This window comes from Apteryx mantelli, chromosome 21 (assembly GCF_036417845.1).
Source record: "Apteryx mantelli isolate bAptMan1 chromosome 21, bAptMan1.hap1, whole genome shotgun sequence".
NCBI classification, from domain to species: domain Eukaryota; kingdom Metazoa; phylum Chordata; class Aves; order Apterygiformes; family Apterygidae; genus Apteryx; species Apteryx mantelli.
The window spans coordinates 13,884,367-14,028,090 of NC_089998.1; the positions used below are offsets into that span (position 1 = coordinate 13,884,367).

Consider the following 143,724-nt stretch of genomic DNA (forward strand, 5'->3'; position numbering starts at 1 on the left):
CGCTGGTCTATACTCTCTACTCAGCTCCCCCCTTCCATGTCCCAGGTGCTGTGGTTAGCATTTGACCCATCTAAGCCTCTTATATCTAAAAACAACAACAACAAAATCTAGCACTAAGCTCCACCTCTGCACTTTACCACCACCTGCCCATCAAGTCCAGGGCTTTGGCGAGTTCTCTGGGAGCCATTTCCCGGATAAGCAGTTTCCCAAAAGTCTGATGGGGAAAGTTCTTGCCTGGCTGTTCTAGCTCACTCCTCCTAGGTCCTTAGCAGATTTCAGGTGTCTTTCCCCTCTCTTATTTTATTTCCAGAGGAAATGAACCAGTAAAAACATACATTTGATTAAAGCAGACAGCTATTCTGCTTCTGCCTGTTAGTGGCACTTTACAAAGACAGAGCTTACTTTGCAAATGGGAGATCCAAGACCATTGACAGAAGCTGAACTGCCTGACTCGTGCTCTAGTGCTCTACCTCCCAGGCAGCAGCACTTTGCAGCCCTTCAAACAGATGTTTATAGGTGATCCAGAACTGATTCACCCAATTTATAATCTTTCAAGGGCTCCTGGTTAGATCTGTCATGTGAAAAAAAGTACGAATGGGTTTGCCCAGCTTTTTCCAAGCTGTTCCCTTACAGGAGCAAAGAGTTCAGTGTTAGACTGAGAATGCATGTTATGGAGGCAGTTTTGACACATCTACCTAGCAGTGATGGATCCGCTTAGGTGTTACTGGCTGTGGATTCCTTCCAGCCTGGTGGGATGCTTGGAGATGTCACATCAGCTTTCACCCTAGGATGCCAGTCCCTTACTGCAGTGTCTCTGCAGATGCAGCTACATTTGGGAGCAGGGGGGGAAACTACCAATGAGCAAGCTTAGTCCAAAGTAGGTCAGGCCCTTGCGGGTAGCTTTTGAAATGGGCCTAGTGATCAATGTGTCCCAAATTACTTTTTCTCATCTAGTGAAGATCTCAGAGGGATGATCATTTACAGCATCAGCAGTTCTTTTTTCTATGTAGATTCTTCCTTGACCCCTGGGAAATGACCCCATCTTTTTCTTAATTCCAGGATCAGTTTTGGGATGTGGTAACAGGAATTTGAAGTATTTTAGGAGAATGCGGAGTATCTCTGAACAGTGCAGCTTGCCTTTTCACCTCTAGAGACATAGATGCCAAGACTGAAGTCGCCAGGATCAAACTGATCTGCAAATCCCGAAGAAAATAAACTTAGCAAATTAGAAGACACAACCAGATGACAAAAGGGCCTCAAAAAGTGCATGTGGAAATATTATTGTGTCCAACAGCTGATTTAGCACTGATTAATGCAAAATTGTACATGAAATTCTGGCTCCCAGTGTGGTCCTGGGAGCTTTGCCAATAGCTTCATTGCCACCAGGATGCTAGAGCTTCACAGTGGAAATGGGAAAGCAGCAAAGGCTGTAAGCTCCCAACACAACAAGCAGAGAGTGCCAGTCACTGCATTCCTCTGCTCTGTGCAAACCTAAGGACATTGCCATGAGCCCCTCCTAAAGTAGCAAGAAAGGCAGACAGTTGGCATTGTGAAGCTGGGAGGTAAACTCTCTGTCAGCTCTAAATTTAAGAGATGTGAAATAAGAGCTCGTTTGAGAGAGCTGGCACCATTGTGCATGCCAATGGCTGAGCTTCCGTGTGCTTTGGAGGCTTGGCTTGCTGGGAAAGGAATGATGTCTGCAGAGCAGACGTGCAAAGGCAGGTTGTTATCCAAAGCAGCAAGGAGGGATTTTCTTCTGGCTTGGCCTTGCCCTGGTCATGCTATTTGTAGCTCTTCGCTAAGCACCCATCATAGTTTTCAATTTCTTTGGGTGAACACTAGCATTTTCCATGGGAGAATTTCTCCAACCCATGACCAGTCTTAGCATTTATGGTAGAAACATTTGCCTGAGCTAAGAAGGCACTTTTTTCAAAAGACATCACTTGCTTTTTCCCTTTCTGCTGCTGGATTTTGTGAATATGGAGTGTCTTAAGTGCCCGAGTCCCTCACTGCTCAGAAGAGTTACACTGCACCTTTCTCTTATCCTTGCTACATGATGTGTATTTTAGCTCCTGGCTCAGGGGTTCCTGAGGGTCCAAAAGGGCACAGATTAGAGGTGTATTTTCTAATGACAGTTGTGCTTACCAGTGAGTGAGAAATGTGGGGAAGCAAAGGGAGGAGACTTCCTCTCCTGCTCAGCCCTTTGAAGATCAGTTTCACACTCTGCATTGCTGAACACAGTTTCACTCTCTGCTTTCCCACTGCAGTTTCGACAGGAGCTCCTTGATGTGAAAAGCTCAAGCTGTTGGTTTCACTGGTCTTGACTGGTGCCCACAGAGCTGTCCTGCAAAGCTGACCTTTCCTGTAGCTGGTGCCGACCATAGCACATGTCTCAGTACCTGGACAGTCAGGCAGTGTGGTGATTTATGAAGCTTTCACAGAGCACCAACTGTGAATCTGGGTCTCCTTCCCCACTTTCCCATACTTTTTTTTTTTCGGGGGGGTGGAGCACAGGGCGGCAAGAGTCAATTAGAAAAACCTCTCTATCAGTTATTGCACACCAGTTGCATGCCCTTCATGAACATTTGGTTTGGTATTTGCTTGGTTTCCTCCGGAAGCTGATTTCAGATATCCTTTGTTTAACTCTCCTTATGGTGATAAGTTGAGACTACCTACCAGAAAGGACTCTTTCCCACCAGCCTCTGTACCAACCTTTCAATTTTTAACATCTTTTATAATGTCTGGTAACACCTTTTCTGTTTGGCGAAGTGCTGGCAGCCGTTCATCACTGAAAGAACAGGAATAGTCCATATACTAGAGTACAGGACTAGAGTCCATATACATAGAGTAATTACTGCAGGAAAAGATATGATTGATAGGATATGCAGAGGATGTTTTGTGCCCTCCCTGTTCAGATAAATCCTTAAGAGCAGAAAGTCAATTCCCAAGCCCATTTTCTTTGCTTATCATATTTTTCTCATGTACAGAGCTGCAGAGACACAGGTGGGACTGGTCACTGGCACAACTGGTTAGATGAGGAATGTGCTCAGGAAAGGGTCAAGGGAGGCTGTACTACAATGGAATCTGATGAGTGCCATGCCAAACTGGGTCAAGGACGGCATGAGGTAAATGTAAGGTGTTGGACCAGAGAGATATCATGCAATGGGAAGTGAGACCTTCATGAGGTTAATTGATTCTCTGTGATGCTTTTGCTGCCTGGTTGTCCTGTTAGTCCCATGCATTCAGGTCTCCCATTTTTGAAAGAGACTTTTCCATAACAATATTTTCTTCATCTCTCTCCAATGAGGGATTTTTCTTAGTCTCCTGGCTTACCTTCAGTGGCTTTGGAGGACAGTCAAGCAGCCACAGAGCTAAGAGTGGGGAACTAGTTCCCATGACATGCACTGATATCTGCAATGCTGTATGTCAAGCAAAACTACATGAGAGCAGTCCAGGCTTTCCACCTCCCTCCAGACATTATGCAGCAGAGCCTACAGAAAACATGATGTATATTTTTATACAGAGAATAAGGACTAGATTTTTCAAAAGAGCTCAGGGACAGACTTCCCCTGTTTCCTGGCTCCCTCCCACTTGCATGGCCAGACCAAGGTATGGGATCAAGGTTGGTATCAGGCTGTCTGCACTCCAGGACAAGCAGTGGAAGCAGGATGAGCCAACAGTCACCTTGTTCAATCAAAAACTACCTCAGACTAATGATGGGTATGAACCAGTGCCTGATCTTCTGGAAAGTGTATGGCACACTGTAAATACAATAGCCATCATAGACACAGGGCAGTCATTTATCTGTCATATTCCCAAGGGTTTTCCAGTAAGTGCTCTGTATCATTGAAATCCTAATGAGGCTGAATGTTATAATAAGCTCCTCTATTGTAAATCTTTTCAGACTGTTTTAATAATATCATACAGGGTGACACTGTTCAGTTGAGTCTGAAAAGGAGTGATGCAGGTTCAGTATTAATGGTTTGGCTGATGAATCACTCAGTCCAATATTGTGTTCATTGATCTGATTTCCATTGTGGCCTTGATAGGATTACTGAATGATCTCTTTACTTAGAAGGGTATATTGCTGTTTTAATCAAACATTTAGTTTAGTTGAGTTTCGCTTTTCAGTTTAAATGACATTTTTGAAAAGTGACTTTTCTTTTGCTTTAACCTGAGCCAGGAAGAAAGACCAAGGGCTGAATGCTGCTTGAGCTAGATCATTGACCCTCACTGGGAGCACACTGCTAGCTAAAATCCATCTAGGATGGCAAGAAAGCCACAAATAAGTCTCCAGCCTTCCTGCCAGGCTACACAGGCCTGAATTTTATTTCTGACAGCTGGTAGGAGTACTTGTATCCTTTGCCTGTCTGCCAGTTCACTCCATCTGCAAAACTGTCATGGGCTCCTCGGTGGTAAATCCATTTAGGTTGGAGTTGTGGCACTGGCTGTACCACCAGGGCCCTCTGTAGGTTACAGCACAATTATTGGGGATTGCATCATTATCACAGTCTTTGGTTGAAAGCAGCATACTTTTGTGTTTGATCAATGAATCCCCTGTGGAGAAAACCAACAAATCTTGTTAAAACTTGACCTTCTCTGTGTCTCCACAGTCCCATCCCCTCCAGCTAGGCTTGTCCTCTCTGGGCTTGCAGGAACATGCAGTCATCTGCAGTGGAGGCAAAGTCCCTGTCCTCACACTCTCCTTTAATAAGCCAAAGGTGGCAAGGATCCATTTAACTAGACTGGAGCAGGAAGGGCAGACTAGTAGTAAGATCTCTGGAATCCCAGATATTTGGGTCTGTCTTGCCAGTCTGCTGCTCTGCTACTTGCTTATGTTAGTGTCCTGTCTCAAATGCTGGGAAGCTCAGACATGAAAATGACTGTCAATTATTATTTTTAGTGTCCAATAAATTCCATATTCGGGCTCCTCTTCAGCAAATGGAAAGCTCGGTCAGTACAACTAATTCAGAATACCTGATGGAGTGAGAGTTTTTCTAGTTACAGATCTCTAAGGTGTGTTATTGAATTATGCTGTGCCTTTTTAGTCTTTAGAATTAGCAGCCTTGGCTTGAGGGGAGCTCATAATCCCAGGAACATCAGTGATGCTCTGGGGTGGTATTTCACGGAGCTCTGGGACTGTGGTGGATACTCTCCTGCTTGTGCTAGCATCCCTAGCAGGGCCAGCCCCTGAAAGGTCCCTCAAGGTCTCTTGCAGGACAGACAGGACAAAACCATTCACATGAAAGTAAAAGCACTTCATGTCTTGTCACTATATCATACAACATCATTTTGTCTCTGCACATCATCCATCCCTTGCTAGAAGCTCCAGATCATCCCTTGGATCCTCCTTACCTGCATTGCCACCACTGTAGTTTCCTAGGATCAGTTTGTGTTTTTCATTCTCCCCTGAAATTAAGAGCTGGAAAGTAGTTAGCATAATCTCCATCTGGAATGGCTTCTTTGCATGACAATAACTATCTGTTTCTTTAGAGTCCTTATCTAACCCCCATTCTTGCAGAATATACTGTTATACTACAGGTGTGAGCAGAGCTTGAGACACATTGATCTTTCCAGAACACACAGGAGTTCCATTGTGGAAACTGGACCAACTCATAGCCTCATCGAGCTCTGCTGCACTAAGGGCCCAGGAAGCTTGGTGGTTATTTGTAGAGTTGCTCTCCTTTTTCATACAATAAAATATTGGATCTTTGGTGTCTCCTACCTATCTTTGCTGGTTCCCCAGCATCTCCTTCGGCTCCTGCCAAAAGAAGAGTTGCAGATTCTGCATTACTGGAGACCATGTGCTGAGCTGAACATGCACTTCAGCACTAACCCCACTCCCATCCTGGCACAATAAGGTCCTGATCTTCCCTTCGTGTTACTTTACAGTGAAAGTGTTACTTTACAGTGCAAATTTGAATATTAAACATGCTAAAGGACAGGAGAAAGTGTGACAAAATCCCTGGTCCTGGACTGGCTGTGTGCCAGGAATGGGGGAGACACAGCAATTGTGGTTATTTACATGACTTTAGGATCTTTGTCTCTCGCTTTAATTGTACTGGTTAAAATGCTTATATTTCCAAAACACTGGATTAGTGACTTATTACCTTAACTATCCCACAACATGGTTAAAACTGTTTCAAGAATTTGGAATTGAGCTAGAAATGCAATGTTTTTTTCCCCCATGAAACAGCTCTACCCTCAAACTTAGAGAGCAGGCATGTCTTGCAAGCTGCTTTGGTGAAAGCTGATGTAGAGAAACGGGTACTGAACAAATCTCACCGTATCTCTGCAAGCCACTGTTTGGTAGTTTGGACATGCACAAAAATAGATCTCAGGTCCTACACAGCTCTGTATGTGATCAAAAGGAAAAAACACTCTCTCCCCCTCTTCCTCCGCCTATTTTAAGAAGGAAAGGCTTTCCCAAAGTAATGAAGTTCAGGGAAAGCATATCAGTCAGACTGGTAATGGAACTGTGAGGGACACCACAAGAATACTTTGACCTCCCCAAACCCAGTTATTGCATGCCTATTGCTTTTGTTTTACCCCAGAATAATTGTGGTGGAGATCGTAGGATCATGGGATAATTCAGTCTGGAAGGAGCCTCCAGGGAATTACAGCTGAGTCATATGTCCTCTGGGTGGTAAAGGAGCAGACAGTTCCATTTGGAGAGGAAAACCTCATATTCGGGAACTCCTGAGTTCAGAGAACCCCTAAAAGAAGGTCTGTGGAGACTTTGAACAAGCTGCAGAATTAACAATTTAAATTTCAGACATAACTCTCACAAATTTATTTTGGATGCTGCCTAATAACCAAGGCCCCAAAGATGCCACTTTTAACCATCTGACTCAAGAAAAATCAACTCAGGTGCCTGTTGCTCCTATCGCAATTTGCAGAGCCCACATCATGGTCAGAGGAAGATGCAGAGAGTCTGTTGTGTGGAAATGATCATACCAGGATCTGCAACAGAATCTGCTGCTACATAAAGCTCAGAGAATGGGGGGAGTATTAACTTACTTAGATATTTGCTACAAGTAAAACAAAATATATTCAGCCTGTCACAAAGCACAGGCATGGAGGCAAACAGGCATATATAAACCAGCAGATGGAGTATTGCCAGTTGGTTTTGCAAGACTGGACTGGACCAAAAAATATCCCAGGAAGAAGTCAAAATGAGATATTCCAAGAAAAGGTGGACTGCATAAGAATTTGTGGATTCTTGAATTGCTCCTGGATAACTGGGAGTTCATCTTTCAGTACAAAAAAATAAATATCCTTGTACTGAAATTCTCTAACCACAAAAAGAGTACTGAAGAGGTGCTGAACTGACTCATTTGGTGTTTTCTCCACAATATGCTTTTTCTTGGTGAAGAAAAAGAAGTATTAGCTACTTCCTCCTTGACTAGATTAAAAAAAAGACTTATCTGTCCAGGGACAGAGTGGCTAAATGTAGAAGCTTCTAATTTGTTCTGGTCTGTATTTCTCCTTCTTCCCTTTTCAGTCTCTCCTTCTTTCTCTTTCCTTTTCTTCATTCTCTCCTTTCCCTGTGCTCTCTCCCTTCCACTTGGTTGCTGATCACAGTGACATTTCCAGACCGACTGCTCTTGCAGTTCCTGGCAGAGACGCTCTGGGAGCACACTTGGTTACAGCAAACCATCTGCTCTGCATCTCAGGAGCACATGGTGGCAGGGATGCACCCAGGAGAGATGAGGACTCCTCCTTCCCTGCCACCTTCCCTTTGTTCCTCTCTGTTGCCTGGAGCTCGGCACAGCATGAGGCTGGGGGACCTTTGTTTCTCCATGAAGGTCTCAGCGTTTACCCTCTTGTGGCACCCACTGTAGAGAGTTTGCACATCCTGTGCAGTGTGCTGATGATGAACTGAGCAGCCATGTGCCAGCCCCTCTGAAGAGGCTGAGAGCAAATTGCTTCCATGGACCTTGGCGCACAGCTACTGCCATGGTCCTGCCCTGCTTTCCTGTCCCCCTTCCTCCCCTTGGCCCTGCTCTCATGCTGGGATGGTCTCACTGATTCTTCTAGGACTGTGCATAGGAGAAAGGGGTTTCAGGGAGAGGAGAGATAGAGAAATGCATGGATGAGGTCTGGGGAGAGGAGTGGCTGCAGCAACCAGAGTGGAAAGTGCACCTTACCCTTCATGTCATGTTTGCAGGAGGAGAGGGTCTTTGGTTCGGACTGTGGCACAGCTAACACTTGCCCAGCACTATTAATTCCTCTCAAGCCCCTGCCATTCATCAGCCAATACAGAAGTCCTGCTGGCTGTGCAGGAAGGCTTGTTTTGAGATGTTTGGGAAGGGATGAGGTTTCTGTGATGGCACTAGTGGTCAAGGGAATTTGTGGCTGGAAAACAAACAGCATCTCTCGCTCCCTGTCTTTCTTCTCCCTGTATTTCCCTGGCTGAAGAGTGGGGAATTGTCCTGGAAATTGTGCCCACTCACCTGACCTCTGAAAACTGGCAGTCAGAGAGACAGATGGATGTGAGAGGCTGATATCTTACTAACCTACCACAACAAGCTCTCCCAGCCTCAAGCTTGATCATTGCAGAGCATTTCAGCAGGTGATGAGAATTCATTTTTCCTCTATGGCCAAATTGTATATAGGGAAGCCCACCTGGAAATAGTCAAACACCCCCAGAGACAAAGATCTTAGTCCTTGAATTAAAGGCCTATCCTGCCTTTATTGGATCCACCTGCTAAGCCCCTTGGACTTAGCTGGGCAAGTACTTAGGCAGCTGGACTCAGAAGGTCTTGGGTAGGAAAGTCTTCCCAGGTTGGAGGAGGGAGCTGTAAAGGGCTGGTGTTACCTGTACTCCGGCAGTGATGTTTTCTTAGTGTTTAGAGCCATTTGCTGCAGCCCCAAACTTGCACAGGTTGGGATTTATTTCCTCTCTAACAAGATTAGTGGCATTTCAGTTAGCAGAACAGGTTTTGCCTTTTCTGTGAACATAACTGAGATCACTTACCTCTCTGCATCACCAGCCACCATTTGCCCCAGAATCAACTTGCAATTTTCAGGCTCCTCCACAATCTGGAATGATCTGTACTTGGCAAAATATTTCTTGCTGCCAGCCTCCTCAAAATCTATATGCAGCTTGTTATTTCCTGAGGAGCATGGGAAAAAGTACCAGCCAAAGGCTGCGTTTCCTAGTTCACTATCCCTCCCTCCATTTCACCAGCTAGCTATCATTTCATTTAATAGTTCTTTGAGAAATCCACTCTTTGATAAGGAGCCTTTTCCTGAATCCCAGAGTCTCATATAGTTGCCTTTTTCACAGGTGGTGATGTTGTGGAAACAGATTCCTCACTCTGATGCATCAGCACATCCCAGTTCATCCAGAACTTCACTGGGAGATGAGTGTGGACAGTCCTGAGTGCTCCTTCAATGTGTTCTGTGATTGCAGGCAGATGAATTGGCTTCTCAGGCAATGCCCTGGAGAGGGTGAATGCAAGAGCCGTGGGGAGCAGGCCTTACTCTGCTTTTTTCCACCTCCCAACAGCACAGATGCCTGGTAGACTGTCTGCATGCACTCTGCCTGGCCATGCCTGGCAGCTTACAAAGGTTTTGGTGTCATGTGCTCCCCAGGACAATCTCTGCATGGTGGGGACCAGGCTAGAAGACTGTCTGTCTGCACTGTCAGAGTATCTAGTCATAAGAATTGTGATAGCCTCATATCCATGCTGAAGTATGGACAAACCCTCTGTGCCTCTGTTTAGCTGCAGTCGTGGTACCCTGCCTTCATAAAACACTTAGAAGTTTGCAGACAAAAGCAGCAATGGTGTGTGATGCTAACCTTCTCTGCCATGCTACAAGATAAGCTCTCTGTCCTCTTAAATTTGAGGGATAAACCTCCCAGGACGCATAGAAATTTGGTTCAAAAGGGGATTTTTTTTTACAGAATCAGGTAGTGAACTTCAGCATGGTTCAGTCAGCAAGGCGAGGATGTTACCTGTTTTCATGGTAATAGAGGCTGGGGCTAATGTCTGGCTGGGTGATGGGAGGTTTTAAATGCAGGTGGCAGAAAGTGACACCATAGTCAGTAAGTATGTGAAGACAGAGCCTCCATTTATGGGTGAGCCATCCTTTATATGTCCATTACAGCTTTGTTTTCACTTCCTTTGATTCTTTCTGTACAGGCTCCTAGAGGTAGGGCCATGACTTTAACAGCACATCAGCCTAGTCTCATATGCTAGTTCTGTGGTCTACTGGCAAGTCTCTAGCAGAAGCAAACAAAAGTTTATTGTTGTTCTTGACTTTTCTGCAATGGGAGAAATGCCCTATGATGCTAGTAATGCTGTCTGATACTCAGTGTTTCTCCTTCGTGGACTTAGTCTATAGCACCAAATTGTAAAGTGCATACTTATTGATCCATTGGCCCCAGACTGGCTTTTTTTTATCTGGAAATGGGCTATAAAGCTTAGTCTGTTCAATAGATCAGACCCAAATACAGGCACTTTCCCTGGAGTCGACTGTATAGTTTCTGTTTTCCACATCTTCTCCCACAGTTCTCCCAAAGGCACAGATGAGTGGTCAATTGTAGGTGTTAGTCATGAAGACTAACTGGGAAGTGTAGTGATATTCTTTGGCTCACTCAATTGTCCCCATTATCCTGCAGAATAAAATAAATTTAGCCTTTTGAGAAGATTGCAAGCTCTATGTTTACTGACAGTCATTTAATCTAGTTCTACCTTGACCATATAAACACCTTCCAAAAGAGCTAAACCAGTCTAAAAATCCATAAACAACATGTCATCTCTACCATTCACCTGCACAGAAGCCCTGCCATGTGATTACTGGACAAGATTTCAGGAAATGTCTTTCTTGGAGAGCAAGCATCTAGTTATAAGGAGATTGCTACAACAGCTATAATTTTTTGAAATCTTGACATTTCAGAGTTTTATTTATTTCTAAAAATCATTAACAATGAAAAGCAGCTTACATGGACTATTCAGATATTCTCAGATCTTTTATTCACAATTCTTTTCCTCCGTACTTTGTCCTGGACTACTTGAATGATGGAACCGCTGGTTAATAGGGAGCAGTTAGCAATTGCATTCCAAACGACTGAAAGTATAAGGCTTAGGGAAAAAACAGCACTACACCGATACAGAAATGGCAAATGAAGCTGACCAAACTAACTGGATCTAGATTATGCTGTGTTAAACCGGGCAAAATTTCACTTCAGTCTGTTTGTAGGAGTAATAATACCCTTTGTCTGTCTTCCAGATTATACCACCTGCATATGTCTCCTGTTCTCCATTCTTATATATCCCATTTAAACTGGAATCTAGGCAATCATTGAACCACCAAGCACCTTTGTACGTCGTTGCACACTGGTTCGACTGAGGATCTTGCTCTCGGTCTTTAGTTGAAAATGGCATCATATGGTGGACTGACAATGCATCCCCTGAAAGAATGGACCAATATTAGCATTTATGGCAAAGTGCATTCAGGCTAGCCCCACAGTGTCCAAATCTACTACCAGAAGGCGGACAAAGCATTTTAATAACAGTATCCAGTTAAAAAATCTTTAGCATTTGAGTGCACAACTGAATTTAATCTTGAATTTGCACAAGAATTCAAAGTGGTATAACTTCAGTCTTCATATTGAGGAATATACATATCTTCCTATCACAAAAATATTGCTCTTTAGCTTAAGCACAGAGATTGCTTTCCATAATTTCAGCCAAAATCAAAATTGAGCCTTTGCCCAAGAGAACTCTGTGAGTAAATCTCAAAAAGCAGCAGAACCTGTCTGGAAAACAAAAAGTAACTAACTTGAGTGTAAACATGCAATACATAGGAAAAAAGGGAAAATATTGTAAATTATGTTCACTATATAAGGCTTTCCAAACTTTCGCTAACTCTGATAGCGGCTTAGATTGAGAAGTGCAGTAAACAGTAAGCATGTAAATGTACTTAAATCATTAAAACCCCCTCTCTCTACCCTTAGCGTTAGAATGTAGGGCCCTATTCTGTGTATAACAAAGTGAGATCTGCTTTTATTTTATCTGAACCAGTTTATCCATGTATAATAAGACCCTTTTGAAATTCAAGTAAATCAGTCCCTGAGCTATTGAATTAGTCATACTTTAGTTACACTGATGTTATTGTAAAATGGCTGAGTTTAGGGCTAAGGAAGAGTGGATTGTGACTTCAGGACTCGTGTACAAGAGATAGCAGAGTTTTTTTCTTGAGAACTAGTTTGTCTTGCTTACACTGCAGCTATTCTTCAGTGCTGCTGCTGTGTGTGTCAGATTTTCTATTGCTATGTAAGTTTCTGATGATGCCCAACACTCACCTGCAGTATCTAAAAGGAAACTTCCGAGACTCAGCTAGTAATTGTCTCGCTCTGAAAATACTTTGAATGATTCATACTTGGCAAATGTGCGTTTGTAATTGAAATCCATGAGGTCAATGTGAAGTTCCTGAGTACCTACAAAAAGCAGATTTGAAAGTGAAACATTCACTGCTTGTTTTCCATCATTGTCTTACACCTGTAAGATAGGCTTCTGAAGGCAATGTTTGAGTCAGAGTTGCTACTCAATACCATTAGCTTCCTCCTTGAGAAGTGGTGGCCTTTCCTGCAACTCTGACACCAGCACCCCTTCCTTTCTCCAGAGCTATTTCCTACTTCTGTTGGCTGAAAAGCTGCCACCTGAATTGGACAAAACTGAGGAGATGCACCAGCATCAGAATGACACTAAGCATAAGTAAAGACATGCTCAAAGCCTTGGCTGGTGAAGTCTAACACACAAGGGTCTAGCTGGGAGATATTTAAAGATGGTGTCTTCAGAAACACCAACTGAAAAAATAATAATAACCCTAAGAAACATCTCCAGTGTGTTGAAAACCTGATTGATTAAGTGTCTGGTGTAAACCATACTAAGAGCATCTGGGAATAAAGGTCTTCTTAGCTCCACTCCACACTTTCTGTGTAGCTTCAAACTTCTTGTTTGTGAAAGGAACAAAAGAAGCCTGAACAAGAGACCATAACCAGAGCAGCCCTTACAACTCCCAGCTGTTGTGCTTCAAGCCTGCCAGGCAGGCTCTCTTTCTGCAAATGTAAGACAAGGATGGATTTTGACAGACAGGTCATTTGTCCATTGCCTCACAATCCTGTTGAGGAAAGCATGACTACAGCAACTACTCTGAACCCATCAGCGCTGCATATAAACTTTTCTGGCCAAGGCTGTGTATGGATAATATTATCTGTTACAGCCTATACCATTGCAGTCCTATGTAATGGTGGTCCTCATGGTCACTGTTTTCATTAAGAGCCCACCTAAACAAAGTTAAGATGGCAATTATGATTCCATAGTCTGTCTCATTCTACAAAAACACTCAATAATGAACAGTTATATTTAGAGTGTCTCTTTTCTTGCCTAACAGGCAGTTTAGAGTCCTTAACCAAATACAATTCTGTATTAAGTATGGAGGGTGAAGCTGATGGGGCAAAGTGAATGAAAAACATGATACATACCAAAAGATCTCAGAAGGTGAATATATTCATTCCCTAACCAGAAATCTGTTAGCTGGCTGCCAAAACCTTTCTTGTATTCTTCCCAGTTACGGAAAAAATCTACAGAGCCATCTATTCATTTCTGAAAGACCTTTGGAGAGGGCAAAGGCAGTCAGATATGTGATTTTTGGACTTTCTGAATCAAATTGTCTTCTTGATTTATATTTGGTTGATTTAACCGAAATTTCATTCGGGGAAAAAGTAAAAAAATGCTATCAGAATTGTAAATGATCCCAATTTTCCAGATTGTTCAAAAGTCATTTAACTTGAAAGACTTTCTTTGGAAATTTTACCATTACTGACTGCAGCAGAGAGAAAACTTCCTTGCCCTTCCTTCTAGGTCCTCATTTTTGCCTTACCATTTTTATCTTTTTCTTGTTTTCTAAGGAAACAGTATTAAGCTAATTACCATTTCAGGTCACCAGCCTCCATTTTTGCTTAACCACATCCCAGCTAGTTTGAGACTACAAAGAGACTTGCAGTACAGTAGAGTCAGAAGCCATTTTGCCTGAAATCCTGCTTTAGAAATCCTGAATCTTCATGACTGATAGTATGCAGAAAACTGCTTTCATTTTCAAATTTCAAGAGGTTATTACACAGCACTGACAAATAGGTGATGTGCTCTCTAGGGACGAACTTATTCAAACAAAATCTATCCCACCCCTAATGAAATTCATTAGATGTTTTCTCTACAAGTATTCTCCTTCTCACTCTTACTTACTATCCATCCACCTCCTTCCGTATGCATGTCACACAATACACTGATGGCCATACAGTTTGGGAGATAAATGGTGTACCAACCACTCAGCCTGTTTCCTTTGTCTAACAGCTCTTTGCAGTTCTTTTCTCCTGCATGGGAAGACAAGTAATTGTTATTAAAGAAGTTTGCAGTAAATTCCAGCAAAGACACTTTGAGGACTTCTTATGGAACTAGATTTTTCAAAAAGTTGTTTCCTGATTTTCCAAAGCCCAAAGTTATGGAAAACTGTATTATACCAGTTTTCTGAAATCCTAGCTAGTATGGGGGGAAAAAAAATCAGGAAGCTGCTGTTTACATGTAAGTATCTTCTTCAGATTCAAGATGGCAAAGTAGACAAGGATTCACAGTAGATTCTAGAAGTCACTAAGCCATCTTTGAGGGTAACCTGTTATGCATTATGATCTATAGGGGTCCTGGTAAAACTGAACACTGTAAGCCAGAAATGCTAATAGACCAGAAAAAAGAGACTGAAACACAAGCATCAGCAGAATTCAGAGTGAATTACATATGCTTTCCAATGTATTTCTATTCCCTCAATTCCACAGTTTGTGTCTCCAATGAAATAAAGTAGCAACTCCCATAATGTGAGTTGGAAACACTCACCTGTGATACATGACTTGAAAGATTTGCCTCCTGTTCAGGAAGAGAAAAACAGTGGTGGAGTGGAACATGTAAAATGACCATAGGGGTAGTAAAGTATCTTGTTAGGTCCTAGCTCTCTCACCTGCTCAAGACCATGGCCTTGCCTTTTTATCAAAGCAGAGTCCACAGACCATAGACTCTCCTTTCCCAAATGCAGAAGAACAGGATTCCATTAGAGTCATCAAAGCCAGTCCAGGTTATGTCAGTGAAGTATATGACCTTCTATCACTGAAGACCATGCTGTTATATCTAAGTGCATGGTTCTGAACTTGGATTTTATTCAGTACCATAAGGCAGATTATTAAGTCATTTCCCCTTCCCCACCGTCTGTCAGACTCGCACTTAGTTTGGGGGAATTTACCTTTGGGGACAAAAGGCTGAAGCAGTCTCATGCAGCCACTGGCATCGAGGGTTCCAGTGAATCCTTCAGGAAGAGAGAGTCGCTTATTTTGCTCAGCATCCATGGTTTTGACTTCTGGAGACAAAAAAATGCAATTTATAATGGCCACAGCTCTTACACAACCTGTAAATTGTGTAGTCTAGCAGGAAGCATGTGCTGCTCCTGAAATCAGGCAGAGCTGCAGTGGTTTTGGCTAGTAATGAAATGATGCATGTTGTGGTTCTGTAGAAACACAAGTACAGGTAGGTTTACTTCCTCCCTTACCAGCCCCCATCCCAGATTTTTTTCTCTTGCTCCTCCTGCACAGGGCACAATAGAGAAAACTCTTGGTTGCCTCAGCTCTGTCCTTCTCCTCCAACAGTGAGTTTTTTTGATATACCTTTTTGGCTGATCTCATTTGTCCTTTACTCCATCTTTCCCTTTCTAGACAGACAAGAATATTAAGAGCTCCCATAGTTAATCCAAAATGAAATTTGCATTTAAACCCAGGAACTGAAGCAAGTACATAGTCATAAAAGATGCAGATTCAGACAGCCAAGTCAGTTTAACAGTGGTGTGCTCTCAGAAAAAGTGGTCAGACTCCATTCCCCACCTCTCCATCTTTGGCCATGATCATTCTCCTGATCGTTTTCCTTCTATGTGAGATCCAGTGGTCTTGTGCTCACAGGAGATATCAACTCAGCTGGCTAATACAACAGCAAATGCTTCTGTTTTTGCCAGAACAGCCAGCAGAGCCAATGCACCCTCCAACTGCATGAGCACACAATGTAGTGAAGGAGAAGGAGATGAGCGTATAGCCAATAGCAGAGGTTTAAATAAGAGTTTAAATAAGTTGAATGGCCCTTACCATTAGATCAACTCAGCTATAATGTGATCCTCTAAGAACCAGGTTTTAGATAAATCAGTTTTGTCTTTTACTCACCTTGGGCAATGGCCTGATGCTTATATACTACTGCTGTGAGGCTGAGTAAAGCTAGGAGAGTTTGCTGGGCAACTCTTCCCATGGCTAGTGCTGGTCTTTACAATGAGAGAATTTCACTTGTCTTCTCCTCATGCTCTCTTGTTGTTTACTGCTTTAGAGAATGGGAATTACAGCATAAAACCCCTCCTACACAGCTTCCTGCCCCTTCGCTAGCTAAACCTTCCACTGGTTCTTCCCACAGAGATCACAGTGAAGATAAAGCTTCTTTTTCAAATGGAGAAAACCCCAATAAAATTTGCTTAAAAAAAACCTAAAGCCTTCTGGGGCTCTGATATTCTTGCTGCTTTTTGGAACATTCTGCTACAGAGTCACCAAGAGCTTTTTTATAAAAGTTTATGATGAATTGTCCATGAATCATAACTTCACACCATTCTAAATGCTGGTGTACCATGAAACAACTAAACCAGCTGGTAAGTCTGTAATCAGGGATAGCCCTCAATGATGACTGCAAGAACCACATTTTTACAGGCAGAGCTGGAGATGTGAACACAAAACAACATCGTCAATCCAATGGGGCCCGAGTTTCCTTTTGGTTCTTTCCACTCTTTTTCCAGTTCCCTAGAAATTGGAGCCCTCCTCCAAAGAATCCACACAGATTCCTGTCATCATCCTGCTGTAGAAGATATCCTCTTGCAGTAACACCATCTCATTCCTCCCATACTAAGGTCTAGCCACCAGTCCTGCCATTCTCATGAATGAGCCCTGCAGTATTGGCTGGAAACTTTCTGTGAAAATATAATTTTGCTGAAAAATGTGAATTTGTCAATATTTAGAAACTACTGGCACATGAAATAACTTGAATCAAGGAACAAACAGGTTTCCATTCAGGCCCTGCCTGTCTTCTGAACAGCTTACCTGATGAGCTGCTGTAGAGGATGAGTTGGAATATGCAGGTATTAATGTTCATAGTTTTGAGGAGCCCTGTAAAAGTGCGCTCTCTGTGGTGGCCAAGATTCCTTGGAACGCCAGTAATAACTTGAATTAATCACAATCTGATGAATACAAACAGCCTATGAAATCTGCTAACTTAAAATTGAGAATGTGAATATGCTGGTCTGGGAGTCTGAAAGACCTGGGAGAGACAGTCCTAGCACACAGTGCTGTGGGGTTCTCATGGAGGTGCAGACACCAGCTGCCTCATCACCTCTGTAATGCATTCAGGACTGAATAGCTCTGGTGAAATTCTTGAGGTCACACCATGGAAGAGATATTATTTTGGAAACATGATATTCTACTTCCAAAACTCTTTTTTTCCTCAGAATTGACATTTTGTAGGAAATTTCAGAATGGAGAGGTTTCAAGCAACAGATTATTGAAATTCAGTTATCTCTTTCCCAGGGATGATTCGAGGTAGAGACGACATTTCAAAATACAGTAACCCACACCTTCTTTTCCAAGCCTCCCCACCATCTCTAGAGCAACCTCCATCTGCACTGTGTTGTGAAAGGCGTGGTCTGAAGGGTCCCTTGAGCACAAACTCTCCTGCAGTGGAAGACCATGAACTGAGACACATACATCTCCAAAACTGCATGCTCATCCTGCGTGCTGTAGTTCTCCCTCTCATACGCAGGGTTTCTGACCTCTCATACCCTAGTTTCACTAGCTGTTGTATTCTCAGTAGAATCAAGTTGCATGAGGGCGATTCAGAGGTCCCTGAAATGGGCAGATATAGCCACTCCGTTCTTCTTCTAAACTAAATGCCATGTATCCATTCAGAGGAACAGTAACAAGAGATGAGGACTGCAGCAACAGGCAATCTGTACACATTCATGGCTTGTCTAAAACTTAGCATTTCTCTCAAACCTCAGCATAGACCCAGCTCAGTTAAAGGCCTTGCACAATGCAAGCTGGGGTCCATCTAGGCCTTCAGTAGACTGCCTCTGATTTGAGTTTAAGGTTTAATTTTTTAATTTACTCACAAGTCCTGTGTTTAATGAGTCCTGCCTGATCCCTTGCTATCCCCCTGTCATCATAACTCACTGTATTGGACTCAGTTTAGATAGAGACAGCAGTTCAGAGACACTGAGATCTGTTTTGGCAGCTGAGACTTGGACTTGAGATCTCTAAAACCACTTTCTGGCTTTCTTCCGAAAGGACCTTTTCATTTCTCTTTTGTACAGAGGGAGCACATCAGATAACAACTGCAAAAGAACATGATCTCCTACCTTCCTTGTTATGACACTCTGTATTCTCAAATAAAAAGTCACTTTGATTCCTTGCCAGAAAGAGCAAAGGCAAACGATTAATCAATTACAACAAAAGACTACTTATGAAATAGCAACTGAATCTGCAGTTATAAAAAAGCAAAATGAAGGTTCCCATTTCAGCTTTAATGCCTTTCCCAGTCCTTGGTTCTACCCATGAGCTTCACATTGTTACTGCCTGCCTAGATGCTGTTACATTTCTGTTTATTTGAGAAGAAGGATTATTTGTACATAAAGAAATTAAATTGGAGAGTTCAATACATGCAAATTATAATTAACAGGCATCTCAAATCTAGCAGATAAAAATAATTAAAATAAAGAAGAGGGGATCACAGCTGAGATCTCAAGACAATACCACAGGATACACAGAATATAAGGGAAAGAAATTAAAATATTCTAACATATTTTTATATACAGGAAAATACAAAACCTGGGAAATAGCACTTATATATTCCCAGTTCGAATTAAGATTTAAAAAAGATCATTATTGACAGGGAAATGTACTGCCTTCTTTCCTGGAAGTTGGCAGTTACACTGTCAAGTTTTTGGGGTCTTCCAATTCTAACAGTAGAAGTGCTGTGTCACAACCACTCATTGAAGTGGCCATTTCTTGAAATCAAGCAGTTTCAACATCCAAAGGCAGATCAGGATCAGGAGCCTTGAAATCAGAGCTTGCTCCTCTCAAAATCTAATGAGGCAGTCCTGCTGAACATAGGATTTCCAGCCTCATAAAATCCATGCCCATGTAGACACTGAGGAGCTGTCAGTCAGCAGCAAGCTACTACTGTTTGAAACTTCATGGAAAGATACCATCTACATCCTCTTGGCTTTAGGGTAGTCCTCAAGCATCTGAGGTATGAGAACCAATCACTTTCATTACTGTATGATCTGTTGCACTATTCATGGAGAAGTAGCCAACAAAATTTGGATTTCATTCAGCAGGGAAGAGCTCATCTCAGAATATTTATTAGCTGTAACTGAGAACCTCTTTTAAGAAACCCATGTTTAAATCATACCCTTAAAGTAGTGCAAGCTCAGACTAACCTCTAGAAGGACTTTCTGTTCTTCCCACTCAGGTTTCATTAGCTACAAGAATTTTCTGAGCTCACCACTGCTGAAGCTTCCTGTGCAATTCAGCTATTATAACTTTAAAAATGAAATACAAGAGAGTGCACAGTAACTCATGTAGTACCCAAATGTCTCCTCCATCTTCTAGAAAAGAAGAGGCAAGTTCATATTACCACATGGCCTTTCACAGATTGGCACAAAAGCACTGCAGGCTTAAAACCAGTAGCTATTGCTAGAGTTAGATGGTAAGCAGCCAGATTTAGAGACACAGATCCACCCCCATCTCTTCATTCCTTCACCCTTTCTTCTAATGTTTGTTAGTTAATTGTTGTTAGTTAATTGTTGTTGGCATCGTATAAAGACTTTCGATAGTCTCTGCTGGATTTTATAACTATTCACTCTCTGGAGTGGGATCTAATTGTATTGCAGAACAAAGAGAACTGCAGTTCCACTCACTGCTGCTCTGTGGAAAGACATACTGACCCTTGCAGGAATAAGAATGACTTGCCAGGAAATAGAAGAACAAATTGTTCCTAAAACTGCCCACTATCATTAACTTTATTGGTTTATATTGGTGTAAATTCCAAAATTATTCACTTTCAAGGGTAACTGCAAGGCCTATCTCCTCTTTAGGCTTTAAAGAGAGAAGTACACTGAAGACAATGTTTGCCACATGTAATATGTTTTGGAATAAGGTTTTATTTTTTCCTCTGTTTCTTGTTATGGAAGCTGCTATTCATCTTCTGTTTAGCAACAGTCCTGCTGAATTCCTTATACTGTGGACTGGTGGTCGAAACACTTCTATACATATATATATGTAACACTGTAGAAGGCGGCTGGAAGCTGGTAACTTCTTGTAGGAGGAGAAATGTGGCGGATGAATGGCACGGACTCAGGGGGGTTTGCGTCCTGAGACCTTTATTATTTATTTCTGAGCATATTTAAAAAGTTAGCTGCTTCAGTGGTTTCACAGACACACTTTGCTAAGCCAATCATCATACAGATTATGTCATAGGTAGCCAATCATTGCACCGATCACGCACGCAGCGGTCATGCCTTGTACTCTGCTACTTGTTTGGAAAGGCTGTCTTGCCCTTAACCTTGGTTCCCACTGGCTTCTGCTAGTTTATCTGTACTTTCTCAGGATGTATCATTCCCACCTGCACCAGTGTCCTTGAGTATGTTTGTCTGAGGCTCCTGCTGCTTGCTACTTGCAACTTTCCACCAGTTTAACCCTGTCATGACCCTCCACAGAGAAAGGCTACTACTCCTGCTGAGGATTTACAATTGAAGAACAGGTTTAGTGCCCTCCAGGATGAGGAGGAGCTGGACATGGCTGCAAGGGAAGTAACTGGGACAACAGACCCTGTGCCTTGCGGGAACACCCAGAAGAAGCGGCGGGTGATTGTTGTGGGGAGACTCCCTGCTGCAGGGGACAGAGGCACCTATCTGCCGACCTGACCTCTTGTCTAGAGAGGTTTGTTGCCTGCCAGGGGATCGCATACAAGATGTCATAGAAAGACTGCCAAGGCTTGTCCACTCATCAGACTATTACCCTTTGCTGCTTTTCCATGCGGGCACTAATTACAACAAGGGCAAACTGGAGACCATCAAACAGGATTTCAGAGCTCTGGGGACGGTGGTCAAGGGTCTGGGAGCCCAGGTCATCTTCTCCTCAATCCTGCCAGTGAGGGGGATGGATGAGAGGAGGAGGAGGAGACAGATTTTTCCAAGTTAACAACTGGCTGCGCCGCTGGTGTTGGCAACAGGGTTTTGGTTTCTACAACCATGGGACCCTGTTTGAAGATCGACAGCTGATGGGGAGAGATGGGATCCACCTCACTAAGTGAGGCACACGTGTCTTTGCCAACAGGCTGGCCAGTCTGGTAAGGAGGGCTTTAAACTAGGAAAGACGGGGGAAGGGGAGAGTTATAGTGACAGGGTAGTTGGCAAAACATGACTCAAGTCGGGATGCCTCCAGTGGGTGCACACAGCCAGGGAAGTGCGCATGGGATGTGGCTATGGAGGATCCTCTTGTATCCCTCCTGGGAAACCTGCATGCTCAATCACCTCGCTGAAATGCCTGTACACCAATGCACGCAGCATGGGGAATAAACAGGAAGAACTAGAGATGTGTGTGCAGTCGCAGGGCCATGATCTCATTGCCATTACAGAGACATGGTGGGATAGCTCACACAACTGGAGTGCTGTCATGGATGGCTACATGCTTTTTAGGAAAGACAGGCCAGGAAAGCGAGGTGGTGGAGTTGCTCTTTATGTGAGAGAGCAACTGGAATGTACTGAGCTCTGCCTAGGGGTGGATGAAGAGTGAGCCGAGACTTATGGGTAAGGATTAAAGGGCAGGCTAGCGTGGGTGACACTGTTGTGGGTGTTTACTACAGGCCACCTGATCAGGAAGAGGAAGTCGATGAGGCCTTCTACAGACAACTGGAAGTAGCCTCACAATCCCAGGCCCTGGTTCTCATGGGGGACTTCAACCACCCTGATATCTGCTGGAAAGACAACACAGCTAGGCACAAACAGTCCCGGAGGTTCCTGCAGAGCACTGATGACAACTTTTTGACACAGGTGGTGGAGGAGCCAACAAGGAGAGGTGTGCTGCTGGACCTCATACTAACAAACAAAGAAGGACTGGTTGAAGATGTGAAGGTCGGGGGCAGCCTTGGCTGCAGTGACCATGAGATGGTGGAGTTCAGGATCCTGCACGGAGGAAGCAGGGCAATAAGTAGGATCGCAACCCTGGACTTCAGGAGAGCAAACTTTGGCCTCTTCAGGGACTTACTTGGAGGAATCCCATGGGTTACAGCCCTAGAAGGAAGGGGCGTTCAAGAGAGCTGGTTAATATTCAAGCATCACTTCCTCCAGGTTCAAGATCAGTGCATCCCTATGAGTAGGAAGTCAAGCAAAGGGGGCAGGAGACCTGCATGGATGAGCAAGGAGCTCCTGGCAAAACTCAACCAGAAGGAAGTATACAGAAAGTGGAAAGGGGGACAGGCCTCTTGGGAGGAATATAGGAATGTTGTCAGAGTGTGCAGGGATGCGACGAGGAAGGCTAAGGCCCATTTGGAATTAAATCTGGCAAGGGATGTCAAGGACAACAAGAAGGGCTTCTTCAAATACATCAGTAGCAAGAGGAAGACTAGGGAAAATTTGGGCCCGTTGCTGAATGGGTTGAATGCCCTGGTGACAAAGGATGCAGAGAAGGCAGAGTTACTGAATGTCACCTTTGCTTCAGTCTTTACTGCTCAGGCCAGCCCTCAGAAACCCCAGACCCTGGAGGCAAGAGAGAAAGTCTGGAGAAAGGAAGACTTTCCCTTGGTCAAGGAGGATCGGGTTAGAGATCATTTAGGCAAACTCGACACCCACAAATCCATGGGCCCTAATGGGATGCACCCGCAAGTGCTGAGGGAGCTGGCAGATGTTATTGCTAGGCCACTCTCCATCATCTTGGAAAGGTCCTGGAGAACAGGAGAGGTGCCTGAGGAGTGGAAGAAAGCCAATGTCAGTCTAGTCTTCAAAAAGGGCAAGAAGGAGGACCCTGGAAACTACAGGTCAGTCAGCCTCACCTCCATCCCTGGAAAGGTGATGCAGCAGCTCATGCTGGATGCCATCTCCAAGCATGTGGAGGAAAAGAAGGTGATCAGGAGTAGTCAGCATGGCTTCACCAAGGGGAAATCACGCTTAACAAACCTGATAGCCTTCTCTGATGGAATGACTGGCTGGGTAGATGAGGGGAGAGCAGTGGATGTTGTCTGCCTTGACTTCAGCAAGGCTTTCGACACTGTCTCCCATAACATCCTCATAGACAAGCTCAGGAAGTGTGGGCTAGATGAGTGGCCAGTGAGGTGGATTGAGAACTGGCTGAATGGCAGAGCTCAGAGGGTTGTGATCAGCAGCGCAGAGTCTAGTTGGAGGCCTGGAGCTAGCGGTGTCCCCCAGGGGTCAATACTGGGTCCAGTCCTGTTCAACTTACTCATCAGAGACCTGGATGAAGGGACAGAGTGCACCCTCAGCCAATTTGCTGATGATACAAAACTGAGAGGAGTGGCTAATACCCCAGAAGGCTGTGCTGCCATTCGAAAGGACCTGGACAGGCTGGAGAGGTGGGCAGAGAGGAACCTCCTGAAGTTCAACAAAGGCAAGTGCAGGGTCCTGCACCTGGGGAGGAATAACCCCATGCACCAGTACAGGTTGGGGGTTGACCTGCTGGAAAGCAGCTCTGTGGAGAAGGACCTGGGAGTGCTGGTGGACACCAAGTTGACCATGAGCCAGCAATGTGTCCTTGTGACCAAGAAGGCCAATGGTATCCTGGGCTGCATCAGAAAGAGTGCTTCCAGCAGGTGGAGGGAGGTGATTGATCCTTCCCCTCTCCTCAGCCCTGGTGAGGCCACATCTGGAGTACTGTGTCCAGTTCTGGGCTCCCCAGTACAAGAGGGATGTGGCACTACTGCAGAGAGCTCAGCATAGGGCTATGAAGATCACTGGGGGTCTGGAGCATCTCTCTTATGAGGAAAGGCTGAGAGAGCTGGACCTGTTTAGCCTGGAGAAGAGAAGACTGAGAGGGGATCTTATCAATGTATACAAAGATCTAAAGGGAGGGTGTCAAGAGGATGGGGCCAGACTCTTTTCAGTGGTGCCCAGTGACAGGACACGAGGCAACGGGCACAAACTGAAACACAGACAATTCCATCTGAACATGAGGAAAAACTTCTTTATTGTGAGGGAGACAGAGCACTGGCACCGGTTGCCCAGAGAGGTTGCGGAGTCTCCTTCTCTGGAGAGATTCAAAACCCGCCTGGACGTGATCCTGTACAACGTGCTCTAGGTGACCCTGCTTGAGCAGGGGGGTTGGACTAGATGATCTCCAGAGGTCCCTTCCAACCTCAACCATTCTGTGATTCTGTGACTTGGCCCCTACAGAACTGAGCTGCGGAGTTCTGCCATAGATGATAATTTCATTGATTTTCTCACAGGGGATACACTTTCTGTCCTTGACAGGATGTTTGTTCGCAACTATGGACTGAGCGAATATTCCTGAGGTGAATGAATGCTCACCGGTTTACAAGAGAGCCTGGTAGTGCTTTGATTCCAACACAAAGAGGTTGCACCTGGGCAGAGAGAAATAAGACCTTTGGAGACAGTATAAACTGAAATAGAAGCAAAGGGTACAACTGCAGTTACAAAAAGACCAAAATGAAATTTTGAACAGCTTAGCTGAGTATAAAGGCATCATGTATAGCTCTTAGGAGCATTCAGTCAAAGCTTGTAGGTTCAAGGGCAAGTTTTGCACAGCATATACACCCAGCGTTATATAATGCTCTCAGCACTGAAGCAGGATATCATGTTGCTGTTGATCAATTGCCAGTGCAAAATAACTTAGACAGTCTTTCCTTGTGTTCCAACAGAGCCTAGGGAGGCACTGATGTAGAAAACCAGCTCATTAATCCATCTAATCCTGTCAGTAGGAAGAGCTGAATGACATTTGCGCTGCACAGTTATGCAGTAGACCATCCTAAAGGAAATAGCCTTCCTTCAACATCTTTGTGATGAACAATAATTTTATTTCTTGTGAAGTTTTGCTTATCTAATGTAATCCTTCATGTTCTCTGTAGCCATTTAATTTACAATCCCATTGTAAACCACACCATACCCTAGGCCTTAAGATGTCCTGGAGAAGGAACTCAGACAGTGAATTTAGCACTGATTTGGATATTTGAAATACCTTTAACTGCATAATTTTTCTGTTCTACTATTCTATAGTAAAATAAATAGAAACAGTCAGCTTACAGTTCTTGCTTATTCTTTTCACAAAATCACAGAATAGTCAGGGTTGGAAGGGACATCTGGAGATCATCTGGTCCAACTCCCCTGCTCAAGCAAGGTCCACTAAAGCAAGTTGCCCACAACTGTGTTCAGCGGAGTTTTCAATATCTCCAAGGGTGGAGACTACACAACCTCTGGGCAACTTCTTCCAATGTTCAACCACCCTCATGGTAAAGTTTTTTCTTATATTCAGACAGAACTTTCTGTGTTTCAGTTTGTGCTCATTGCCTCTCGTTCTGTCACTGGGCACCACTGAGAGGAGTCTGTTTAAACGCTCCCATCAAACATGGATATGATCCCCCCAAGCCTTCTCTTTGCTGAGGAAGAGTCCCAGCTCTCTCGACCTCTGCTGGTATGAGAGATGCTCCAATCCTTTAATAATCTTTGTGGTCCTTTGCTGGATTCAGTCTGGTAAATCCATATCTCTCTTCGATGGGGAAGCCCAGAATTGGACACAGTACTCCAGATGTGACCCCACCAGTGCTGGGGAGAAGGGAGGCTTCCTTAGCCTTCTGGCAACCCTCTTCCTAATGCACCCCAGGATACCGCTGGCCTTCTTTGCCACAAGGGCCCATTGCTGATTCATGTTCAACTTGTCCATCAGGAACCCCAGATCCTTCTCTGCTCTTGTTCCAGCTGCATTGGTTCCCATCCTGTTTTGATGCAAGGGGTTATTTCTCCCCAGGTGCAGAACTCTGCACTTCCCTTTATTGAACTTCATGAGGTTCCTCCTTGCCCATTTCTGCAACCTATCAAGGTCCCTCTGAATAGCAGCACAACCCTCTGGTGTTTCCTCACAGTTTTGTATCATCAGTAAACTGCTCTCCCCTCATCTCCCCAGCCAGTCATTCCATCAGAGAAGGCTATCAGGTTGGTTAAGCATGATTTCCCCTTGGTGAAGCCATGCTGACTACTCCTGATCACCTTCTTTTCCTCCACATGCTTGGAGATGGCATCCAGCATGAGCTGCTGCATCACCTTTCCAGGGATGGAGGTGAGGCTGACTGACCTGTAGTTTCCAGGGTCCTCCTTCTTGCCCTTTTTGAAGACTAGACTGACATTGGCTTTCTTCCACTCCTCAGGCACCTCTCCTGATTGCTATGACCTTTCCAAGATGATGGAGAGTGGCCTAGCAATAACATCCACCAGCTCCCTCAGCACTTGTGGGTGCATCCCATTAGGGCCCATGGATTTGTGGGTGTCGAGTTTGCCTAAATGATCTCTAACCTGATCCTCCTCGACCAAGGGAAAGTCTGTTATTCCTGAGTAGCATTCCTCATGTACCTCTCCCCTGCTCCCCTGCTCTAAGGCATCTGAAATCCCTTGGGCTGTAAATAAGAGACTTGAACTCAAATACTTCCCTCGCAGTTTCTGATATATCAGGTGCTAGGTTATATATGAAATTTTTCTCTTTCAAGATGGAGGTATTTCACCTGATACTTGTGGATGAATCATTGTAATGGGATTCAGAAGGGCTATATTCCAGCTCAGCAGCTTTAGGCTTGTCTATAAACTTAGCAGGTTGCCAGAAAGTGACTGGGAATTGAGTGCTACAGGCCTCTTCAAAAAAACTTTTCATAATAGCCTTCTACTGTTAAAAGACAGATAAATTTTGCTTTCACCCATTCATGATCCTATTTATTTAGAGTGATAGCTCCATGAGGCAGGGATGGAATGTTATATATAACACCTTAATACCTATGATCAGTTAGGGTTTATAAGTATCATCAGGACAGAAATAAGAGTGGCAGAGAGACTTCAAAGAATGTGGCCATGATTTGCAGAATATGCAGAACAGTGGCCAGATGCTGTTAAAAAAAAAAAGAGATACTGAGCAGGGAGTTCAATTCTGATTGGAGAAATCACACAATTAGATGATAGCACATATCAGTCTTGCTAATGAGGCCCACAAAATGAATATCCAGGAATCATAGATGAGACTTGAGCGGTGACCCTAAAACCTTTGGGAAGGATATAGCCTGCATTGAGAAATGCAATACAGAGATGTCCAAACTAGGGGGACCAAACAACTTCTGAAAATGTGAGAAATATGACTGAAGAACACGATCATCTCAGGTCAGGACCTTTTGGTTTGGGCACACCACTTTACTAAAATGACAGGACTGCTTTTGACCTGCTGCCATCTCAGTTCCCTGAATTGCATGGTAAATGTGCCAGCATGTTGGCCTAGTTCAGGTCTCTTCACTGCATTGTATCTATGGGACTGACTAACCCTAGAAACAGCCATTTAAGAACAGCATCCAAATACCAAGCTTCAGAATTTGGAGGCATCAGTAAGATTTATCTTTGTTTTGCTCCAGGCTCAAAAGTCCAAGCTGTGAGCCTGTGCAACAAGCCTACATGCTGCTTCTTCAGCAGAAGACCAGCGCTCTCTATTTAGAACACCTGGATTTCTTGCTTAAAACTAGGGTGAAAACAAAGTTAATTTTTTGCTGGAGAGAGCTTTCTGTGTAGATATTTTCTGAAAGATTGCAAAGGGCCTGAAACCAAAATGGCAATTGTTTGCTACTCCCTATGCAAATGTACATACACAGAAAACAGTGAATATTGCAAGCCACATGCACTCTAAGGGGTCCCAAAGGAAGGCTGTCTGCTTTGTCCTAGCTCAATTTCAGCAGAAAGGAGCAATATGGCATTCAATAAAAACCAGTAACTGCAGTTATCTGGGCAAAACTGGCTTTTTGAGATACAGGCTCCCTGTATTTTACAAGATTTAAGCTTCTTGCTAACTTGTTTCATAAGAAACATCTGGAAGTTCAATGGAACAAGACTTGAGTAAGGATTCAGGACAAACGGATTATAGCATCAGTATTTAGCTACAAGACAATACAGTTATTTTATGGGAACTATGCTCTTGCTTGTACTGTCTTTGTAGGGTTTCCTTGAGCTTTGAAGTATATAGGGAACACCTAGTGCCTACCTATGGTACCTGAACAGAAACTTCCAAGAAGCAGTCTGTAATTTTCACTGGAATCACTCCAACTCCTCCTCAGAACACTCTCCCCCACTACTAAAATCTTCTCCTTACATTCAAATAACCGCTACGACTTCCCACCAGCGCTCCCCTTCTCCAAATGCTCCTTTCAATATTACTAATTCTCTATACACCCAAACCCCTCTACATTTCTTACAACTTTCCGAAGCTCCTACCTGTTTTGTGAGGTAAGGGGCAAAAGTACCTGTTATTTGGCTCTTAGTAAGCGTGGTAATTTGTTATTTACAGCATGTGCTGATTGACTAACTGGCTGGTACCCTTCAGAAGATACAAGGGCAGAGTTTTGCTGTTTTTCTCTCCAGGCAACACTAATTTGGGTCTATCTCCCACTTTCACAAACCAGTCAGGGCTTTAATTCTTGAGGGATGGGCAGACAGAAAAACAGAGAAGTTGGCAAACGGACACACAGACAGCAAGTTGGTGTTAGCTTTGTTTCCTTAAGAGACTGAAATGGGAAAGCCTGAACTGCACAGAGATATAGTCACAGCATTCACTTTGCATGGAATGACACTGTAGAAGGGAAAAGGAAAAAGGTCATGTCATCAGCTGGTTTAACAGGCACCTGCAGAGCTGGAACTGTACCAGTATTTGGCCTAAAGAACTGAAGACAGGGGGTTAACATCACTCTGGGGAGAGTGGGGAACCTAGAAATCTTAAAAGATAGCTTTGTAAGAAAAGCTACAGAAGAACAAAAAAGCCCACAAGCCCTAGAAATTGGGAAAAGATCAATAAAGGTATCAGTGGCACCTCCAAGGACCCATTTCTCATTTCTGCAACTACTTTTGGATCATGACACTCTCTCTTGTATGTGTAGGGAATGGATAAAAAAATACATTATTTCTGACATTTCTTGGAGATTATTTTTTAATTACTTTATTTTATTACTTTAAATATTTTTCCATCTGACATTATATGCAGGCTATCAACCTTAGCTTTGTGACTGGAAGATTAACATACTGTTGGGAAGATAAAAGAGAGACAAGAAAGATAATAGAACCAGATTTATAAAAGGTATACTGAGTACTGATAGAAATATATATTACACATGAGTAACTACACTAGGAGGGCCTTAACTTGTCCCTCAGGTGGATATGCAGTATTTTACTTTTTAATTACATTAGCATCTGCTATTTTCTCCTGCCTTTCTCAGGGTACAGAACAAACAGTGCTCAGTTAATAAATTCAGAATCTTGTGTCATCTCCAATGTTTAATGTGGGGTTCTAGAACATTCATGTTGCAAATCACCCCAAGCATGCTCTGAACCTAGCATTATTGAGTTTTTCATGTGCTTTTCAAAGAAAGTCTTAATTACAGTCTCTGTGAACTTCAGACACATTATTTAATTAACCTCCACAAGACCTATGTGAGATCAGGACATTGTATTATGCTCTGACACTCAGGAAGATTACAGTCAAAAGTACCCACTAATTTTCAATGGCTTGTTTGAGATACTTGATTTGCCTTCAGCAAATGAGAATATTCTCTGTGCAGCCTTCACTGGCTTGCAGCTGTAAACACATGGTATTTCTGCAAATCACTTCCCAGGCTGTCAAGAAGGCTATCTACACAATGAGGTGCATCCACTAATGAGTCAATGTAGAAATCTGGGAAAGTAACTTAGCACTGCAATGTGGGAAGACCTGAATGTTAAATTGACTGGCTGAATGAAAAGAAAATTGTCATAGATAGACTTGAAAGAAATTTATCTCCATAAATCACCATCCTGTCTCTTCTCCTACTGTCTTACCTAAATAACTTTCATTTTTCTGATAGCCCTTTTTTTTTCAAGGTTAATTTTGGGCAATCACTAAATCCAGGTGCCATTTCAAAACTAACAAGTAAAAAAATCTGTTAATGTTGGTAATTCCTAGCCCTGAACAAACGGACCTTTTAAAACCTTTTCCTTTGGTTGGGGGAATGGGTTGAGGGACAAAATTATTCATCAAATTTCCTGTAAAGACGTTTGGAGTTTCAGTCGCTGCTAGAAAAGTCACTGCATTTTTATAATTAACTACTTTCAGGAAGAAAAATAAATCTGCATATGATCCACTTCAAATGGAGAGGATCAGTCACAGCTTGTGCAGTCCTTGTTGAACTGGCCTTAGCATTATTCCATTTCTAGAATGCAGCTTCTGGTCTCTCTGGGAGATCCCGTCCCAGCCTGGCTTGTTGCATATTTTACCAAAGCAATTATGTTCCCTTAAGCTGCTTTTAAATATAACAGCTGCCAGCACAAGGTTATCTCCTGCTCTTAAATCATACCTTGCTGCTGAATCTGTTCATCCCAGGCTGCTAGGAAGGTTAATTAATTTCATTTAGGGTATCTATTGAAATACTAATGAGCTGATGTCAGCTGGGAGAACGTAGCAGGCAGCACATCAAACACCATCCTGCTTTTGTTCCTTCTCTCCTTCTGAATGGGATAGGGGAAATGCCTTCTGCTGGAACAGCTGCTGGTGCTGGTGGAAGAGCTGCTGGTGGTGATGACAGATGAGGAAGACTTTTAACTTTCATCTGTCTTCTGGGATGTGCAAAGTAGGGAGAGGGTGAGATATATATGGTCTGGCAGGCAGAGGCCATCTAAACTGGGAAATGGGACACTTCATACAGACGACATAGGAAGGGAAAGGTGTGAGACCTTGCCAGCCAGGCAGCACTTCAGTAGCAAGGCAGGGGAGAGAAGGGGAAATTTCCTTGCAGTTGCAGTTTTTCCTGAAGCGGCTAGCAAGGGGGATCAGTGAGCCTGAGGTAAACTAACATCTTCATCCCTCAACATTTTGGGAATGATTTTCCAGGTGTTGTCAGCACTTGGGAAGAAAGAGGCAAATCTAACAGCAAAGGATAGGTATTGTTTGCTTGTTCTGACCCTACTGCTAGCTCTGCTCAAGAGTCCTGCAGCAGTTCATGGAATACTGTTGTTGCAAGTTGTATCCTGAGAGGGTTTACCCGCACACAGATTACCCTGCTGTAAAAGTTCTCTCCAGGGCCCTCTGCCCATCTCCTGGTCTCTGTACATCCCAAGGTGTCTTTGGTCAAGTCCTGTGCAAGGGGTTTTCCTTTTACTACGCTGGCACATTCTGGCTGTGCAGGTCTCCTTGGGTGCTCCTGCTGGCTATGTCTGGCTGGGCTCTTCCAGTGCTGTGGCTGGCAACAGACCCTGTACTGGGGGACAATCCTGCTGGGGAAGTGGGGGCTTTCCTTCCTCTTGCTGCTTTCCTGACTGCAGCAGACCAACCATGTTTCTGCCAGAGCCTCTTCTGGGTCGGTGGTCTTGGAGCTGCTTTGTTTGTGCAAGCCACTTTCTCTTCCCTGACTGGTGATGTACAAGCAATGTAGTGGTGGCGGGATTCATTTGCTCTCCCTTATCCATGTCCTGGGTAGTCACTTTGACCCTGCAAAAGAAACTTGACTGCCCAGAAGGAAGCAAAGGAGGCCTGAAGAACATCACAGGCAATTACAGGATGCCTGCAGGATGGCACAACCTGTCCTAAAACCAGCACTGGTCTTAAACCCTTCATGTTCCAAGAGTCTGCTGGTATACTGCAAGTATGGGAGGGAGTAATCCTCTTCTTCCAGATTGCTTATGTTCTGCCCCTGAGATCCTCTTCCATAGCCAGAAATAAAAGCAGAGATATAGAGATGTTGATTTTTTCTCTGAAAACCACACAGTATTGCTGCGCAGAGCTGCTATACTTCATACATCCCCAAGAATGCCTGTGTTAACTGGTGCTTCAGATGTGGGAAGCTCTATATATAATAGTCTGTCTGGGAAGCAATGGCATGAATGTAAGCAGGTCTGAACAGAAACTTCAGGAGAGTCAAACTGGAGACATTCCTGCAAACAGCAATGCTGTGAACTGGTGCTACCTGGTGCGCTGGACTTGTACCTGGCAGCCCTGCAGGGTCCTGGCACCCTTGCTGAATTCCCACATAGCTTTGAGTTGTGGAAGCCTGGGGAATGGTTGCTGCCTGGAGATACTAATGCAGAAAGTATCTCCCTCTCGAGCAAGGGGTTCTTTAACGAAAGCAGACCTATAATTGTTGATTAGCAAAGAGACAATGACCTTACAAAGCTGGAGCTTTGGAAGCAAAGGGTGCTGTGTCAACACAGGCTGCTTGCCCTGAGCAGCATTAAGAACAGCAAGAGAGCACAAATGTATTCATTTCTAAAACATGCAGTTCAGGAAGTATCTCTAGAGTCTAGAGCCTTTTTTTCCAGATGCTGATCTCAAAGTGTGACCCACTCCCTGGGGAAACTGGGCCATGGATTTCTACCCCAGCAAGAGACCAGTGCTGTGCCCACAGGAGATTTGGGGCCTCAGGGTGTCCCCAGTGTCTCCCCTGCAAGGGCCAGTTTCCCCCCGTACTTGGTCCCTGCACACACACACTCTGCATGGCCCCAGAGCAGCTCCAGCTCTTTCACCCAGTTGGGAGCCTGGGGTGGGCAATGCCCACTGTCAGGCAAGTAGCAACCCTCAGTGCCAGGGACTTCTGCCTGCAGCACCTCAGGAAAAAAGGGGCAGAGTCAGGACAAGGACCCAGGAGTCCCGGCAGCCACATTGACCCCTGAGCCGTAAGGCATCATCAGTCAGAGCTCCTTTTGGAGCTACCAGTCCTGTCTAGCCCTTGAGGCCCAGAGTTTTGATAGTTATTACTGTCTATGCCAACACTTGTGAAAGAACTCCTGAAGATATTACCATTGGTTTTCAGCTTTGCAATTGTTGGTGACAGTTTAGAACTCAAGGTGCCAGATAGCAGGTATTTTGCCATCTTTGGTCCACTCTTACTTCAGGTCAACACCTGCAGCAGGAGAGTGAAAGAGTCTGCTTGTTCCCCATTAAGAGATTTCTCCTCTCTGATCTTTTCTCCCACACTTCACCTAACTGCCCCCAGTCCTGTCCCTCTGCCTCCCTTCACCTTCTCCTGTCCGTTGCAAAGCAGCTGCTCCAGAGTGGAGTAGTGGTGAGAGCAATCACAAGTGCCTGGGCTCACTCCATCCTTGCCAGGAAGTGCAGGGAGACGCTGAGGTTACAATGGGGAGAGGGAAGCTGTCACTATGATGTGGAGTTTCCCACTGTGACCCCAGACCGTGTCACAGAGGGGCTGCATGGATCCCCACCCTCCTGGGCATCCTGGTAGTTTTTTTCCCCACAATGGGCAGGGGAGCTGCATGGGGCATTTTAAAGCACTGCTTACACACACACACACACACACACATGCCCACCCCCCCCCCACCCCCCCCGTCCACCCCATTAGTAGGCAGTGGGACAAGGAGACCCAGAAGAAGGCTTTCCCAGGCTGAGGCCACCCCTGCACTGTGGTTCACTGACCCCTGCAATGTTCCACAGTGGGGGTACTATGCTACCGTTGTTGGCAGTGGGGGACTGCACTGGGCTCTGAAGGAAGGGATAAATGAAAGAAGGAATATAGAGGAGTGCTGTGACTGAGCTTGTTCAGCCCCTTCAGTGCTTCATTAGGCATGGAGATAGCACAGCCTGGGGATGCTGTGTCAACACAGGCTGCTTGCCCTGAGCAGCATTAAGAACAGCAAGAGAGCACAAAGTAATACTTAAACCTCAGTTAACTGAATGTGAAGTTTGCTTCCAGCAGCATCTTGAACTGTCTTTGTTGTCCTGTTCTTTAACCATCTCTGCTGTGCTATTTTTGTTTCAATCACACAGTAACAGTCTTCAAGGATTATGGAGGGTTGTGGTTCCTGTAAGAGTGAGAAATAAACATTTAAAAAGTGAAAAAAGTTTCAGAGGTCATGGATAAACTGTAAACCAAATGCGACTGGTACAGCCTCCATTCTTATAACAATTTGCTAAAAAAAAAAATTAAAATAAACCAACCACCAGCTTCAGGCTGTTTTTCACTGGAAACTACTGTTACAGTAAGCACTGACATTATTGATTTGAGTTAGAATGAAATAAAAAAGAAATAGGGCACATCATTGCACTTCACCTAGAATAAGGGCCCAGGAGGGCCCTTATCTTCTGAGGGCCAGGAGATTTTCTAAAATTAATCACAATGAAAAATATTCATTTTGCTTGATACATTACTTTGAAGTCTCCTAGGTATTTTGTAATGAAAGTCTCAACTACTTTTGCACTTCTTTTAATTTTTTTTTTAAGAGGTATTACAGGAATGAATTGTCACACTTATGTAGTGTGTTCATCCTGGAAATGGCAAACCCAGCCTTAAAGCTTACTTTAGTGGGACAGGGTTCAGACTCACCTCTCCCACCTCTCAGGCTAATGCAGTTGTCACCAGACTATAAAGTTAGCTCTACTGGTTGTCATCCTGGCTGCTAGAAAAAGCCTGACTCTGTAGGCTGATGGTTAGGGTTATTAGTAGTGAGACAGTCGACAGGCAGAGGGATTCCCATTTTTTTCTTGTGGGTTTGTTTGTGTACTTTACATATAGTGGTCATCACTCCCTCTACTGGCCTGATTTGAAAAGAAGAGACTGGCTGCATTTTATAAGGATCCTGATCTTCTCTGAGCACATAGGGAGTATTTTGAAAATGCAAAAAATATGACATGTGTTTATCATGGTAGATTGTGCCAAACTAATATCTTTTTTGATAGGGTGAATGATTCCATAGAAAAGGAAGATGACCTATCTCTAATCGCACTGGAATTCAGTGAAAGAGTTGGTGCACTGCAATGGAAAACAAATCTTCTGGTTAAAGTGGAGCTTTTTACAAGAAGTGTAAGTGATGGGTATGGGGAGGGCATGAGGAGCTGAAAAAATGAAAGCAAAATATCCATGCTGAAAAAGGTGCTGTATAGTTGAAGACAGGTAACCAGTGGACTCCCTTGAGGATCAGGTGTCAGACTGATTTTGGTTAACATTTTCATTTCTGGTCTTGACACAAAAAGAGTATGTGACTGATGTTTGTTGATGACAAAAAGCTGAGAGGCACTACTAATTCAGGTGATGACCGGGCTATCATAGTGGAAGGAAATGGAATGACTGGTAGGAAACACAGTGCTAACAAGCAAGTTGGTTATGTGGGGGCAAAGAAGAACTCTTACAGCTGGAGATATCAGAGATCACCTCCAAGAAAAAGGTGTAAACTAACCATTCAATGCTTAGGAGCCACAGGACAGCTGCAGGAATAAAACATAAGCAGAAACCATCCTAAGGTGTAGCAGATGAAAAAATAGGGAAATGTAAACATAGAAGGCACTTCACTCAGAATCGTGTGTGGTATTTTGGTCAGGCAAGAGGAATTCAAAGTGGAAGACGTTAACAGAAGAAAAAAGGATATATAAGCCATTTATAATTCAGGCTGGACTGTGATATTATTACTTTTTAAACAGGAATAATGGGGCAAAAGACCTGTTTTTATGATGCAGCATAAGCAGTGTAGTTAAAAGAAAAAAATGGTATGATGCAATTCCAGAAGGTCTCTTCCAGTCTTCTATTTTTCTGCAAACAGTATCTTATCCATCATTCACTCCTAATAAACTATAAGCTCCCATCACAACTTACAATAGAAACTACTCCACATTTCTCAAAGGGATGAATGAGAGCTGTGTGACCTAAGATTCACAGCTGATAATCTGCTCAGCAGAATTTACCAGATACTTAGTGAGTACATTGCCTCTTAAAAACATCTGAAGTACACTTACTGTATGGGATGTTTCATACCCTGGTATCACATGTCCAGTCTATTGTTTTCAGATTACAATGCACTGGTTTCTATTCCTTATTGATTCAACATTCTGAATTTCTGTCATGAAGTTTATGGCTTCAGTAATTCTGGCAGGTACATCCTAAGTGGAATCCTGGAAATTAAACCGGAGACTGGTAAGTTTTTCACAAACAATAAATAAAAGTGCAGATCAAGTTTTTAAAGCTCAAATGACTTTTAAATAAAAGTTCTTTCATGGGCTGTAGCGCTCAGTGAAGACTAAGGAAAAATTCCCATTTGACTTACTATAAATTGACTTACTAGCTTCAGATTGACAGTGCTTTTTTCATAAAGAAAGGGAGGTTTAAACTGATCAGCTGGCTCTTTTTATAATGCTGGAAAATCTGGCATTTGTGAGGGTTTTTTAAAACACAAAAGCAACCCATGATAACCTCTCCTGGTACGGAGCCCTGCAACCAAGTTATTTGGAGCTGTTACTGTCAATACTTTCTAGCATGCAAGGGCATCTAATTATACCACCTATTGGTTCAAGAAAAAAGCCTCTTTAAGAGTAGACAGAGGGTTTTCTTTCTCTGCTTGTTCTTTGTCACGAGGAAAAATTATTCCACCTCCCCTTTTTTTTTTGTCTCTTGCCCACAGATCTCAGCTTAGAATCACCACGGCTTTACCTGAAATGCCACCCCTCTTTAGGAGATAAGAAAGTATGTGACCACCTTTCTGGTTTCTGAGTGTAGACAAAGCATTACGAATTTAAACTGTATGATATGGGCATCAGAATAACCCAAAAGAAGACAAGGAAGTGTAAACTAGCCAAATTTGCTAAGCTAGGCTGCTTTTAATTGCTTCAAAGTGTCTGGGTAGCAACAATGGAAAAAAAAGCATTGTTGCCACCAAAACGTGCCCAGCAGTGGCTGAATTCTGGCGGGTTACAAGAGTAACGTAACAGGCCATGCTGAGTAGGTGCAGGGTGGGAGTCACCGCTGTGCTCATGGCAAACAAGTCTTTTAGGAGGCCAAGAGGTCTCACAGCCGTGGCTCTGAAGAGGTCGCTGCTCTGGTCATGCGGTAACTTAGACTGATGCAGGCTTTGTGCATGTCTGCAATAGCTGGTCGTGCCAGAGCAACGATGAAGTTCTCCTCTTGCTGTTAATCCCCGTGCAAGCGTGGAGTTCATCAGCCATTTGAGAAGCGGCGCCGGTGGTGTAACGCCGCTGTGCATGAGGTCGAGTAAGCTCGCCAGGAGCGTTTGAGGGCGGCGTGGGAGATGGGCCTCACTCCAGCCGCAGCAGGCAGGCAGGGGCTGTCTGTCGAGGGATGGGATGCTCCCCATGCTTTCCCATGCACCAGCTGTAGGGACTTCTCCTACCTCTGCGTGCTGCTTCTCCGCTGGGCTGCGTTGCGCCCAACCACCCTCTCATCTCTTCCCCGCAGAAGGTAAGGGGTTGTGCGACGCAGCACATTTGAACGAAGCCTTTCCCAGAAACTGCTCCTCAGAGCTAGCCACGGCAGGGTGAAGGCAAGCAGGTGCGCAGGCCTCAGTGGGGGGAGCCGCTGGCCCTCCAGGAGCCGTGCAGGAGGCAGGGGGCAGCCCCGCCGGCAAACGCCGCGCTCCCGGCCCCTGCAGAGGTGCTTCGGCCCCCCACAGACTGCAAGTAAGGAGAAGGCACCCCAGACTACACGAAGCAAGGGCTTTCGGGGCCTCTTCTCCTCAGGCCTTCGCTGCAGAGGCTGCAGGGCCTCCGGGCCGCTGCAGGAACGCCTGGGAGCGGTGCCGGGGCCCGGCGGCGGCGGCGGCCCCGCCTCCCTCACCCCGCTGCCGTCTCCACGGTGACGCGGGCGCCGCCGAGGCGGAGCGCGGCCCCTGCGGAGCCCGGCGGTCCGGCCCCGGCCGCGGGGCGACGTGGCGAGCTGTCGGCGGGGGCCCCCGCCATGGAGGCCGGTGCCGAGCGAGTTTCCAGTCAGCTGGCGGCCGAGGGCGGCGAGGAGGAGGCGGGGGCGCCCGGCGGCGGCGGGCCTGGGGACGGCGAGGTGCGCGGGCCGCGGCCGCGCAGCCTCCTGGGGTGGCTGCGAGCTTGAGCCGCGGGGAGCCGCCGTCGGGGAGCGCCCTGCCTCGCGCAGCCGGCTACAAGCGAGTCTGGCCCTGCCGCACCCCGGCCTGGGGAGCCGGGCCCGGGCGGTGGGAGGCCCCTACAGGGCTTTCTGCCTTCGTGTTCCCCGCTGGTTTGTTTGGTGTGCTTCACAGAACAGCGCTGTTCCAACTAGGAAATACGTGAAATCGTATTTCGGAGGGAATGCTTTCACAGTATCACTAATTTGCGAGGAGATAGGTCTCTGAAACGTGGGTGTTTCCTAGACTTGCATCTCTCTACTGCCTTTGTGTTTTGGACAAACTAGATAGTTTCGGCCTATTTCTTAATAAGGCGAGCACTTTCCCAGCTTCCATGCAACATCTGAGAGCCTGCCCAGCAAGTGCGCTGGCCCTTGCTGCTCTTTGGAGGCATCCTGTTGCTCCGTGTCCAGGTTAATAATATATTTGCTGCTAAAATGCAAATCGGGACACAAGTCTTCAGATAATATGCTTTTGCTCCCCTACTCCAAAGGATTTAATTTGCCCTCACGCTCAGAGTAAGCAGAAGGTGGTTGCCGTAATGCCATTGCTGAGAGTCTTGGGTCGCTATTGATGGCTGAAGGTGGCCTCAGACACCTGCTCCACATGTGGAGGCTGGTGGGGAGAGAGGGAGGGAGGCGGAGGAGAAGAGGATGCTGCTGTGTACTGACTTTTGTATAGCAATTAGAAAGTGGTTGTGATTTAAAATTGGCTCTTTTTTTTTTTTCCTCTGGAACACCATTTGACTATCAATGCTCTCAAGAATCAGTCTTCAGTCTAGTAGAGAAACACAGCCTCAATTCTGGCAATATAAAGAACTCGGCATTGTTCCTCACTGTTGACTTTTGGGGGCGAACTCCGCATTCTAAGCAAAAGTCCTACCATACATCAGGCAGAAGCAGTAGTAACAGCTCCCTGTCTTTGTTGATGATTATCCTGGCAGCTCACTTGATGGAGGGTAGTAGTTTTCAGGTTTTTTTAATTGAGCTGAATTTGAATTGGTGACCTAGAAATGAAAGTCTCCATGGCACATCCTGTTACTAGGCCTTAGGGAACTTACTTAGAAATTTTTACTTTTTTTAAATTTTTTTAACTAAGAACAGTCACAGTTTATACTACAGAATACCAGGATGACTTTGTTCTCAATAGGTTTCATCCTATCCCTTCAGTTACATTTTTATTAAAGACAAGCTATATGATTGATTAGGATATTTAGGTGATTTAATTTGGAGAGAAATAACACTGAAGACACATAAATGCCTTTAATAAAGCATTTAAGGAATTGAGGTTTTGATTTAAGTGGGAATTTTTTCATTTACAAAATTTTGATTAATTTCTATAAAGCATCTCCCAAATGTCTGTCTTTTTGCTTAAAAATAATGGATTCCTTAAAGTGTTTGGGACTAAAATCAATCACAATTGATCAAATTTCAATCAAAATCAATCAAATGAGTGTGTTGATAGTTAAGGATTGCTTCACTGAAGAGAGAAGGGATTATGGACAACCTTTCGACTTAGTGTCTGTCACCTTGATACAGTTCAGCGCTATGTTTACTTATGATATGAAGTTTTTTCAGAACTTTCTACTGAAGGTCAAAAGTGCCAGTTTTAGAGTAGCAGTAAAATTTATCTTTTTAGCAAATAGTGCACAAAGGTATAATCTCCAGGGACTTCACCTGCAGCTGGAAATCAAAGACGTTATGGCAGGGCTGAAGATGCATGAGATCAGCAATAAACACATATAATTTTATTTAAATATATATAATTTTATTATATAAAATTTTGTATAATTGTATTTAAAATTATGTTGACTGCTCATTGCAGACTGAATTTTATTGTACTTTAAGAGTATGTGTGGTTAGGTTTGGGGGTGAGTAGAATTCATCAGAAGGTAGGGGCTGGGGATTTATCGGAGTGATAGCTCTTTTTCCAAGCAGAGTTTGGTCATTTGGAAGTAGGAATATTCTCTATGTGTGGAGGTTCTTTCCTTCTGTAATGAAAAAACTGATTTGTAAGCATGTAGCTAGGTGTTTTTCATTTAGTTTTACTAGGTTCTTATGTATTCGGATGTTTGGTTTTTGGCAAAATATGTGTTTTCATGGCTATGCTGATTTCCCTTTTTTGTTGGATGCAAAATTTCCCAACTAAATGTTTATTGGGATACAGGTCTTTGTGAGAGGTGTTGAACCCTTTGATAGATGTTGGCTTAGCCTGCATCATTTGGCAACATATCAAAGGATATGAACATTGAGAGACATCTGCTAAAATAGTATGTCTTTCATCATGATAACTACATGATGGAAGAGTTGCTGTGGCAACTGGTAAAATCTTGGCGGCGTTTTGAAGCCAGTGACTACAGTGGAGCTGAGATTTTGCCCAGTCTTTCTTAACTGTATAGCAGTTTCATCCTCAGTTTCCTGCACCTTGTTAGTGCTGCTCTGTTGCATTAAGGAGGCAATTAAAAATTCACTTATTTCTGTCCTCTGAACAGTATCATTCTTACTGTCCTTTCTCTTTGTGGTGGATTACAGAGATACATGGGACAGTTCTACATGGACCATCGCCATGGGCAGGGGGTTTGCTGCTGGCCTGACAGTTCGAAATTCACTGGAGCATTTTATCTCAGCCATGTAGAAGGCTATGGGACTCTGGAATGGAAGGACGGCAGAAAATTTCAGGTCACTGGAAAAACACTGTGCTATTACCATGATTTCCCTGCCTTTCAAAGTCAGCATGAGTACAGGAAAATTTGAGTGTGTTCTTTTTCAGGCAGCTCCATTAGTGTTTGGGTTGTTTAGAGCAAAAGCTTCATGCTTCAGTTTCGAGTAAGCTAGATCGCTCTCTTCAACTACTCAACTTCTGCTGTACACAACTTTTGCTTAGGGAAATATTGAAGGAGATACTGTGATATCATCTGTCTAGAACTAAAAATCTGATGCCTGGAAGAGTTTCTTTTTCCAGTTTCTGATGTATAAGTCTTCAGTATTTACTCCCCTTGCTAGATGTAGAGCTAATTAGCTGGTCAGTACTCTCAACAGACATATTAGGAAGCCAGCAATATGAAACTGAAAAATACTGCATTTGAAGAAACTGTGGAGACGAAGAACATTCTGAAGTGTAGAGATAACTAGTTGTCTCTTTTGTATGATTTCCAGGCCTGTTGTTACTAGTAGCAGCTAGAAAACTTATTTTCTAAGAGTTTATAATTCTTTGTTTTCAAAGAAGAAGGTGTATCTGAAAAGTGCCCAGCACAGGGCAGCCTTCCTCTTGTACTGATCCATGGGTGTCTCTGCAATAGGAAACAGTGGTTCATTGGATAATCCAAAATATATAGCAAAACAATATACAGCCTTTGTATTGAGTTGACCAACAAGAACATAACATTCTTGCTGAATGTTGATAATGTGGCACTAATTATGGATTTAGGAGAACTTTAATTTGAATAGATCATGTATAATCTGAAACTAAGGGAAAAACAGAATACCCCTAGGTTATAATCAAACTTGAAATTTTATTCTTGCCAGTCATAGTGCTTTTTCCTGGTCCTTTATCTGCATAGCTAAATAGTTCAATATGACTGAAGCTGTTAATTTGTGTTCCAAACAACGGTTTTGAGGCTGTGATAGCCTTGTATGAACACGCCTTGAGCCATATGTGTGATCCAGAAACACTGGATATGCATCAGCCTGCTTGAATTTGGAAGTGGTGCTCATGCATTTCTTAACATAGTGTCATGTCAAACTAGGATGCTCTTCTAAGAAGGCTAAAACTGCTGTCTTGTAGTGCTGTATTTGTGTCTGAGACTCTTCTGTTGGCATGAAATAAAAACATGTATTGTCATGCTTGCAAGGCTGTCCTGAAGTTAATTACCATGGTAAGAAAAGAAATAGTTGGGAACTGTGCTGCCATTCATGTACTCTATGTCTGTGCAGTTGTGTGTCAGAGGTGTTTGTTCTGTTTTGGAAAGCATTACTGAAAATCTATCCTGGTATAAAAAGTAGCAGTGAGGCTAATGAATGCAAAGCTGAACACAGAATAGTATAAAACAGAATCCTGCTCAGGTACTAGAATCCGCATGAAACTTCATCTAAACATAACATCCCAATGGAGTTAAATTTAGGGCCTTCCACTGTTCTTGTACTAGAAGAGTTAATGTTTGTCATTAAATGGATCAAAGTGACTCTGAAGGCTTTGTAGTACAGAATGGCCTCAGCAGTTATTACTCTGTCAATAAGAAATGGACCAATAAGACCCAGGCAGAACAGTTTAAATAGAAACCAGACTTTAATTGTATAACTTGTTTGATCTGATTGATACTAACGAGTTTACTTGTTTCTTAAGGGGCTGTACAAATCTGATGAACGATTTGGACCAGGAATTGAGAGCTATCCAGGTGGCTGTCAGGATGTTGGCTTGTGGCTGAAGAATCACCTAATTAAACTATGTACTGAAGTACCTGGTTATTTTTCTGTCTTGGACTATCCAGAACACTTCAGATACGTTGATGCCAGTTCTCAAAGGAAGTATATTTCTGTTGAGGAGGACCCATTTCTCCGTAGCTATAAATGTCTCCCTTTTGATGACAAGAATATTTTGCCTGAAGGAGTCTTTGCCTATTCCCATAACACAGATCATCTTACTTTGACTCGTACCTTTCTGAAAGAGTGTGATGCTTCATATTTTCAGAATACCTCAAAGCTGCCAGAGGGAGACCCTTGGCCTGTTGCAAATGTAACCCCCTTACTGGTCAGAATGCAGATGCATGTTTATAAGCACAGGTAGCTGTTGATGATTTGTTTTTTATGTATGGATTTTTATAAATCATATCCATTATTTTCAAATATAAGTTGCATGATAGAAGCTGCTCTCCAAAAGTTTTTTTTATAGTCTTGAGATGACAAGTTGTCAATGAGGATTTTTTTAAATGAAACAAACAATTTATGATACTAATGATACCTTTCTGTGGTTGTCTTAACTCTTATTCTACTTCAAGGCTATAAAAAACATGCTGCAGCAAGTCTGCAGCTACTTGTAACTGCCCACTGAGCCTTAGTTTTACATGTAGCTTGATATTTGTACATGGAGATGTTCTTTGGGCAGGCAGAGTATTTTTTGGTTTGCTTTGTTGTTGGGAACACAAGCCACATATGTGTATTTTATAGCCATAGCTAAAGCTAGTGATATAAATCAAATACTAAACAGATATGAATGTGCATGCTAATTCTTCTGTTTGTAGAAACACTTGGCAATTAGATTTTGTTTTCTAATTTGATGTTTGTTGGATGGCTGGATATATATGAACCCTTCCGTAGCCAAAATCTGTGTGCTGCTGCCAGCAGCCCCTCGACTAGTTTGCCTTTCTGCCTGTAATTTAAGCAGACTTATACTATCTGAAATAGTTCTTAAAATGATAGCTGTTCATATTTTCCCATCTTACCCAGCAACATGTTTTGTTCTTGATGTGTTTTTTCTATAATTGCATTAGTCGCCTAAGAATACCTAGCTGCTTAAATGTCTCGGTGCTTTTCTCTCCTTTGCTAGGTGCTGTGAAGCGGAGTTCGCTTCAGATGTCAACTTCATTCTCAGTGGAGTCCGCAGTACTTATGGGCCTCCAGGCCCCAAGGAACTTGCCTCAGAGCAGTTAATTCAGAAAGCAGCAAAAGGAGACTTTGATGGGGTCTATACAATTCTGAGGGATGAGCTTGCTCATCCGGACATAGCAGACAAACATGGATACACAGCACTTGCTGCTGCTGCTGTAAGATTCTAAGAATGACTCTTTACCATATGATGAGAAATTCCTGGTATGGTAGGCTGGATTAGATTTTTCTCTTGTTCCATTACACAGTAAGTGTGAAGGGAATGTTCAGTAAACAACAAAAGAGCAGATGTGGCATGGGGAATGTCTGTAATGAATGGTATCATGCCAAACCCCACAGTAAATAATAATCTACAAAAAGAAGCACTTCAGTAAACATTAGAGATTATTTCAACTGTCAAGTTTGATTTCTGTTTATGATTATGCAGTGGACTAGATCTGCATTCTTGGATGTGACCCTGCCCTTATTATTGTTTTTTTTTTCTTGTCCATCTGTAATCACATTCAGACAGGGTTATTTCATTTTTGCTGGAAAGGGGTGGTGGTTAGAAACTGTGCATGCATGACTTGCTGTAGGGGAGGATGACCTCTCCTTTTCCTTGTGCCCTTTTCAGCTACCTGAATACCTGGCATTCATTGCAAAAGTCCAGCAGAATTTAGATAATAATTTAGGTCACTATATTTCCCCTACATCCATCTCAATCACTTTTAGTCTCTTTCTGTATGTGAATCCTCACTGAATTCCTGTGAAATCTCGTAGAAATTGTTATCAAAAAGAGAGGAAGGGCAGGGATGTACTTGAGGATGCTCAAAGATACACATTCTGAACCCTGTAAGGGGTGGTTCAGTATTGTGTTCATATTTTGTGGCAAATATAAACTTGAATTAGTTTAACAGTGTTGGCTGTCACTACTTTCAAACTATGCTGTCTATTCTTTCCATGTAGAAATCTATTCTTTCCATGTAGAAATCTGCAAGTGTGTGCATGTATGTGCAAGTATAGATGTTTACAAAATAAAATAACATCCTGAAGCATTTCTCCCTCTACAGGTTAATTCCCACAATGATGTTGTCAATCTTCTTCTTGATAGTGGAGCTGATGTGAATAAGTGTAGTGATGAAGGTTTATCTGCTCTCTCCATGTGCTTTATTCTGTATTATCCAGCAGAATCTTTTAAGGGTAATATTGCTGAGAGGAACTTGCACAGATACAAGGTTGGTTTATTTCTAATCTAAAATGTCAGAATCATGATGTATTATCGCCTCAAGCTGTAAGTTTACTTTTCAGAATTACTTTATTGTGTTGACTCCCTAGGAAAAAGTCAGAACTTCTGTGCTTCTTGCACTCTGAGGATGCAGAGTAGTCTCTGCTCTCACCACTAACTCCTACTTCAAACGACCAAGCTCCAGTGCAGTAACAAACTTACTCTGCAATTGAAATAAGGCACTATATTAATAGCAGAGATGTGAGGCCATGTTTGCTAGGTGTTTAAGACAGTGAAGATGTAGTGGGAAATTGGTGGGAATTACAAAAGCATCCAAGCAGGACAAGAGGATTTAGGTGGTTCTCCTGATAGTACAGAGTCCTGCTGGCATAGCTGAAGTGGTAAGCAAGAAGCAATTCAACTGTCAGAGGAGTCTCTTGACCCTTAGGGGGTGTTTACAAAGGAAGACTCATGACCCTAGGCTTCCTCCTGCTGAAAAGAGAAGTACCTGCTTTAAATTATCCTATGGAGGAGCATGATACATATTTTGTAAGAGTACAAACCATGCAGTGGGGAAGGAAATGAAAACAAGGGTGAAGCAGAGGGTCGGGAATCGCCAAACAATCTGAAAAGACAGGGATCAAAGAGGGGCCTGGGCAGGTAGGGACTGTGTGGTCTTGGAGCTTGGAGGCTAGAAATGTAAGAATGCCGCTGAGACTTTCGGAAGAGGCTACACAGGAAATGCCCTGAAGAAGCTTGTTGAAAATGAACTACAGAATAGTTTTTGGTTGCTCTAAAATACCTGTTCAAGTTCCAAGAGTATGTTTAAGTGGTGGCCCATTACCAAAATTGCAAGACTTTTGTGGGAAAGAAAGAGAGAGGGGGAGAGATGTATATAAAGCAGATGCTCAGAGATTCACAGAAAATCAGTGTGAAACTATTACTTCTCATTTTGGAGTGAGAAAAGGAAATTAGGAATAGACAAGGTTTGTGTTTGTCATGGTCTCTAAGATTCAGAAAAGAAAAGGTACATTGCTTCTCTTTTCCTCTGAGTTGAATACGAATCCAGAAGATTTGGCAACACTGGCTTTGTAGGTCCTAGTTCTACATTCTCATACAAAGTAATGCAAAGTGTCTGGTTTTATTTCAGAGGTATTTTTCCTTTAAGCCAGATGGTGAATACTTGAAGAAACTGTAACACTTCTAAACATGTTTTACTCGCAATGGAAATTGAACAAGAAAATGTTCAGTTATTTGGTTTATTTAAAAAAAGAACTTAGTTACAAATTACTTCTAAATTATTTCCCTATCTATTGTTAACCAAATTTCATTATTATTATGTGTTCTTGTATTACTGTTATTACTTGTACTATTGTTCTGATGACTGAATATGCTGACTCACCTATTGAAAATGTGTTTTTTCATTTTTGTAACTACTTTCTTTTATTTTTTTAATCTTCAAGTAGAACGAAAAATCAGAACCGTCAGAAACAGCTAATGGGTCTGAAGGCATAATCTCAGAGTAAGTCTTATTTCTGCCCTATGAATGGGAGACAGAGTCTAATAAACCCCTTTGAACAAAGAAGTCAACAATTAGTATTTCACATATTTCACAGAAGGGTGCAGCTATTGCAGGAAAAGCTAGTCAGATGTCTAGTATATTTTTGTTTGTTTAACTAGACAAACCTTGTGTTCATATCAGTAGAAGCCACTCTGTTTATACTCTCTGTTATAATTCAGGTTGGTAGAGTGGGAAGAGTGAAGATGGAAAGTGTAGTTGCATACTTTGCAGCTTCTCACAGTCTGCTATGGACACCTGCAATGTAGTGTGGACATGAGGAAAGATAAGAATATGTTCACCTTATTCTGAAGTCTTGATGACATTTGACCTTGCTGGTTGTTTTCTACAGGTGTCTGTTTAACAGCATGGCCTGAAATGTAGTCTTTTTGTCTTGCTTTTATGGATCTCTGACAGGGCCACATCTTGCCTTTTGTTTTGCCTGCAGAGCAGTCCCCAAAGATGATGAAGTTTGTTTGTTGGGTTTTATGCCAGCTGAAGGTCACTTTGATGTCTTAGAATTCCTACAATGAAAATTCCCTGTTGGCCTTCTTGCCCTTCATCTCTTGCATTTGACTTTTGTGGCCCATCTTGCCACCTCCCTTGCTTCTCGTCTGAATATTGTGTGTTGCATGTTTTTCATTGGAATATAAAGATGCACTGAATGTAGGGCTTGTGGGTAAAAATGAATTAATCCCATGTGAGAGAAAAGGAGCCTCTGCCCAGACCACTTTGTGGTAGAGTTTCTGGGTGATTTCCAAGGACTGTTTGCTTTTTTTTGATGGTGTTAGGTTTCTTTTTTTAGGAGTGTGCGTGTGTGTTTTGCCTCCATGGAAATACAGATGGAATCGTCAGTTAGCCTGCTGAAATACACTGTCCTAATTTAGCATAGCTTTTGTTCCATTTTTTGTTTAAGGGAAACACTGAAAGAGTATCTCTGTTTTCTTGGGATGGATGAATGAAGTATGATAGAGGAAAAAACCTTCCAGCCAGTCTTAGATGACAGGAAGGAGTCTGTTTCTATCATTAAACAAGTCTCAGACTAAATGTTTAGAAGTGACACATGAGTGAATAGTGGAGATGCAGGGAACCTTGCTTTGCCTATCCATTCCCATGCAACCCAAAGGGACTGCTTTTCAGTGCTGCCTTTTTAGTTTGGAGGGGTGAGATATCCTCTTCAGGTAATAATATTGTTGCCTGGGTGGAGCGCAGTAGTTGTTGTGACGCTGCTCTAAAGAATGAAGTCTTGTCTCTGCTAAATGCCATTTTTGATGTCTACACCTGGGAGTCATCTTAGTTCACCATCATTTAGAGGTTTTTTGCAAGATGCTAATGAATGATTCTGGTATTTTCCATGTCAACTTTAGACAGCAGAAGAGATGGGCAACAATCCAGCTGCTGCTTCGCCGAGGTGCAGATCCCAATGCATGCTGGACACCACCACCCCTTCTGTTCTTTGCCATTAAAGCTGCAGATGCAGAAGCAGTGAAACTCCTCTTAGAAAGGGGAGCCAGGACTGATGTGCGGCTTCCATCCAAGGTTTTATTGCATTATAACTGATAATGATGTAGGATTCTAGATGAGTGCTGCAGCTTCCGTGTCCTACTGTAAAATATCCTGCAAGTAAGAATCAGCTTTAGAATGGACGAAAAGCTGTTTGAAGTGATTATCCTGTTCAAAGAACTATTTTACAGAAAGAATTCAAAACTCCTTATTCCCTGAGTTTTCTTTCCTCATTATGTTTTCTTGTTGCCAAGCCTACGAATGACTGGGGAATGCTTGTGAAGCTGCTCCTCAGGTTGGTAATGGCTGCTGTGATTTTGGTAGGTTGAGTATCTGGGACCTCGAGCATTCCACTGTCCTGTAACTCACTTTGTAGGTTCGTGGTGGCTGAAAGTGAGATGCAGTATGTGGGAAGAGGAAACTTGAATTATTCTTTTGAAAATATTTGGTACTGTTTTATGTTTTGCTTGCGATAAACAGGAGTCTTAATGATATGTTTGTTTTTTCAGTTAGGGAGTTTAACCCCTCTCCACATAGCTGTATCTATTCCTGGGGAGGAAGGGGTCCAGATAACACAGTACCTCCTGCATTCTGCCCCAGATGTTGATGCAAGGGCAGAAGATGGAAATGAGGCATATGGTCCAGACCAGGTATGTTGCTTTGTGAGCTCAGCTTCTTGCAGCTGTTGAAGGCTGCACAATACATGAGCAGGGAGTTGAGCTTCCTGCCTGCTTGATTTCAGTGAAATCTTTGCACCCTATTGGAATAACTATGTTCCTTTAAAAAAGAAAAAAAGAAAAAAAAGCCACTTGAAGTCTATATTATTGGATTACAGTAAACACATCCTTGTGTTTCGATGCCCCAGAACATTTTTGCTGTCATGCCTCGTGTAAGGCAGAGGTTAAAAGTCTCTTGTGGGCAGTCCGGTACAAATGCCTGAAGGTATAATGACATCAGTGAAGACAGGACCACTGTCAGAAACAGATACATGATGGGACCTGCTTATTTCATCTCCATGGAGCCTGCCTACTTGTTTTTGTTTTGTTTTGTTTTGTTTTGTTTTGTTTTGTTTTGTTTTGTTTTGTTTTCCCTGAACACAGACTCTCTCTGCTGGATTCCTGCAGCATTCACTGTGCCCCCAGAGTTACAGAAAGATACTGCAGTTTACTCTGCAGTAAACTTTTTTGGTAGTATAGAACTTTTTGGTTAGGGTTGCCATTTTTTATGATAATTCTCTACTTGTGATGGAGCTATACCAGCAAAAAGTGCTCTTTTTGGCATTTGTTACCTGAAGAATTACTTTATGTTATAGTACTTAAATCACTTCACAGAATTTACAAAACAGCTGAGATATTGGAAGGGGCCTCTGAAGATAGTCTGGTCCAAAACCCCAGCTCAAAGGAGGGTCAATGAGGGCAAGTTGCTCAGGACCTTGTCCAGTTGGGTTTTGAATATCTCCAAGAATGGAGACTCCACAACCTCTCTGGGCAACCTCTTCCAGTGTTTGATCACCCTCAGAGGAAAAAAAAGTTTTTTCTTATGCTTAAGTGGAATTTCTGTCTTTCAATTCCTGCCCATTGCTTCTTGTCCTGCCACTGGGTGCCACTGAGAAGAGTAAGGCTCCAGCTTGTTTACTCCCTCCCATCAGGTATTTATACACATTGATAAGATCCCCCTGAGCTGTATCTTCTCAAGACTAAACAGTCCCGGATCTCTCAGCCTCTCCTTGCACGAGACATGCTGCAGTCCCTTAATCCTCTTTGTGGTCCTTCGCTGGACTTGTTCCAGTAGCTCCATGTCTGTCTTGTACAGGGGAGCCCAGAACTGGACACAGCACTTCAGATGTGGTCTGACCTGTGCTGAATAGAGGGGAAGGATCACCTCCCCTGGTCTGCTGGCAGCACTCTTTCTAATGCAGCCCAGGATACCATTGGCCTTCTTGGTCACAAGGACACATTGCTGGCTCATGGTCAACTTGGTGTCCACCAGCACTCCCAGGTCCTTCTCCACAGAGCTGCTTTCCAGCAGGTCAACCCCCAACCTGTACTGGTGCATGGGGTTATTCCTCCCCAGGTGCAGGACCCTGCACTTGCCTTTGTTGAACTTCAGGAGGTTCCTCTCCGCCCACCTCTCCAGCCTGTCCAGGTCCTTTCGAATGGCAGCACAGCCTTCTGGGGTATCAGCCACTCCTCCCAGTTTGGGATCATCAGCAAATTGGCTGAGGGTGCACTCTGTCCCTTCATCCAGGTCAATTAGTAAACAGTAGCAAACAAACAGTACTGTCCCCATATTGACCCCTGTAGGTACACCACTGGTGACTGGCCTTCAGCTGAACTTCATGCCACTGATCATAACCCTTTGAATCCAGTAGTTCAGCCAGTTTTCAGGCTACCTCACTGTTCATTTATGTAAGCCATACTTCATCAGCTTGTCTATGAGAATGTTGCAGGAGAAAAGCCTTACACTTGTTGTGTTGAAAGCCTTACTAAAGTCAAGGTAAATGACATCTTCTGCTCTCCCATCTTTCACCAAACTGGTCATCTCCTTGTAGAAGGCTATCAAGTTGTTCAGGCATGATTTCCTCTTTGTAAATCCAAGCTGACGACTCCCAGTCACTTTCTTGTCCTTAATATTTTTGGAACTGGCTTCCCAGAGGATGTGCTTCATCACCTTTCCAGGGATTGAAATGTGCCTGACGTACTTGTAATTCTGCAGATCCTCCTTCTTGCCCTTCCTGAATACAGGAGTGACATTTGCTTTCTTCCAGTCCTCAGGAACCTCACCTGGTTGCCATGACATTTCAAAGATAATTGAGTGACCTTGCAATGACATTGATGAGTTCCCTGACATCCCATCAGGCCCTAGTCATTGAAAAATGAGCTGGCTTGTGTAACAGGAATGATAAGATTTGTCTTGTCATGACAATGGCTAAGGTGAATGTATGTTTGCAGTCCAGGGAGGTTTAGATGGCTTCTTCGGTTTGTATTTCAGAACATTCTCCTTTAGTAGCAATCAGGACAACTTGGTACCTATTTGCAAACAGTATGCACTTACAAAATGCCCAGAAGCAGTGCAGGCAAAATTACTTCCTCACATATCATTTTTTATTTTTTTATATTGGTCTGGTAATCCTATAGTCATGCACCTTAAATGAATGACATCTGAATGAACTTGACTCAAGGAAGACCCTTTTTACCTGATAGCTTGCTTCTTTCCTCCCACCCCTCACTGTATCATTTGGCCCAGTAAAAGTTATTAAATTCTGTGTGTAAAATTTACCTCCCCTAGATTCCTCCAGTGGTTTTATTAAACTTCTTAATATACAGTGCTGGAGATGATTTAGGCAGATGGAATCTGAATGTAAAGAAGGAAGTGGAAAAAGGTTGGCCATTGTTTTGATGGGACTGAGCAAGTCTCATCCATGATTGAGATCCAGAGCAATGGGTGACCAGGCAGTTTATTTTCTTCGGTTTGTCTCTGAACTGTGTTAGAAATGTGTGCATAATTTCACTTAGATTCCTCTGCCTCAAACCAGAGAAGCCAAATTGTCCCGTGGTGTCACTGTGCACCTGAAAAATGAAACAGGACCACCAAAAGAGTACTTCTCCTCCTATAGTGGTCCTGTTCCAGAAGAAGGTGGAAGGAGTGCATTGCATATGGCATGCGAAAGAGAGGATAACTGTGAGGTAAGAGCATGGCATCTGAGGTTCTGCTCATAGAGAGTAATTATAAGCTAAACTCCTCAAATGACGTATCTGGGGAACATTTCATCCCACTGTAAGGAGCTGATTGAATTCCAGGGATAAACTCCTTTCCTAATTAGTCATTAGTGTTGTACTGATGAAAAATCCATTAGCACTTGAGAAAAAAATATTTCTTAAGTCTTTAGAATTCCATTTAACACAGGAAATTCCTTTGCTTAAGTTTCCATTAGTGACTTGGTCATTAAGTTTTACTGTCCATGAGGCCAATTTGAAGCTGGACGATCTGAGTTTTCTCATGCACTAACCTTTGAGCATTTGGGTTTCGACCATGGTAACATTCCTCGAGCAGATTTAGGAGGTATGCACTTGGAGGAAGGAGAGGTTTTTGAGAGAGGAGATGTACTTCTTCAGAAGCAAGCTTACATATAGCTTTTGGCAGCAGGGTTAATGAGATTTGGTAATCTGATGAAGAGGTTTATGTATAACACTACCATGCTTGGGGTTCTTAGACATGAGAAAATGGAAGTATATTTTTTTGCTATAGGATCATAGTTTAGATGAAAGGTTTGAATGTGTTTTATGCTGCTCATTTTGTTTATTATTATTACATATATATTATATTAAAAAGTTAACATTATTATGATCTGATTCTGCCTTTTTTCTGCACCTGCCTACACAGCATGCCAGAGATGTTATCCGCCTCCTTTTAATGCATAAGGCAAATCCAAACACACTGTGGAGTGGCCATTCACCACTTTCCTTAGCAATCGCCAGTGGGAATGATTTGGTGAGCATCTTTGAGTTCCTCTTTGTGTGTTGTACTTCTCCATTTGTCTCTGCCTTCTCTGATGATAGGCAAACTTGGGTAACTAGTTGTGCTTGCCATAATTCATTCCCAGTGAAAGCACTAAATTTGCTTTTCTTTCAAACCTGTGGATGTTGCATGAGCTGAACTAGAGGAGCCCTGTAGTATGACAGTGGTAGCTAGAAATATTTGGTAAGATTCAGAAGGGTATAGCATTCAGAGAAAAGTATCCATTTTTATGAATCACAAGAACATGCAGTTCTCTTACAGGCTACCTCCACACTCAAATCATCCCATCCAAGTGTTAAAACACTTTGCTTCTGGATATAAGAAAAAAATGTAGCTATTGAGGGTAAGGAGTATGCTTTTCTATGAAAAGATCAATGATCAGACTTGGAAAGGATGTGGGCATTACAGGACTCAGCACTCCACAGATGAGGTTCACACGGTAGAGTTCAATATGTGAAGTTAGCACCTACCTTTCCTGAGCAGGGGATGGCCTCCCTTCTGCTCAGACAAGGCCCTTAAGAGTGGGTCCATAGCAGCCAGCATGCTGAGGCACTTCCGAGAAAGTGTACAAGCAAAACAAGTAATGGTGACAAAGTGGTGTGTCTGCAGTGCTCTGCTTCTCTTGGAATACAGCTCCAGGCTCCTGGTTCATCATCTTTGTGGAAAACAAGGGAGGAGAGTGAGGGGATAAGAGTTGCACACAGGCTACCCACTTGCCCACATTGTGCAGGCAGCCAGCTAGTACAAGGCCATGGGAAGAGCAATTGGAAGGGAGCAAGCGTGACTGTATAGCCTAGTGGTTCAGATAAGAAGTTGATAGGAGCAGGGTTTGGGTCTGATTTCTGTTTCTCTGTTTACTTTCTCCTGTGTAAAAGCACGCTAATAATTCAGTCAAGCATTGTCTTGGAAATGCAGATGTGAACAAAGCAAGGGGAAGCCCCTTTCAGTGTTTCTGATGAAATCAAAATTTTACCTTTTGTTCTGTCACTGCAAGTTTTATACTGTGTATTAGGATTAATGGTAGATCATAATAGAAAAGATGTATTGTGTATTGTTACTTTTTAACTATATTTGTTTCAGTAGAAAGTTATCAATCATCTATAAAAATAAAGCTGGAAGTAGATACAGTAGAAATGGATGCAACTGGATACAATAGAAAATAGATTCTGTATCAAATGTCTGAACCAGAACTTTTTTCCTTATGTTGTCTTTGTTTCTTTTAAAAGACAATTTAGTTATTTTTCTGGGAAAGAGTTTACTGCATCTTTGATTTGTTTGTACAGAAAAGATGAAATTTCAGGACTTCCTGTGGAATGGAAAGTCCCATATCCAACACATTCTACTGCTTCTCCTGCCTTCTCAGAGGCCAACATTCAATGGATGATGATCTAATAGACCATAAATGTTCAACCTCTCTAATCCTTATCTTTACAGTAAAACATACGTGGGTTTAGTATATTTTATGAAAGTATCAGAGCAGGTGATTTTTAATGCTGCCCTATAGCATCTCAGTCTGGCTGGGGTATCGCTTTTCTGCTGTGGAACTGTCAAAAATGCATCTCCAGCAACTATCTGTTATATTTGCAGGCAGTGATTGAACTCCTCAAACATGGGGCTGATCCGAATCTGCCATTAAGTGGAGCAGTAAGAAGTGCCCTCTGTACAGCTGTCAGTACCACATATGAACAGAAGAGAACAAAAGCACAGAGGATTGCTTTGGTGAGAGAACATGTGGGTTTGGTTTTTTTTGTTTTTAACTTCAGGAAAAGCAGTAATTTTTATCAGGTGTGTTGAGTTCCATTTCTCTTTAATGGGAAAGCTGGGGGTTTTTTGTTTGTTTGTTTGGTTGGTTTTTTAAGAACAATTCATTTGTATCTCTTCCCAATGCTATTTGTTTCTCTCCTAAGGAACAGAGGTTTTGTAAGGAAATTCGTTTTCATGTTTGAGTGAAGGTGATGGCAACCTCCTTGTGTAGAAGAGGAAAAACTGCATTTAAAGCAGGTGGAGGGTTGTAGTCATGCCCATGGCCCTGTCAGATCTGACTGTTACCTTGTTTGTAAACACAACTGGCATCCACATGAAGAAAGATATATTGCATTTGATTGTGCTATGTAAAGTAGTTGATAAAGTGCACTTTCTCACCTATGATGAGATCAGTGGAAGCATTTGACCTTGTAAAAATTGGAGTTTTATTCCTCATCCCACAAAGCACCGAGCTGATCTTATTGAGCATGGAGGGGAGGAAAGTTGCAGTTGAGGAGGACTAGGAGAGAAGGTGGTTTCCCCAGCTGGGTTCTGTTCTACCCCTGCCTCACTAGTTGTCTGTGCTTCATCTGTTGCTGCAAGATTAGATTGTGAGATATCCAGAAACAAATAGCAACTGCCTCCAAGAAGGTTTTACTTACAAAACACATTTAGATTTGACAGTCCGTCAACGGCTCTCCAGCGGCAGAAGAAATGCACAATTTGGTACACAAAATAGCCACACAAATAGAGGTTAAGCTCTGGTGTTCAGTCCTGTCTGGACACAATTTGGTTAGAAAACTGGATGTCTAATGTTTTGCTTTCTTTTTGCAGGTTGATAAGCTGCTTGAAGCTGGCGCGGATATCCTTGCACCAGTTACTCTTAGGGAAGGACGGCAAAAAGCAGTGGGAACAGCTGTCGACTATGCCTATTTTGAATATTATCAGGTATGACTTCAGTTCCCATAACTGAAGATACTGTGTTCTTTGCATTCATCAGAACAACAGCCTCGTGTCCTTTAGGATTTGTCTAGGGCCTTCTTCAGAAGCTTTCCCTCAAAATTTACTTTTCCCTTCATTTGTCTTGAGACTCATTTCATTTGCTGCTGAACTTATAACCACCCAAAGTCTGAATACCTCTAGTAGTTTTGCCTGTGAAGGCAATCCCTGTTGTCACATTTTATGGTAAGATTCTATTCATAATTGATTTGTAAAGAGTTGGCTGTAATCCTATATCCAGCCATTAAAAACAGAAGTAACATGTTTCCATGAGGCTACAATCAAATCAGGAAAAGTTGTTATGAATTATATATATAGCAGATAATAAATTTAGGCATAAATGATAAGCTATGATAATAAATTACTGATCAGTCAAACTTTATAATAAAGGGTTAACCATTTATTAAAGTCATCCTTAATCATTTATTAATCCCTTATAAAAAGAATCTTACTGTGAAGTATAGCTAAGAATTTTCTGCCCAGGGTTTATTTTTTGGGGGGGGGAGATGTATTTGTTTTAAAAAGCTTTTAAATAGTCTGCGATGCTGTAACAGTTTCTAATTAGAAATGATTCTGCATTTGGGTCATATAAGTAATTTTTTTTTGTAGCTTTATTGTTAATAAGAAAGTTTACATGACAAAGAATCTTTGTTTCTTAGAAGCTGCAGAGATTAAATGGTTTGGTTCTTGAGAGAATCATTTGTTCAGTAATGCAAAAAATAGATAGTGAATTACTTAATATATTAAACTAGCAACCTGCAGGGATGGGAAGGAAAGCCGAGTTATACTGCAGATTGCTTGCCTCTGGGACATAAACAGTAGATGTTCTGAAAAGAACAAAAGTAATGGTGAGCCTTGGGCACCTTGCAGTAAAGCAGCCACCTTCAAGCTACTTGAGACAGTGCATCATGGTACCTGCATTCCTAAGGTGGGGTACAGCTCATTGCTATTATGGCCCTGTGATTGTGGGATCCATCGCTGCATCTCATTGACAGAGCAGCCTGCTTGGAGCTAATGTGGTTTTCTGCATCCTGTTCCAGTGTTCCATGTAGATAGTAAAATTGTTATTCTTTGGCTTGCAATCACAACTGATCCTCAAACAGCAAACAAAATTAAACAATTAGCAGTTGTAATCTCTGGCCAGACTTGGCCAGCATACTCCAGGTATCTTCTTTCTTTCCTGCCTTGCTCTGGTCTGCCTTAGGCTTTTGTATCCTGGGTCTAGTACGCTCCCTGCTGGCACCAGGAAGCAGTTTGGGAAATGGAGAAACTTAATAGTTGCCAAACAGTGCCCTCTAGCAGTCTTTCCATTTTCAGGAAGCTTTCCTGTGTTCCCAGAAGTGCTGGGAGAGGAGGTGAGCTCTGCAAAATGACAGCAGCTTCTCCCTTGAAGAAAAATTGTTTTAGTTAACTTGTTGAGCACTCACTGAACAGATAATCAGAATAACTAGAATTTTTAATATGGACATCTCCTATGCCAGGATTAAGCAGGGATGATACTGTGCTTTTAGACTGGTTTGACTTTAAGTCTGAAACACTTACGTGTTAGATTTGTGTTCCCATACAGTAGCATATTAACTCCTGGTGTGTTGCAGGATAGGAGAATTGCTAACACACCATACCACGTACTGACAGCATCTGAGCGGGAGATTTTTCAAAAACGCCGATCACTGATAGAACACATTACTGGGAAGCTCCGTGAGCGTGTCATCCTGAAAGAGAAAGAATGGAATCAAGAAGAGCTGAGAAGATCCAAAAAATGTTAGTTCAAGCTTAAGGGTAGCACTGCCTGGTGTGGAGAGGGAATTTACTGTTATTAGTTCCAGTATTGTTGTCTGAAAAGATAACTCTTTCTCAAAACCAGTCCTACATATGCAGTGAGGAGATGTAGTGGTTCTACAAACATTAAAAAGAATGAACAAGTCACTGTGAAGGAAATTTTGAATATAAGCTTAGTGCCTGTCCACTGCTTCCTAGTAAATTCCTATACAAGATCTATTACCATGTGTTACAGAGTGATTGAGGGAGCTTGTTCCTCTTTCATAGATGGACCTTTGAATTGCTTTGCATTAGTGCAGGTAGCAGTATGCATTTAATGGTGACTGTGGACAGCTAGCATATGTCCATTGCCTATGGCAACTTGCTCCCAGGTCCTTTCCTAGGATTCCCACTGTATTAATGCTCTTCTACTATTAGAGTGGTGACAATAAATATATAAATTAAGGTGATTTGAGTGACTTCCTGAGTAGTGCTCAAATACGTGGTGAAGCCAAGCTTAGAATCTAGATCTCCCAGTGTCACTGTAATCTTAAAAATGTTTTGTATATTCACTGTGAAAAATATCCAAATGAGGAGTAGAAAGCAATGTTACCTAGAACTATTATGTCTCACATTTTCCATAATCTTACTTTCAAGAAGGATGTTATTTTAGTTTTTCTGATACACATCATCATATCGATTATGTTTGTCCAGTTGATCAACAACTGTCCTGTGACCAAGCAGAGTTTTAAGGAAAGGTGTCTTGTGACTAGTATTCTAATTCTCAAGTCCTAAGTAGGAATACTGATTTTTTTTTTCTCCCTCTTCCTTATGTTGGTGTAGTGGATTCAAATATTCGTACATTTGCTTCAAAGAAGAAATGGGGAAGCCATCATGCAGAAGAAGTGAGGTAGGTGGAAGACACTGCATGCAAGTATTGACTGTTCTTAGCCAAAAATATTATGTCCTGTTTTTTCCTCACCAGGCCTAATGTCACCCTACCATGTTTTTTCTTTTCTAATTGTTTCCTCTTTAGTGTGTCCAGTCTGGTCAGCTACACACACCTTCTTTCTCTGTTCTGATCACATCACTCCTTTTCAGCTTCAGACTCTGCCAGGAGAGTCTGTATAATATTGTCTTCTTGTGATAAGCAGTGTGTCCTGGTATTTTAAGGCAATTCAGGACATCAGTGGCTTAGGGTAGCTTACAAATACTAAGAAATGGACACATACAAGTTTTGTAGCTTGCATTTCTGGTCTCTAAATCAGGAAAGACTTCTAGAGTTTGAACATCAATCTTGGAAATGTAGCATTAACAGCAGTTTGAGTAACAGGAGATACTTGGCTCAAGGATACTGTACTCTGTCATCAGTTTGTTCTCCTACTGCAAGGCACTCGCATGGTCCTGACCTTTGTCTCAGTGTTTGAATCAAATGAGGGTAACATCATTGTCAGGAACTGAGGCACTTCCGCGAACATAAATTGTGAGGTAGCATTTCTGCCGAACCAAAATGGATCAATAGTAGCATAAGATGCAGAAATAGCCAGAAGAATGTAAACCAAGAACTAAAATTAAATCTGGAAGGTTAAAGCAGCACACAAACATTTTACAAATAAATGTCAGAGATGATTGCAGGCAGAGATGAAATCTCAGTGAAAATTGCTAGCTATTTCCTTTGCCAGAATTGTGCAAGTTTTGTTTTCTCTGTTAGTTTCAACAGCTGACTGTCTGTTCACTATAGCCCAAGAATGGGAATTTCCCATAAACTTCCAAATGCAAGACTTGTATCATGTTCTCAACATACAGCCCTAGGCAAATTTCCAAGGTTATGATTTGTAATTGGACAGGCCTTTAAATTTATAGCTGAAGGAGACAGCAATTGGTAGACAAGTTATTATTTCAGGGAACCTGCCACTCTCCTCACAAAACTCTTTCCCTGCAAAGGCCTAATTCCACCCAAGCTCCTTGTTTACCACCCTATATTCTTGGCTCCATGGAAGGATGGGAAAAATTTACTAGCTTATCTGTACAGTAACTGGAGTTCCTTGATGTCATTGTTCATATTTAGCTGTGGCTTATTGTCCGCTGACTACCACTGTGCCCACACTATAGCTATCCTCTCACAGAACACTTGTTATTCTCAAGGAGCTGGTCCTAGCTCTTTTTCTCTTCTGGGGACTCTGCAGAAAACTTGCTGCTGTTTCCAATTCAAGTTGGATGAATTGTTTTTGTAATTGTTTGACTGTGGCTATGCTTTGTCTGGATACTGACAAGAGTTGTCTGGGTCATTGCCTGCTACCTTCCTTAGCAAGGTATTTAATGGAATCCAAATCACATAACTAGAATGCTATAAAATCTGATTTGGTATTATGTGTAATGCATCCAGTGTTGCCTCTGATGTCTCTTAGCTCTTCTTTAAAATTATACTAACACATGAATGAATCTATTGCATGAAATCACCTTTGGTTTTATGTTATGGTCAAATTTCACAAACTCAGAACAGTTTGGCTCAGACCATATTAAGGATATCAGTGCTGTAAAGGATTCTTAAATGCTTTAAAAAGGATATAGGTACATAGGCCTGCTTCCTAATCCCACTGAAAATCTTTGCCTAAGCACTCTTTGTTGCTTCTTTCAGCTTTGGAATAATTGCTGTGTTGCAGTGACCTAGCTGTAACCCTGTTTGCCTCTGCAATATTCCAGTAGGTTCTGTCAGTTTTTTTAAGTCTGCCTGCTTGGCTTTATTTCTGGCTGCATATTGTCTGGCTTGCCTGCCAGTTTGAAACTGAATACTTCCAGACCCAGTTGTTATGAGCAGACTAAAACACACAGTGCACTAGGATGTGGATATTGGTTGACCATGGCTTGGCCATGTTCCTCACCAGGACGTTTGACTTTTCTAGGGGCTGCTGTGCAGCCTGGTCCCCACATACATTTATATTTCTATATTGTGAGCCATTTTGATTTAATTTTACTGTGATGAACAAACATGCTGTCAGACTAAGAAAAAACTTTAAACAAACAATATTGTGCTTTTTTTTTTTTTTTTACAACTGCCTTTGTTCTAGGATACCATTTTTTAAATACTGCTATCACTGTGGACGTTCTGTTGGTGTTCAGCTGACACCTTGTATTCATTGCCATGAAATCTTCACTTGCAGTGAAGCTTGCAGGAGGAAATCTTGGAAGGAGCGGCATAGGCGTGAGTGTTCGGGATTGCCGGGTAGGTCTGACTGTCACTAGTATGTGTGTGCAACCGTTTGTGCATGTTTTACCAACCTGGAATGTCTTCCTTGTAATGGCCCAATAAAACGTGTTTTAGCTACACATTTAAACAAAAAAAATTCAGTTACTCACTTGAACAGCTGTGTCTGTAAAACCATCAGCTTTAAGAGAGCTGCTACTGTGTCATTACAGTCAGTTTCAAGAGAGAAGAATCTTTCAGGTGAGTGCAGAACAAAAGAAATACGCTCCCGAAGACCAATGTTTGTTACTGAAATCATAAATATACAACTTTCCAGGCTGAAGAACCTCAATACATCTAACAAGCTAGGAGGAATGGGGCTTTCGGTACAAACTTTACCCTATCTGTGTATTAGAATAGAAATCTATGAGATTTCTGATCTTTGTGCATTGAGTCATTGATACCACCCTGTTGTGGTTCTTGTAAACTGCAGCATTTGTCATTGATTAAAAAAAAAAAAAGACATTATACACATTATACACATGCACACAGTACACAGCAGTAGAAGACTGGCATAGTGGATTTATACAGGAAATTAAAGTACTGTCACCATATCAGATGCTCACATATGAGCCACAATGAGGAATCTGTGAAATATGAAGATAAATAAGGAACTGCTGCCATTCTGCGCCTGATATGTCTTTTAGTGGCTGTCCAACCACTAAAAAGTCAGTCCAGGATGGTTCTTTTAAATCTGGGTACATGTAAAACCTGTGAAGGGAGTGAGGCCTCTCCAACTGGAGACGATTTATATCAAGCATACATGCTTACCAGTATGGGTTCTAAACATCTTCTAGCAGTTTTCCCAAGATAAGATATCAGTGGTGTACTTCCCAGATTATATGGGAATAAATGAAGCTTTTCCTAATGACAGGATATTTCCCTTGCACCTTAAACAATGCATTGTTTTTTTATTTTCCTGTTCCTTTCATAAAGTTTTGTCACACTCCTGCATACAATTAAAACTTGAATTTTACTCTTTTCTGAAAGCTACCTTTCACCCACGTATGGACTTCTGCTTTTACAACATGTGGTGTATGAGAACTGCAGCACATATATGCAGAATACTCTGGTTTTACTACTATTTTTTCATATGTTTGGGATGGAAATTGGAACAGACTTAGAAAGGGAAGTCCTGAAGACTCTGAATTGGAACCACCAGAAAACAATAAAAACGATCTGGGAGAATGGTAGAGGCTTCTGGAAGAACAGCAAGGTGCATGCCACAAAAGGGTAACCAACCAGCTTGAGTTCGGTCAGACTATATCCTTAAGCACATAGTGTGTTGCTGACTGTCTTGCACCCTGACAGACATGCTGACTTCTCTAAGCAACCAGCACAGGCCAGTCAAAGCAGGACGCTGAAATGGAGACAAAGTAGCAGCTACTCCACTCAGCTTAATTTTTGCATCATCCCCAAAGTGATAAAGAATAATAATGAAATGCTAATAAAAAAAGATGTTCAGAGCAGAACATGCCTTGTGTAGCTGCTGCAGTAGCAGCAAATGAAGCTGAAGGGCACAGGTCGGATCTGATAAATTATAGCCCAACCCACAAACAGCAGAGATTTTACCACTTTAATGGCAATATATTGTTTCTTTATGTTAAAAGATTCTGATTTGAGAAAAGATTAGGAATTTTCCTAAAATATGAGAGGATCAGATGTCTGATAAAACTCCTAGACCAATGAGGTATTTGAGCTTGCTTGATTAATGAAATAAATACATACATACCTTACTGTGAAAATGTCTTTGCTGGCAAGGTGTTTCTTAGTCAAATTTTTTTCAGTGCTTAATCCATTCTGGAACTACTGACAGATGAAAGAATCCTTGATATGTGTATTTCAAGTCATGCTTTTTATTCTCTTGAAACCAAAATGAAAAACTGAGATGATAAAGATAGAGCTTGGCTTAAATGGCATTGTCTTTCCCTTTTGCTTTTGAACATCTCAGCAGCTCAGGAGTTAGAAGCTGGGTGAGTGAGGTGTTGAATCTTCACTGCTGAACTGTGTCTGTTAACAGCTGCCATCCATATCTTCCTCTTCAAAGCTCTCCCTGTTTTCTGGAGTCCTAGTTCCTGACCTTTGTTTAAACAAACAAACAAAAAAAACCCCCTGCCATTGAAGAAAACTGATTATTTAAAATTCATGGAAACCTTTTGTTCTTAAAAAAAATTATGATGGACTGTTTGGACTGTTTTGTTGGAGCAGCTTTTCCTGGACGCCAAAGGCTGCTAAGATGATGGAGGGACTGGAGTATGTCTTATAGGAAGAAAGGCTGAGAGAGCTGTGCCTGTTGAGCCTGGAGAAGACTGAGGGGAGATCTTAAGAATGTGTTTAAATATCTGAAGGGAAGTTGTAAAGAGGATGGGGCCAGACTCTTCAGTGGTGCCCAGCGATAGGACGAGAAGCAACAGGCACAAATGGAGACACAGAAATTCCATCAGAACATAAGGAGAAACTTCTTTCCTGTGAGGGTGACTGAGCACTGGAACAGGTAGCCCAGACAGGTTGTGGAGTCCCCATCCTTGGAGATGTTCAAAAGCCACCGGGACAGGGTCCTGGGCAATGTGCTGTAGGTGACCCTGCTTGAGCAGGGGGGGTTGGACTAGATGATCTCCAGAGGTGCCTTCCAATCTCTACCATTCTGTGATTCTGTGGAGCAGATGAGACCTTCTTCAGAAAACTGGAAGAAGCCTCATGTTCACAGGCCCTGGTCCTCATGGGGGACTTTAACTACCCTGATATCTGCTGCAGGGACAACACAGCAGGGCACAAACAAGCCAGGAGGTTCCTGGAGTGCATCAGTGACAACTTCCTAACTCAGGTGATTGAGGAGCCAGCGAGGAGAGGCACTCTGCTGGACCTTGTACTTACAAACAAAGAAGGACTGGTCAGAGATGTGGAAGCTGTGGGCAGCTTTGGCAACAGCAACCACAGGATGATGGAGTTCAGGATCCTGCAAGGAGGGAGCAGGGCAAAAAGCAGAATCACAACCCTAGGCTTCAGGAGCGCAGACTCTGGCCCGTTCAGGGCCCTGCTTGGAAGAAGCCCATGGGATGCAGCCCTGGATGGAAGAGGAGTCCAGGAGAACTGGTTGGTTTTCAAGGCTCACCAAGCTCAAGAGCAGTCCAACCCCCCATGCAGCAAATGAAGCAAAATTGGCAGGAGGCCTGCATGGATGAGAAGGAGTTCCTGACTAAGCTCAAACAAAAAAGGAAGCATACAAGGGGTGGAAGTAAGGACAGATGACCTGGGAGGAATCTAGAGACACTGTCTGAGTGTGCAGGGATGGGGTTAGGAAAGGCAAAGGCCATCTGGAGTGGAATCTGGTGAGGGATGTGAAGGGCAACAAGAAAGGCTTCTACAAGTACATCAGCAGCAAAAGGAAGGCTAGGGAAAAGGTGGCCCCACTGCTGGAATTGTTTGAGGGATATGGTGACAGAGAACATGAAAAAGGCCAAGATACTGAATGCCTTCTTCGCCTCTGTCTTTACTGGTAAGACTGACCTTCAGGAACTGAAGGTCCCTGAGACCAGTAAAAAAGTCTGGAGTGGTGAGAATTTACCATCAAGAAGGATCAAGTTCGTGAACATTTAAAAAGTTGGACCTACAGAAGTCCATGGGATGTGATAGGATGCATCCATGAGAGCTGAGGGAGCTGGCTAGTGTCATTGTGAGGCCATTCTTAATTATCTTTGAAAGGTCATGGCAATCAGGGGAGGTTCCTGAGGACTGGAAGAAAGCAAATGTCACTCCTATCTTCAAGAAAGGCAAGAAGGAAGACTCAGGGAACTACAGGCCAGGCAGCCTCACTTTCATCCCTGGGAAGATGGTGGAGCAAATCCTCTGGGAAGTCATCTCTGCACATATTGGAAGGACAAGAGAGTGCTTTAGGAGTAGGCAGCATGGATTTACGAAAAGAAAATTGTGCCTGACCAACATGAGAGCCTTCTACAGTGAGATGACTGGGTTGATGGATGAAGGGAGAGCAGTGGATGCTGTTTATCTTGACTTTAGTGAGGCTTTCAATACTGTCTCCCATAACATTCTTATGGTCAAGCATATGAAGTATGGTCTATGTAAATGGACAGTGAGGTGGACTGAAAACTGGCTGAACTATTGGGTTCAAAGGGTTGTGATCAGTGGTACAAAATCCAGCTGGAGGGTAGTTACTAGTGGTGTACCCCCAGGGGTCAGTCCTGTGGCTAGTGCCATTTAAGCTGTTTCTTAATGACCTGGGACAGAGTGCGCCAGGAGAAAGTTTACAGACTATACAAAAGTGGGAGGAGTAGCTGATACACCAGACAGTTGTGCTGCCATTCGAAAGGACCTGGACATGCTGGAGAGGCTTGGGCAGACAAGAACCTCATGAGGTTCAACAAAGGGAAATACGAAGGCCTGCACCTGGGGCTTAATAAGCTCGTGCACCAGTATATGCTGGGGGCCAAGCTGCTGGAGAGCAGCTCTGCAGAAAATGACTTGAGGGTCCTGGTGGACAAGTTGAACATGAGCCAGCAATGTGCCTTTGCAGCAAAGCAGACCAACAGCATCCTGAGCTGCATTAGAAAGAGTGCTGCCAGCAGACCAAGGGAGGTGAACCTTCCCCTCTATTCAGCACAGGTCAGACCACATCTGAAGTGCTGTGTCCAGTTCTGGGCTCCCCTGTACAAGACAGACATGGAGCTACTGGAACAAGTCCAGCGAAGGACCACAAAGAGGATTAAGGGACTGCAGCATGTCTCGTGCAAGGAGAGGCTGAGAGATCCGGGACTGTTTAGTCTTGAGAAGATACAGCTCAGGGGGATCTTATCAATGTGTATAAATACCTGATGGGAGGGAGTAAACAAGCTGGAGCCTTACTCTTCTCAGTGGCACCCAGTGGCAGGACAAGAAGCAATGGGCAGGAATTGAAAGACAGAAATTCCACTTAAGCATAAGAAAAAACTTTTTTTTCCTCTGAGGGTGATCAAACACTGGAAGAGGTTGCCCAGAGAGGTTGTGGAGTCTCCATTCTTGGAGATATTCAAAACCCAACTGGACAAGGTCCTGAGCAACTTGCTCTCATTGACCCTTCTTTGAGTCAGGGGGTTGAACTACAGACTTCTAGAGGTCCTTCCAACCTCAACAATTCTGTGATTCTGTGGTTATATGATTCCCACAAACAGCTCCAGAGAAACCTTGCATGCAAAAGCAAAATAGGGAAGAGAGTTAAAGCATTGTACAGTCCCCCAAAAAGGGAGAGGGAGGGAGATTTGGAGTTAAAGAAAAGTTACTCAGGTCAATATGTTGCTGTACACACAGAAAGATCCAAAAATAAAGTCCTGGTCATTGCCTCCTTGTGCAGAGAGTTTGCTGTTAACCTACTTGAGAACTTTCCATGCTAAACAGTTCCTGCCCCACAGAAATCTCTTATTGAGTGCTATGTGCCATATCAAGGGATTCTCACTTGCTTTGGATTTGTTGCTTTGAAGGGAAGTTATAGGGAACACGAGTGGGTAGGGAAGGAACAGTTGCTTCAAGATGGTTATTCTTGGTATTTTGATTTTAAAATTCTTATTTCTTTAAAAGGTTTTTTGATGGGCTTTAATAATCTAGAAAAGAAAATGAACAAACACCCCATCTCTGTAAAGTGAGAACCAGAAAGACAGAGTAGTGGATTTAGAATTGTCTTTCTTCCGGTCTGCTCTTTTGAGCCATAGTTTTTTATGTTTTAAGCAAGACTGAGAGTCATTAATCACTTTGGGAGTACATTTATTTATTGTTTATAGATATTGAACAGCCTTTTGGTGAGGGGCATAGAATAGCAAAATAAAGTCTGTCTTTGCTTTAAACAGATGCATTTCTGTCTGTATTCCCCATCTATTCCCTGCCATTCCCTATTATTCCATCTGTTTCCCATCATTGCCTTCTTTTCCCCATAATTTCTACTCTCTAATTTCCCCATCATTCCTGTCTATTCCCAATATATTCCCTATCATTCTTCTCCCATCATTTCCTTCTATTCCTATGTATTCTCCATCGTTGCCTACCATTTCATCTGTAGCAAGAATGTGCACACAGCCACATGGGTACTGTTAGCAGGTGAACTTTTAAGCCTATTAAATGTTGATGCTTACATCAAAGCATGGGGAGAAACATGTGAGGACCCTGCTTACTTCTCTGTCTTCAATTCTGCATGGCTGGGAGATGGAGTGTGACAGGACTTTTCTGGTTGTTGCTCAGAAATCAGCCGCTCAAGTCTGCCTGTAGTGCACCCCTACCCCTTGGGAGTTCTACTAAACTCACTTGCAACCTGGAAATCCATATTGCTCCTGATGTTAGTGCTGACAAGTTGGTTGATCTTTGACTGCGTGATTTGATGGCAAAAGGTTATATCTGGTTTGGTAATGTCCATTTCTACATCTAGATTGTTGTTCTGACTGTCTAGACCATCTCCCGGCATGTTGGGCAGGTAATGATGAATGAAAGCAGCAGGTTTATTGGCCTTGCACAAACCTTAAGTTTACCTCTTTCTAGAATGGATGCCAGTGATGCTCCATCATCTTTCAAACACAGAGAAGTTGTAGATCAGTGGTGTCATTAATGTACTTACTGATTTTATTACACAGCTTCCTTACGTTAGTGGTATGTTTGTGTTCCCTAGTACCCCATGGTGTTAGTCTGAGGCACCCTCAATTCCTCTGTTTAGCTCCCAAGGCGATGAGGTATTGAGGCAAGCAGATGAGGTTCCACGGCTGATTGTCCAGAGAAGGGAACCCATAAGACTGTGGAAATCTATGTCTACACTTTGCCGTACGATGCTACATGAAGACTATCATGTTAGGGACAAAGTAGCCGCTGCAGTCAAACAAGACATGCTATTTGAGGCCAGAGCCTTTCCAAGCCTGGATTATCTTCCTGAAGCTGGACTTTAGCCTCTGGAGCAGGGCAATCTGTATTGCCTTGACTCCCATTAGAAGCTCATGTTTCTTCTAGCTCTCCCCTGGGGCACAAAACAGGCCATGAGAAGAGACCCTTTTCACTGGGTCTGAAAGCCCCATCCTGCACAAGCTCAGGTGACACCACTCCACCCAAGCAGCTCAGCAGTGGTCAGAAGCCTGCTTTGAACTCAGTTGCCGAGGAAGGCATGGGGAGAAGAAACCTCCATGCATACACTCTTCAGGCTAACCTCACAGTCCCTCCTGCACTACTGCAGTTGCAATTCTCGACTCCTTCCCTCTCCGGGGCAAAGGAGCAGGAAAGAGAGGGAGTTTCCCTAAACCACAAAGAATGTGGCTCCAACAGAAGAATTACATAATGACTCTTTAAGCTGCCCTCAGAGCAGGGACTGAAATACATTCCCTGTCTCTGAGCTGTCCTTTTCCTGACCCTCCCAAGCTCACACATTGCTCAGTGCAGATATCACACCTTGCCAAGGAAAGATGCACAATTTGGAGATTTGTTTTCCTTCAGCACAAGAACACTTTGGCAGCACAGCTGGCAGTTGCTGGTTCATGTTGTGGTGGACTGGCTCTCCAGCCTTAAGAAGTAAAAAGTTCAGGTTTATGTACAGAAAGAAAGCAAGGAAATACAGTAGGCCTAGTGCAGGCCAGGTATTCATGGAGCTGCTTTGACTAGCGTTTCAATGGTCTCTGTGATATGACACAGGCAGTCCTGCCCAAGCCAATGACAAGTTCCCAGTGCAACTAATCAGCCGGGGGCTGAGTCAAGTGGGAACTGAGTCAGGCAGGACCTGAGAGGGAGTGAATAGGTATCAACCCCTCAGGGCAAGGGGTCTTGGTGTCTATACTCTGAAAGGGTAGGACAGACTTGCCAGTCCAAAAGCAGAGAGCCGAACATTGGACAAATCCTTTTGTCTTCAGCCACCTATGTCCAATGCGGAAATCCTATTCTGAGTGATCAGCAACTCCCCCTTGAATTAAGGACTGCCTTACCAAGGCCACAGACTGAAAAGCCTGCTGCTGTCCCTCCCACAAGAGATGCCAGGAGAAGTCCCTCTAGGTGCTGCTGGAAGTGGAAGGAGAGAGGGACACCCCATTGCAGCATGTAGCTCTTTACTCACTTGAGCCTCCTCCTCACGATTCCTCTATCTACTGATCTCTCTTGTCTGTCCCTGTGTGACCTTCTCCACCAGAGACGTCGCTGCTGTGAACAATGCCTGCATTTTCCTAGGAGAAATGTGCCTACAAAAGCAGGGAGAAACCCTCTCGCATGCTGTGGTTGAAACCTTCCTGCCTCTCACCTTCCCCAGGCCCTGCACACAGAGTCTCACTGGTGCCCACAGCACTCTTCAACTCAGGATGAGCTTTAGGCATTTGCTTTGGGCTGCAGAAAGGCACCCAGAGTTGGGAGCTCCTGACCCCAGGTCTCCCCATGGCTTGACAGCTCAGAGGATAGCCATGGCTCAGGGATTTGGATCCTTGACCCTGCAGATGAGTCAGTGCTGCTCAGCTGCCCCTGGCACACTCACCTTTTTGGAGGTATCTCCAGTGAGTTGTCACCCTCCTCCTCCGAGGATGATTCTCCACCCTCTTTCCAGTTCCCCATCATTCTCTCTATGAGATCTGGGCTGGTCACCTTCCTCCTCATGGTGCCAGGAGGGATTTGAGTGGTGCCCCAATAAGCAGTGGGTTTCTACAAAGGAAGGGAGAATCTCAGACAAGCATGCTGCAAAGAGACGGGGCTGTTTGCCAGCATGCAGATCCCAGAGGTGACTTCTGGCCAGGATACTGTGGCAGCAGAGGAGGAACCAGAAGAAGGACCTCAACATGCCCCAGGAGTTGGATGCTGGAGTCTGATCAGGGTTTCACTGCATCGCCCAGTTGCCCCCCCCCACCCCCCTTTCTCATGAGACTGCTGTCCCCCTTCCTGCCATTTTGCAGTAGCAATTCCATGAAATAACCTGAAATAACCTAATAACCTGAAATCTCAAGCTCCTCTGTAGGAGAGAGATGCTTTTTTCCTGTCTATTTTAAAATGCTACCAGTACCCTGGCCCTCTGTAGCTTGTCGTTTTCTCTCCCAGGGATCAATGGTGCCAATTTTTCCTTTTCTTTCCTTCTGTCTTTCTCTTTCTTCTGCCATTCTTTCTTCTTCTGTCTTTCTACAGCTTGAAGTTCATGGAGACCTCTTTGATGTCGTTTCTTAACCTGGAGGATTCTTCTCTGGGGGGTCACAGAAATGTAACAGCAGCAGTGTCAGTCTCATCTGCTTTCGTTTTTCTATTTATTATTATTATTTATTTCTCACCCTCTTTTCTGCCCCTTTTTGTCAGCTGTGTTTTGCTCCTGAATTATTATGGGCTCAACCAAGGTGTGAACTAACCAATGATCTAAAAAGCTCCTATTTCCTATCCCATAAAAGCCTGTCATTTTGATTTTGAACTCCATTATGATTAGTGGCAAGGAAGGTGTTCTGATGTGTTTCATGAGACAACAGAAGTGAAGTACAGATTCTAAACATACAGTCACCCACATCTTTTAAAGTTGGCTCCAGGAGAAGTCACTTAATGTTCAAATGGACACACATTGAGGCATCTTTTCAGACTCAATGGGTGTATAACTGTGCTTTTCTGCAATAAACTACAACCCAAGCATTACATCACTCCCTATCATATACCTGCTCTTTTGTCTTAATAGCTTCAGCAATGAAGTTTACAAGTTTTGGTCCAGCATGAGGGATTTCTTTCTTTTTGGCTTTCACTTTCTTCACTGAGCTCCGCTGAATTGGTAGCGGTTGACTAAAAAGGCAAAACAGAAGGCATCTGTATGAGTAGAGGATGAGTTTGTTCTCCTTTTAGGTCTCACAAGGTGTGCCCCTGCCTCTGCAGCGAAAGGCAGCTAGCTCTGCAGGAGGATTAGTTGCATTCAACTGAGTACTTTCAAATGCAGAGAAAGAGATAAACCCAAGCTGCAACATCAGGTGTGGCACAACATTTCCTAGGAAAGCTCGGGATGCCCAAGTTTAGGCCTTCTCTTGGTAGATCAAGGAGAAGGACAGTGTCAAGGAATGGCGGCTCCTGTCTGTCATTTCAATGCTCTGATACCACAGGCCCCTCCTAGCAGTTGCATTAATGCTCTGATTACCCAACAAGAAAACTTTAGTGTCTGTACCACATGGTAATAGCCTGCCAGAGTTAGCCCAGACATTGTGTCCGAAGGAAACTTCTCATTCCTAAAAAGGGTAAGAGTATAGGGTTCCCCACATCCATTTCCCCACAAGTCTGACCTGCCAGGAAGCCCTTTTCCCTTGGTTTTCTGCATCTTGTCTTCCTCCTTATGGCTAGAAGTCTTTTGGGGTGGAGGATGCCTCTCTCTGGAGAGAAGGTGATTGGCAGGAGGAGCCCCTACAAGCAAGAAAGCAGAGAACTCTTCAAACAGCATCTTTGTGACCATTCAGGACCAATGTGATGTCTTTGTGACCAACAGGAATGATGTGCAGATGTGCACACATGTGATGGAAGTGTGCAAGGCCATTCCCCTGGAGCCATGCTTCCCATGAGGTTTTAGGCATTTCCTGGCACTGGATCTTGTCCAACTCTTAACTTCTACAGTGTAACAATATTCCCTGGGGAATTCTGGTACTACTGGCTTCTCTCATCTATATTGTGAAAAGCAGGGGGAGGCCTTGCTGAGAAATGCTGGTGACTAGATGGAGCCTTGGGGGAAAGGAGGGAGAACTTCCATGAAGGGAACAGACTTCGGGATCTCTCTACTGTTCTCTTGTGTGCAAGTTCACTTTTTTGGTGTGTTCAGCCCAAAGACACTTGTATGTGGAAACCATCAAACAAGATTTCAGAGCTCTGGGGATGGTGGTCAAGGGTCTGGGAGCCCAGGTCATCTTCTCCTCAATCCTGCCAGTGAGGGGGATGGATGAGAGGAGGAGGAGGAGACGGATTTTTTCCAAGTTAACAACTGGCTGCGCCGCTGGTGTTGGCAACAGGGTTTTGGTTTCTACAACCATGGGACCCTGTTTGAAGATCGACAGCTGATGGGGAGAGATGGGATCCACCTCACTAAGCGAGGCACACGTGTCTTTGCCAACAGGCTGGCCAGTCTGGTAAGGAGGGCTTTAAACTAGGAAAGACGGGGGAAGGGGAGAGTTATAGTGACAGGGTAGTTGGCAAAACATGACTCAAGTCGGGATGCCTCCAGTGGGTGCACACAGCCAGGGAAGTGCGCATGGGATGTGGCTATGGAGGATCCTCTTGTATCCCTCCTGGGAAACCTGCATGCTCAATCACCTCGCTGAAATGCCTGTACACCAATGCACGCAGCATGGGGAATAAACAGGAAGAACTAGAGATGTGTGTGCGGTCGCAGGGCCATGATCTCATTGCCATTACAGAGACATGGTGGGATAGCTCACACAACTGGAGTGCTGTCATGGATGGCTACATGCTTTTTAGGAAAGACAGGCCAGGAAAGCGAGGTGGTGGAGTTGCTCTTTATGTGAGAGAGCAACTGGAATGTACTGAGCTCTGCCTAGGGGTGGATGAAGAGTGAGCCGAGACTTATGGGTAAGGATTAAAGGGCAGGCTAGCGTGGGTGACACTGTTGTGGGTGTTTACTACAGGCCACCTGATCAGGAAGAGGAAGTCGATGAGGCCTTCTACAGACAACTGGAAGTAGCCTCACGATCCCAGGCCCTGGTTCTCATGGGGGACTTCAACCACCCTGATATCTGCTGGAAAGACAACACAGCTAGGCACAAACAGTCCCGGAGGTTCCTGCAGAGCACTGATGACAACTTTTTGACACAGGTGGTGGAGGAGCCAACAAGGAGAGGTGTGTTGCTGGACCTCATACTAACAAACAAAGTCTTTACTGCTCAGGCCAGCCCTCAGGAACCCCAGACCCTGGAGGCAAGAGAGAAAGTCTGGAGAAAGGAAGACTTTCCCTTGGTCAAGGAGGATCGGGTTAGAGATCATTTAAGCAAACTTGGCACCCACAAATCCATGGGCCCCAATGGGATGCACCCACAAGTGCTGAGGGAGCTGCGGATGTTATTGCTAGGCCACTCTCCATCGTCTTCACAGAATCACAGAATCACTGAGGTTGGAAGGGACCTCTGGAGATCATCTAGTCCAACCCCCCTGCTCAAGCAGGGTCACCTAGAGCACATTGCACAGGATTGCATCCAGGTGGCTTTTGAATATCTCCAGAGAAGGAGACTCCACCACCTCTCGGGGCAACCTGTTCCAGTGCTCTGTCACCCTCACAGTGAAAAAGTTTTTCCTCATGTTAAGATGGAAGTGTCTGTGTTTCAGTTTGTGCCCATTGCCTCGCGTCCTGTCACTGGGCACCACTGAAAAGAGTCTGGCCCCATCCTCTCGACACCCTCCCTTCACATACTTGTACACATTGATAAGATCTCCTCTCAGCCTTCTCTTCTCCAGGCTAAACAGGCCAAGCTCTCTCAGCCTTTCCTCATAAGAGAGATGCTCCAGTCCCCTAATCATCTTTGTGGCCCTTCGCTGGACTTGCTCCAGTAGTGCCACATCCCTCTTGTACTGGGGAGCCCAGAACTGGACACAGTACTCCAGATGTGGCCTCACCAGGGCTGAGTAGAGGGGGAGAATCACTTCCCTCGACCTGCTGGCAACACTCTTTCTGATGCAGCCCAGGATACCATTGGCCTTCTTGGCCACAAGGGCACATTGCTGGCTCATGGTCAACTTGGTGTCCACCAGCACTCCCAGGTCCTTCTCCACAGAGCTGCTTTCCAGCAGGTCAACCCCCAACCTGTACTGGTGCATGGGGTTATTCCTCCCCAGGTGCAGGACCCTGCACTTGCCTTTGTTGAACTTCAGGAGGTTCCTCTCTGCCCACCTCTCCAGCCTGTCCAAGTCTCTCTGAATGGCAGCACAGCCCTCTGGCGTATCGGCCACTCCTCCCAGTTTCGTATCATCAGCAAACTTGCTGAGTGTGCACTCTGTGCCTTCATCCAGGTCATTGATGAAGAAGTTGAACAAGACTGGACCCAGTACTGACCCCTGGGGGACACCGCTAGCTACAGGCCTCCAACTAGACTCTGTGCCACTGATCACAACTCTCTGAGCTCTGCCATTCAGCCAGGTCTCAATCCACCTCACTGTCCACTCATCTAACCCACACTTCCTGAGCTTGTCTATGAGGATGCTATGAGAGACAGTGTCAAAAGCCTTGCTGAAGTCTAGGTAGACAACATCCACTGCTCTCCCCTCATCTACCCAGCCAGTCATTCCATCATAGAAGGCTATCAGATTGGTTAGGCATGATTTCCCCTTGGTGAAGCCATGCTGACTACTCCTGATCACCTTCTTTTCCTCCACATGCGTGGAGATGGCTTCCAGGATGAGCTGCTCCATCACCTTTCCAGGGATGCAGGTGAGGCTGACTGGCCTGTAGTTCCCTGGGTCCTCCTTCTTGCCCTTTTTGAAGACTGGGGTGACATTGGCTTTCTTCCAGTCCTCGGGCACCTCTCCTGTTCTCCATGACCTTTCAAAGATGATGGAGAGTGGCTTAGCAATAACATCCGCCAGCTCCCTCAGCACTCGTGGGTGCATCCCATCAGGGCCCATGGATTTGTGGGTGTCAAGTTTGCTTAAATGATCTCTAACCCACTCCTCCTCCACCAAGGGAAAGTCTTCCTCTCTCCAGACTTTCTCTCTTGCCTCCAGGGTCTGGGGTTCCTGAGGGCTGGCCTGACCAGTAAAGACTGAAGCAAAGAAGGCATTCAGTAACTCTGCCTTCTCTGCATCCTTCGTCACCAGGGCACCCACTCCATTCAGCAAAGGCCCCACATTTTCCCTAGTCTTCCTCTTGCTGCTGATGTATTTGAAGAAGCCCTTCTTGTTGTCCTTGACATCTCTAGCCAGATTTAACTCCAAACGGGCCTTAGCCTTCCTCGTCGCATCCCTGCATACTCTGACAACATTCCTATATTCCTCCCAAGTGGCCTGTCTCCCTTTCCACTTTCTGTATACTTCCTTCTTCTGGTTGAGTTTTGCCAGGAGCTCCTTGCTCATCCATGCAGGTCTCCTACCTCCTTTGCTTGACTTCCTACTCATAGGGATGCACCGCTCTTGAGCCTGGAGGAAGTGATGTTTGAATATTAACCAACTCTCTTGAACACTCCTTCCTTCCAGGGCCCTCACCCATGGGATTCCTCCAAGTAGGTCCCTGAAGAGGCCAAAGTTTGCTCTCCTGAAGTCCAGGGTTGCGATCCTACTTGGTGCCCTGCTGCCTCCTTGCAGGATCCTGAACTCTACCATCTCATGGTCACTGCAGCCAAGGCAGCCCCCAACCTTCACATCTTCCACCAGTCCTTCTTTGTTTGTTAGTATGAGGTCCAGCAGCACACCTCTCCTTGTTGGCTCCTCCACCACCTGGGTCAAGAAGTTGTCACCAATGCTCTGCAGGAATCTCCAGGACTGTTTGTGCCTAGCTGTGTTGTCTTTCCAGCAGATATCGGGGTGGTTGAAGTCCCCCATGAGAACCAGGGCCTGGGATCGTGAGGCTACTTCCAGCTGTCTGTAGAAGGCCTCATCGACTTCCTCTTCCTGATCAGGTGGCCTGTAGTAAACACCCACAACAGTGTCACCTCTATTAGCCTGCCCTTTGATCCTTATCCATAAGCTCTCGACTCGCTCTTCATCCACCCCTAGGCACAGCTCAATACATTCCAGTTGCTCTCTCACATAAAGAGCAACTCCACCACCTCGCTTTCCTGGCCTGTCTTTCCTAAAAAGTACGTAGCCATCCATGACAGCACTCCAGTCATGCGAGCTATCCCACCATGTCTCTGTAATGGCAATGAGATCATGGCCCTGCGACCGCACACACATCTCTAGTTCTTCCTGTTTGTTCCCCAAGCTGCGTGCATTGGTGTACAGGCATTTCAGGGAGGTGATCGAGCATGCAGGTCTTGGAAAGGTCATGGAGAACAGGAGAGGTGCCTGAGGAGTGGAAGAAAGCCAATGTCAGTCCAGTCTTCAAAAAGGGCAAGAAGGAGGACCCTGGAAACTACAGGTCAGTCAGCCTCACCTCCATCCCTGGAAAGGTGATGCAGCAGCTCATGCTGGATGCCATCTCCAAGCATGTGGAGGAAAAGAAGGTGATCAGGAGTAGTCAGCATGGCTTCACCAAGGGGAAATCACGCTTAACCAACCTGATAGCCTTCTCTGATGGAATGACTGGCTGGGGAGATGAGGGGAGAGCAGTGGATGTTGTCTGCCTTGACTTCAGCAAGGCTTTCGACACTGTCTCCCATAACATCCTCATAGACAAGCTCAGGAAGTGTGGGCTAGATGAGTGGCCAGTGAGGTGGATTGAGAACTGGCTGAATGGCAGAGCTCAGAGGGTTGTGATCAGCAGCGCAGAGTCTAGTTGGAGGCCTGGAGCTAGCGGTGTCCCCCAGGGGTCAATACTGGGTCCAGTCCTGTTCAACTTACTCATCAGAGACCTGGATGAAGGGACAGAGTGCACCCTCAGCCAATTTGCTGATGATACAAAACTGAGAGGAGTGGCTAATACCCCAGAAGGCTGTGCTGCCATTCGAAAGGACCTGGACAGGCTGGAGAGGTGGGCAGAGAGGAACCTCCTGAAGTTCAACAAAGGCAAGTGCAGGGTCCTGCACCTGGGGAGGAATAACCCCATGCACCAGTACAGGTTGGGGGTTGACCTGCTGGAAAGCAGCTCTGTGGAGAAGGACCTGGGAGTGCTGGTGGACACCAAGTTGACCATGAGCCAGCAATGTGTCCTTGTGACCAAGAAGGCCAATGGTATCCTGGGCTGCATCAGAAAGAGTGCTTCCAGCAGGTGGAGGGAGGTGATTGATCCTTCCCCTCTCCTCAGCCCTGGTGAGGCCACATCTGGAGTACTGTGTCCAGTTCTGGGCTCCCCAGTACAAGAGGGATGTGGCACTACTGCAGAGAGCTCAGCATAGGGCTATGAAGATCACTGGGGGTCTGGAGCATCTCTCTTATGAGGAAAGGCTGAGAGAGCTGGACCTGTTTAGCCTGGAGAAGAGAAGACTGAGAGGGGATCTTATCAATGTATACAAAGATCTAAAGGGAGGGTGTCAAGAGGATGGGGCCAGACTCTTTTCAGTGGTGCCCAGTGACAGGACGCGAGGCAACGGGCACAAACTGAAACACAGACAATTCCATCTGAACATGAGGAAAAACTTCTTGACTGTGAGGGTGACAGAGCACTGGCACCGGTTGCCCAGAGAGGCTGTGGAGTCTCCTTCTCTGGAGATATTCAAAACCCACCTGGACGTGATCCTGTACAACGTGCTCTAGGTGACCCTGCTTGAGCAGGGGAGTTGGACTAGATGATCTCCAGAGGTCCCTTCCAACCTCAAGCATTCTGTGATTCTGTGATTCTGTGTTGTTTGTGAACAATTAAGAAAGCAGGGTTGGAATTCCCAACTTTCAAAATGAATGAAGTTGCATATGCATTGCATTGTAGCCTTGGCTATTATGTCCCAATAATGAGGAAAATGTCCAAACACCTCCCAGGTGTCAACTGTTCCACTACCTTTTTTGTTGCCATTATCATCTTTATCCGCCTGCTGTTCTTGGGTGAAGTCTGCGGGTCCTTCTCTGGCAGGCTGCACAATCTGAAGTTCATACCTGGAAACCAGAAGACTCCAGTTTGAATAAAAGCTCCATATTTGCTTTGCACCTTGTGTTAATAATCTGGTCACAAGGATATTGGGGAGCTAATGTAATATCTCTGGTAACAGAGCAGAATATGCAGCATCATTCTAGACTATATCCAGAAACTGTGTGATGCATCATAGAACTCCAGTGCTGATTAGTTCTGAATAACTTCCTGAGAGGACTACACAAGCCTGGCAAGACCACACAACCAGACACAAGCTGAGAAGGTCCTGGTTTGGCCAGCCAGGGGCTGCTGAACCCAATGTACTCACTGTGGAAAGACAATGACACTGCCAGAGTGGATCTGGGAAGCCACAGTTTCAGTGCCTGTCAGGACCGAATCCCTCATCTCTGGCACCTGCAATAGTGACAGAGACACACGAGATGATGGCAATGAAATTGTCTTGTTGCTCACAGAGGCAGCAAGCCACTCCCCTGCTTCTGTCCCTCCAAAACCCTGTCACCAAGTGCTCCTTCATTAACAGTAATAACAGTAATAGCAAAGAGAAGCTGTTAAGCAGATAATTTAGAATGGCATCATAATTTAGAATAGCATCACCAGGCTTTTTTCTGAGGGCAAGAATCATAAGACTCAGTCAGGAGGCCCATTTATTTCTAATGGAGAAGTCCAAGAAGCCAAGCAGATTTGATTAGCTGGGGTTTCTGGGTGCTGGCTTTTGTCTGTTGGCTTGTTGTGACTGTTCCTGAATGGAGAGCAAAGGACTCAGATACGGGCTTAATCCCAAATCTCTCCTAGGATGCAAATGACTGCATCTGCAGCTTGGAGTTACAGAGAGGCATAGTCCTTCCTTTTCCTTTGCACAGTTGTAAGACCTGGGAGTGCCAAATATCTGAGGGGGTCCAGATCTTGGATGGGGACCTGCTGGAGCAAAGGCCCAGAAAACATGCTGACAAAAACCCAGAGTGAGCCAGTTGGAAGAGACAGAGCTGGGAACCAGGGCTGTGCTGGAGCCTGGCTGCATGTCTTGGGGTAAATCGTTCATCCCTCAGAGGGAATGAGGGGCTTATGTCTGCCTGTGCCTCTGGGTCCTGCCCAAGTCAAAAAACAGCAGTGAAAGACATGCTGGACAGGGAGAAGATGAGGGGGGATGATGAGTTCTCCTGACACAAGAACTCAGGGCTGTCCCATGAAATGATCAGGCATGCATTTTCTAACGGGGGCTCAGAAATGTTTGTGTGCAGCAGATGGTGAAACTGCCAAACTCACTGCCTCAGAATCCTAAACACGGCCAAAGCAGAAACTCATTAATAAGCAGCAAGGTCACCTGATGCTGTTAACTCAGAAAGGCACCAGCCCAAATAGCTTTCTGGGAGGTCTGCCCTGTTCTTAGGCTCTTTCCCAAAGCCCCTGGGGATGAGAGTGGGCTCACAGGGTCCTTGATTGAACCCAGCACAGCTTTTCTTACCTTCTGCTGCCAAGACCTCTGAATGTGAGAGAAGGCTTTTACAGAGGGCATAGTCCATGTCTAGCCCCAGAAGCTAGACCTCTTTTGGAAAGAGGAGTTATGAGTTCTCTTGTCCTTTAAAAGTGCAAAAAAACTCTAAGTAGTACTAGAAAAATGAAAATCTTACCCCAAGAAGAGCTTCTAGCATCTTTTCAGTCCCATTCAGCCTTTTCAGAAAGTCTTTATAAAATTTTATTTTCACATCTTTTCCCTGGATAACAAGCATACTGACGTCATTCAAAGCAAAGGCAACATTCTTGCCATTCTCTATGCAGAGAGAGAAAAGATGCATGGTCTTTTCTATGCAGCCCTCCACTGTTCTCTGAGAAATAGAGATGTCTGAGGCTATCTGAGCATACTGCAATTGCTCAATGTGGTTATGATCTGGAAAATAGCACAAAAGGAACAAAGCATTACTGAAATGCTAAACAGAATAAACTAAAGAGTCAGCATCTGCCAGGACTAGAGGTGATATAGAGTATAGGGTTGTCTTGTTGGTACCTCTCGTACTTTTTATAAAAGTAAGTGCTGTAATCCCTTCCTGGAAAAAGTTCAAAGCTCTCTTACAATTGAGATGCCAAGGGGACAGCAATGATTTCTTCAACACAGAAATCGGAAGAAAGCCTCTCAGCACCCTGCTATGAACAGTACACAGGATAGCATGACAAGCAGGGAGGATGGAGCCAGTCCCCATGACAAGGGGGAGGATGCTTGGCCATTGTATCTGTTCTCTCAGGCCACCTACTCTGGGTTCGAAGATTAGCCATGCCATGTCAAATGGCTGGAATGAAGAAGAAAAACAACAGGACTTCACAACAGCCCTTAAAATTCTTCTCCCCTCTCCCCTCCCCGCCCCCCACGTTGATCTGCAAATGTCTCCACTGTGTGTGTCAGGGAACACCAGGCTGATGGTCACAGCAAAGAGAAGGTGGGGCGCTTTGAAAGGAGAGAATCACTCCAGACACAGCTGCAAGAGTGAGCAAAGGTCTTTTTTCTTCTTACCAGGAATATCTTTGTTGTCATATGGGAGATCATGAGCCTTTGCAATAGCTCTTGAAAGACGAAACACTGGTCTCTCAACAACCACAAGGTCATTCTTTCTATTCTGTACTCTCTCTCTAACAACAGCGAATGTCCCCAGTCCAGCAATTCTGACAGGCTGAAAAAGGAAGAGAAAGTATAATGTGAAGTGTTCTTGTGATGGAAAAACTGACTGAGATTACACCTGAACCGGGCACTTTGGAGAGCTTTGTCAAAGACCTACACAGTCTGGAGTTTTTCCTCTTCCTCACCCTCTAAGAACACTTTGGTGTAGTAAAAGTTGAGCAATCGTGCCTTGACTAAAGGAGACCCAAGGGCCTTTCTGCTCTCTCTGCAGGGACTAGAGAAACTTCAGAAAGTGTCCATCACTTTCTGAAACTGGGCTTGGACTTTCACTTTTATCTCAATTGACAGGGAAGCTGGTCTGTGGCACATTAGTCAACCACAGTGTCCTTCTGGGGCATTTTCTGGCTTCCAAAGGATAGGAAGAATAATTGTACTGCATGACATGGGGATATTAAGATGACTGAAACCATCAGGGTGTGAGGGGAGGAATAGGAGGCAAGTCCCACCTGGTACAGTGCGAGCTGTAGACTAAGGTAATAGGATGTGCAAGTCCAGATTTTATTGAACTCTGGAAAGCAAATGATAGATATGTTAAGCTCTGAGTCAGCAAGCTCATAACCATTCAGTGCACTGCCAACCAAGAAAGGCAGCAGATGCAAGTGTAGCCAAGAACCCTCCACCAACCCCAAAGAAATGCGTCTGTGACAGGAACTGCATAGCTGAGGTCTTGATTGACTTCAGACTAAAACTTTGATTTTGACCCCAGGAGAGGTCTGGAGCTGAAAGGGAAACCTCAGAGGTGTTTTCGCCCAGGGGATCCTGTCTTCTCACATCCACAATGGGAAGGCATTTCTGAGTCCAAAGCCTGCTCTGCCAGTCTGGAGGTGCAAGGAGAGCCGGTGTGAAGAAACCAGAGGCAGTGGGCTAGGCAAGTGGACAAGAAGCCAGGCTGAGTTGATGAAAAGTCAAAGGATTCATTTCTAAAACATGCAGTTCAGGAAGTATCTCTAGAGTCTAGAGCCTTTTTTTCCAGATGCTGATCTCAAAGTGTGACCCACTCCCTGGGGAAACTGGGCCATGGATTTCTACCCCAGCAAGAGACCAGTGCTGTGCCCACAGGAGATTTGGGGCCTCAGGGTGTCCCCAGTGTCTCCCCTGCAAGGGCCAGTTTCCCCCCGTACTTGGTCCCTGCACACACACACTCTGCATGGCCCCAGAGCAGCTCCAGCTCTTTCACCCAGTTGGGAGCCTGGGGTGGGCAATGCCCACTGTCAGGCAAGTAGCAACCCTCAGTGCCAGGGACTTCTGCCTGCAGCACCTCAGGAAAAAAGGGGCAGAGTCAGGACAAGGACCCAGGAGTCCCGGCAGCCACATTGACCCCTGAGCCGTAAGGCATCATCAGTCAGAGCTCCTTTTGGAGCTACCAGTCCTGTCTAGCCCTTGAGGCCCAGAGTTTTGATAGTTATTACTGTCTATGCCAACACTTGTGAAAGAACTCCTGAAGATATTACCATTGGTTTTCAGCTTTGCAATTGTTGGTGACAGTTTAGAACTCAAGGTGCCAGATAGCAGGTATTTTGCCATCTTTGGTCCACTCTTACTTCAGGTCAACACCTGCAGCAGGAGAGTGAAAGAGTCTGCTTGTTCCCCATTAAGAGATTTCTCCTCTCTGATCTTTTCTCCCACACTTCACCTAACTGCCCCCAGTCCTGTCCCTCTGCCTCCCTTCACCTTCTCCTGTCCGTTGCAAAGCAGCTGCTCCAGAGTGGAGTAGTGGTGAGAGCAATCACAAGTGCCTGGGCTCACTCCATCCTTGCCAGGAAGTGCAGGGAGACGCTGAGGTTACAATGGGGAGAGGGAAGCTGTCACTGTGATGTGGAGTTTCCCACTGTGACCCCAGACCGTGTCACAGAGGGGCTGCATGGATCCCCACCCTCCTGGGCATCCTGGTAGTTTTTTTCCCCACAATGGGCAGGGGAGCTGCATGGGGCATTTTAAAGCACTGCTTACACACACACACACACACACACACACACACACACACGTCCACCCCCCCCCCCCCAGTCCACCCCATTAGTAGGCAGTGGGACAAGGAGACCCAGAAGAAGGCTTTCCCAGGCTGGGGCCACCCCTGCACTGTGGTTCACTGACCCCTGCAATGTTCCACAGTGGGGATACTATGCTACCGTTGTTGGCAGTGGGGGACTGCACTGGGCTCTGAAGGAAGGGATAAATGAAAGAAGGAATATAGAGGAGTGCTGTGACTGAGCTTGTTCAGCCCCTTCAGTGCTTCATTAGGCATGGAGATAGCACAGCCTGGGGAAGGATCCCTCAAAAACCTTTTCTTCCCCCATTGTTATCATCAGAGATTTTAAGGCAAATCCCTCAAGAATTTCTCCAAGTGGTGCTAAAGTCTGTGATAATCTAAAATCAGACAATTCCTTTTCCGCTCCTTGTATGAAATATCTCTGCCCTGAAGAGCACTTGTGGGGAGGCTGGGTGTTGGGGAAGGACCCTGACAGCATAGCAACAGATACTGGGAAGATACCTGTAAATAATGCATGCTTGTTGTATGTTTTTACGACTCCCAGCCCTCTCTAGTAGCTTTCCATCAGATCTGGGCAGTCCCAGAGCACCAGCTCCTCTGCCCTCTGCTGCAGTAACTGACCATGCAGGGGGGGATAGTTTTCCTCTCCCAGCCCTCTGCCATGGCCAAGTCTGGGGAACCAGGGGGTCAGTAAGGACTAAGCTCTCTCCCTGCTCTCTCTCCCACCAGATTTTCCCCCCTGTGGCTGCCCTCACTTTACATGCAGGAAAATAATATGTAGCATGGTGGTGGTGTTGGGACTTACAGACTAAAACCACACTATTTTCACTTAAACTCTCAACCCGGGGGGTTCAGTTTATGTAGGATTTATGGACCTGAGGTGCTTAAATATTTAGATAATATCTGAAAGAACTTCCAAAAGGAACTTTCACCACCCCTTCACATCAATGTAGGTGAGCAGTGGAGCAAAAAGGAAGAAGTATGTGACCACAAAAGTTTACTCTCCTTTTTTTTGCTTCAGTGACAGCCTTGCCCGAGACAGTCCAGTTTATGTTACCTCTAACGAGATTATGGTGGTCCCTGGAGTTAGAAAAACAAAAGCTTTGGGAATAAGAGTGGGGAATAAGGGCATCACCTCTTTCCTGAGCACTGTGTTTACCGTGGCTTTGTCTGGGTAGGAAAGAGACTAAGGAGCTACCATCATAACATACTGTGTGGAGATGTTTGCAGGGTGGAAGGAAAAAAGGGGGGCATAGCTGATATTCAGAAGTGACTTTGCCATACCCCCATTTATGCAGACTGCCTTTGAAGGACAGATTGGAGGGGCCAAGTTTCCCAGCATGTGTTTAGCCTGGCCTGTGGTTCACAAGGCACTGGAAAGCCTCATAATTGGTACTGAAGAGACTAGTCAGCTCTCACAGGTTGCCCAAGTCAGATCACATCCCTGGCTCAAGCAGGAAGCTGCTGTCAGACACTCCTGACCTCTAATTCTTCCCCATTCCCATACCAAATCAGAAGAATACCTCATCTTTGCTTAAGGCATCCTACACACTGTCCCCAGCAAGCTCAGAAGTGTGTACAGCATTTGATTTGCCCCTCTGCAGACCCCATGGTTGTTGCAGGTGTCCATGAGGGTCACAGGCAGAGCCAGCTGGGTGTGAGGGACATTTCTAGGTCCTGGCTCATTCACTGCTCTGTTTACTGCCTGGCAGGGGAAATGCTGCACAGGAGAGTAAGGTTGTGGGAGTTCAGGTTGGTGGTGTTGCCTGGGTGGGATGTTTCTGTGTATCCAGCACAGCCCAGATGTTACCTGCTGGCACTGCAGGAAGGGTAGGGGGGTGTTGTGAACTGTGTGGCAAGGAGGGCTGTATGGCAAGGGGAGAGGTTCGGGGGGTAAGAGACAGGACTGCTGAGGCTAAAGCAAAAAGGGATGACTGAGGGAGTTTCTGCAGACAGACTGTGCAAGGGTGAAGTTGCTGGTTCCCTGGGGTAGTGCGGCTCCAGGCGCCTGCATCCTTGTGGGGATAGGGGCCCCGGATGCCTGGGTCCCCAGGGGGAGCGGGCTGTGAGTGACCAATCAGGGTTAACAAGGCGGCAACTGCATGGTCTGTCAGCTGCAGTGCTAGAACAAGGAACAGGAGAAAGTGGAGCTTTCCCAGCTCATAAGTGATAGGTATACCCCAATTTGGGATTGATGCAGCAGGACAGGTTGCAGGGGTAGATGAGCACCCCTGCCAAGGGGAAGCTCCTGCAAAGAAACAAGCAGTTTCAGCAATAGGCATTAATGGTGCGTTTAGCGCTTACCCACTTGTAGGGGCTAAATTAATATCATCCAGTGGCCGTACTGTACGACTCTGGTTGTTATTGGGGAAAATGAATCTTCTGGGAATGGATTTCCTGAAAGGACAGTCTTGCATAGAGAGCTGGGGGAAATGGGACACTGGGAGTCCTCCAGTTACAATAAAAAATCATCTCTGCATGATTAAGCCTATGAATCTCCTACAGATAGCCCCACTCCTGCCTAACAGCAAAGCAGGTAATGTTCCTCAGTGTAAGCTCCCTGCTCCTGCCATGAAACCTGTGGCAGAATTAGTCAAACAATTAGAGCAACGGGGTATTACAGAAAAAACATTCACCATGTAACAGCCCATTATGGCCTGTTAAAAAAAAGAACAAAAGCAAAAACTATATTTTTTTAACGGCACGGGGGAAAGGTGGAAGGGACTACTAAACCACCAGCTCCACAAGAGTGACTCTAGGAATAGCTCTCAGTGGGCATCCCATTTGTGGGAGGCTGCAAGTCGGCGACATAAGTGACAAACTCCCATGGGAAGTCCCACAGATAAGGGGTTCATGTCAGGAGCTGCACGAATTCCTGCTAAGGGAGAAGTCAAAGCCTATGGCACTCCCGGAGATGAGGTGGTGGTGAAGCACCCAACTCAGGGAGCGATGTGGGTGGCTCTGCTGCTTTACAAAGGAGAAGGAGCACGGCATGCTGGAGGGATGGCGGTGAACCAGAACTGAGGCTTGGATGATGTCCCAGACCTCGGTGTCTTCTTCAGAGCTACAGTCACAGGAGGAATACCATCTGTAAGAGCACGAGGGCAAGGGCTGAGAGGAGGCAATAACATTACCGTCACCCTAAGATCTAGGGTTAATGTAAAGTTCACTCCTGGGAAGAACCTGGGATGGGAAGCTGCACATGCTTGTGACAATCGAATGAAATGGCTACTGCAGCCATGTAAGGCAACTGATCCCACAGTTGCGGCCCACCAGAATGGCACTCTGCCTGTAAACAATGAGAACAACGTAACAATAGATTACTTACACTTGTAGTGTGATTTCTGTAGATTGCTGTTTGCTTTGCTTCTTTTGACCTCTGCTGAGCAAGGAGCTGGTGCTTTCACGGATGTCTCTGTTGGACTGGTTGGGTCTCCTTCCTGACCAATAGGCATTAGGTCAGAGCCTGTCACTGTGTACGTCAAGTTTAGATTTGGGTTTTTTATTCCCCCAGGCACTTTACTTCCCCTGCGGTGAGTATCCTCTGACATTTTATTGCCCAGCCATTCAGTGTCCTTTGATCTTTCTGCAGTCAGCTCTTTGTTGGCCTCAAATATGGAGAGGAATGAGTGTTTGTTGTCTTTGCTTCTTGTTTTCTTTTGGTTGTAAACAGCCAATGTCTGACAGAAGAAAGGAAGGCAAAAAGACCTCTGGAGCTGCCTTTTTCTGAGAGGGTTCTTAACAACCTGGAATTGCGTGTATGGGAGCACTGCTTGGATTTGGAAAGGGAACTGGAACTGCTCATCATAAAGGCCCTAACTGGTATTAATGAGGCTAAGCTGTTAGAGAAAGCCCATAAGCATCTCATCCTGTTCTTAGTGTACCAGCTGAGAGGGCAAGGGAGCCAGGAAACCAAGACAGAGGAAAATTCTCCCTCTGTTCTGGGAAATTCCCCAGCAACTGCATGGAATCAACTGTGTGTGGAGGGGGGGGAGGGTTCTGTGCAAGTAGGCAGGTTATGTCTCCAGAGGCGAGACAAGCCAGAGACTCACCCAGGTGAGTGAAGTTCATTTCCTACCCACCCCCCTCCCACTGCCCCTGCTTCTCTCTTTCCTTTGCATCCTTCTCAGATGACAACATCTGGAAAGAGGCAGCCCAGCCTGAAGCAGAGCACTGCCAGGAACAAAACCAAGCAAGGGAGAAAAACTCTTTATTGCACTCAGCTGCTTATGGCCCTAGCTGTCCCTGGGAATACACAGGTTTCAGATCAAGCTGCACATGGTGTGAAAGACAGGAATGACCACAGAGGAGAAATCGCCACTTGTGCACTTTCCGATGTAATCATGACACATGAGCTTTTGCAACGTGACAAGCAAAGAAGGCGTAAAGGGAAGCAAGTTAGCCCTAGCTAGAGAAGGGGTGTCAGGGGACAGGGAAGCACTATGAGTTCCAGTAGCATAAATGCATAAATGCAGAGTTCCATCACGAGTCCCAAATCCATATTTCTTCTCCTTGCATCAGGCCATGCTCAAAGAGTCTCTGATGTGCAAAGCATTCTTTCAAGGACCAGAGTGCCAAGCAGCGTAAATCAGGGGAGTTGCCTCCTTGCAGTTCATGCAGCTGTGTCAGATTTGAGCACTGAGGAGATGACCTTGATTTCTTAAGAGCTTGCAAAACAGGAGATGGCATTAAAAATGTACATGAAGGCTAAAAGGAGAAAAAGATTCCTGTGTTTCCCCTGTCCTGGGACATTCAGTGATGGCTGAATGGCAGGCTTGTTTCCCAGCTGCCCCCAGAGTGAGGAGGCCTGAGAGATCCTGTGTCACTATTTCTTTCCTCCTTGCTGCCTGCAGATCTGAGAGCCTGTAACTCACGTTAGTTTCCTCTCACGTGCTGCTGACTCATCAGCTCCAAAACTGTGGCCGCAGGTCCTGAATGAAAGAGGAAATCTTGAGTGTCCAGTGCAGGAATGCTGAGGAAATGCTGTCAAAAGAGGCAAAATCCACCACCTGTGAGCAGGTGCTGTGGCAGAGAAGGGGGAAAAGACATTTGTCCCTGTGCTGTTAATCTTGGAATGAATTTGCAAGAGCAGCCGGTGGCAGCACTGGGGATTGCGTCAGCTGAAACTGTCTATCTGTAGCAGTGTTGTGTCATTGTATTCCTGCACAGTGCAGAGCTACGTGGAGGTTCAGGAGATTGAGGCTTTCAGGAAAGACATGAAATAAAGTTTCTGTTGTTTGCGCTTTGTCAAGGCTCCTCAGAAGGTGTCTTAGGAAGATGGAGAGGAACCACACACTTGGGGCCTCAGTCACTTTGCATTAAACGTTCTCCTGTACGTAAATGCTGGTGTTGGACACGTATTTGGTGAAACTTTGGAATCCCATGTCACTGAGAAATATATGTCATAGTCCTGCTGCTTTTCCATAGAGGGAAAGAGTATGGTTTGGGGGGCCCAGTCCTACAACTGGCTGTGCACAGATGTACTCTTGCCTCTACTCGTAGCCCAGTTGACTTAGCCAGTTGACCTGGCACCACTATTTCCTAAGAATCTCTGAAGGAAGACTGCTGTAACTGCTCGAAGGCTACTGTAACTCACTGTAACTACCTACCCACTCCGAATACTGTAGTCACCTCTAAGCTAACTATCCTAATGCTGCACTATAACGACCCTCCCCTAAGAATACTATAGAATACCCTACCCTAAGAATACTATAACTAACTCTGAATGAAGAATACTCGAACTGCCCAAAGATGATGGTACCTACCTACCTAACTGTAACCAGCTGCGCCCTAAGTTTCTGCCTCTCGGGCCCCTGGGGGCTGGAGGGTGCCCCCATGGGGAGGGCGCCACAGGGCTGAGGGCTGCTCTCCTTGGCACCCTTCCTGTGGGCCGTAGGGCTTGCTCGAGGGAACGGCTGCTCCAGAAGCCCCCCCCAGCAATGGGAGGGTGGAAAACCACAGTCCCCGCCTTGAAGGAGCTAGTAACAGAAACAGAAAAGACAGCTTGTTTGGAGAGGTGAAAGAGCTGCCTGGCAGGAAATGGCTTTCCTCAACATGACCTGCTAGGAGAAATGCAATGAAAGCCTCCAAGTAGCGGCAGGAAGTGGAACCCCAAGTTCTCCCAAAGCAGAAAGCCCCGTCTCTGGCAAGAGGGGAGTTTTGTAACACATCGGGATGTTCCCATCCCACGGGAAAAGACAGGGCAGTTTGGGTTTATTCCCTCTCAGGATGGGAACCAGTCCCAGAATACCCTCCTGGGCCCCAGGAGGGAAATGCTGATTGCTGACAACCTCTGTGCTAAATCTGCTCTGAGTGTGTGCTGAGGAGGGAGAGACTCTGTGCCACCACCTCCCCCTGCTTGGAGTCGAGATATTGGGGAAAATGTCCCCTGCAGCTTCCTGCAAAACCAGGGGGGAGGGACCTCACAAAGGGATCCAGGGCCAAAGGGCGATCCAAAAACCTGGGGGGACTGGCGTGAGGCAGGAGGGCTGCAGTGTGTAACTGCCCCACAGACAGGGGGAGGCAGCCCCCAATTTGTAACTGCCTCCTCCACACGGCGGGGGCAGAGGGCGAGGGGAGATCTTCCCTTTCCACATGGCGGAAGAGCTGACCTCCGTTCCTGTGGCTAACAGGGGCCCTCAGAGCCAAGCCAACTGGCCATCATTTGGCATAGTTTTCTAACTCTAGTTATCAACCTCTGCTCTAAGCCTGGGCTCAAAGTTAGGTAAGCTGGACTGTTTAGCCGGCCCAGCTGTATTCACTGCTCTTCTACTTCTAGGAATGTCAGAGAGAGGCATGCTGAAGGCAGACAATATTTATTAGGCTGTTGGTATGAAAGAGATGATCCAACTTTCTGACTTTTTACCTTCGAGAGGCAGGCTCTGGATCTGCAGTCCTAGGAGAGTGACTATGTGAAAGGAACACACAATAACAGGGGGTAAATACAGCCCATAAATAATCTTCCTTGTGTTTGACCCAAACAGCAGCCTGTAAAGGAGATTTGTAGCCAAACTCTTACGGCGCCCAGTATCAATGAGCTGAGCTAAGTAAAGGAACTGTATCAATACGCAGCTGTAGAGCCCATGCCATGGATAGCTGAGCCTCTGCTGGGCTGCAGTGGCCTTTCAGCACCTGTGCTTGGGCCCACAGTATCACATGAGGAATGAGCACGCAGCAAAATTCTGCTTGTTTAGCACCTCTGGACCCCTCAAGCTGAAGCTACTGAGGCAGAAGTGACCTCACAATCAACACTGAAGACATGAGCCTGATTCTGGCCTATCACCAGCAGGGAAAGAGAGGATTGTGCAAGGACCTGCATGAACCAAAGCCTCCTACTGGCCTAAAAGCTCAGAAGAGAAAAGTGACCCCACAGTCAGCTTCGATGTCATGTGCCTGCTGCTGGCCTGTCAGGTACTAAGGCAGAAGTGACCTCATAAACCCAGAAAGCAGCATGTGCCTGCCGCTGGCCTATGAGGATCTGAGGCAGAAGTGACCTCACAGTCAGCTTTGAAGCATCTCAGCCATGTGCCTGCCGCTGACCTTTCAAATACTGAGGCAGAAGTGGCCTTACAGCTCAAAGGGCAGGAATGTTCCTGCTGCTGACCTATCAGGGACTGAGGCAGGAGTGACCTCACAATTTGCATCCAAGCCATGTGCCTGCTGCTGCCTTATCAGGCGCTGAGGCAGAAGTGACCTCCCAAGCACAAGCAGCAGCAGTGAGGAGGCTCCAACGGTACAGAGAGTACAAGTTTTGCAGCCAATGCATTCCTTCATCAGCTGGGAGGACTGACTTCAGCAAGGCCTTGGCCTTTCACTAGATAGGCCTGCAAAGGCCTAGGAGGCGTTAACTCTTTTACTTCCTCAAGCATTAACCATTTTACTGCCACACTCCCCTCTTTCAGATGTTCAGTCTCACATTGTCTTAAGGTCCAGAGTATGGTAGAAGGGCCACAGACACCTTGCTCACGACTCCTGGGATCCCAGGAGCAATCCCTGCATAGGCCGCGCTGTCCCATCATCCGGTCTTGCCTCCGGCCTTTATCACCGCTTATAGCCATTAGTCCAAGTACTTCTTCCTTTTCGTCTGCCTTTTCCTTTAATACATTCAGAGTCATTACTCAGGCCTCTGCTTGCGGTATGCCTCGTTCTATCCTTTCACACAACAACTTGCCACAGCATAAGGTTAACTGAACCAATCCATACACAATTACCAAGGTAAATACTTCTAATGAAATATACTTGAATGCCATTTCAAGCAGTTTTCCTAACCGTCCTGTCCGTTATGGGCCAAACGCAAACATCACTAACAGTTTGAAGAGAATTGTTACACTAACTCATTCCCGGGTGAGATTTCAATGCAGGTTCGCATCCCAAGCATCCAAGTTAAAATGGGAATGAGCCTTATCAAAGAGAGTCTGAGCATTTTAAAATTCTTAAAAATGTAGGCTTCCATCAAATGATTTCTATGATAAATAAGGCACAAAAAATTACAAAAAGGGTAATGCTCCAGAGAATTTCTCGGTTCCAATAGTTTTCCAGTTTTTCCCATGGGTTAGTAGTCTTCATCCTTCATGCTCTGATGACATAACAGGTTTTTCACAGGTTAGCCCAGGACTGGTAATAGAAACCTAGGTATAGAGTCCCAAAGTAAAGTGATGATTCTTAAAACAAAGAAAGTAGCAAGAAGTTCAGGTGGTAACAACTGGGTCATTAAAGGCCCCTTGTGGGGCTGTAGATGGTGCTTCTGTTGATGCTTGGCAGAAGGAAGTTCATCTGGGCCATGCAGCTCTCCGGTGGCAGCAGGTGCCATCTAAACCCACCCTGGGAACACATCAACAATGACAAGGACAAATTCAAAACTACAGAAAAGTTTCTAGTAACTTCAGCGTCACTTCTAAAAGCATTGCAGAATTCAAACCATACCCCTCAATTAAAGTTACATTACACACAGCTGTAGTATCAGGCAGCTCATACACACTGAGGTAATTTCAGACATTTCTGGATACTGGGTCTGCACACCAGCACAGCTGGATCCCATGTAAATGATTACAGACCCTTAGAAACCAAAGGATAAATTTCATATTCACATCTGGTTAAATCTGGATCTAAAGAGGGATCTGGTGGGTGAAAGCTGATTTCTGCTCATACTGAATTCACCCATACACGTGATTCCCCTCTGGCTGGTATCCTTCCAAAGAGGCTGTCTGGGACCTTTCCCCTTGCTGGGCTGTCCGTTGTTGCTGGGGTAGGGCTCTAGTTGCAGAAACACTCCCGCTGTGTGTTTCTGAAATCACCTAAGCATCTCCTTCCTAACAAAACACATTCTTCATCAGACTGATACATGATCACATGGAGTGTTTTGATAGCCCCGTAACTAGGGAACCTTTGGTTTTCTACCCAGCCAAAGGCCACCAGTTTAGACATAGGTGTTCTACAATCTGTTCAAAACTACGCTATGTGAAGGGGCAGTCTTCCCAGTCCCATGGATGTAAAGCCACACTAAAGGTATATAATTTAAAAGTACAGTTTTTCATGGCCAAAATTTTTATCCTTAACTGATTCATTTTTGCTTGTCACAGTACTCAAAATATCGTGGTTTTGCAGATATACAGTCACATCCACATGCTTTCTATGTTACATATACAGGCACTGCATCATATGCTGGTGCTCTATTAACTAGGATCACTATTCATAGTAGGGGGTATGTGCCTCCTCGCCAAGGGAAACAGGGCTTCTCTTCTCTGGAGATGAAGACCCCTTTAAACTGGAGCCCTTTTTTCCTTGGTGCCTTGGTTTACTCATACTTTTGTCATGTTTTAATTTCAGCCACAGCAACTGATCTTAAAAAAGAGATTTTTCTGCGCTGCAGGGACGCGGCCTTGGCTCTCCGCTCCCTTTCTATGCATTTTCGTGCTTCTGAAGCATTTGAACGCACTGAGAGCATCAGAAATGCTGGCAGGATTGAAGCATCTCTGGTCTTCTCACCGTTGGGGGCTTTCCTGCCTCTGTCCCTCTAAACTTCTCCGGTTCTGTGTTGTCATGGCTTTTTGACCTTTTACACTGTAATGCTTAGACAAATGAAGAGCAGGTCACACGTGATCTTCTAGGTGTTTCCAAAGAAAATCATACATGGACTGAATTTAAAACAAATCATTAAGTCCCTTGGCATCAGTGGAATTAGCTGTATAACCAACATGTGGAAACATCACAGCTCCTGGAATTCCCCATGGCCAAAAAATGCATTTTGGTATACACATTTCAGCTGCCGCGAGTGCATTGCTTTCTTGATGATATATGAGCAGAGGAGAAAGCAGCAGTTGCGTGAACCTGGCCCCGCAGGAACAGTGGAAGGGAAGCCCTGAAGCAAGAGAGCAATCCCGGTTCCTGGGGGCAAATAACACAAACCTTTGCCTGCATGGGGCAAGTCCCATCTTCAAAGCACAGTGCAAGCCCGTTCCTCTGGCATTTTCCACTTCAAAGGATTCCGAGAGCCAAAACCTGCTTTCAGCAGCCCCCGTTGCTGCTGCAGCCTTTGCCCGGGGAAGAATTTGGGGGTAAAGTCCATCAGATTCCAGCTCGGTTTTAGTCCTTGTTTTGTCTCCTGGTAAAATACTCTTTTGCAGAGGAAAGAGACAGTATACCCACAGAACGTGCATTTATGTTAGAAACAATCCCATTTCAGCAAGGGGGGTTTTCCCTTTGCTGAAAAGCAAGGCCCCAGTGGTTTGTGTTAGCAAGGGCCCACTGTCATTCGGGTTTGGAGATGGTTTTTCATCTAAGATCCTGCTTCTGTGCCTTTTTGAGTCTTTGCACTTCTTTACCTAGTCATCAGTCAGGTGTGGCACCTTTTCTTCTTCTTTTTCAGAGTAAAATGATGACAATATGAATCCTAATTGTAGCGAATGATTGCACGGACTCAAGACATGGTGCATCTTGAGACATTTATTGTTTGTTTCTGAGCGTATTTAAAAAGTTAGCTGCTTCAGTGGTTTCACAGATACACTTTGCTCAGCCAATCATCATGCAGATTATGTCACAGGTAGCCAATCATTACACCGATCACGCACGCAGCGATCATGCCTTGTACCTTGCTACTTGTTTAGAAAAGCTGTCTTGCCTTTAACCTTGGTTCCCACTGGCTTCTGCTAGTTTATCTGTACTTTCTCAGGATGTATCATTCCCAGCTGCACCGGTGTCCTTGCGTACGTTTGTCTGAGGCTCCTGTTGCTTGCTACTTGCAACTTTCCACCAGTCTAACCCTGTCATGACCCTCCACACCTAATGACTATTTCCTTATGCCTCAGCCCCACGGGGCACCACTAGAGGGGGAAGGAGCCCTTCTGGAGGTGACTGTGCGGGTTAGTGGAAGATTTTGCATTAGTTTGGGGAGCAGGATCTACCTGTAAAGGGCACACTGTACTGAAGTGCTTAGAGAAACCTATTTTCTGCATTTGTGCTCATTGTCCTCCTGACTACAATGTTGGGGTGAAAAGGACATGGCATGAAAAATGTACCCACTTGTTGACTGGGCTAGGCCTCATATAGGCTTTAAATTTGTTGTAGTAGCGTGGACAAGTTCTTGAGCATCAGTGTGAGAAAACTGATGAAATGCTCCATTCTTCAGTCCATTTCTCTGCACTTCGAAGTCTTGTAAAGCAGGGGAAGGTACTGGTTCCCTGCAGGTATTCCTAGCAACAGCTGCCTGGTCACTGCCCAGTCTGCTTTGATGACTTCAGCATTGAAATGAGCTGACAAATGAAGGTGACAGAATGGGCTGATGCTGCTGAATTAGTTCCACCTGTCACCACTTACAGAGCTGGCCAAGGAAACTTCCCAACATCTACCCTCATTTACAGGTCAGGTGTCTTTTCTAGGCCCTCTTTATACTCCAGAAAAATCTCAACAAAAGAAGAGGTCCATAATTCTTCATGAAAATTTGTATTAAGATATGAACAACGCAGGGTAGGTCAACACAGGCTCACATTTAGAATTACCTGGAGGACATGGGAAAAGAGGAGGTATAAGAATGCGAGACTGAGATAAGGTGTTAGGTATGCAAATGGTTCTGTAGGAAGAAAAACTGCTGCAGCAGTCTGGTTTTCTCCTGCATGCTCTGAACTGTAGCTGGCAGCAAAGACTCTCCCTTCCCCCAGCATGAACTTTGTTTAACAGATCCAAGGGAACAATTTGCCATTAAACTCAAGTCCAAGGCCACTTGTTCCTTTAAGTTCTGTGAACTTGCAAAAACAAAATCAACAGCTGAAAACAGAAATTGAATTGGAAGCAATTCAGGATTAGGAAAAAGAACAGCATGCTTCTATGAACTGACCATGCTAACTTTATCATGCTCTTTGCTTAGAAGTCCTCTATCCGTAGCTCTGAAAGTAAGAGAAGTAATTTTTATTCCATGTGCTCAGACGAAACTTAATTTCAGGAAATCAGGGGGGAAAAAAAAGACAATGAAAGATATTTTTACTTAAGGAGTAGATGAATGATGTTGACCTGAACCTTTTTACTCTAAGAATGGAGTGATAAAAGGGGAGCTGCTTTGAAAAAAGGAACTAGACCAGGAGCCTTTCTGAAGGCAGTTCTTATGCCATTAGCTAATACTTAAAATGAAGACAACATAATAGCAAAATCTGTGGAAAGAGGAAATTTCTGCATCATTTTTACTTTTATATTTGTATTGTAGAGAAAAGTTTGGGGATGAGGTCATCGGTGTATTGCAGACCTGATGCTTCCAAAGCCTCATCTTTTGTTGCCAGTGTTTGCTTAAAGGATACAGGCACTTGTTTTGCATAAAATTTTCTCAGCTAGACTCTTGGCCATGCTTGATTCCAGGCATTAAGGCTATGTCAAGAAGGCATAAATATATGTATATTTATATCTCCATTGCCTGCAGTGGCCAAGAGATAGAGCCTTTAATGTTCATTTGGTTGGAAAAAGAAGGCCTTTGAGTTGAATGTTGTGAGGCTGGCTGTACAAGCAGTAGATCCATCTTGGGCCGCTCAGTAGTGTTGCCTCTGTTCCTGCCTCCATGGGAAAGGCCTCCCCTGGGTTTGCCTCACACAATAGCTGTGAGCAGAGGCAGGAAACCAGAAGCCAGAGAGAGATGGTGGCTTTCAGCTGGAGGAGAGTGACATGCAAAGGAAGAAGGCAGATGACCAGGTAGCAGGAATGAAGGTAAGAACTTCTTTGAAAAGAAAACACAGCCTTGTCATGCCTTGGTCATGCCTTTGTCAGGGCGGTGCGGCTGCTTGCTGGAAGCACCTCCAGCAGGCAAAGGAAACATCAGGAATGGGGTCTCCTGGTCAGGAGAAGGCACGCTGTCTGGGGCGGAAACCTGAGAAGGCCTTAAAAAAGTCTCTGTGCAGCCTTTTGGGCTGGACTGATGGCCTGGACAGTTGCATCTATGCAGCTAAGGACTAGGTTTGAGTTAGAACCTGGCTCAGGACCTTTGGAGCAGGGCTGCAGCCTGGCCTCACCAAGGCCACTGCCGAGGGACAGTTGCAGGGCTGCTCAGAGGCTGGACCTGTCGCCCTGGGACAGGTGGGAGACTCATGGCTCAGGCACGCAGCCCTTCCCAGCGAGGCCCTCACACAGCACCCACTTGCCAGGAGTCCCATCCCAGGCCACGCCTGGCACCTCCATGCCCACCGTGGTCCAAGCTGTCCCTCACCTGCCACAAGTTCTAGAGCCAGACACCAGCGCCAGAGCTCAGCCACATCTCAGGCAGCACCTTCAAACGACAGTTCCTGCCCTGACAGCAACCCCAGGAAGAGCCACTTTCCCAGCACTCGGGGAAGTGCATACTCCAGCTGTGGAAATATGGGGCTACATTTTCACAGCTGTCTGGGCTTTAGTGTCCTGGGGGCTCTAGCTACAAACTTCCTGTTCCTAAGGAAGCAGCAGTAGTTAATCCTGCCTTCCCCTCCAGGAGGTCCAGCTGCAACTAGCTCCAGCCCTGGCCCTGGAAGAGCCCGCGTCCAAGCCCAGGACAGGCACTGCCAGCAAAGGCTGTCGAAGTAGATGAGTCCATGCCCTCCCCACAGCACATGGCTGCTTCTGTCAGGAGCACCGGTGCTCCTTCTGTGCTTCCCAAGGCACCCATCGAGGCTGCTGCTCCTCGGGGAAAGCCCCTGGCACCTGGGAATATGATGACTGTGCTGGCCTGGGCACCGCTGAGAGGCAAAGTACCCAGGTGCCCCCGGGGTTCGGGCCAGCACACAGGCCAGGCCTGGCAGGAGGTGCTCAGGGCAGGGCTGGCAGAGTGTCTCTGCCCCTGGGAGGGATGGGGACACCACTCTGGCCTCTCCAGCCCTGGGGCCATGGGGCCGGGCTGCTGCCCTTCCTGCCTTCCCTTACAGCCTGCAGCACACAGTTGGAGCTGGCCAGCCCCAACATCACCAGCCCAGCAGAATCAGCATCGTCTCCCAGCTCCTGAGAGCAGCAGCCGGTCAGGCCAACTGGGCCAGACCAAAAGCCAGGCTGCTCAAGGTTACTGCGCTGCTCACAAAATCCTTACAGCCAGCTCTGCAGGCCCCATGGGATGAGCCGTGTGCCAGCCCCAAGCGATGACACCAATACCCAGCCCCCAGGAAAATCAATGTGGCAGCTGATCTCAACTGCACTGGGAGAGCACACATTTATTCACAGGTTTCTCCACTTTTGCCTTTCTGTGGGGGCTGGTGGTACAAATGGGAGCAGTGGGGATGTCTTCTCTCTGGCTGCTAGCAAGACCTTCCCCAGATCTTTCTTGCTTCAGGCTAGCCTTGGCCAGTTGGCGAGTGGCTTGGATGAGCAGCTTGGCCTCTGGCACGAGCCAGATAAGCTTCCACTCTGTTTCTTGACCATAAGGCATCGCGCTGGCCTTGCGATTAAGGAGTTTCTTCTCCACTGCGCAGGAAGGCATTGAGCACTGGCTTCTGCTAGCTTCACCTTAGCTCTGGGAAAAATGCAGAAGCACTCAAGACCTGCTCTTGTTCACGCTTTCAGAGTTGTGCTCCAAGTCTTACACTGTCTTATCAGACTTCTGAACATAGACTGCCAAGTTACCAAAGTTTATGCCTTCTCAGGATTAGCTCTTCAAAGCAATCTATGTTATCTACTTACATGACTCTTCCAGGAAGGTAGTCATCTGTACAAGAAGTCAGGGCTATCTCCTTCCCCACAAAGTAAACTCAAACTTAAGATGCACTGGCAGGATAGACTGTTTTTTGCCTCTCAGACTCATGGTCTGTTCTCTTTCTCTTTTCAAGTACATTTCTATATATTTCTAGGTTGAGCGCAACAGCATCAGAAATGCATTTCCTCTTTTCCACCATCCATACAGGAAGAGGAGGTGATTACAGAGCTGCCAAAAGGCAGAGTTGTTCAGACAACACTAACTTCAAAAATACTCTATAGATGCATGTGTATTTTTGTTTCTTCCAAGACAGTCAAGAGAAATGAGAGCAGTCCTCAGTCACAGGAGGGCTCTCACTGTACTCTTTTCATAAGCATGCCGTCTTATACTTGCATACATCCGGCCGACCAGATGCAAGACAGGGATTTTGGACACAAAAATCTGAGAATAAGACAAGGTAATACTTGATTACTTATTAAAAAGAAAGAAGGAAAGAAAGAAAGAAAGAAAGAAGCATAGACTGACCTTGCCAGTTTTTTTGCTAGGTAGATTCTCATTTCCATATCTACCAGAGAGAGTTTTTCATACTGTTCCATTTTTCCCTGAGAGAATGCTACTTGCAAAGCACTGTCTTGCTGCATGTTTTGTAGTCTAGCCAATTCCAATTCTAGATCTCCAGTTCTCCACTCCAGCTGGTTTCTCAGTGATGCATTATTGGTATTTATTTGTTCTAATCTGCCTTGAGTGGCTGCCTGTGTCTAAAGCAGAAAATGCAACTTCAAGAAACAGGAAGGAAAAGACAGCGCTGCCCCCCCCCCAACTCCATTTCACATACCCAATTTAAAAAACACAGCCTCACTCAACTAGGGAACTTTGTCACCTTATGGCCAGCAACAATCAAGAATGAGATCTGAAACTACTGAATGGGTTTTGCTCATTTGTTTGTTCTTTTCCCCAGAAGGGCAGCAACCTTACTGACTTGTTTTCTAAACAGTCTTGTCAGGAGAATGACACTGCAGGTCCTGTATGTCTGGCCCTGCAGACTCTCACCAATAACAGCCATTAGAGGACAAACATATCCCTTTGCAATTCAACCACCTACTAGAGATACAAACAGTCCGTCCCCCTCTCCATGCTTTGCCTTTCAACCTGGGATCTCCCTCTACTCAATACAGAGGCCAAGGGGATGATGCAAAGTAATGCCAACTCCTCACAATGCATCCTGAGGACAAAAAGGCAAGATGGCAATTCCCTCTGCAAATTGCCAACAGGAGGCCTGCCTGGGCAGGCTTTTTGACTGAAGAATCTACAGCGGGTGCTGGAAGGCAATCAACGAGTACGTATTTTCCTAGACGTGCATATCACACAACACACACAGGAGCACTTTCACACAGCCATTCTCAGCTCTCCACCTTCCCTAAAAAAAGACCAAAATAAAAACAAAAGGCACTAAAAGAGAACTAGATACCCAAACCAAAATACCTAAGAAACAATGACAACAACAACAAATGAATGCAATGTAGGCTGCAGATGCAAATGGTGAAAAAGTTTACCTGCAAAAAGAGATTGAGTTCTAGTTCTTGCCTTATTTCTTGTCAGGATCTTTCTTCAATGTCTCTCTTTTATACTGCTCTATTTTGCAATGATCCACCATACTGGTCTGTAAGCACTGTTGGAGGCAAACCACCTGTTCTTGCAGCTCCTGATTTCTAGTTTCTAGCTGCAGAGATTTTGTGGATTCCATCACCAGCTGCTGGGAGAGTTCATCAACCTGTACACAGTGGAAAAAGAAACAATTCATCAGAGACATCTAGAATTCCTCCGTTTGGTGAAAGTCCACGTAAAAACCGTATCAGTCAAGATTATAGCTGACACCCACTGACTTGGTATTTCAACCAAGGAAAAGCCATCTTGTTTCTTTAAAGCAAGTATGTCTTTCCCATGAGTTCTGACAGGGTTGCTTCAGCTCCCATCCTTTCTCAGTTCTCCAACAAGAGTTCACAAACCATGCCACAGCTCACCTGAATAGCACAGACTAGCAAACATCCAAACTAGCAGCATTTCAGCCACATGCTTGGGCTGAAAAGCACAAGGTCTCTTCTTCAGTGAGACTCCTCAGCCCTGAAAGCAGCTCCCTGAAAAGCCAGTGGTGTCTGGCAAGAGGAGAGGGTAGGAAGCAGCAAAGAGAAAGGAGATCACTGCAATACTGCCCAGGAGCCTGAACCTGAGAGCTCTTGCTCATGCTGTGTGTCTGAAGGGCAGGATCGCCTCTTATTGCAAGCCGGACCAGTTGTTATTGTGATGTTTCAGATAAAAGCACACTCTGGTCTGGAAAATGATCAGGAGTGTCTTTTGAGGAAGGCTCAATGAGTGGCTTCATTAACCATGCTAGAAGTAAGAATGTCTCTAGACAAACCTCTCTGGCATTTGTTCTCAGAATATGTTGTTCTGTTCCAGCAGTTGGAGGAAAAGAACAACTTTGTAGATATTACTATGTTTAGAGACTTGGCATACCTGGGCTTTCATCCTGTCCAAGTCCTCTTGCAAGGGCAGTTTTTCTCCCTTGAGGTCATTGCACAAATGGGTAGAAACTCTACGGGAAGTTTCCAACATCCACTGCTTTCTGAGAGCCTCAGTAAGCTCTTGCTGCAGCTGGCGAACTGTTCTCTAATGACATATTGTTACACAAGTATGAAGAGAAAGGCAAGAATGTGAAATCTGCATTTTTACTTTCACTCACTAGTTCATATACTTAGATCAGTTTTCAGAGCGAGCTACAAAGGTCAGAAATGTTGTCTACCAGAAGATGGACTCTCCACAGCTGGTGACCTCTATCCATCCTGATTAACTGAGGTCAGCTGGAGAAATGTCACCCCTTGGTGAAGATTACTGTTTCCTAATATTGAAGGGAGGGCTAAGCATTGTTCTTGGAACATGCAGACACTGTGTCTTTGTGGGGTTGGGTCTCTTTCAGAGAAGGCAAAAATCTAATGTAATGCTGTAGTTTGACTGCAGAGATTACTGCAACCATCCAAGTCAGGGCTTCATATTTCCAGCTTGGTGTATCATCCTTTACATTACTCTTCCACCACACAGAAGTAGACAAATGCAGGTGTATACAGACTTCTCTCTAGGGATATCTATGAAAGCTCCTTTGAACGCACTCAAGATGTGTATTAAATCAGACTTTCTGCAGTCTTCCTACTGAGCTCTTTTTGGACTAACAGCTCTCTTTACACTGACAGGTTTTATTTCCTATCACCTAGGTAGTTTGTGTATTCCTGATGTCTACTGAAGGAACCTATTACCTTAGTAGGGAAGAACAGAAAGCAGATTACCAATGACTAGCAGTACTGCAGGGCTTCATTCCCCACGCCCCCTTTAAAAGTTACTTTGACAAATGAGAAATAATGTGGTCCATGGACACATTCAAGTCTTTGCCTTACTCAAAGATTCTGCATTTGTTATTGGGAGAAGCGCAATTTCAGATCAGCGTGCAAGTCACCAAGGGACACAAATGTTATGCCAGAGTATCTAAATGCTGGGTGTGGTGAGTCTTGTTTTCAAGAAGGACAAGGAAGAATAAACAAAGTTGTTAAGGAAACTTCCTAATCAGTACTCTACCTGGAATTTACACTTCTAGAATACATTTCTAGGAGCAGAATCCAAAACAAAATACATCCCCCCACCCCATCACCTGCAACTTTCTGAATTAGGGGCTTACTTCTCACTCCCACCCCCACATTTACCCTCTCCCACCCATTTGTGAACTCGGGGCAAAAGTCCTGCCCTGCCAGACAGGAAGGCAGCAATGCTTAGCTCAGATGTGCTGGGGGCACACAACGTTATGTGAGCACTCTGCATGGGAGCACGCTGTGCAGGTTGCACAAAGTCAGTTTAACTGATTTCCTAATTAGTTGTTCTCCTCACTGGCAGCATAGCCTTTTGCAGTTCCTCAGCAAAAGTACATGGTTGGAGAAGGCTGTAACTCAGAAGCTATGGGAGAGAAAGCTTAGTCCAGGGCAGTGGCTGAAACTAACTTCTTGTGAGGTAGTCAGCCTCCTTAAGCGCCCCCAAATGCATACATAAACTAGCCCCTGGACAACACTCAGACTCCTCTATTGCGGCAACACTTCATGCCAAAGGGATTCCTTCTCTGTAGGGACAGGAAAAAAAAACACTCTTTTCTTTGCTCAGGACTCAGCAACTCTTCCTCGGTCACAAAAACTGTAGAGAAGAATCACCTGATGCTGACCAGAGCTGAGATTCTGACGACTCTTTATGCTCTCTGCTCAGATCCAAGCAGGGATATTCTGCTTGCCAAAGCCTTCCACAATCCCAGGAAAAAATGGACAAAGCAGAAGGATGTATTCCCATGCATGTAACTTATACCTGCTGAATTCTAAAAGCATAAAATATTTTCAAGAACTGTCCTATTTAAAGCCATTCTTTGTCAGTGTATACCTCACCTCTCTTTCTGCTTTGTGCGTCTCGCACATCGAGACTCGGTCTCTTAAATGAATACACTTGGCATTCAATTTCTTGTTTCTTGCCTGTGGCAGGTAAACTCCCTCTTCAACCTCTTCTCTGCATTTACTGAGAATGTTATTCAGTCCAGCCTGGACAGCACACACGAGTTTTTCTTGGGTGGTCTGATTCTGCAGATCTCCCAGCTGCTGACAGAGCAAGAGATTCTCACTTCGGAGCTGGGCCAGTTGTGCCTGCAAAGATTCCTGTTCTGCAAGGTATTTGCTCACTTGATCTTTCCCATGTTGTAGAGCACAACCATGTTCCTCGGCCTGACACTGGGCTTGACATAGTGCCCTCTGTATCATTTCCAAAAATGATGTTTTTCTCCTAAGAGACTGTTTCCACTGGTGAACTTTCTTCTCTAGGCCAGTAGCTCTACTTCCAGCTTCACTCAGCTGCTGAGACAAGCTCTTGCTGGTTTCCCACAAATCTGAGAGCTCCTGATTGAGCTTGTCTTGCAAACAAAGACACTGGTCACATTCTCTGCAAAACATCTGCTCAGCCTCATGTTCTGATGTCCGACGACTTTCAAGTGCCTGAACTTGAGCAGAGATCTGGTGTGAAGGGGATGAGTCCACCCATGTCTCCAGTCTCTCTTTGCTCTCATTTGTCTGTTCAAACGTAAGGAATGAAATCTGACTAAACTTAAGCAAATCCACTGAAAGCAGGAGAGAATGGCAAGCATTCTCCATAACCATACAAAGGCTATAGCCAACTGGACTTCAGATTAGAGTACAATTCTAATCTACAGAACTCTTCTCTCACCACTAGTCATTGAACAGTGTTATTTGACATTAGTAGGGACCACCAGTTGAAAATTCAGTTAAAATATGTGTTTCTACATACCTGCCTCCCAGAGGTTTCCCTGCTGTCCTTGAGGACTTCTTCATTTGATGAAGACTTATGAAGAATGGCAGAGTCGGAGTACCCATCTGTATTGAAACCACATCTTTTGGTGACCAGTGTGAGCTAATACAACTTGCTGATGCCTAGAGTGCTTCCTGAATCATCACACTTAAGAGAAAAATCTTAACACTAACACAGCCCCACCAAAGTCATCAAATCCGAAAGAGAAAACTGTCAACGAGCAGATTTAGTATGCAGCTGTTTTCTTACTTACCCATTTCCTCTAGTGCATATTCCTTACTCATGTACAAAGGAAATCACTGCAAGGTATGCAAAACAAGCCAGCAAGCAGTCACAGCCTACAGACCTCTGCTTTCGAGGGACAATGCCAAATAGCCCATTTGTAAAAACTGGAGTTACTCCATAGAAGAAACCCATATTCAAAATACTGAAACCACAAACTCTGATCTCTACTTCTGCTCTCCCTGAACCAGGCTGCACCTGTTAGAACTGGGATGATTTCTTCATGTTTACAGAAGCCTTTATAAATGCACGTATCATTATTTAAACTGCTCAGCTCAGCTACAGAAAATACTACAGCATTGCCAGCAGACTCAGAAGACATCCCTCTAAAAACCCTCCAATTCCTTTAGGTACCAATAAATATGCCTTTGAGATACCACGACCAGAAATTGTGCAGGAAACCCTTGCTCCCAGGATTTGCATTGACGCATAACTTCCACCTATCATCTAATGTACATTCACCTAACATGCACTGTGTTACTAAGGAAAGCTGCCACTGCAGACATGGGAGGGATTTGGACAGCTATTATTTTCCACCGGGGAAACTCTGAATTAAACATTCACAGATTTGTCATTAAACATGGATGGGCTGGAATCCAAATGTCTTCCAGCCAAACAGAGGTTTTAGCACACCTGCCTGGTTCACAGAAAAAGTCAATGTTTGGAAAACCCCACAAACATTAAAATAAGTATAAGCCAATTTCATCCAAATACTCATTTGCTCAAAAGGCTTAGAAATCTTCTAACAAGCAAGTCAAAACCAAGGCAAAGTAAGCAGGGTACAATTGAGGAGACCAGAAAAATAACACCAAAGGGCAAGAGTGAAAAAGGCCCCAAGGTAGGCATCCTTTCTGGTCTATCCAAAGCTCTTCCGAGTTCCTCCTCTCCCAAAGACTTCAAAGCCTGTTCCTGCTGCATATCACAGGGAATCAGAAGCAGGGGCTATGCTTTGCACGTGCCAGCCAGCGACTGCAGAAATCATTTCAAGAGTCTTCCCAATAAGCTATCGAGTTCCCTCTCAATACACCCACGCCATCTTTTAAGAAATGCCACACTGGGGGAGAAAAGGATCCAGAGAGAAAAGAAAATCCCCCTAGAAGGACACTCCAAGGACGGCATACTCTTTCTCCAAGTCCCTAACTCACACAGCCTTCTCTTCATACCCTATATGCATCACAAAATGCTCCAAAGGAGGGTTGTCCGTAACAATGTATGCTCACCAATATGATGATTCTGCAGTTGCCCAGGAACAGGGCAGAGGTATTCTTCAGGGGAGAAGCAATGTTGTGCTGATCCAACTGTCCGCACAGAGCCCCAAGAACCAGACCTCTTCCTGTGCTCTAGCAGCAAGAGTCACAAACCTCCAACTGGATAAAAGCTCCTATTTCAAAGGGAAAGACAGCAAAATGTGACTCTCAACTCACTTGTCACTTCTGGGAAATAGCACACAAGTAAAGAAGAAAATAAAAGTTCTCCGTTTGTTTGTATATCTTTGTAGGTTTTCAAAGGCAGTAATAAACTGTGTTTGAATACTGGCTGCTCTAGCCATTTGACACATATTGTACCTATCTGTACAGTAGTCTTACCAAAAAAAAAAAGAAAAGGCAGACTAAACCCCCCCTACTAGAGGGTCTGAAAGGTAGAGTACAAAAAACACAGTTTGGGTAATTGTGAAATAGTAATTGCGTGTGATACATTTAGTGTTAGGCAAGCTCATGAGCATAGCTCAAACTGCAGACACTCACTGAAGGAGCTGATTTTTTAAAAAAAAATTGATAATTCTTCTGGATCATAACCTAATATGGATTTTCAATACTTTTTATTTTAATAAAAAGTAAAAATGGAAAACAGCATTTAAAAAACATTGATACATATAACAAGTTATAATAAGTAGAGTTTCCTATAATGCATGAATCCCCCTGTGCTTAAGGCAGCACTGTCCCCTCTAAAAGGCAAATTCTGAAGCAACAAGACAGAAGCGCTTCTAAGCATCATGTCTCTGCAGCGCTTTGGAGTCATCACAAAAGCAGCTGGGACTGAGATGAGAAACAAGGCACCTCATTAACCTGTACTGAGCGTGGTTGACATGGTTCATACAAAAGCAGAGAGACAAATGCACTGCTGAGCTGTCCCAGAGGCAGCTGCCTGCCTGCTGCCTCCCCTGGCCCTGCCTCCCTGCAGCCAGGCAGCTCGGACACCACCCTGGGGTTTTGGGGACTGGGTTTGCACCAGCAGAGCCGGGCACGCAGAGGGCAGAGCGCACACCCGAGCAACGGAGAGACCCTTGCTTCCTCCCTGGGGCTGCTCCCTGCCCCCCCCAAACCCAGTTTTATCAAAGGGAGCTGGACCACAGCTGTCTGCAGCCCCATGGGGCTGTGTCACCCCCCCGAGGGCCCTCACAGCCCCCAGCTGCACGTCCCTGGCCCCAACAGAGGCCCAGGGCGCTCATCCCCCACGGCCGCCGCAGCGCACGGCTGCAGCATGACACCACACCGCTAGCAAAGGAGACAGCGATTCTCCCTGGCCCCACAGGTGGTGAAGTTTCAGAAAAAAAAGAAGAAGAAAAGGTGCCACACCTGACTGATGACTAGGTAAAGAAGTGCAAAGACTCAAAAAGGCACAGAAGCAGGATCTTAGATGAAAAACCATCTCCAAACCCGAATGACAGTGGGCCCTTGCTAACACAAACCACTGGGGCCTTGCTTTTCAGCAAAGGGAAAACTCCCCTTGCTGAAATGGGATTGTTTCTAACATAAATGCACGTTCTGTGGGTATACTGTCTCTTTCCTCTGCAAAAGAGTATTTTACCAGGAGACAAAACAAGGACTAAAACCGAGCTGGAATCTGATGGACTTTACCCCCAAATTCTTCCCCGGGCAAAGGCTGCAGCAGCAACGGGGGCTGCTGAAAGCAGGTTTTGGCTCTCGGAATCCTTTGAAGTGGAAAATGCCAGAGGAACGGGCTTGCACTGTGCTTTGAAGATGGGACTTGCCCCATGCAGGCAAAGGTTTGTGTTATTTGCCCCCAGGAACCGGGATTGCTCTCTTGCTTCAGGGCTTCCCTTCCACTGTTCCTGCGGGGCCAGGTTCACGCAACTGCTGCTTTCTCCTCTGCTCATATATCATCAAGAAAGCAATGCACTCGCGGCAGCTGAAATGTGTATACCAAAATGCATTTTTTGGCCATGGGGAATTCCAGGAGCTGTGATGTTTCCACATGTTGGTTATACAGCTAATTCCACTGATGCCAAGGGACTTAATGATTTGTTTTAAATTCAGTCCATGTATGATTTTCTTTGGAAACACCTAGAAGATCACGTGTGACCTGCTCTTCATTTGTCTAAGCATTACAGTGTAAAAGGTCAAAAAGCCATGACAACACAGAACCGGAGAAGTTTAGAGGGACAGAGGCAGGAAAGCCCCCAACGGTGAGAAGACCAGAGATGCTTCAATCCTGCCAGCATTTCTGATGCTCTCAGTGCGTTCAAATGCTTCAGAAGCACGAAAATGCATAGAAAGGGAGCGGAGAGCCAAGGCCGCGTCCCTGCAGCGCAGAAAAATCTCTTTTTTAAGATCAGTTGCTGTGGCTGAAATTAAAACATGACAAAAGTATGAGTAAACCAAGGCACCAAGGAAAAAAGGGCTCCAGTTTAAAGGGGTCTTCATCTCCAGAGAAGAGAAGCCCTGTTTCCCTTGGCGAGGAGGCACATACCCCCTACTATGAATAGTGATCCTAGTTAATAGAGCACCAGCATATGATGCAGTGCCTGTATATGTAACATAGAAAGCATGTGGATGTGACTGTATATCTGCAAAACCACGATATTTTGAGTACTGTGACAAGCAAAAATGAATCAGTTAAGGATAAAAATTTTGGCCATGAAAAACTGTACTTTTAAATTATATACCTTTAGTGTGGCTTTACATCCATGGGACTGGGAAGACTGCCCCTTCACATAGCGTAGTTTTGAACAGATTGTAGAACACCTATGTCTAAACTGGTGGCCTTTGGCTGGGTAGAAAACCAAAGGTTCCCTAGTTACGGGGCTATCAAAACACTCCATGTGATCATGTATCAGTCTGATGAAGAATGTGTTTTGTTAGGAAGGAGATGCTTAGGTGATTTCAGAAACACACAGCGGGAGTGTTTCTGCAACTAGAGCCCTACCCCAGCAACAACGGACAGCCCAGCAAGGGGAAAGGTCCCAGACAGCCTCTTTGGAAGGATACCAGCCAGAGGGGAATCACGTGTATGGGTGAATTCAGTATGAGCAGAAATCAGCTTTCACCCACCAGATCCCTCTTTAGATCCAGATTTAACCAGATGTGAATATGAAATTTATCCTTTGGTTTCTAAGGGTCTGTAATCATTTACATGGGATCCAGCTGTGCTGGTGTGCAGACCCAGTATCCAGAAATGTCTGAAATTACCTCAGTGTGTATGAGCTGCCTGATACTACAGCTGTGTGTAATGTAACTTTAATTGAGGGGTATGGTTTGAATTCTGCAATGCTTTTAGAAGTGACGCTGAAGTTACTAGAAACTTTTCTGTAGTTTTGAATTTGTCCTTGTCATTGTTGATGTGTTCCCAGGGTGGGTTTAGATGGCACCTGCTGCCACCGGAGAGCTGCATGGCCCAGATGAACTTCCTTCTGCCAAGCATCAACAGAAGCACCATCTACAGCCCCACAAGGGGCCTTTAATGACCCAGTTGTTACCACCTGAACTTCTTGCTACTTTCTTTGTTTTAAGAATCATCACTTTACTTTGGGACTCTATACCTAGGTTTCTATTACCAGTCCTGGGCTAACCTGTGAAAAACCTGTTATGTCATCAGAGCATGAAGGATGAAGACTACTAACCCATGGGAAAAACTGGAAAACTATTGGAACCGAGAAATTCTCTGGAGCATTACCCTTTTTGTAATTTTTTGTGCCTTATTTATCATAGAAATCATTTGATGGAAGCCTACATTTTTAAGAATTTTAAAATGCTCAGACTCTCTTTGATAAGGCTCATTCCCATTTTAACTTGGATGCTTGGGATGCGAACCTGCATTGAAATCTCACCCGGGAATGAGTTAGTGTAACAATTCTCTTCAAACTGTTAGTGATGTTTGCGTTTGGCCCATAACGGACAGGACGGTTAGGAAAACTGCTTGAAATGGCATTCAAGTATATTTCATTAGAAGTATTTACCTTGGTAATTGTGTATGGATTGGTTCAGTTAACCTTATGCTGTGGCAAGTTGTTGTGTGAAAGGATAGAACGAGGCATACCGCAAGCAGAGGCCTGAGTAATGACTCTGAATGTATTAAAGGAAAAGGCAGACGAAAAGGAAGAAGTACTTGGACTAATGGCTATAAGCGGTGATAAAGGCCGGAGGCAAGACCGGATGATGGGACAGCGCGGCCTATGCAGGGATTGCTCCTGGGATCCCAGGAGTCGTGAGCAAGGTGTCTGTGGCCCTTCTACCATACTCTGGACCTTAAGACAATGTGAGACTGAACATCTGAAAGAGGGGAGTGTGGCAGTAAAATGGTTAATGCTTGAGGAAGTAAAAGAGTTAACGCCTCCTAGGCCTTTGCAGGCCTATCTAGTGAAAGGCCAAGGCCTTGCTGAAGTCAGTCCTCCCAGCTGATGAAGGAATGCATTGGCTGCAAAACTTGTACTCTCTGTACCGTTGGAGCCTCCTCACTGCTGCTGCTTGTGCTTGGGAGGTCACTTCTGCCTCAGCGCCTGATAAGGCAGCAGCAGGCACATGGCTTGGATGCAAATTGTGAGGTCACTCCTGCCTCAGTCCCTGATAGGTCAGCAGCAGGAACATTCCTGCCCTTTGAGCTGTAAGGCCACTTCTGCCTCAGTATTTGAAAGGTCAGCGGCAGGCACATGGCTGAGATGCTTCAAAGCTGACTGTGAGGTCACTTCTGCCTCAGATCCTCATAGGCCAGCGGCAGGCACATGCTGCTTTCTGGGTTTATGAGGTCACTTCTGCCTTAGTACCTGACAGGCCAGCAGCAGGCACATGACATCGAAGCTGACTGTGGGGTCACTTTTCTCTTCTGAGCTTTTAGGCCAGTAGGAGGCTTTGGTTCATGCAGGTCCTTGCACAATCCTCTCTTTCCCTGCTGGTGATAGGCCAGAATCAGGCTCATGTCTTCAGTGTTGATTGTGAGGTCACTTCTGCTTCAGCTTGAGGGGTCCAGAGGTGCTAAACAAGCAGAATTTTGCTGCGTGCTCATTCCTCATGTGATACTGTGGGCCCAAGCACAGGTGCTGAAAGGCCACTGCAGCCCAGCAGAGGCTCAGCTATCCATGGCATGGGCTCTACAGCTGCGTATTGATACAGTTCCTTTACTTAGCTCAGCTCATTGATACTGGGCGCCGTAAGAGTTTGGCTACAAATCTCCTTTACAGGCTGCTGTTTGGGTCAAACACAAGGAAGATTATTTATGGGCTGTATTTACCCCCTGTTATTGTGTGTTCCTTTCACATAGTCACTCTCCTAGGACTGCAGATCCAGAGCCTGCCTCTCGAAGGTAAAAAGTCAGAAAGTTGGATCATCTCTTTCATACCAACAGCCTAATAAATATTGTCTGCCTTCAGCATGCCTCTCTCTGACATTCCTAGAAGTAGAAGAGCAGTGAATACAGCTGGGCCGGCTAAACAGTCCAGCTTACCTAACTTTGAGCCCAGGCTTAGAGCAGAGGTTGATAACTAGAGTTAGAAAACTATGCCAAATGATGGCCAGTTGGCTTGGCTCTGAGGGCCCCTGTTAGCCACAGGAACGGAGGTCAGCTCTTCCGCCATGTGGAAAGGGAAGATCTCCCCTCGCCCTCTGCCCCCGCCGTGTGGAGGAGGCAGTTACAAATTGGGGGCTGCCTCCCCCTGTCTGTGGGGCAGTTACACACTGCAGCCCTCCTGCCTCACGCCAGTCCCCCCAGGTTTTTGGATCGCCCTTTGGCCCTGGATCCCTTTGTGAGGTCCCTCCCCCCTGGTTTTGCAGGAAGCTGCAGGGGACATTTTCCCCAATATCTCGACTCCAAGCAGGGGGAGGTGGTGGCACAGAGTCTCTCCCTCCTCAGCACACACTCAGAGCAGATTTAGCACAGAGGTTGTCAGCAATCAGCATTTCCCTCCTGGGGCCCAGGAGGGTATTCTGGGACTGGTTCCCATCCTGAGAGGGAATAAACCCAAACTGCCCTGTCTTTTCCCGTGGGATGGGAACATCCCGATGTGTTACAAAACTCCCCTCTTGCCAGAGACGGGGCTTTCTGCTTTGGGAGAACTTGGGGTTCCACTTCCTGCCGCTACTTGGAGGCTTTCATTGCATTTCTCCTAGCAGGTCATGTTGAGGAAAGCCATTTCCTGCCAGGCAGCTCTTTCACCTCTCCAAACAAGCTGTCTTTTCTGTTTCTGTTACTAGCTCCTTCAAGGCGGGGACTGTGGTTTTCCACCCTCCCATTGCTGGGGGGGGCTTCTGGAGCAGCCGTTCCCTCGAGCAAGCCCTACGGCCCACAGGAAGGGTGCCAAGGAGAGCAGCCCTCAGCCCTGTGGCGCCCTCCCCATGGGGGCACCCTCCAGCCCCCAGGGGCCCGAGAGGCAGAAACTTAGGGCGCAGCTGGTTACAGTTAGGTAGGTAGGTACCATCATCTTTGGGCAGTTCGAGTATTCTTCATTCAGAGTTAGTTATAGTATTCTTAGGGTAGGGTATTCTATAGTATTCTTAGGGGAGGGTCGTTATAGTGCAGCATTAGGATAGTTAGCTTAGAGGTGACTACAGTATTCGGAGTGGGTAGGTAGTTACAGTGAGTTACAGTAGCCTTCGAGCAGTTACAGCAGTCTTCCTTCAGAGATTCTTAGGAAATAGTGGTGCCAGGTCAACTGGCTAAGTCAACTGGGCTACGAGTAGAGGCAAGAGTACATCTGTGCACAGCCAGTTGTAGGACTGGGCCCCCCAAACCATACTCTTTCCCTCTATGGAAAAGCAGCAGGACTATGACATATATTTCTCAGTGACATGGGATTCCAAAGTTTCACCAAATACGTGTCCAACACCAGCATTTACGTACAGGAGAACGTTTAATGCAAAGTGACTGAGGCCCCAAGTGTGTGGTTCCTCTCCATCTTCCTAAGACACCTTCTGAGGAGCCTTGACAAAGCGCAAACAACAGAAACTTTATTTCATGTCTTTCCTGAAAGCCTCAATCTCCTGAACCTCCACGTAGCTCTGCACTGTGCAGGAATACAATGACACAACACTGCTACAGATAGACAGTTTCAGCTGACGCAATCCCCAGTGCTGCCACCGGCTGCTCTTGCAAATTCATTCCAAGATTAACAGCACAGGGACAAATGTCTTTTCCCCCTTCTCTGCCACAGCACCTGCTCACAGGTGGTGGATTTTGCCTCTTTTGACAGCATTTCCTCAGCATTCCTGCACTGGACACTCAAGATTTCCTCTTTCATTCAGGACCTGCGGCCACAGTTTTGGAGCTGATGAGTCAGCAGCACGTGAGAGGAAACTAACGTGAGTTACAGGCTCTCAGATCTGCAGGCAGCAAGGAGGAAAGAAATAGTGACACAGGATCTCTCAGGCCTCCTCACTCTGGGGGCAGCTGGGAAACAAGCCTGCCATTCAGCCATCACTGAATGTCCCAGGACAGGGGAAACACAGGAATCTTTTTCTCCTTTTAGCCTTCATGTACATTTTTAATGCCATCTCCTGTTTTGCAAGCTCTTAAGAAATCAAGGTCATCTCCTCAGTGCTCAAATCTGACACAGCTGCATGAACTGCAAGGAGGCAACTCCCCTGATTTACGCTGCTTGGCACTCTGGTCCTTGAAAGAATGCTTTGCACATCAGAGACTCTTTGAGCATGGCCTGATGCAAGGAGAAGAAATATGGATTTGGGACTCGTGATGGAACTCTGCATTTATGCATTTATGCTACTGGAACTCATAGTGCTTCCCTGTCCCCTGACACCCCTTCTCTAGCTAGGGCTAACTTGCTTCCCTTTACGCCTTCTTTGCTTGTCACGTTGCAAAAGCTCATGTGTCATGATTACATCGGAAAGTGCACAAGTGGCGATTTCTCCTCTGTGGTCATTCCTGTCTTTCACACCATGTGCAGCTTGATCTGAAACCTGTGTATTCCCAGGGACAGCTAGGGCCATAAGCAGCTGAGTGCAATAAAGAGTTTTTCTCCCTTGCTTGGTTTTGTTCCTGGCAGTGCTCTGCTTCAGGCTGGGCTGCCTCTTTCCAGATGTTGTCATCTGAGAAGGATGCAAAGGAAAGAGAGAAGCAGGGGCAGTGGGAGGGGGGTGGGTAGGAAATGAACTTCACTCACCTGGGTGAGTCTCTGGCTTGTCTCGCCTCTGGAGACATAACCTGCCTACTTGCACAGAACCCTCCCCCCCCTCCACACACAGTTGATTCCATGCAGTTGCTGGGGAATTTCCCAGAACAGAGGGAGAATTTTCCTCTGTCTTGGTTTCCTGGCTCCCTTGCCCTCTCAGCTGGTACACTAAGAACAGGATGAGATGCTTATGGGCTTTCTCTAACAGCTTAGCCTCATTAATACCAGTTAGGGCCTTTATGATGAGCAGTTCCAGTTCCCTTTCCAAATCCAAGCAGTGCTCCCATACACGCAATTCCAGGTTGTTAAGAACCCTCTCAGAAAAAGGCAGCTCCAGAGGTCTTTTTGCCTTCCTTTCTTCTGTCAGACATTGGCTGTTTACAACCAAAAGAAAACAAGAAGCAAAGACAACAAACACTCATTCCTCTCCATATTTGAGGCCAACAAAGAGCTGACTGCAGAAAGATCAAAGGACACTGAATGGCTGGGCAATAAAATGTCAGAGGATACTCACCGCAGGGGAAGTAAAGTGCCTGGGGGAATAAAAAACCCAAATCTAAACTTGACGTACACAGTGACAGGCTCTGACCTAATGCCTATTGGTCAGGAAGGAGACCCAACCAGTCCAACAGAGACATCCGTGAAAGCACCAGCTCCTTGCTCAGCAGAGGTCAAAAGAAGCAAAGCAAACAGCAATCTACAGAAATCACACTACAAGTGTAAGTAATCTATTGTTACGTTGTTCTCATTGTTTACAGGCAGAGTGCCATTCTGGTGGGCCGCAACTGTGGGATCAGTTGCCTTACATGGCTGCAGTAGCCATTTCATTCGATTGTCACAAGCATGTGCAGCTTCCCATCCCAGGTTCTTCCCAGGAGTGAACTTTACATTAACCCTAGATCTTAGGGTGACGGTAATGTTATTGCCTCCTCTCAGCCCTTGCCCTCGTGCTCTTACAGATGGTATTCCTCCTGTGACTGTAGCTCTGAAGAAGACACCGAGGTCTGGGACATCATCCAAGCCTCAGTTCTGGTTCACCGCCATCCCTCCAGCATGCCGTGCTCCTTCTCCTTTGTAAAGCAGCAGAGCCACCCACATCGCTCCCTGAGTTGGGTGCTTCACCACCACCTCATCTCCGGGAGTGCCATAGGCTTTGACTTCTCCCTTAGCAGGAATTCGTGCAGCTCCTGACATGAACCCCTTATCTGTGGGACTTCCCATGGGAGTTTGTCACTTATGTCGCCGACTTGCAGCCTCCCACAAATGGGATGCCCACTGAGAGCTATTCCTAGAGTCACTCTTGTGGAGCTGGTGGTTTAGTAGTCCCTTCCACCTTTCCCCCGTGCCGTTAAAAAAATATAGTTTTTGCTTTTGTTCTTTTTTTTAACAGGCCATAATGGGCTGTTACATGGTGAATGTTTTTTCTGTAATACCCCGTTGCTCTAATTGTTTGACTAATTCTGCCACAGGTTTCATGGCAGGAGCAGGGAGCTTACACTGAGGAACATTACCTGCTTTGCTGTTAGGCAGGAGTGGGGCTATCTGTAGGAGATTCATAGGCTTAATCATGCAGAGATGATTTTTTATTGTAACTGGAGGACTCCCAGTGTCCCATTTCCCCCAGCTCTCTATGCAAGACTGTCCTTTCAGGAAATCCATTCCCAGAAGATTCATTTTCCCCAATAACAACCAGAGTCGTACAGTATGGCCACTGGATGATATTAATTTAGCCCCTACAAGTGGGTAAGCGCTAAACGCACCATTAATGCCTATTGCTGAAACTGCTTGTTTCTTTGCAGGAGCTTCCCCTTGGCAGGGGTGCTCATCTACCCCTGCAACCTGTCCTGCTGCATCAATCCCAAATTGGGGTATACCTATCACTTATGAGCTGGGAAAGCTCCACTTTCTCCTGTTCCTTGTTCTAGCACTGCAGCTGACAGACCATGCAGTTGCCGCCTTGTTAACCCTGATTGGTCACTCACAGCCCGCTCCCCCTGGGGACCCAGGCATCCGGGGCCCCTATCCCCACAAGGATGCAGGCGCCTGGAGCCGTACTACCCCAGGGAACCAGGTGTCTGTGTCCTTGATTCCCCTGGGGACCCAGGTGTCCAGGGATCTGCCCCCTCTGGTGTCCAAGGCATCCCGGGCCCCACTCTCCCCAGGGACCCAGGTGTCCTAGTCCCTCTGCCCCCAGTGACCCAGGTGTCTGAGGGCCTGTTCCCCTGGGGACATAGGCATCTGGGGTCCCACTACCCCCAGCAATCCAGGTGTCCATGGCCCCTCTCCCCGTGGGACCCAGGTGTCGTAGTCCCTCTGCCCCAGGCATCCAGGTGTCTGGGTCCTGCTCCACCCAGGGAACCGGGTGTCTGAGTTGCTGACCTCCCCCAGGGACCCAGGTGTCTGGGGCCCCGCTCCCCCTGGGATCCAGGAGTCCAGGCCACAGTCTGCCAGGGCTCCAGGCATCCGGGACGCTCTCACCATAGGCACCCAGGCATTCAGTGACCAGTCCCCCTGAGCATCCAGGCGTCTGGGGCTCTGTTCCCCATGGGGACCCAGGCATCCGTGGCCCCTCTGCCCCTGGCACCCAGGTTTCCTAGTACCTCTGCCCCAAGGACCCAGGCGTCTGGGTCCTGCTGCCTCGAGGGGTCCAGGTGTTTGGGTTGCCCTTCCCTTCAGGGACGCAAGCATCTGGGGCCCCGCTCCGCTGAGGGACCCAGGCATCCTGGGCCCTGTTACCCTCCAGGGACCCAGGTGTTCAGGGCCCCCACTCCTCACAGGGACCCAGGCATCCAGTGCTCCCTCCTCCTGGGGACCCAGGCATCCAGGCCCTGCTTCCCCCGCAAGGGACCCAAGTTTTTGGGGCCCCCGCATCACAGTCCAATACCCTCTGACCAGGTTCTTTTAGATAGTCCACACATGGAGGGTGTAATGCTTAATAGCAACATTTACTTCTTTGAAGAGGTTTGATATTATATGGGACTCTTGATACAGCAGAGCAATACAGCAATACAGGCATACCTCGGAGATATTGTGGGTTCAGCTCCAGACCACTGGGAATATCGCAATAAAGCGAGTCACACAAATTGTTTGGTTTCCCAGGGCATATAAAAGTTATGTTTACACTATACTGTAGTCTATCCAGTGTGCAATAGCATTATGTCTAAAAAAACAATGTACGTACCTTAATTAAAAAATACTTTATTGCTGAAAAATGCTAACCAACATCTGAGCCTTCAGCGAGACGTAATCTTTTTGCTGATGGAGAGTCTTGCCTCGATATTAATGGCTGCTGACTGGTCAGGGTGGTGGTTGCTGAAGGCTGGGGTGGCTGCGGCAATTTCTTAAAATAAGACAGCAGTGAAGTTTGCCACATCGATTGACTCTTCCTTTCACGAAGGATTTCTCTGTAGCATGCGATGCTGTTTGACAGCATTTTACCCACAATAGAACTTCTTTCCAAATTGGAGTCAGTCCTCTCAAACCCTGCCACTGCTTTATCAGCTAAGTTTATGTAATATTCTAAATCCTTTGTTGTCATTTCAACAATGTTCACAGCATCTTCACCAGGAGTAGATTCCATTTCAAGAAACCACTTTCTCTGCTCATCCATAAGAAGCAACTCCTCATGCGTTAAAGTTTGATCATGAGATTGCAGCAATTCAGTCACCTCTTCAGGCTCCACTTCTAATTCTAGTTCTCTTGCTATTTCCACCACATCTGCAGTTACTTCCTCCACTGAAGTCTTGAAGCCCTCAAAGTCATCCATGAGGGTTGGAATCAACTTCTTCCAAACTCCTATTAATGTTGATATTTTGACCTCCTCCCGTGAATCACGAATGTTCTTAATGGCATCTAGAATGGTGAATCCTTTCCAGAAGGTTTTCAATTTACTTTGCCCAGATCCATCAGAGGAATCCCTATCTATGGCAACTATAGCCTTATGAAATGTATTTCTTAAATAATAAGACTTGAAAGTTGAAATGACTCCTTGATCCATGGGCTGCAGAATGGATGTTGTGTTAGCAGGCATGAAAACAACATTAATCTCGTTGTACATCTCCATCAGAGCTCTTGAGTGACCGGGTGCATTGTCAATGAGCAGAAATATTGTGAAAGGAATCCTTTTTCTGAGCAATAGGTCTCAACAGTGGGCTGAAAATATTCAGTAAACCATGTTGTAAACAGATGTGCTGTCATCCAGGCTTTGTTGTTCCGTTTATAGAGCACAGGCAGAGTAGATTTAGCATAATTATTAAGGGCCCTAGGATTGTTGGAATGGTAAATGAGCACTGGCTTCAACTTAAAGTCACCAATAATGAAAAAGTTTGAAATATTGTGAGAATTACCAAAATGTGACACAGAGACACAAAGCTGCTGGAAAAAATGGCGCTGATAGACTTGCTCGATGCAGGGTTTCCACGAACCTTCAATTTCTAAAAAACCCACAATATTTGCAAAGCACAATAAAGCAAAGTGCAATAAAGTGAGGTATGCCTGTATCAATACTGAGGAAGGAAAGGGGGAGAAAGCCGAGGGGAAAGAGCCTCATGGCAGGTGAGTCACTTTGAGCAATGGATGTGAGTGACTGTCCGTAGTTCCTCTGAATGCCTTTCATCCCATGCCACAATGACTAGTGATCCCTTGCCGGGTGGGCAGCGTGCTGCTCTCCTTGCTGCATGGATAGAGAGCTGCGATGTGGGCACCCTGAGCTGCCTTGGGGCATGTTGTTCGCCCCTGGGTGTTTTGGCAGGGGGTGATCTCTGTCTCCATTGATGTGACCACAGTCAGTCGAGGCCATGTGCTTCTCCTGCAGAACTGCCTTCTGCTGCAGAAGCAGGTGCCCAGCTTGTGAGCGTGGGGTGGAGACCCAGCTCCCCCTGTGCTCACACCACCTCCCCACGGTGTGTATTTGCAGTGTGCTCCCAGCTATCTCAGGGAGCTCCACGCAGACGGCAGCACAAGGTGGGAGGAGGCAGTCACTTGAAGCCAGATCACCAGCTGCGTGGCCAGTGAGTGAAAGCCATGAGGGCTCAGCACAGGTAGGCGCTCCCGATCGAAGTCCTTCTTGTGCCAGCCTGGATTATGGAAAAGCATCGTCCTATGGGCAGTGGCTGTACAAGACCCCTTCCGACGTGTTCCTTTGAGCCCTTAGTGCCTTTGTGTGGGGCTTGCTTTCAAAGACGCCGGTTGTGCTCTGTCTTTGCACTACATCTGTTGCTGCTGCGTTCTCCGCGATCACACCAGCAGACCCACTTGGGCCCTGTTCCTGGTGGAAAGGTCGCTGCTGGGCCTTTCTGGGATAGAAGATGGAGAGTTTCTGTTCAGCTCCGTGATCAATTAGATGACTGGTTGGCACAAAAAAGGGAAGTTCAGGCTTGCTAGGATTCCCTTAAGGGCAAAACGGTGCTGACAGGCAGGCTCAGGGCAGGAGTCAGAGGAGAGCGTGAGAAACACCCTTCACTTCAGAGAAGAAAAGGGACCTGCTGTACCCATCCTCCCCCTCCCTCCATAGCAGGACTGCACTGCAGATTTCCTGCTCTGAAGGTGACAATTCCCTCCGCTCTTGTATGACACCAGGAGAAATCTGACACTGAGCGAGAAGTGCCAGTGGGAAAGACAGTGAAGCCTGGTCGGGCTGTGACATAGCCTGGGGCATGTCACAGCTCCTCTCGCTGTTCTCCAGCTCGTGCTGCAGCATCCCTGCCTGGAGCAGCAGTTGTCATTTGGGATGCCTGAGGCCAGGCCAGACCAAGGGGATGGTGACTGCACAGGTCCTGCAGTCTTTGGCTGCTTTAGAGGTGCATGTTGAGAGCAGCTGAGTGGACTTGGAAGTGGGGCACAAACCTGTGTGGAATTGTCTTGCAGGTTCAGCAGGGAACTGGAACCCAGCCAAGGGTTCAGGCAGGCTCACTCCTGCCCCGAAGAAGGAAAGCGAAGACAACTGTTGAGAAGCTGGCTGAAGAAAAGCCAAGTATTCAGGAAGTTGTCAAGTACCGCTTTGGACAAGATAGGGAGGGGACCGTGAAGGATTACTTCTCCCGCATAGAGGAGGAGGTGAAAAGGCTGGCTGAGCAACAGGGGATACAACAGACAGGGTACGTGTGTGCCAGCTCCAGGAAAAGCCTGTGACAGTGTAGTGGCAGTGACCTACCGAGGGGTCATGCTCCCAATCCCAGAGCCACTGGGTTGGATAGAGCATCCTGTGACTTTTCATGACACGGGATTGACCTGGGTTTGACCCTGACACCAAGTGCCTCTCCGCAGCCCCAGGCAAACGCCCAGCACTCCTTTGGAGGTGAAGGGTTGTGGCTGCAAATGGGCCCAGGGCTGGAAGGGTTGGGGGAGGAGAGCAGCGGGAGGGGTCTCTGCCAGAGTGAGAGAAGGTGTCAGTGCTGCTGCAGCCCCATTTCACCATGAGCAAGCCACACTGGCCTTGGATCAGACTTCCCTTCCGCCCAAGGGGATAGACTTCAGCTGTGGGACCTAGGAGTCCTGAGCAGCTGAGCACAAAGGGATTCCTCCAATGTTTGTCTGCACCTTTTCAAACCTCTCCCTGAATGCTGAAGCCAAGACCCAGGTTCACCTCCAGTCTTGGCCCCAGCGAACTCAGCCCCAGGCTGATGAGCTGCCCGTGGGATCTTGTTTGGACATAGGGGCCTGTGTTGCATGACGGTGAGCATGGAAACGCCACCAGAAGCACATCCAAACATGCACGGCCTGAACTAGTCTCCAGTATTTCTTTGCCTTTCTCCCTGTGTGTAACACAGCCTCTTCCTTTCTCGCTCCTTAGCACTGGGAAGAAGAGCCGTGTCCGGAGAGAGAAGAAAAAGAAGCAGCGGTGACTGTTAGCCATGCTGGCACACATGTTGTTTGGTTCTGTTGAATTAAACCAAATCCCCCAACTGGTGTGGATCCTTTCTGGGTGTAGTGTGAACTCTGCTGTTTGCAGCATGTGAGCACTGGAGAGGCCTGAAGATGACAGCTCAGGAGTCAGGGCTTGGGTGTCAACCCCTGCTGCCAGGGCAGCTCTCTCCCAAGGTCATGCTGTAACTATCCAGCTGCAGTGGTGGTGGCTGTGGCCTAGGGGTCTCCTGCTTCTTGTTGGTCCACGGGAGAGGGCCCTGCCACGGCCAGCACATGCCCTGGTGCCAAGGAGACTTGGGAGAAGAGGAAGAGCTGGTTTAGCCCTCTGAGGCAGAGAAGGGATTGAGCCTGGGCCTCCCTTGCTGGTGCCCAGTCCTGGCTGCATAGTGGGAGGGGACTCCCAAGTCTTGTGTGCGTTTGGTGCACTTGAGTGCTGGGTTTTTGGGGGTGTGAGGGTGTGGAAGAATGGTTAAGTGAGAAAGGGCATGCTTTCTTAGAAGTGAGCAATCCTGCCTTCATGATGAAGGGAGGATCCCACGGCTATGTGAACTGTCCTTGAGCATTCCTAGACCATTACAGAAGGGGAAGGCAAGTAGTGGTAAACAAGTAAAGGAGGGGGCTGACAAGCCCCTCCACGTGAACAGCAACTTTGCACCAATCGTGTATTCGCTTTAGGCGCGTGAAGAGACTGTAAACCAATCATACAGCTATTGCTAGTGCATGCTTATTGCTTGTCTATATATACTCTGTGTAAGCTCTAATAAAGGGAGAACGACCATACTCATATTGAGACTCATCGTTACTCCGGGTCCGTCCCCCCACTCCGACATCTGGTAGCAGAGGATGGTTTATTTCCGTGACTACCGACATCTGGTAGCAGAGGATGGTTGATTTCCGAGACTACCGATAAGAGGATGGTTGATTTCCGATAAGAGCTCCGAGACTGCGGTAAGCAGCGAGAGGACGGGAGTGGGGATTGAACGGCTGAGAGGAGTGCTGGCTGTACGCCGCTAGCCAGTCAGACACTGAGGCCTCGGGGTCGCACCCCGCCTCTCAGGGAGCAGCATGGAAACTGATGCTGCCGCCACCTTGCTCGCCGGGATACTCTCTAAGAGAGGGATTGACGCCCCGGAAAAGCAGTTGCACCGATTGATTAAGCTAGGGCAAAGATGGGGACATTTCCCTGATACTCATATGCTATTTTCCGTATCGGAATGGCGAGATTTCGGAGAGACAATGTGGCATAAGACCATCGAGGGTGGAGACAAGGACAAGAAGGAGGTTAAGGCGGTGCGAGCTCGACCGTCGGTCCCTCCGCCACCGCCCCCCCCACAGCCCTTGCCTCCGTCCGCTCCTGAGGGAGCCAGCAGTGCGCCATGCCCAGGGCTCTCGTCGCCGCCCGTACCAGGGGAGGGCAGCACAGCCCCGCCGAGGTCATGGCGGGAGCCCCTGACATTGTTATCCCCGGAGTCGTCAGGCACAGCCTCGCCTACCACCCCCATGGGGACAAAGCCGCTCACGGCTCAACTATTAAAAATGTTTGAGCAGCTGTCAGTAAAACTGGAAAAGCTGGAACTGAGGGACGGGAAAGTTGTTCGCGCACTTTGGAACACCGTACTAGAGACTTTGACGGCAATGAGCCGGTCTGTCGGGGAGGTACTGCAAAGGGTGCGGGAGAACTCTGAGGGAGAGGCATCGTCAGCGCCGTCACCTGCTGCATCCCAGAAAGCGGAGGTTTCCTCAGAGCCGGCTGGTCCGAGCTCTGAGGCAAACGCGGACGTGCACCCGGAGGAGGCTCAAAGAGGGGCGGCGGCCACGCCCCTTGCTGACCTCATAGACTCGGGCTGAAAGGAGGGCCGACCCCCTCCTAGTGCTCCTCCCCCGCCGCTGCCTAGCAACAATCCCCTGTATCCACCGTTGCCGCTGTCTACGCCACCTCAGCGGCCGCCTCTACCCTCCTTTAACGAAACCACCCGCTCACGTCAGACCCCATCAGAGTACCCCCCACTGCTTTCGTCCAGCGAGTCTTCGGGGGACAACACGCCTGGCACCAGAAATAAAGTACCGCCGTCACCAGAAGAAACCGTAAGAGTGCTACAGGAGCTATCGGAACGCCTGAAAAAAGTGGAGCTGCAGGCGCAAGAGAAAGAGGGAGGAAGGAGTACCTCCCTGCTTAATGAATCCCCTTGCCGGACCTCCAAGGGAGTCCCGCTGGAGTGGTATTATCAAGGACGCTATAAAAGACGGACAATGGAAGCCTGTTGCGGGGTCCGAGGGCCCCACAGCACTGGCGTTCCCCGTGCTACAACAGAATGGTCAGGGGAAATGGGAACCACATGATTGGAAAATTTTACAACAAGCCGCCAAGGGTTGGGAGCCCTTGGAGCTGAGGCAAAAGGGGGGCACCCAATTTGGAACAATGGTACCAAAAAAAAAAAAAAAAAAAAGGAGAAAAAAAAAGGAAAAAAAAAAAGAAAGGGGGGAAAAAAAAGGAAAAAAAAAAAAAAAAGGAAAAAAAGGCCTTGCCGCCAGACGTCTTTTTGATATGTGGTGACAGGGCCTGGCAGGGAATTCCAAAAAAAACGTAATGGGTGGTCCATGTTATCTTGGCAAATTGACACTGCTGGCACCCGACAAAAATTGGTGGAGAAATATAACGGGGCACAGGACCGCCACCCGTAGTAAACGGGCGGCCATAGGGCTCTCACCAAATTGTAATGATAAGGTTACCCTACTCAGCCCTACTGAAAGAGTGTTTTTGTCTCTCTTCATGCCTGGGGCAGCAGCAGGCAACGCCTTAACCTGTTAGAGGACCAAAGTAGTCTGCATCATGCTATTCTGCAAAATAGGGCTGCAATTGATTTTTGTTATTAGCTTAAGGTCATGGTTGTGAGGATTTTGAAGGTATGTATGTGCTGCATGAATTTGTCTGATCATAGTGAATCCATTCACAAACAATTGCAATGGTTGAAGGAGCACGCAAGTAAAATCCGTCAGAACCATGGGCTGTTAGACGACTGGCTAACTAACCTGTTTGGAAGTCTACCGTAGTGGCTAATAGGGTTGCTTACTGAAGGCTTACGCATATTAATAATCCTTGTAGTTGTATGTTTATGTTTATGTGTAGTATTAAGCTGTATTAAGAAAGCTCTGCTGAAAGTAGTGAACCAAGCCTGGATTGCTCAAAAACAAAAAGGGGGAATTGTGGAAGAATGGTTAAGTGAGAAAGGGCATGCTTTCTTAGAAGTGAGCAATCCTGCCTTCATGATGAAGGGAGGATCCCACGGCTATGTGAACTGTCCTTGAGCATTCCTAGACCATTACAGAAGGGGAAGGCAAGTAGTGGTAAACAAGTAAAGGAGGGGGCTGACAAGCCCCTCCACGTGAACAGCAACTTTGCACCAATCGTGTATTCGCTTTAGGCGCGTGAAGAGACTGTAAACCAATCATACAGCTATTGCTAGTGCATGCTTATTGCTTGTCTATATATACTCTGTGTAAGCTCTAATAAAGGGAGAACGACCATACTCATATTGAGACTCATCGTTACTCCGGGTCCGTCCCCCCACTCCGACACGAGGGGAATAACAAGGGTCCCAAGGGCTGGAAGGGGAAGCTCACAACCAGGAGGGTTGGGGCCATGAGAGTCTGTGGCCACCTTGGCTGTAGTGACCACGAAACAGTGGAGCTGCAGATCCTGAAGGGAGCGAAGAAGGAGAACAGCAGAGGACAGAGCGTGGACTTCAGGCACATTGCTTTCAGCTCCCCTGATACCCCTTCTCTGACAATGGCTACCTTGCTTCCCTTTAGCCCATTTCTGCTTGTTCCATTGCAATAGTTTGTGTGTCGTGATGCCATCTGAAAGGGCACAAGTGACGGTTTCCCCTCTGGTGTTATTCCTGTCTTTCACACCCTGTATGACTTGACGTGAAACCTGCGTATTCCAAGTGACAGCCGGGGACAAAAGAAGCTGAGTGCGAGAAAGAGGTTTTTCTCCCTCGCTTGGTCTTCTTCCTGGCAGTGGTCTGCTTCAGGCTGGGCTGCCTCTTGCAAAATGTTGTCATCTGAAAAGGATGCAAAGGAAAGAGATAAGTGGGGGCAGGGGGGAAGAATTACAAAGGTGCAGAAAACAGAGAATGGAAGAAAGGGAGCCAGGATAAAAAGAGCTATCCATTTTCTGCTCTCCTGCTCTAGGAAGAACAGGAAATGGAGAGGAAGAACAGAAAAGACACTCTTCCCTTCTCTTCCAAAGTCTTCAGGCAATAATTTGTCTATCCTCTGTAACTAATTCACGGCATTAGCTGCTGCCTCACAGACATGCAACTCAGGGGCATCCCTTCATTCAGACTTTGACAGAGGCACAATGGGGAGGGCAGCATGAAGAGGCTACAGCGTGGCTCTGCAGTACAGCCACAGGGCAGGGGTCTCAGGGGGTCTTCAAGGAGCGTGCTGAGAAACAAGGCCACCTGCCATCTTCAGCAATGGAGTGAAGCTTTTTTCTCCCCTTTCGGGAGGTCGGGAAGGGAGATGAGGGGGTGGTGTCACAGTCAGTTGAGGGGGATGGAAAAACCCTGCTGCCATAGCATGCGGCCCTTCCTCTGCAGCCCTGTGTAGACCTGCTCCAGGAGGAGCAGCTCTGTGCTGAGAGGGATTTCTGCCTGAAAACAAGCCCTGGGAGGATGAAGAGGGGCACAGGGGAGGGGAACTCCTGCTTCCAGGGCTCTGCTGGAGCTACAGCAGCTGAACGACGTCCTGAAGCTGTGCGTGCCGGGATGGGTCTAGGCTGGGGGTGGTCACGCTGCATTAGGCAGGAGACACAGGCGAGACCTGCAGTGCCTGGAGGGGCACAAGCGTCCACACCATCAGCTCTGTGCCAGGAATTCACTGTCCTTCCCAGGGGAAGGTTCCTGCGAACACAGATCCTCCTTCCTGCCCTCGGAGACCAGCTCTCAGCTCCTCTTCACGTTCCTTCTTGGGAGGACAGACAGGCCACTCTTTCTCCCATTGCCCAAGACCATTGCAAGTTCCTGTCCTGCCCTCCAACTCACTTGCACACCCTCACACATCCATGGCGCTGCATCTGAGGAGATGCAGGTCCAGCCCCACAGCCATCAGCAGAGCTCCAGAGCACTGCTGGCCCCACACACAGCTTGCCAGGCTCCTGAGAAATCCCTCCTCTACAATCCCTCCAATTCAACACAAAGGCATTCAGGGCACAGCTTAGTCTCTTGAGCCTCACAAAAGTCACGGAGATGGCTCAGGCACAGGGCCTACATGCAGCTGCTCTTTGCTTCACCTCCATGAGAGGCTTATCGTGCAAACTTCATACCCACAGAATAGCCACAAATGTACCTCTGTGACTCACCAGAAAGAAAAAAGGAGCAGCAGAAACTTCAGGCAACATTTGGCCTCAGTTCCTCCTTGAGATCTCTCAAGACACTGGACAGGGTAACAAGGAGATCATCTCCTGGCTCACAAGGGCAGCAAACCTTTCTCCTGCTGAGAGAAGGAGCTGCCTCTAACAGAGAGAGACACAAACAAAAAGAAAAAACAGCTACAGGGGCTTCACTAGGCATTTGTTACAGACCAGAGATCATAAAGGCTGTCTTGCCGTGGTCATCACCAATCCGGTAGATCATCGATATTCCAAAAACAGAAGAAATCTCTCCTTGACACAGCAGCAAAGCATGGTGTCCTTTGAAAGAAGGCATCAGAAACATGATTCAAAGGAGAGTTCCTCACCAGAAGGTGATCACTGTGCTACTCTCGCAGGGCATGTCCCACAGCAGCTGCTGACGGATTGTTCCCTGCACCATCTTCTTGCACAGGGAAGGTATGTGATTCTGATCAGAAAAACATGACACTAATCATGACATCCTACTGGAAAGAGGCAGAACTAGGCTTAAATATCCAGCTGCCAGTTCTTTCAGGTGACAAAGTTCATCTGAAGAACACTCGACACCTGCCACTGTGGGGGCAGCACGGCTTGGCCCACCCCGCTCCTAAACGCACGCAAGACATGACAACCCAGCAAAAACACATTTACTTCAGTAACAACAGCTTGCAAGCCCTTTACTGAAAGCTGCTCCTGAAAACAACTAGTGTTTTAACGGGTCAAAGGGTTAAACACATTTCTCCACAGAAGACACCAAGACCAGATACATCATAAAGCCAAAGGCTGCAGTACCTTGCCCAAGAAGAAATGCACAGCTTCTGCTGGGAAGCAGGTACCACAAATCCAGACAGACCACACAGCTCAGCCCTGTGGAGACCTCTTGGAAGTTCCAGCCCTGCTCCTGTGCACCAAAGATGGAGAAGCTACAAAACCCCAGCCCCGGCCCCAGAGGCTTCATGCTTAACAGCTACAGAACTTCCCCGCTTCTCTCATTTGGGCAAGACATCTGCAACTGTTGAGAAGCTTGACTCACCTCTGTGAGTCTCTGCTTTCTCTCACCTGGTTTGTCTCTGGACACATAAGCTGCCTACTTCACAGAAAAAACACACAGTTGCTTCCATTCAGGTGTTGTGGCATTTCCTAACTCAGAGGGAGAATATTCCTCTGCCTTGGGTTCTTGGCCCACTTGCCCTCTCAGGTGCTACACTAAGAACAGGACGAGATGCTTATGGGCTTTCTCTAACAGCTTAGGCTCATTAGTACAGGTTAAGCCCTTTATGATGAGGAGTTCCAGTTCCCTTTTCAAATCCAAGTAGTGCTCACATAGGCGTGACTCCAGGCTGTGAAGAAGAACCCACTCTATTTAAAACAAAACGGCTTTAAAAAAAAACACACAACAACAACAGCAACAACCAAAAAGCCCCACTCATTCATGTCCAGATTTTAGGCCAACAAAAAAAGAGCTGCAGAAAGATCAAAGGACACTGAATGGCTGGGCAATAAAGTGTCAGACGATACTCACTGCAGGGCAAGTAAAGCACCCTGGGGAATAAAAAAACCCAAATCTTCACTTTACACACACAGTGACAGGCTGTGACCTAATGGCTATAGGTCAGGAAGGAGACTCAACCAGTCCAACGGAGACATCTGTGAAAGCATAAGCTCCTTGCTCAGCAGAGGTCAAAAGAAGCAAAGCAAATGTTATTAGAAAAAGAACAGGAAATCCAAGCAAGGAACCCCATTAGGCCCTTCCATAGATTCATGGTGTGCTTTCAGCCCATAGACTGGGTGCACCTCTGAAAGAACACATACAGCAAAGGCTATCTAAGGCTGCTACCTCTGGCTGAGGAGGTTCCCAGGCCGCAGCCTGCTGGAAGAATACTCTGAGGAAAACATCAGTATACACTGCCCTGTTGCGATCCTCCTTCCTAGGCATCTGCTATTCAGCACTGTCCGAGAGCGGTCCGGGCTGGAACAACATCTCGTTCTACTCAGCAGCCCCGCTGCTCCGTAAAGCTGCTGGCGTAATCGTGCTTAGTACTTCTGCATCAGTGGCAAAGACATCTCAGGAGGCCAGCTCAGTTTCTGTTATGCCAGCTAACACAGCTGGAAATGTTTGCTAACGCTAAAGAGCTGCAATAGTTTCAAAGCTCTTAAAGAGGGGAGTGCCAGGAGCAGTTGCAAAGCTCTCGGAAGAACGCAAGGCCTCCCATGGACATCACGCTTCCTCTTTGAGTCAGGCTGCTACTAGGAAACACTTCCCTGACATTCTTCCCTCTGCTCAAAAGCCTTGCAATCAGTAGATTGCTCCATGAAGTTAGTTGCTCCATTGGTGCCAGAGGGTACCATGTACTCGACAGCAAAGCTTTGGCTCTGAATATACTGGGAAGCTGGCAGGACCCAGGCATCCGAGACCTCGCATGGAGGGGACAACGCGAGACTAGATAAATAACTGATGTCACAATTCACCTCCAACTTGCAGCAAGTCAGCCAGAAAGATTGTTGGTTTGTACCTAAGAGAAAGGCAAGAACATCTAATCATATGCTAAAGGGAGAAAACCCAAGAAATCCCTCTTGTGGGTCAAAGCAGAAAAGCGGTGGCTGAGCAGTTACTTACAACAAAGGTTCACAAAGCTTCCTGCCTTTGTGTCCCATTGCATCAAAGCATTTGATGGTCTTCTTTCTGACATCTGTGACCTGTTATTAAGGCACAGTTGTTAAATGAGACACAGCACAACCTTGGGCTGCCATCAGAACAACACCGAAATGCACTAGCCTTGCTTGCTTGTGTCAATGCCTTGCTTGCTTGCTCCAGTCAATGGGCACTGAGATGCGGTCCTGTTGGGAGACATACGCTCCTCTGGTCCATCCTCTCACTGCCGTGTAGCCTCCAGAAATTAGTTTCGGATAGAACAAAGTATGGAAAGCACGAACCACTGCATAGCCTTCCTTCCTTCTTTACACCACAAGATTCATGTGGCAGTCCGTGGTGTGTATAATTGAGAGCGAGCTTGAGATGAAGAACACGACGCTGGTTTACCAAAGGAAAAGTACAGCAACACTTATCTGCTGGCCACCCTAGAGTAGGCAGCTGCCCGAGAGAACTCCAGTCGCAGCTTCTGTTCCCGGACTTTTGTGCGTGGTTACTTCTACAGAGTTTGCTAGAAACACTTGTCACCCACTCCAACTTATCTGGACTTGAGTGTGACTAACTCTGGGAAGCAGCACCAGACAAGAAGTACAGCTGCTTCCAGACATACTGTGCCCTTCAAGGCTGAAAATCAGAACCCGGACACGGATACTTCAGATATCTACAGCAGGGGGTCAGCAAAGAACTTGGAAAAGAAAACTCACATACACCGTCAAGGGGGTATTTTTCCATAAACACTGCATGAGAACACCACTGCGCTGCAGCAGGTTTTACCTCATCCCAGAGCCAGCCAAGCTCCTTTAGTGTGTGGACATGCTCACGGGTGACATGGAGCTAAGAAAGCATTGCTCATGCTCTCCTCTGGCTTGCCTTCTGCAAATGCAGCAAGGACCCCTCTCACCATGGCCAGAAAAAACACAGTTACAGGGGAAAGGGCTCACAGGACAAAGTCCTGAGCACACTAACCTGTGCGCAGCAGTCAGCTGAAACAAGGCCTGTCAAAGCCTGTTAAGTTAGAGCTTGGAAACAGCTCATAGTGTTTCAGAGCACAGGATCACTGGCTTCCTCAGTTTCCTGCTCAGTTAGCAACAGCAGCCTGGTCTTTTTCTTTCTTTCAGAGTCCTAACTTGGAAGGGTAGGGTTGTTGCTCTCTGTTTTCATGTAAGCGGCAACAAGTGCAAGAGAGGAAGCTGACAGAAAACATGGGGACTAGCAAACACAAAAAGCAGCTGAGGAATGAACACAAGGACAGCAAACGCCTCTTCTCCCACATCACGCGCAGCCCTCGCAACACTGAGCTTTAAGCCAACCACAGCAGGCGTTCTCCACACCACGGCGCCTAAGACAGGAGCCTGGAAGGTCTTGAAGGCGGTGAGCTTCAAAGGGAACTGAGCTGAAAACAGAAGGGGAAACGGAGGTGACCACACTGGAGCCAGGCAATCAGAGCTCCACGCTGTGCATTCGACTGGTTGCAATACGGAAATTGGCATCCAAGTCTGCTCAAGGGAGGCAAACAAGCCATGGGGCCTGTTAGGGTACAACACTCTGATCTGCAATAGCATCTCCTTCTTGATGAAGCAGTGTAAACCAAACACAAAAAATACCCTTTTTCTGCATACTGTAGCCTTACTTGGCAGGCTTTAGGAAACTCTCCTTTTGCTAGCCCTTTCCAAGCCAAATGCTAGCAAGCAAGGACAGACTGTTTGACTAGCAGACCACGCCAGAAGTCGTGCTCACACATTAAAGTGCAAGAAGGATATTCTGTACACACAACCAATGAATCAGCAAAATTCCTCCTTTCCCAAACTCCCCAGTTCCTTCTCAGGGATGGCCGCTTTCAAACTGGGCACCCATGTGCTACTGCTTCCACAGTTAAATAGAGCAAGAGAGCCACAAAGTTGCTTTGCTTTGAGTAAGCAAGCACCAAGCATTAAGAAGCTCAGCAAAGCCTCCCTATATAGCTCTTCAGTTGAGACTGAGACTAATTATGCTCATTGCCACGGCTAAGCTTGTATTTCTGATCTCAGTCCTTATCACAGCTGAAAATCCAATAGATGCACCACGTATCTCACAAAACACCTATGAGGAGACTAAACACATACTGCAACCTTGTACTGCAAGGCAACTAAGCTGGTGCACTGTGGGCTTTCAAGGGTTACCCAACAGATAAGAGGGAAAGGATTAAAACAGCATAGTGCAGAGTGCTCAGAATGAAACAGCAAAAACAAAACAAAACAAAAGTGACAGCGGGAAACCTCTGTGAAAGTGCCATCTGTTGAAGAATGCTCCCCCTTCCCACGGGGAAAAACAACTGGCATGAGAGCATTCTTTACTGAACAACATACACATAAGAGTGTAAACACTGATGGTTGGAAATACTCAATCCCTAAAAAAGAAATAACAAACAACACAAGCTTACCTCTGCACTGGCCTGTTTCATGCGTCCGTCCTGGTCATGAGCATTGTCCGCTGGTCTGTAACGCCCGAAAGAAGCGGAGAAAGACAGAAATGAACTGCTTCTGTGTCATCACATTCCGTTCCGAAGAATCCGCCTCCCGCTTAAGAAAGGCTTTTTGCAGAGCTGAATCTGGCTGCAACCTCCGTTGCATACACAAACAAGGGAAAACATCACGTCAGCTTGCAGCACCATTCTTTCAGAGCAGCCAGAGTGGGAGGAGAAGGAAGAGCTGGCCTCCTTTCCCACTTTCTCCCATCAACACGTGGCAAGAGCCCTTTTCTTTCTCTCTATCAGTTTCACTAGTTGGAAAACGGGGAAGCCACCAGCACCTCCTCTGTAAAGTGCTTGGTGATCTACTGGGGAGGAATACTGCAAGCCAGGTGTTATCCTGCAGGGGAAAACAGGAACATTTGACACCATACTGGCATCCAAGCACAGTTAGCTCACTGAAACTAAAGACCAGCACACCGAGTTACAAATGGACATCTTGAAGATGTTCCCTTGCATTTTAGAGGCTAGTCAGGAGGGTGACTGCCTCCATTTGGAAAGGAGTTACCATTAAAACCACAAAGACTCTGAAGACCAAACAAACACACAGACATTGACGGTGTTCATATATACATCCCTTCTCCTCTAAAAACGAGTATTTTCCTTGTCACCAAAGATCCATCTTTGTGGGAAGGCCCCAAACAGACCCTCATGGTATCCATGCGTTCAATTCAGTATGGTAACGGACACTCTGCATCTGATCACATCATTTCTCTGAGACCACTCTGGGCCCCAAGTATCACCACCTTTGGCATCTGAACTGAAAGATGGAAAAGTCTCAGGGGAAAAAAACGCAAGTCAGCTTTCAAGGACAATTACATGTTCGAGGCTGTCAGTTTAGGAGTGATAATGCAGACAGTTTCCTAATACTGACTGGTTGAGCCGGAAGTCCGAACTCCGACAAACAAGCCTTTCAAATATCACGTGAAAATTTATGAGAACTGAAGCAAAGCAGCTGCTAGTGGTTTAATTCCGAGACTCCACACTAGAGCAGTTTAGCCATTTTGCAAGAACAGATGCTGCTCCTGCCTCACAAGCAGAGCTTCTCATTTTGCACCACAAAACAAGCTTTCCCCAAATAATTATAATTTAAACAGTGGAACTGGGCTCGTCCAGAACAGGTGCAATTCGCTTACTTGCAGTTGCAAAGGATTTATTTAAGAGTCTTGTCTAAACTCAACAGCAAGTTAAGTAAAGGGTGCACAAGGAATTTATCATCCACCATTACTGTGAACAGCAGGACACTACAAAGGTCACCCTTATGAGAACAGAGTTAAGTCTACACCTAAGAAAATCACTGGCACACAAAAGCCTCTCTCATACACTTTTAACATACGTTTTCCCTTTCACAAACACCTTACAAAGCCACTTCCGCCAACAACTAGCCATGAGGGGTTTTTCCTTCCCAGTTTGTTTTTCCTTTCTTTCTTTCTTTCTTTCTTTCTTTCTTTCTCTTTCTTTCTTTCTTTCTTTCTTTCTTCTCCAGAGAGAGCTTGTTTCATTCTATAGCTTCTGACAGAAGCTATATTAGCATAAGTGCTCTGGCTGGTTTAGACTTCCTCGACCAAAAGATTGTAGACTTTCAGCTGAAATGCTCTCGCTGCTGCCCTTGCGTAGAGGCGCACAACCAGAAAACCATGCCTGGAGTCCAGGTCACCAAGAGAAAAGAAAGGATGAACAACCACACAATTTCAGTAACAAGGATTTAGGAGAAGAACCAGAGGTTTCCAAGATACGTGACACCTAAGAACAATAAGGCATATTAATTACTCGACTAATGTGTAACTCCTGATTTTCTCTTCCTTCCTTGACTCTGGCCAGGGTCTTCCACACATGGCTCAATACTGAGCAAAGCACAGGCAGAAGAGGGGTTGGCAGCCGCAGAGCAGTCTCTCACAGACTGACTGCCCCGCACAGGGCCCGGCCTCTCAACATTACATTTCAGGTCCCAGAGTTCTCCCCTCCAAGCACCTCATGGATCATCTCCAACAGAAACACAGGAAGGTCTCTCCACAGGCAGCTACTGCCACCGCTGCAGCATCTCACCCCGCACACCTCTCCCACCAGGCAACGGACCGCTCACGCACAGCTACTTCTCCCACCACAGTGTCTTCGGCCTCTTTCTCACATGCCTTCCAATAACACCCCCTTCGAGCACCCAAGGTTTCTGGGCGTTACTAGCAACAACGTACTACCCCGGCCTAGACGTAAAGCTTGCCTCCTTCCTCAAGGAAAGGAACAGACAAAAGATTACTAAGCCATCTAAGGGCATAAGCAAACATGAAAATCACTACCTTCTGGGAGCTTCCCCCCCCCCCCAAAAAAAAAGCCCACGTAGGTCAGGAGATAAAAGACAGAAAAGCAACTCAGAGATATCCACTTTGTATGAGAAAATGCAGAAGAATGTCGAGGAGATAGGCGATGGAAGCTAGTTAGACTGTTCCATGGGAAAAGTAGCATCGACAGGGCATGTTGACCCATAGTCACATGGCTGAGCTTGTGCCAGTGTGGTGCTACCCCTGGGTTTTGAGTTGAGATTAGCAATGAGCTCAGCGTGCTTACTGCACGTGTGTATAGTACACAAAAACCTTGTGTAGTGCCCTCCTGGCATTCCTCGCCATGCACCGACGCTCAGCAGTGCCAGGGACTCTCCCGCTCCATTATTGTCTTGATCAGGAAATTGCTGGGGAACCCCTGCTCAGATGCAGAGGTAACAAACGTTCAATATCGACCATAGTGTGCCTTGTGTTTGTGTATCTGTCCCTGCCGGGAGTCCAGGCGTTGCTCCCGCTCTACCCTTACAATTGGCGTAGTCAGCAGGATACACAAACAACAATGCCATGGCCAAGGAGAATGAAGGGGGAGGGCGAGAGCCAAGGAGGGACTGCTCACTTGTGGCTGCCAGGATGACCCCAGACTGAGTGGTGGGGGCCAGCAGCTGCATTGCTTGCCACTCTGGCAGTCCCTGAGGACTGGCCGGAGTTGGCACAGGGGTAAAATGTTACCCTGAAGACAGCTGAATCTGCTTTACGGGCTATGCCCTTCCTCGCCACTTTGGAAGCAGCTTGGAAGCTAGCTGGGCAATTAGGGTGGGCACTGTTGATGGGCATTCGAGCCTTAGATAATGAGTCTTTGCAGCAACGTGTAAAAGATCTGGAGAAGGAGATTGGAGATTTGCGTGACGCGAAGGCAGTAGCACAGGAGTTGATTATGACCCAAACTGAAAAGAGTCAGGAATCAGCCCACAGGGTAGAGCGATTAGCCTTACACGTGGCTAACAAACACCATATGCACTATGGTAAAGCCCCAGCTACCATTGCCCAGGTGAGAGCAATAATAACTAGACCCTCCTGGGACCCAGAGGAGCGGGATGGTAATATTTGGAGTACTTCATCGGACTCGGAGATTGAATTTGGATTAGAAGGAGAACTGGCTACTCCCCAGGTCCGACCTCTTGTGCAATTGCAGGGGGAGAGGGAAGTAGATGGGAATACAGTGGAGCAATCTAGGACGTATAACCTGAAGGAACTGCGTGAATTTTTAACTACTTTCCAGCAGCAGCCCGGGGAGTCTTAGCCTGGTCAGTGAGAGCATGGGATGCAGGTGCCAGATCGCTTACTCTTGTAAGAGAGGAGCTGAATTTAATGAGCCCCTTATCAACTGATGCTCAAGTACAGTATTATGTTACCCAATTAACTTCTGCGCAGGATGGGGCAGGAAATGTTATTGTAGCTCCAATATTGTAGCTACAACTATGTTATTGCAGCTCTATCAATGGTTATGCACTGCTGTGGTAGGTACTTACCCAGCCACAGATAAGTTAGTGTCTTACGTGGCTACTTTTGAGGAAGGGATCAATGTGTTGCGACAGCTAGGGGTAGCAATTGGATCAGCAGATGGAGATGGACTGGATGGTGTGGAAATAACGTGACAGATGAAAACCCAGTTATTAAGGGGGGCTTCAAGTACCTTAAAGCCGTTGCTACTTGACACAGTAATGCCTGCAACTGGGACAGTGCGGGCTTTGGTAAACAATATAAGGGATTTGGCACTCCTTGGTAAACCAGATACTAAGCAAGTGAGAGTAGTTCGGAATTCCAAGGCGAGAAAATTGTCAGGGACTACTAAATTGAGTGGAAAGGTAACGAGGCGACAGATGTGGACTGATTTGCTGCAGGCAGGGGTATTACGTGATGAGATAAATGGTCTTTCTACTGCTGACTTATTCAAGCGGTGGCAGCGGTTACCTGCTAATCAGCAATATCGAACACAGCCTACCGGCCCACCTGCTCCAGCCACAGCATGGAAATTGCCAGCCAAGAGACAATGAGGGGGAGGCAGGTCCCCTGCAATACGAGCGTCAGTTGCGATTTACCATAGGGGGACCGACGCCCTTACGTACCCCTGCGATTTCGCTGGCACTCTGGAAGAGAAATTGCTATGCCTGCTTTAGTAGATACTGGGGCAGAAGTTACTGCACTACATAGTGCGGTAGCTCTGGGGAAGGCCACTACCCATATATGTGGGTTGGGAGGATCAGCCACTGCAGCGGTACAGGCTGTAATTACATTAGCAATCGGCAAAAAAAACCAAACATTTTCTACCCCGCTTTTATCAGCACCGATTCATGAGTACCTCTTGGGCATCAATGTGTTACTGGGCAGAGATATTCAGACCCTGCAAGGATTGCTCTCCTTTCAAATTGGTGGTTGAGCCAAATGATGGATATCATGAGCATATCATATCATGGCAGTGAGCAAATAAATCACCTGCAGCAGTGTGAAGATTTGCATTTCATGAGTGACTGAAAAGGTCTTCAGGAAGAATTTTCTCACTATGGTATGGTTGGGAGGATCCATTTCAGAACCTGGTCAGTTGAAGGTGTGACAAGAGTAACTAATGTCATGCGTGGTGAAATTCGTTGTGTTACCTTCATCAACTTTTCCTTCCCTTTTTCTAGTCCGACTTTTCTTTCTTGAGGTCGGAGACAAGAACTGCACAAGGGGTTCTGATTCTCTCTTTTTTTATACCCAATGCTGTTACCAAAAGGCCCAGACAAGAAAGAGTCTCAAAGGCGGGGGGGGGGGGGAATGGGGGAACTGTTACCAGCTCGGACAAGAAGGAGTCTCAACAGGAGCCTCAGACAAACATACCCAAGGACACCGGTACAGCTGGGAATGATACGTCCTGAGAAAGTACAGATAAACCAGCAGAAGCCAGCTGGAGCCAAGATTAGGACCAAGACAGCTTTTCTCAAACAAGGAAGCAGGCCAAGTTGAGACCATGTATGGAAAAGTAGAGCAAAGTTCATGGCAAGACGCTGAGTGACACCTCTTCTGACACCACTAGGGACCACCAGAGACCACCAGAGACCCCCACAGAAGACCTCCAGAGACTCAGACCACATGCGTAATGATTATGTAAATGTAGTAATTAGTTCTAGGAAATAGAATGAATATGTATAATCGTTCCTGGAAATTTAATGCATATGCATAGGATAGAGCAATATAAACTTTAGATGATGCGACACATGGTGTGCATGTTGGGTGGAGCTATCCCCCGTGTACCCGGCGCCGTAATAAAGAGAATGCCTGCTTCTTAATGCTACATTGGTGTTAAGGAGTTTTTCTCCCGATTTCGGTGACAATGCCATGAAATAAATGTTTATTCATGCCACCTAATTTTAGACACAGTATGCTTAGACACATCTAAGGGCATAAGCAAACATGAAAATCACTACCTTCTGGGAGCTCCCCCCCCCCAAAAAAAAAAGTCCACGTAGGACAGGAAATAAAAGACAGAAAAGCAACTCACAGACACCCACTTAAATAACTTTTCAATAAGTCTCAGCTGCACACTTCAGGCAGAAGGCAACAGTCAGGTGAAATATTTTGCCAGAGTCTTGCAATGTAGATGGAGTCTTGCAAGTACTTCTACCTCCAGAACAGAGACTAAAAGCGGTTTCTAAGTTGTCTTCTAGTTGCCTTTAAAAAGGCTAGGCAACACTGGAAGGCTTCGTCAGTCTTTCTTCAACAAAATCCTTTCTTTGCAACTCTTACGCTCCCAAACCTAGCTGGTACTATCACCACTGGACAATCTCCCTTTTGGGTCAGGTGCACAAAAACTTCCTACAACAGAACTGATATCCTTAACTGCACCTTTCACTCAACACAGGGAATAGTTGCTGTCATTACACTACTAAAGTCAAGCACAAAATATTGGGGGTAGAGGATATACGCAAATCTATTCCTATCAAATACATTCTCATTTGTCTGCTATTTCAGAAGGGAAACCTCAAGCAGGCAAGACATTTCTGTGTCCTCCAGTTCAACTTTTAGCAAGACACAGGTTTCAGTCGAGTTGTCTGTAGCCACAACTTGCCAGCATCAGCCTTCCAGCAGACACAAAGTACAATTCAACCTTCTCAGAGTGACCTTCAGCGATAAGTACAGTTCAAACACCTGGCCATGGCAACAATAGCTCCTCTTGAACAGAAGCACATCCTGCTCCAGTTGCAGGAGAGTACTCACCATCCGTGAGACTCTTGTTCTGTCCTTCTTTATCAAACACTTGGCGGGGGGGGGGGGGGGGATGAGAGGCGGGAGGTTAGAAGCAGTTTGATCACACAGGAAGACCCATTTTCTCTTCATAATTCAGAAATGAATGGGGAAAGCTTGGATTTTCTAAAGTAGCCCGAGCCAGGAAGCATGGATGGACACAACACAGAAGCAAGGAAAAATTAACCTGTGCTTAGCCATTTCTGTCTCTAACAGCAATGCACACCACGATGAGAGGTTTACGCTCCGTCTTTACAAATTAGGTTTAAGGAAGAGCCTGGGAGAAAGCAATAAGGACACTGGCGTTGACTAATATTGGAAACAAACTGAGAACATGGGCCCTAGGCTTGTAAATCATTTGAAAACACTCTCCATGAAAGGCTGTGTTCACATCCTTCTCCTTCGTCGAGTGAGGACGACGCCCATTTGTGGCCATCCTTTTACGTTCCTCCTTAGCAACTGCAGGAAAAAAGGAAGCTGTCAAAAAAGCGCTAGAACTCTACATACACTTACCCAAGCTCACGCCCTGTTCTTTTCACAGCCCTCTTTTCGCCACATTATGGGAGATGACACCTTGTTAATGTTCATAACTGAAAGCTGAAGAAAAAAAAAGATTTTGACAGGTTTATCAAGAAAACTGAATGCTGCACTTCCACGGTACAGTACAACAGCAGCTCAGGCCTATCTACTTTCCCCACCAGTTTCACCACCCATGCCCGGAGCCCTTCATCTTCCCACTACAGGAGAACGTCAAGGGGCAGAAGTGGCAATGAAAGCAGCTTTCACTCTTCCTTTCACTCTTCACCTGCTGCCTTGGGTTTCACTAGTGATGGCAGCTCTCAGGGCCTTTCTGCACCTGCCAGGCAGCAGCGCTGGCTGAAAACACCCCCCCTGTGTCACCGGGATGCTCACAGGCAGCACCTGCCCCCACCCGCAGCACAGAGGTTTTTCTCCTGTCCCATCCCCTCCCAGAAACTCGCCCAGGCCCCGGGGCAGAGTGGGGCCCTGCGGCAGCAGCGCCCCGGCAGCAGCGCTTCCCCGCCAACGCTCCCCTGCAGCACAACTCCCGCAGCCCAGGGCCAGCCCGGCACCGCTCCCCCTCGCTCCCCACCCTTGGCCCTGGCCAGCAGGAGCCACCACAGGCTCCGGGCACACGAGCACACGCCACACCGCAGCATCGCTCTGGGCTCCCTGTGCAGCAGCCACCAACACCCGTCGCCACTGCAGCTGCTTCTCCTCGGCCTCGAGAGCAGTGCCGCGGCGGGGTCCAGTGGGGCCAGGGCCAGCCGGCACCGGGGCCGGCAGCCATGGACACGCAGGCCCCGCCCCCAGTGCCGGAAGTGACGCCTCTGGCCCCACAGCCCCTCCCGCCCCGCGCTCCCTCATTGGCTCCCGCGGGGTGCGGCCTCCCGGGGCTGGACACGAGCGAGGGGCGGGAGGGGGGTGGCAGTGCGCGTACGCTGCGTAGGGGGGGCAGGGAGGGGAGGGGCGGGGCAGGCAGGGGAGCTGAGGGGAGGAGCCCTGAGAGGAGGGGAAGGCTGGGGTGGGCGGAGCATGTGCACTGGCACAGAGGAGGGTGGCTGAGGGGCGGGGTGTGGGCAGGGCCGGGGCTGCCGGGCCCTGCGGGGAGGGAGGGGGCGAGAGGCGGCTGCTGCCGTGTGGGGCAGCGTCTGCTGGCCCGGGGCTGCCTGAAGCCTTGAGCGGCAGTGCCGGGAGCTGCCGCACCGGGGCCAAGGGCCGCGGGCTGGGGAGAGCGAGCAGCCCCCTCCAGGGCAGAGGCTCAGCAGGGTGGGAGAGGGCAGACGGGGCGGGGCTTGCTCAGAGGGAAGCGTCTGCACCGGAGGGGATGGGAAAGAGTTTCCCAAGCTCCCCCTCCCACAGCATTTCTACTTTAGTTTCATCTCTTTCTCTGGCTGTACCTCCAGTGCCTGGAGCTTTTCCTGCTGGTGGCTGTTTCTCTGTCTGGCATCTGTTCCCTCTCCGGGCCCCCAGCCGCCATCGCAGCCCCTGTGCGCTCAGCTCTGCCCCACAGACACCTCCCGGCAGCAGGCCAGTGTCGAGGGGCATTGGCATGTTTGCAGGTGCTCAGGAGCAGCTGGGACAGAGCCTGCTGGGGCCAGCCAAGGTGTTGCCAGTGCTGTCTGTGGGCAGAGAGTGGGCGAAGGCACTTTCTGAGCTTTCTCGCAGACCTGCTGATCTCTCTGTCATCAGCTTTGGAGTCTCGGGCTCTTGTCCAGGCTTGGCAGCTCCTTTTCCCTTTCCCCCATGCCAACAGCAGGGACTGAAAGCAGAGACTCAGGGAAGTTCCTTGCCTTTGGTGTCATCTCTGCCTTGCGCTTCCTCCTGAGAAGCCCCTGGGCAGGTGCCCTGGGGGTGAGAGGGAGCCGTGAGCAGCCCTGCCCCACACAGCCCCCTCCGCATGGGGGGATGACCCTGCCCTGCCGGGGCTGCTCCTTCCCCCCAGAGCTTCCCCAGCCAGTGTTCACCCTGTTTGTAGTTATCCCTGGATGTTGCTGGGAGAAGGCTGGGTTGTGCTTTGTGTCTGCCAGGAGACCGATGCTGGTGAGCTGCGACTGAAGGATCAGCATGAAATGTGTCTCTGGCTAAAAGCTGACCTGGAGGACACAGGCATTTTTTGCTGCCTTGAGTTTTACCTTCTGAAATACCAGCATGTGCTGACTGGGACTGCATTTAACATCACCCCCCCACCCACACCCACACCCACACCCACACTATTTTGTGTGTGACTTCAGGAGCATATTGACAGCAAATATTCTGTCTGTTCTATGAAAGGTGCAGTTAAGTATATCAGTTACGTTGTAAGAAGTTTGTGTGCTTCTGATACAAAAGAGAGAGTCGAGTAGTGATGGTACTGGCTGGGTTTGGGAGCATAGCAGTGGAAAGGGAACTACTTTGTTGAAGAAAACCAAAGTATCCTTACAGTGTCTCCCATTCTTTTTGAAAGGAAATAGAAAAAAAACTAGGAAACTGCTTTCAGTCTCTGTTCTTGAAGTAGAAGTTTTCACAAGACTTCCTGTTTGTCTTAGCTGATACAACACTTTGACTCTTGCCTTCTGCTCAGTGGGGAAGCGTGCAGCTGAGAATTGTTGAAAGACCTAGTTCCTGAGCCCTGCTTTAGCAGTAGGTTATTTAAGTGTGTGTATGAGTTACTTTTCCGTCTTTTATTTCCTCACCTCCTTAGACTTTCTACCATAGCTTTCAGTGTGTTCAAAGCAGAGATCCTTGGAACACCTTTGAGTGTCTCTTGTTTCTTACAGGTGGTTCTTATGGCATCTTTTTGAAATCTTGAGAACTCGCGTTTAACCTGCTGCCAAGTCCCTGCAGCTGCTCCCTCCCTCTGTGAGGGTCAGCTGCACCTCTGACTTCAGGGTCCCCGTGCTCCTTCAGTTCTGCTGGTTTAAGCGTTTGTGGGACTGGTGTGACAAGGCCAGCAACTGGTGCAGGTGTAAGAGCGGTGCAGCCAGAGCAGTCTGTGATAGCCCTGTGTTTAGTGAGCTGGTCCCTGCAGCGCTGTTGGCGCTGCCTCTTCCCCTGTTCAGTTCCCGTCTATCCCAGCCCCTGAGGTGCCGCAGTCACTGGGTCTAAAATATATCTCCAGGTTAACAGTGCTGAACAGCGAGCGGTTCCCTGCAAGTTTTCTGAGCAAGCTCACTGTCAAGGGAAGGACCCATTGGTTCAAGCGCCCAGAAGAAGGTTTTGCTCCCTGCCAAGTCATTGCTGGGCGTTTTCGTGCAGTCAGTTGTCAGCGCTTCCTCCCCAGCAGCAGCAGCAGCAGCAGCAGCAGCAGCAGCAGCAGCAGCAGCAGCCTCTGCTGTGTCACCATGGGGTGAGCGTGGCGCAGTGCCTACTGCCCTCCCTCGCAGCCAGGTTTCCCGTGCGGGGGCCATGGCTGGGTGAGCGCAGCCGCAGTGCCCAGCCCAGCCGGGACCCCTGGCAGGGTTATCCCTGTGCATGGCCTGCTTGGAGGCAGGGGCAGCCTCCTGATCGCCCTGTGCAGCCCTTGCCCACTGCAGGGCCAGCCCTGGCTGGGGCCCTGGGGGCGAGGGAGGGCCGTGCCCCCTCTGTGACACGGGCTGTGGTCACAAGGGGACATCCCGTGTCACAGCGACAGATGCCATCTCCCGCGCGGCCCTGGCCTCTCCCCACACGTTGCGGTGAGGCTGGGGGGGGCCCAGGCGCTGGGGCTGCTCTGGCGCTGCTCTGCTGCAAGGGGCCGCCGACCCCGAGCAGGAGCCGGCAAGGGGAGGCCAGGACAGTGCAGGGCTGCGGTGACGTGTGGAGGAGGAGGAGGAGGAAGAGGAGGAGGAGGAGGAGCAGAGCTGTTCCCTCATCACCTCCCACTGCAGGGGTGACCCAGGGCGAGGAGGACAAAGATGAAGTTCTGGGACGCTGGCTACAGGATGCCGTGTGAGCAGGGGTTGCCAGTAATCCCCCCCTGGGGTAAGGCCTTCAGGAGCTCTTTCACAAATGTTGTTGTTGAGAGTAGGGACTGGGAAAAGAGAGTATGGCTGCGGAAACCCTGGGCTGTGGGGTGGCTGGATGGGCTGGTGGGTGCTCCAAGAGCCCCGACTGCTGGTCCCTTGTGGCGCAGGGGCAATGTGGCTGCCAGGACTGCTGGGTCCTGGCCCTGATGCTGACCCTGCTGCTGGCTGGGGGAAGGAGCTGGAGCTGCTCCAGTGGCTGTACAGAGCCTGTGCGTGCGGGGAGCCAGTATGGGGAAAACTGGCCCCACAGGGGAGCCCCCGGGGATGCCCTGAGCCCCCAGACTCCCACGGGCACAACACTGTCCCCTGTGGGGTGGAAATCCATTGCCAATATCCCTAGAGAGGGGGACACCCTGTGAGATCTGCATCTGGAAGGAAAGGAGACCTGTGTGAAGAAGGCTGAGGGGTCCTGCAGCTCCTGCTGGGCTCTGGCAAGACTGCGGGAAACACATGTGCTGGAAATGAATCCTTGGACTTTTCCTCAGCTCAGTGGGACTTGCTGTCCAGGAGCCCAACCACTGCCTCTAGTCCTTCCCACTGGACTGCCTTGTGCCTCCAGACTAGCAGAGCAGCCTTTGAGCTGGGAGGCACACTGTGGATGTCAGGTGGCAGGATGTCCATGTCCTACTGCCTGTTTCAGGTTCGGACTGCTGCTGGGGTCAGACGACAGGTTGTATCCTGAAGGCAGTCCCCACCTCAGTTGCTGAGCCCCTGTCAGGGATGGGGTATGTTTGGGGTGGGGGTGCTGCTTATTTGATGACGCCTGCTCTTGTCATCTCCTTGGTTAGGCATGCGCTGAACAGCCGTGAGCTGGCCAAGCCAGAGCATGACATGTCTTTCCCTTGCTTTCCAGTGGCTGTGCATATCTGGGGAGGTGTGTCAGACTACATTCTAGAGCAGCTGGTGCTGAACAAGGTGGGTCTGCCATCCTGTTCCTCCCCTCCACCCCTGATGGTTTCAGCAGTCCTGACACCTCCGTGCCATTGGGTGCAATTGTTCTGCCCCTCCTTTGAACCCCAAAGGAAACCCCTGGAGAAGGATGCTGTAAATGACAAGTGTGCCCCAGCCTAACTTCTCCCTAAAGTGAGATGACAAATATGCAGTCCAGTTTCAGGCGCAGGAAGGGTTGGAGGCTCTCTGGGCCTTCTCCAGTGCCCTCTGGCAGAGTACAAGGCCAAAGAGAGAGCCTGGCACATTTTCCTGACGTTATCTTCCTTCTTGGAAACCCTTCTTACGGATCTTCTGGATGCGAGGGATAATTTTGGTGTAATTTTGAGGGTGAGGAGGAGGGGAAGGAAACCATCTGGAATATTCTTCCAAAGGACCTCTCCAAGGCTTCTCCCAAGCTTTCCAGAGGGCTCCATCTTGCCCCTTTGTACGCCAGGAGCGGGCAGGGCACATAGCACCGTGGCCATGCTCTGACAAGCCCTCGGTCTCTTTGTCCCTCTCACATGCTTAGAATGCTTCTCTTCTCTTCTGTTTGCAGGACGTGAGAATTATTCGACTTGGGACCTTCAGTGTTGTTAGAGAACGAGTCGTTGATGGCAAGAATGGTCTTCTGACTGTTTGCAGACCCACATTTTGTCTTTCAAAGAATCTTGCGGAGCTTCACGGCCTCACCCATGATAAGGCCTATGTTCCTGGTAAGAAGACAAATTGAGACTTTTGCTTCCCCTTGGGACATCTGTGGGGTGTGGATAATTGCTGTTTAGCAGTGGCTGTTAGAGATCCAGAATTCCTTTGCTGGGTCCTGAGAACAGCTTCAGGGCTTTTTTGTTATCATGACATCATAGTGCAGAATCAAGTGAGCCTCTTTCTACCTCAGACTTTCTTTAACAGCTGGCTCCATGCCAGGTATTTCGGGGCTGCTGCTTCTAATCCGATGTAGTTAAAACTCTTGTTCCCTGTTTATGCCACAGCAGACCTTGTAAAGGCAAACAGCAGCATTGCTGCTAGCTCTTCCAAGCTGCTTGTGCTTCGAAATGGGTCGAAGCCATCTGTAGAGAGCCTTGACACAGAAATGGGAAGACTAGCGTGTAGGAAAACCCATCTGAAGCCAGCTGTGCTGTGATTGCTGGTCAGTGCTGGGAGCAGTGCAGCTGTAGTGTGAGGCTGGTGATAGCTGTGGGGCAGCAGGAGCTCCGAGCTGTGTTCGGAGTGGGCCTTTCCTTTCAAAAGACTCCATCTTCTCTGTACTGTGAAAATCAGTCTGGCATCCCTCAGGGACAGGCCTGGGGCACCAAAAGTGAGCATGTGTGCTGAGCAATTCTGAGGGTCTGGGGGTGGCCAGAAGGATATGGTTAAGATTACGTTTAATTAATATTCCTTACTACCGAAGATGAATTAAGATTCGGCCTGTAAGATGAAGGGCTGTTGTGCAGTCCCTGTGTTTTCTTTCTTCTTTGCAGCCACTGTGACGTGGCACAGCTAAGTCTCTTCAAACCTGGCATGCTCTGAGTGTGGGCACAATTGCTGTGAGCAGTCCCTTCTCTTGGGAACTGGCCCCCTTTCTCCTCTGCTTGTGCTGCCGTCCTGCCTCATGGTCTTATGAGATGGCTAGGACCCTTTCCTTCTGTCTCTGCAGCGAAGGAAGAATTGGCCTATGAGGTTGCAGAGTGCTCTGAATTTCTCCCAAGGGAGGGATGACATCAGCCTCCCTTATGGGCTTTCCCAGAGGGTTAAAGAAGACAGCTCTTGAAGCTGCGGACACTATTTTAGCCTGCTGAAGTGCTCTGTTAGTGACTGTATTGCTCTTTTGTTGCTGCCTAGGTCATAAGCAAGCTGAGCCGCTGAAGTATGCTCGCATAGCATTGGACATCTCCTTTTCTTGGAAGATAGTGGAGACTTGCATAGAAGAGACCATGTACCTTCTCTCTTGGTGTCTTGCAAGTGGGAAGAATGTTGCCCTTGTTCTGAAGGGCATTGGCATGCTGGTCATTGAAGGCAATGTTGTGAAAATGAGATTTTGCAGAGACTTTCTGCAAAGGCTGAATGGGACAGAGCAGCTGGTAGAAGCTCTTCTTGGGGTAAGTTTTCCATTTCTGCAGTGCTACTTCTTGCTCTTTTGAAACCCTAGCAAAGTTGAAGTGAATGGCTTTCTCTTGGCCTGCTACAACGTGTCTGGGCACGTGGACAGTCCTGCTCTGGAGTAATGCCAGCTCCCTGCACAGTTCTTCTCAAGTGTTCAGAGGACTTGGCCGATGCAGAAGACCCTGGGAATAGCTGTACTGGGTCCAACCAAAGATCCATCCAACCCAATGCCGAATGCTCGGGGAAAAGTCCAAGCAAAGGGCAGGTCTTGTGTGTTTTTTTCCTATTAGACTTCCCTCCTTCCAGAAAGCCAGGGTTTAGCACCCCTTTGTCTTAGGATCACATTTGACTCCATGCCTGCTTGGGCTGTGTTTGGGATCGTGGGGCAGCGAGTTCAGCACCTGAAGCTGCAGAACAATATTTCCGTGCGCCCATTTGGAAG

The 143,724-nt window shown here is 46.4% G+C and overlaps 2 protein-coding genes and 1 long non-coding RNA gene across 3 annotated transcripts; 1 reads left to right on the forward strand and 2 right to left on the reverse strand.

Annotated features, from left to right (window-relative positions):
* Window positions 1-4,310: 4,310 nt before the first annotated feature.
* Window positions 4,311-16,343, reverse strand: LOC106494237 (ficolin-2-like). The gene is given in 9 exon segments (XM_067309384.1): window positions 4,311-4,420; window positions 4,423-4,557; window positions 5,356-5,422; window positions 12,378-12,451; window positions 13,499-13,628; window positions 14,259-14,386; window positions 14,901-14,930; window positions 15,301-15,414; window positions 16,262-16,343. Coding segments are annotated over 9 exon segments (870 nt in total).
* A 17,554-nt stretch (window positions 16,344-33,897) lies between these two features.
* Window positions 33,898-36,908, reverse strand: LOC106494246 (uncharacterized). The gene is made up of 3 exons (XR_001294271.1): window positions 36,786-36,908; window positions 36,095-36,250; window positions 33,898-34,170 (listed from the first exon to the last, which is right to left on the reverse strand). It is a non-coding gene; the product is annotated as an uncharacterized lncRNA (long non-coding RNA).
* Window positions 36,909-38,080: 1,172 nt separating this feature from the next.
* ANKMY1 (ankyrin repeat and MYND domain containing 1) lies at window positions 38,081-65,682 on the forward strand. The gene is made up of 15 exons (XM_067309094.1): window positions 38,081-38,144; window positions 40,755-40,901; window positions 42,565-43,001; window positions 43,765-43,981; window positions 44,873-45,037; window positions 46,494-46,549; window positions 47,953-48,124; window positions 48,598-48,738; window positions 52,472-52,579; window positions 54,194-54,325; window positions 55,184-55,297; window positions 56,944-57,109; window positions 57,950-58,016; window positions 60,175-60,329; window positions 62,302-65,682. Exons 2-15 carry the CDS (start codon window positions 40,761-40,763, stop codon window positions 62,325-62,327), a joined length of 2,097 nt encoding a protein of 698 aa, XP_067165195.1. The 5' UTR covers window positions 38,081-38,144; window positions 40,755-40,760; the 3' UTR covers window positions 62,328-65,682.
* Window positions 65,683-143,724: the final 78,042 nt, after the last annotated feature.

Bases quoted from the DNA above. Each gene is read 5' to 3' on its own strand.
- ANKMY1 (XM_067309094.1), top strand. From the start codon at position 40,761: ATGGGACAGTTCTACATGGACCATCGCCATGGGCAGGGGGTTTGCTGC. The intron at 48,125-48,597 runs GTTTTATTGCAT...TTGTTTTTTCAG, and splicing joins ATGTGCGGCTTCCATCCAAG to TTAGGGAGTTTAACCCCTCT. The intron at 48,739-52,471 runs GTATGTTGCTTT...CTGCCTACACAG, and splicing joins AGGCATATGGTCCAGACCAG to CATGCCAGAGATGTTATCCG.